We start from the raw sequence: 144,179 nt of genomic DNA on the forward strand, positions 1-144,179 counted from the left end.
AGAATACTATTGTGCTATAAGAAATGATGAAAGGGATGGTTTCAGAGAAACCTGTGAAGTTGTGTGTGAACTGGTGAAGAATGAGGTGAGCAGAACTAGGAGAACAATTTATACAGTAACAACAATATTGTAAAAATAAACAAATTCATTTGAAAGACTTGATGAAAAACTTAAGACCTCTGATCAATGTAATAACCAACCATAGTTCCAGAAGACTCATGATGAAACATATTGCTTAGCTTCTGACAGAGAAGTGATGGATTCAGAGTGGAAATTGAGACATTTTTTTTGACATGGCCATTGCAGTAATATGTTTTGTTTGACTTTGTGCCTTTATTATGAGGAATTTCCTTTTTTTTTGGAGGTTATGGGAAAGGGGGATGTAGGGGGAGAAAGAAGGTAGATTTTGATTAATTGAAAAAATAAAATTTAATTAAAACTCAAAAAGTGGAACGGCTATATATTAATTTTCACTAGAAAGTTTATTTGACCTAAGAAATGTAACCCATTTGCCCATGGAAAGATCCACTCAGGAGAATCTTTGGGTCAGAACCTTGCTTGATTCACTTAAACTTAATTCCATAAATATTTTTTCAAGGGTTTCCTAATTGTAAGGCAATGCGCTAAGGTCTGAGAATCTAGAGACAATAATAAAATTGTCCCCAGTCTCAAGGAGATTACATTTTTGTGGGGAGGAAACAAAGTATGCACAGATAAAGAATTCAAATTGAGTTGGGTGTTTTTAAAGAAAATTTCTATCCAGCTGTGGTACCTTGATAATTTATTCTCCTTTACCCTAGGGCAGCTAGGTGACACAGTGGATAGAGTGCTGGGCCTGAAGTCAGGAAGACTCATCAAGAACTTGTCTCCCCAATAAAATGTAAGCTTCTTGTGAATCCAGATTGTTAGTACTGTATATCATCACCAAGCATAGTGCCTGGCATACAGTAAGCACTTAATAAATATTTGTTGAATGGTTGATTGTGTATCTTTTTTCTGGTTCTGCTCACTTCACATAAATATTCTTATGGGTTTCAGACTTCTTTCTATACATCATTTCATATAGTACAGTATTTATGTTCATGTAACAGTCTATTTTAGACATTTCCTAATCAGCAGGCCTCTACTTGGTTACTGATTCTCTTCTATTACAAAAAATGCTGCTATGAATATTTTGGAGTATATGAAACTTTTCAGTCTTTTATAGGCTTGACTATTTTGGTCATGTACTTAGCATAATACCAAATTATCTGCAACATATTGACAAATCATCTTTTAAGTTGGCTAATTCTGGATGATTTCTACATATAGTGAATTGCTTCCATTTATTCTTGTTATCTTCAGTTTCACAGAGTGTTTCCTAACTCTGCCTGTACATTTATAGTATGTCCTGTCTGAGGAATTGGATCCCCTCTGGGTTAATCTCAAAGAATAAAAGTCATAGGGAAAAAATTTCAAGGTTTTGGCTAAATGTAAAATGCTTTGGTTCTCGTAAATTGTTATCCATTAGACCTTTGAAGTAACTTTCACAGACACATGACAACCTTGACAATGCTTGACAATGCTGCTATTTTGAGACACAGCTGGCATGGCCAAGATGAAGAGCAGACTGCATTTCCTGTGTTTCCTGAGCCACTCTAGTAGAGGTTTCCCAGAGTTTAAGTTCCCTTGGGAGTGTGCCTACAGTGCAGGATGATTGTATTAGGAAGCATGGATTCTGATTGGCTTAAGATGATGTCTGGGTTTGAGAAGGAGATTTAAGCAGAGAAAGATGGAGTTGAAAGCAAGGGAACCTGAGGCATGGAGCCAGCTTGAAATAGATTGACAGGTAAATCACTGCTGGTTAAGCTAAGAGAAGGTGATCCAGCAGAACAGCAGAACCTTTGGTCTCTAGAAAGTTGTAAAGTAAGAGCTGTGGATGATAGTTGTTCAAGATAGCTAAGATGTTTTCCTCAACTTGCTGGAGGGGTGGGAAGAGGAGAGAGAGAGAGAAACTATGTGGGAAAGAGAGGAATTGAAATATGTCATTTGGGAGAATGAATACTGAGAATTAATAGAAAATGAAATAAAACAGAAAGAAATTAAATGTTACTAAAAAGTTTCTTTTAGAACAGCAGTAGATGAATATCTAGTTTTTAATTTACTGTAGAGGATCTGTATTCACATGGAGATGAGCATTTAAACCACAGAAACAGGAGCCAAAGCCTATGAGGAAATGTACCAGGTGGCATATAGATAACATTTTGGAGGCTGACTCAGGATGGATTGTGGATCTCAAGTATAATTTGCTTATATTATAGTAGTCTTGAGTTACTATCATTGACAGCTTAGTGTAGGCTACATTATAGTTTGAGGTTATAATACAGCAATTTTTTAAAATGGGTCTAGTTTGCTTGTTTAATAAGTTATATCTTTAGTTACCCTGCTATAATGATACAAGCAAATTTGATTTCATATAATTATATGTGTTGAAATGAAGCTATATGCTTGCCAGCTAGTACAATTGTTATCATAGCTACTCAGCTATAGGACAACAGGTGCTTAGTAATGGAACTAGACCCTTGTTCTGCCTTCCATAAGTCTCTCCCAACTCTAGTCCGTTCTCCACTCAACTGTTTAAGTGATCTTCCTAAAGCACAGATCTGTCTATGTCACACACACCCTCTCTTCACTCCCTGCACCGCCCCTCTCCAGTGGGTCCCTATCATCTCCAAGATCAAATATAAAATCCTCTGCTTGCTGTTCAAAGCTCTTCAAAACCTGCCCTACTCTCTTTCTAGTCTTCTTATACCATATACACCCACTGACCCCCAAGTACTCTTTAGCCCAATGATGCTAGCCTCCTTGCTGTTCCTTGAACAAGACAGCTTTATCTCCCAACTTCAGTCATTTTTCGCTGGCTATACTTCATGCATGAAATGTACTTCCTTCTCATCTCTTACTTCCTAGTTTTCCTGACTTCCTTAAAGTCCTGTCAAAAATCCTACCTTTGGCAAAAAACCTTTCCTGATTCCTCTTAATTCTATTGCTTTCCCTCTGCTGATTTTTTTCTAGTTTATCCTGTGTCTAGATTGTCACCTTTTAGTTATTTGCAAGTTGTCTCTCCCATTAGATAAGCTCCTCAAGAGTAGGAACTACCTTTTACTTTTCTTTCTATCCCAGCACATAGCACATAGTAGGCACAGTAAGTTCCTCGCAAATAGTAGGCACTTAATAAATGTTTACTGATTGACTGTTCTGTGGACTTCTTAAGAGGTTGTATAATAATGAGCAAAACATATAGAAAGGAAGGTGATGTAATTACTATTTGAGTTGCCTGAAATTGTGGGGGCATTCCCAGAACCCCAGAGAGATAAATGACAAGGGGAATATTTGGAAATTAGTTATTAACTGCCCCTAAGTACTCATTTTTCTGCTGCCCACCCTATCTTCCCCTTTCCTGGACTAAGAGTTGATGGGTGAATTTAAAGCTCTTGTGATGAGAACTGAATGGCCTAAGGATTATGTAAAAGTCCTGCTAAAAGGAGAGAGAGCCACTCTAACAGATGGAGATCTAGTGCTAACACCCTCCTCTCTGGCACTGATCCATTAGAAATATAGGCATTGGCTTAGAATGTGGAACAAGCTGTCATTCAAACAATACAACTAGGAGGGGGAGGCACTATGAACAATTAGTCTCTTCTCAGGGAGACATGATTGAGAGATTAACTTGACTAGGACACTTATATGAAGTTCTTCTCTGCTTGCCAACATTGTCAACTGTGGGGAGAGAAAGCCTCCAATTTTGTTCTAATGTTGGGGAAACTGCTACAGAGCCTCATGATTCCTATTACACTAACTCAAGCCCTTGGGGTTGGGGGAAACTGTACAATATCACGTACACAGGACTATAGCAATAGCTTCCTTCTAGAAAACTAGCTAGTCAAAGTGATTCATTGGATCCTAGAGGTAAAGGGATGGTATAGAGAGAAAGTAGGCCGGGGCAATAACATATGGGCTCCATTTTGGGATTATGTCAGGGTGTGCTTGAAGTTCCCTAGGGAAAGTTGTGCATATCAGTGAGAAAATGAAAACTATAGGAAACATATCTGAAGTAGTAGCATTGATTGGGACCAACTCTAGCTTATTTAGATTATTAATAGTCTTGCAGACAGTAAGGTGGCTGTGGATACCTAAGTATTCTGGTAATTAATGCCTCCACTATGAAATCTGCAGGAAAATTGAGGACAGTGCTCAAAGGGATCACCAAGGAAGTACTGAAATCTCGATTTTAGGGATGGATCCAGAGAAGTTTGACTTTGGAGAATTTCCAGTGCCTGAGGAATCTCAGGAAGGATGTTGTGATTATATGAGGGGAATGTGGGTTGTGCCCAATCCACTTCACTCTTGACCTTTTCAAGGGCAGTCTTTGAAAATTACTTCCTCTGATAAAGAGGCTCTCAGGATGACCTTAAGGGGCTGTTAGTTACTGGTGTCATTCATTATGAAGATCCATAGTCCCTATGTCTCAGTCATAATACTGAATATTGGAAGTTTTGATGAGTGTGGCCCACTGAACTTTTAATATGAGAACTAAGGTGGGTCAGTACATCATACCATGAGTTCAGGATGACTTGGTGTGACTGCTAGGCAGCCAGTGATTTTCAGTGCTGGACTAGCATAGTGGGAGGATGGTAGAATCCTCATAGCTGAAGAAGATAAGGAAAAACATCATGTACCTTTTCAATATTGTTGTTGTTTTTAACTAATTTGAGTTGCTGAACCCAAGGGATTTCTGTATTTCCCCAGCCCATAGAAAAAGTGGTAAGTGGAACGAACACCTGGAGGTGTTGGGCTCATTTGTATGATCTCATCCTATTTGGAAAGACATTGAAAGAGGAAAAGCAAAGGCTGATGGTGTTAGATTGGTTAGAAGATCTAAAGGTCTAAGACTCTGAACCAATAAGTATCAGGTCTACAGAATATGTTTGTGTCTCAGTAGAGACTGAATATTGACTCTTCACTTCTGTCTTTGTATCCTCGATGTCTAGTTGTGCTTGTGCACATCATAGATGATCAGCACATGTTTGTCAGAGTGAATTCAGTGGCACTGAATTGGTAAACACTTAAACTGAGTACTGAAAACCAGAGATGCAGTCAATTGGTTGTCCATTACCGAGCATGGACACCCAACAGAGGTGCAGGTGCTCTGTCCTGTAGTATTAAAGATACATGGTTTTGAAGGCACTTCATGACAATTTTGTACACTTGGGTGAAGAGGAAGTTCTGGAACTGATATAGAACATGTTTGTTGACCCCAAGATAGCAGCAGGTGTATGGTTAAAGGCAAGTCCCATTGACTTGAGCGGCTTCTCTGGAGAGTCTAGGCAGCAGAAAGCCTTTGGAACCTCTTGTGACCTCTTGTGATTGGAAGTAAATAAGAGTAACATAAGCATTATCTTTATGGCGGCTTGAAGCTGGAGTCAGGAAGATCTGAGTTCTAATTTGACTTTCTATATTTTTGATAGCTGTGTGATTTTTGGACAAGTATTGTAACCTCTCAGAGTGTGTTTCCTCATCTGTAAAATGGTGATAATAATATCCATAGTGCTAATTTCACAGGGTTGTTGTAAGGCTTAACTGTAACAATATATGCAAAGGGATTTTTAGAAGATAAAATACTATGTAAATGGCATTGTTATTATCACACATGTATACACAGCTAATTCAAATAAATCACACTTTGGGTAATACTTATTAAATACTTCTATGTAAGGCTCTGACAGAAAGTATGTTTGAGGGGCAATGAAGAGATTAGTTTGAGTACAGTACAAGTTTGTGTTGGCGACTAGTGCTAGATAAGGGTAGGAAGATAAACTGAGACAAGACTATGGGAGAGCCTTGAATACTGGCCAAGGAATTTGGACTTATCCTGTAAACAGTGGGAGTCTGGTGAAAGTTCTCTGACTATTAAGAGAAATGTAAAAAACATAGTTTTTAGATCAGTTTTTTCCAGGAAATATCTAATAATTTTTTGTCAGAGGCTAGGGATGATATGAATGAGTTATATGGTTTTCTCATAAAATTTAAGAGCAATTTACTTCTGTGTTTTCATTCTCAAGTAAGTATTTGCTATCATCCCAGACTGCTTTTATGTTTCCATTTTTGTTGGGTGAGGAAATAGACAGTTTGAAAGCACCTGGCTGTTTTGCTTCAACTCTTGGTTGAGACCTGTTTGTCACTTTGTCACCTAATTAATCCTCAGGATAGCAGCTCATTTAACAGTAAGGCTTTTGGAAAAGGACACAATGTTCTGTACTGTAGAAGGTCAAGATACAGCACCACATAGTGGAAAGAGCATTATCTGGAAGACTAAGCCTTAGGTTTTGGTCCAGCACTGACAGCTTACTGGCTCTGTAACCACGGACAAGTCATACAACCTCACTGAGCATCATCTTTTAAAAAAAAACCTTGGATATGAATCCTTTCTCTGCTTATCTCAAAGAGTTATTGTGTGGATCAAATAAGATAGTGCTTGTGAACTTTGCAATCTGCACAATGTGATCCATTTGTTAAATAAATGATCTTATGTTCATTAATTCAAAATTGTAGTGTGACTACAAAGGAAATCTCCCTCAAATCACAATTCCTTTCCTTCTTTTTCTGTTGTCTGGAGGGTAATTATCTAATTTGACTCTGGCATTATCTTCCCTTCACTTAGCTAAAAAGCTAAGAAGTTTCATGAAATAACAACTCAAAAGTTAAGAAGAATCAGGAGTGTTCAGGTATTTTCAATCCAGCAAACATTTGTTGAGCTCACACTGTGTGCACAGCACTGTCCTGGGAACTGGAGGATATGTGAAGTTTAGATATGACATCATCCATAACTTCTTGGAACTACAGTCTGCTCTAGGGGTTGTTAACCATTTTTGTGTACTGGACCGCTTTAGTAGTCTGGTGAAGGCTAGCCATAAAATAAAATCCATAGGATTACAAAGGAAGCCAATTATATTGAAACCCAATTATCAAAATATTTTTTTAAAAAAAGTTCCCTATCTCCAGGTTAAGAACTCCTGATCTAGTAAGTGGCTAAGACATTAGCACAGATGATTATAATGCACAACATTGTTTGTTAAGTACATTGAAGAGTTGTAAAACCAAGTGATCTGTAAAATCTTAGGTGAAAGATCCTTACCAATAAGGAAGTGTTGAGTAGGCAAGAGATGAGGGAAGGTTTCATGGAGGAATTGGCATTTAAATTGGATTTTAAGGAATATTTTAGGTAATAATAGTTTAAGACATCTGGGGCTGTCATAACATTAAAAACAAATCAAACTTTCCCCCCACCAAAGGATCAGTAACTATTCAAAAATGGGCTGCCAAAAGCTTGACCTCTGCTCTCCCATCACATAGGCCATTTACTATGACAACTCATTGAGGAGGAAGGGAAAGGAAAGAAGATGTGGCCTCTCTTAGGAGATTGTTACATTGACTAGAACTAGCTAGGAAGGGAGTCTGGTGATGATGGTGCTTGAAACAATTGCTGCTTTAGGTCTCCAAAAGAAATCCCTCTTATTAAAAGTCCATCCTGGTATAATCAATAGAATGTTGGACTTGGAATTAGAAAGACATGAGTTTGAATCCCATCTCAGACAGTAGGTGTGTGACATTAGGCAAGGCATTTAACCTCTCTTCATCTGTAAAAATAAAGATATTAACAGCACCTACTTCACTAGAACATTGTGACAGAGCCATAGATTTAGAAAGAGAAGGGACCTTTGAGGCCAGTAAGTTCCCCCCACCTCAATTTCCCTTCACCCATCACATGAGATAATATGTGTAAAGTGCTTTGCAAACATTAAAGCTATCTATAAAATTTAGCTGTTATTTAAATGTATAACAGTTTACAGATTGTTTTCTTTTTGGAAGCAATTGGTATTAAATGACTTGTCCAGAGTCACACTGTTATTTAAATGTATAACAGTTTACAGATTGTTTTCTTTTTGGAAGCAATTGGTATTAAATGACTTGTCCAGAGTCACACAGCTAGTAAGTATCTGAGGCCAGATTTGAACTTTGGTCCTCGTGACTGCTCTATTTGTGGTGCTACCTAACTGCTCCTTACAAATTTTTTTCTGTAAACTGGGACTAGAACCAGGAAGACTTGAATTCAAATATGCCTCAGATGCTTACTCTGAAACCCTGAACAAGTCACTTAACTTCTGTTTGCTTCAGTTTCCTTAACTGTAAAATGAGGACAGTAATAGCACGCACCTTGCAGGTTGTTGTGAGGATCAAATGAGATAAATTTGTAAATTACTTAGCACAGTGCTGGGCATATAGTAGGCAGTCTATAGATGCCTGTTCCCCATCACATATATTATCTCATTTGATTATCCAAGCTTTTTGAAACTCTAAACATTTATTGAGTTCCTATGAGTTCAGCACCACATTTGGTGTTTGAGGGGAGAGTTATTTGTTTGTTTTTAAAGTAGAAAACCCATAAAAGCTGCAAAATTCAAGGGAGTACCACAATAATCTTAGGCTCATCCTTTTCTTTAGGTATGTAGATAGAATTGTGTCTATAGATAGAGTTAACAGAGTTCCCTTGTACTATTTTGATTTTCCCAAAGGTTTTTTTTCTTACAAATCATGAAGTTGGATGGCTGTCTTATATGACAGGTATAAAATGGCTAGCTTACTTCGGAAACCTCTGTATTGTTCTTTTGTATACAACAGAGCCCCACGGGCCCTTTGGAAAAGGACACAATACAAAACTACCAAGTGGAACCAGCCTAAAACGGAATTGGGAAACATTTAACAAAATAAATAAAAATACAATAAAACATAGATAATGTAAATTTGTGATTCTCTAAATCAATATGTGGGCCTAAAGTGATTGATTTCCATTTGAGTTTAATATTAGTGGTGTAGAGTTATCACCTTAACCTTTTCTCTCCTTAGTTGCCCATCACGAAGTCCTTGGTTTGCTTTTGTTTCCTCTTGCCTACTTTCTTTCCCCTCACTACTCACATTCCACCCAAACGTGGTGTGTGTGTGTGTGTGTGTGTGTGTGTGTGTGTGTGTGTGTGTGTGTGTGTGTATCACTTTACTATTTATTACCATTTCTCCATTAACCTCCTCGAACCTTTTTTCCCCTCACTGCTTCTATCCCCTGCCCTTTTGGATTAAGTTCCCCCCATCTTTCTCACTGCTGGAAGAACTGGGCCTTTATAAGCCTTCTGCTGATTCATAGACCCTTTGGACTTAGGGTCTCCTGAATCAGCAAAGTAATATTTTCTTGGACTTTGTTTGAACTTTAGATCATCTCTATGACTGCTCTTTGAAGATTCTGGTTAGCCATTATAGAATGTTATATACAAGCTAGAAAAATACGAGAGCTAAAGGGAAATTCTTTCAGCACTGACATAGAATGTAGTGGTGATAAAAAAATGCAAGATGGTGCTCTGTTATCCACAGAGAAGGCAGATCAAGCATATATTCTTAAATTTATCTAACCCTTCAATGTATGGCTTGATTCTGCTAATAAAAATGCTACAAAACGCACTGCAATTTTTATGAAAACCCTTTGGATATGATTTATGGCTTAGATAGACCATGAAAAGTGATTGAAACCAAGACCTATCATAAGTTGAAAGTTTTTCTTTTGATGTTAGGACAGGTGTGGAATTTTTTTTTTCTTTTTCCTACAGCTAGCCAGGTCTTCAAAACCTTAAGTATAAAATGGTCAAGAGAAAAATGAAAAAAAAATCATGCAAATTCTTCGCAGAAATATTAACTAGTCCTACAAATTAATGAACACAGTCTTATCTTTCTTGGATAATGATGATGATTAACTTGCACTGAGCTCTCACATCATGTAAAAATGTAGGGTTTGGCAGGACAAGCATTAGATCCATGTTGTTCAAAGCTGAAAACCTGGCTCTTTGCCCAGTAGGGCGATCTCTATCAAGATTAGTTTGGTGGCTAATTTAAAAAGTAAGTTACATCAGTTCACTGGATATTAAAATCATCTACAATTTAATGTCGTTTTAAGAGTAACAGCTATATTTAGTTCTTTTCTTAGCAATGAAATCTTGTTCCATGCAGTTTTCATTTCTTAGCCACAACTTCTTTAAACAACAGATCATACTAATTTCAGCATTAATTTCCATGTGGTACTTTTAGGGGAGGTGTATTGCCTAGAGATTTTAAGATAATGCTCACATCAACATAAATGTCATTCAGTAGGGCCTACTGACCTAAGTCGTTACAGGATGTTTGTTCTAATTTATAGTATTTCTTCATCTGTAGTAGAATTGACTCCCATAGCATCATGGCTATTGTTGTTAAGCCTTTACTAAATACTGCAGTGTATTAAGTTCTATATTATGTAGAATTATTTTCTGCCAAATACAATTTTGGTACAAGCATGGGTATAAGATAGTACTAGGTACTAGGTACTAGGATGGATATATTCTCTAGATGGGTGAAGGAAAAATAGGAAGGAGAACATCACCATCTTTGGGCTAATTATGGTGATCTAGAAGAAGGCTTTCCTAAGAAAAGGAATATGAATGGAGATGTAATGTAATTAAAGAGAAATTACATCATTATCATCATTTTTCCTGAAACCCTATACTTTTTTTTTTTGCTTATAAAATAGTACCTTTTGTAGGAAATGGAAATTTAAAGTATTACACTTCCATTTCAAACATTATACTCTGAACCTAAGTAGTTAACTGATCTTAGAGTAAAATTTCTCCTTTTAAAGGTTGTTGTATTCTTCTGGGGGGGAGGGCGGTAAGCTCAAATTTTAAATAAAAGCACTTTGATCTTCTTTGTATACCTAATGTTGCTATATGCATTCCCCAATCTAGTGGGTGTGGGCTTACAGTGATGCCAGGTGATCTGGTGGAAATCGTTAAAGTCACTATGAGTTGTTATAAAATTCCCTGTTCCTCTATTTGAAGTTAGCATAGATCAAAGGGACTAGGATTTAAGTTTTTTAAAAAGGAACTTTTTTATTAAAACTTCTTTTAGTGTAAGGAGTAGAGAACACAATTGAGCTTTTAAACACAGTGGAATACAGCAGTATGGGTATATTACTATATACAAATTAAGTTGCTATCCAAAATTCATTAAACCAAAAGTGTATTACCTTTGTGCTTTGAAGTCAGGATCAGAAGAGCATTTTTTTCTTGAGATGTTGTATGCATGTTAATTATAAGTCTGAGTTGCGTTTTTTCTTTGGACCAACTAAAGCATGTTTCCCTCAAGAGGGAAAGCATCTTGAACACTAGGGCATTGAACAGTATATTTTATCAGTCTTCCCACATAACCTTCTTATTGTATTTGCCTTCTCACAAAGTATGCAGCTTAGGGACTTGTATGTAGGAGTTGTCTAAATACAGTTTGCTAAAATTTATTATGATAAGCCTAACCATATCTTCCCAAAAAGGGGTCTTAAATATCTTTGCCCTTAAAGTTTTATAGTGCAAGGAAGGGTTGTGGTCATAATGACCACTATTGAGGGGCATTCAATTTAGTCCTTTTACTTCTCCAAGATGGAAAGTAGGATGTAGTTATGATGGGTGCAGTGGCTCTTGTTAGCATAGGTTTTTTGGCGTGGTGATGGGGGTGGTGAATATCTTTTGCTATCCTAGGCACTGATTCCAAGATTTGCAGTTATTAATATCTTATTTTTTCAAATTACATGTAAAAATAATTTTTCACATTTGTTTTTTAAAATTTAGAGTTCCAAACTATCTCCCTTCCCCCTTCTCCCTTCCCTAAAACAGCAAGCAGTTTGATATAGGTTATACATATGCAGCAGGATTACCAGTTATTATTAACACACCAATATACCCATTTACCTTCATTGCTACTACTGTCCAGTTGAACAACAAGAAAGATGATGGTGGTGATGTTGAAAGAAAATATAGCCATCTTTACTATCCAAGTAAAAGACATATTTAGGCTCAGATTCAATCTGGCCTGCTTGTTAATACAAATGTCACAAATGCTCAGAAGATCTGGCCAATAGCACGGATTCTTAAAATCTCACCCACCCCAACCGATATTTTAATAAACTTTGTCATTCACTGAAAGAAGGCTTGGGTTGAATTTACTCGAGGCAGGACCCATGTTATTGGCCTTTGAATTTTAGGGTTCCCAGCACTCCTAGACTTCAATACCTCCAGAAGGATTGTGGGAAATCACTGTGGCATAGTTTCTAGACCCACGGGCAAGCTTACCCCAGTCCCCAGACTTTCTTCAAGACAGCACACTGGTCCCTTCAGGCATAGTGCCAACTGGAAAGACATTGCCAATGTTCAGCTGAGCTTTCTTACCACAATACACACACTGGCTGGTATGGATGCCTTCAGTAGCAATGAACAACTCTGTCCTCTTTTTAAATTGGCAAGGATTCCAGAAAGCTACTTTTGCAAGAGGAGCCCCTCAGCCTGGATCTTAGATTATGTCCTTTACGATACCCTTAATGTAGCCATGCCTTTCAGCGAAGTCGATCGCCTGGTGGCCCCTTTCCTGTGCTTCACAAACGTGGAAGATGGAGCCCGCACCCATCCTTTGGCCATGGGACTTGCTAGAAAGAGCCACCTCACCCCATTCTTTTAATCTTTTCTACTCCTTTTGAATAAGGCAGACCCTTCTAGAACCATATTCTAGTCAAAAATCCCAACCTATAAACTCTCAATGTTAAATTTTAAATCAACTTTTCCTGTTTGGTAGGGTCTCTGTTCCACCCATACTTTATGCATTTGCATAAAGACATCTGAGGCCATGTGGTTTACTCTGACCATTCTCAGATTTATTTCTCATGAATGACTGTTTTTTTCTTTTGCCTTTCTTTTTCCTATATTATAGCTTCTCTTCTCTACATTGTCAGGTTTATCAGATCTATGAGGACAGTATCTTTCCTTTCCTTCTATTTTCAGCTTCAGTCTTTCTTGATTAGATTTGTTAGATTCCTGGCAATTAAAAAGAAAAAAGAAAAAAAGACACCTTCCCAACCAATTCAAGATTGGAGATCATTTTAAAATCTTAGTGACAGTTATGTTTACTTTCATCTAGGGACTCTGAGTTTAATCCCTGGATAATGGATACGGCGTTTTACTTTTTCCAAAGCAAGCAGGGTGTGGATATGTATTACTAAGATAGCAATTTGGCATTGGGAAAAATGAATACTGTGTTGCCTAATATCCCATAGGGATAGGAAAGGAGAGTGCGTAATGTCTTAAAGACATGGTTAAGGGCTAGTGTCAGAAATGTAATGTGTAAGTAGATGTGACTTGAAGATGTTAAGTGGAGTACATGGATAGGAATTTTTGGTAATCAACCCAGGGCATCTGAAACCAATAAAGGAAGAGGAGGGAGGAAAAAACTTGTTGAATGACTGAATAAAGCAGATGGTTTAACTTTGAATGAAACAACGAATTTGCGTATTTCTCTTTCTCCTCCTGCACTCAAATGTACTTTTCCTCATGTGTATACTCACTTATAATTTAAAAAATAAAACCAAAATTGAGAATCAGAAGTCCAGTATTATTTTTCTGTGCTTCTCGTGGATTTGATGGTAGTTAACTTTTTTTTTACTCTTCCATGAAATAATTATAACACTGCTTCTTTGTTTCAGATCTTGCAGACGACTTAGTCATTACTCTCTAAAGTAGGAATTTCTTTGAGATCTTTTGCTGAAAGAGTATTGTCTAAATGCTGGATGTTGTAAGCAACTCAATGATAGATGTGATTATTTTTTCCTCTCTTTTTAAAAGCAAAGGTCATTTTCATGGTAATCTTTCAGCACATTTTTGGCCTCTTTTGATAAAGCTATTCATAATAGCAAATAACAAAACCCTTTTTCTTTATATAGTATTTTCTATTCACTAAAATTATGGAATATTTGATTTTGTTGCTCTGAGAGTCTTTTGGGAATACTCAACATTTGTCTCCTTCCTTCTTTCCCTTCCTCTGTCCTTCTCCCTCTCCCTCTCTCTTTTTTCTCCTTTCCTTCCTTCCTTCCTTCCCTCCTTCCTTCTTTCCTTCTTTCCTTCCTTCCTTCCTTCCTTCCTTCCTTCCTTCCTTCCTTCCTTCCTTCCTTCCTTCTTTCCGTCCTTCCTCTATCCTTCCTTTTCTCCCTCTCTTTCTCTGTCTCTCTTTCTCATCTCTCTCTCCTTTCCTTCCTTCCTTCCTTCTTTTTATCCTTCCTACCTTCCTTCCTTCCTATGTGGAATCCAAACCTTCAGGATGGGCAATGCTCATCAGAATTGCCCTGGCCTCTATATTGCATGGGCTGAATATACTTCAGTCTTTATTCACCAGATGTGGAACACATTTTTTCATCTGACTATTTTTACTCTCCTGATTCCCAGGTGGAATTTACTGAGTCCTTTAAATATGTCATGAGTCCTTTAAATATGGTAAAATATCAGTTTACCTTCTAAATGCAACATATAAAGTAGCATTTTACCTAGGCACATATCAAATGTATATGCTTGAGAAAGATACTTTGTAATGGAATAAAAATAATATTGCAATTGTAGGATGTTTTAAAGGTTTTTAGAGGCCTGAATGAATCTAGCATAATTATTTCTTGAATCCCTATGGTCTCTTATAAATACCTCACTACTTTCTTCCATCATTATTATTGCTTTATTCCTTGCTTTCTTTGAGCCACCTCAGAGAGAATTTTACTTCGTCTAAACAAATTTCCGAAACCAGACATAACATGAGTTCCATAATTTTTGAACTGTTTGAACTTTAAGCAGAGCAGGCTAATGAATGTGTTTTCAGCATATCATAAGACCACTCCTGACATATATGTATGTGTGTACACACACACATGCACATGTGCACACGCACACACACACACATGAAGTATTTAACTTTAATGTCTTTTATCTCAAACTTTTAAAGTTTGGCTAGTGTAAATCTCTCATCTTGCCAAAGATAATATTACCATATGTTATGAAATGGATAAAACAAATAAAACTGGATTAGTACTTTTTTTTGACCCTGCTTCTTAGACATATATGTATAGGAAAAATGATATTATGTAGTTTGGCTCAATCTAAGGATTTTGTAAAGATGACAGGAGGGTGTTTCTGTGTGAGTGTCTGAAATTTCACTTTGGGGTAAAGTCATCATTATGTAATAGCTTGAGAAAAGCCAGTGAATATAATGTGTCCTGAGGTAAGCACAAGGGTAGTTGGTCTATCAAGCATCTTGATTAATTAGCTGTAATCTCTGAATATTCATGTAAATTATTATGATTTCAAATAAAATTTGCTGGAAAGTTAAAAAGAGGGTTCTAGTTGACATTAGAGTCAAAGCAGAGAGGGTTTCAGCTAAGGGATTTACCCGGTGCCAGGAAATTTTACAGTGAAGGTACAATATCTTATTTTGAAATCTTGTACTGCAAACTGAAAGGAGTCTTTGGAAGGGCTCCAGAGCCTATGGGTGTATTAAGCTTTACTTCTAAATTATGGCACATCACAAAAAAATGTTTGATAGCCTTTCCTAGGCTCTAATATTTTGAGTTATTTCAAATATGACAATTTGTTTTGATACTAGACTATAAAATGTAAGGTGTTCTGCCTCTCCCTTCTCTCCTACTCCCAGAAAATACAATGAATCCCCTATACTTTGAGGAAGGGGAGATGGGAGAATTGCTCTGTCTTTGCTACTTTGGGAAAAGTTAAATGTTAGAAGATTTTAAACCAGTATTTTAATTTTCCCATTTTTAGATTACTTTTTGTAGTTGTTTTTCAATTAGGATGCGCATCTCCCTATTTTCTTTGCTTCTGTCGTCTGCTTATATCTGTGGGTTTTTGTCAGCATTGAGTAATCTCTATCTTTTTTCCTTCTTTCACCCTCAAAACTGGAGGGCTTTTTTTCATTTCAAATACCCACTCTGGTTTATATTTCTTCCTGGAATTATCTTTAGTGGAGATTTTGGTTTCTAGTAACCCCAGTGCCTTATCAAAATATTTCCTCCTTAGCATAAGACTCTGGGCACAGTAGGTACTTAATAATTATTAGGAGTTTTGGTTAAACAAATTTTATTTTTGAATAGTAAAGTCTTTCTTGATTGGCAATAAAATCCTCAGGACTTCTAGTTCTTACCCAAATCAAGAAAAAAGGTTTGTTGTTGTTTAGTCATTTTTAGTAGAATCTGACTCTTTGTGACCCTTTTTGAGTTTTCATGGCAAAGATACTGGAATGGTTTGCCATTTCCTTCTCCATCTCATTTTATACATGAGAAAACTGAGGTAAATAGGGTTAAGTGGCTTGCCCAGGGTCACAGAGCTACTAAGTGTCTGAGGCTGGATTTGAACTCAGGTCTTCCTGACTCCAGATCTAGCACCTTGTGCCCCACCTAGCAGCCAAAGCTTAAATTTAATTAACTATATTGATGAAGGTTTCTATCTTATTTCATAAGACAGTGCCTCATCACAGAAAATGTTTTTACTATTGAAAAAAAAGCTTTATTGCTAATTAAGCAGAAAGACCAAGGATTATATCAGCCTGCAAACTGTTACTCCAGTAATTTTCAAGGTTTTGCCACACAGATGTCCCTATTATATTAATTTCCAGTTTTAGATTATTTCTATTAATGCCAAGAAAAATGCTGGATAGATTTTTGTTTGCTTTGTTTATTTGTTTAGCCCCAGAAGAGGCCTGTATATTGGCTGCTTGAGTGACCTCTACTGGTGTAGGGAAGGGCAAGAGCCTACTGCAGATATCCTTTGATACATATGAATTCAGTATAGGGAGAGTCAGGGAGCAAATTTCACGCAATAAAATTTAGCTTGTGGAATTTTGAACCTTTTCCCTTTCTCCCTTAATCATGCCGCTGTTACCACTATTATAGATAGTAACAGTGATATTTGGTTGGCTCTAGAGGCAAGGCATCTTCAATTTTTAAATTTAAATTAGTGGAAAATTGGGTTCTATGTATAGCACTTTAAATATAACTTTTCAGGAATACTCTTCCTTATAATAATAATAACTGACATCATACAGTCTTTTAAGGCTTTCAAAGTGTTTTACTTGAGTTATGTTATTTGGTCTCACCTAATGAAGTGTACTTGTAGTAAAGATTTGTAAGAGTTGAAGGAACCAAGTACTATGATTTTCATAGAATTAAAGAATTTCAGAATTTGAAAGAACTTCAGAAGTCACACTGTCCTACCCAGTGTCTGAACAAATCCTGCCTCTGTCACTTACTACATGTTGGCCCTGGGCATATGTTTCACCTTTCTGTGCCTCCATTTCTTCATATATAAATTGGTAGTAATAGTACTTGCGTTATCTTCTCCCTGCCCATGTTTACTGTGAGGAAATTATTTCTAACTTTAAAGTGCTATATAAATGTAAGGGTTTTTTTGGTGGTGGTGGTAGTGATGATTTAAAAGCATTACTATTAAAGTAACTTTGAAAATTCTGGGAAAGTATTTTTTAAGGTAGGATATTCTGTGCAATCCTGCTTGTATTCTTAGTTTGTTTAGCAAATTCTTTCCTTTCTTACATGATACAAAAGTTTCAATCAGTCTTTCATTTCTCACAAATTCCTAATTATTTGCGTCTTAGTTAATGATATTTTTCTATACTCATCTATTTCCCTCACTTTAAAACCTGTCCTTCCAAAATAATATTTTCAGAGAGGTGTTCATTATGGTATTACCCAGTAAAAATAGGATACAAGTTATCTATTTAGATAGGATACAGTTAGTAAAAATAGGATACAAATTATCTATTTAGAAATGTATAAAAAGTTACTTTAGGGAAAGTTGCAAAAAAAACATTAGATTACATAGGATTACAAAAGGATTAGATTACATAAATGTCAATTATGTAGTTTTTTTTTTAATAACAAACATCTATTGATTTGTGATTTCACAAGGTCAGGGTCAGAGCTGTAACTAGGCATGGAGACTAAAGCTTTTTCTCAGGGTGCCAACATCCAGAAGAGTTTCTTCTCCACCCAGGTTCCTCCCAACCATCCTTGTACCTCACAGCTCTCCATTGGCCATGCCATACAGCAGAGCGGTTCCTACCTTCCCCCAGCCCTATGGTGATGTCTCCAGGGCCCCAGCACTTTTGCTTCCTATCTCCCATCGTAGGCTCACCTTTCCACATTGCCATGTAACATATACCTAGTGCTTCCCTGTCATTTTAGGCGCTCAAGGGACTCAGGTTGCACTTTTTTGGGGGATGGGTCTGTCCTCTAGTGAAATGACACCAAATTAGGCAAGCAGCTGCCTTAACTTCATTTAACTAAGCTTGTCTTTTGTGTAAGAATTCTTATTACAGCTCCTATCAAAGGTGTCACTGAAGCCTTAATGTGCTATAGGTGAAGAGTTCATCATGAATCTGACTCCATTTTAGGCATTAGGAGAAAACAGAGGAGGCTTAATTCAACAAAAATTTTATTAAGTGCTTACTGTGTATGAGAGGTAGAGATATACAAAGTTTAGGTAAAACTTGGTACTTGACCTCATGAAACATATAGATTAAAAGAAAATATGTACAGAAATAACTAATACAGATCACAGAAACTTGGAGGTAGAAGGAATCTCAGGAATTATGTAGTTCAACTCATGCTTAAGAAGGAATCTATTATGCAGAATCCCTGATAAATGGTCATTAGCCTCCAGTGAATTCTGAATTCTGAATTGAAAAAGCTCTTTCTATTTTTATACAGCACTAATCATTAGGAAATTTGTCCTTAAATTGACCTGAAGTTAGCATCTGTGCAACCTGACCCATAGCTCTGAGTTTTGCTCTCTAGGACTGAGAAAAAAATGATCTTCCACCTGACAGTCCTTTAAATATTTTAGGATGATTGTCTTGTCCACTAAGACTTCTGTTTGATGGCCTAAACATCCCCAGTTCCTTCAACTAACCCTTGTTTCACATCGCTTTTGGGTGCCATTGTAATTCTGGTTGGCCTTCTTTGGATGTGAACTCACTTGTCTGTGTCCTCCCTAAACTGTATTTTTCAGAACAGAACACAGTATTGGAAGTGGAAGTACAATGGGATGAGCCCTTTCCTCCTTTAGGGCATTAATGCTTCGATTAAAGCAGCCTAGGGGTGTGTTAATTTTTTATCTGCCATGCCATGCTGTAGACTCAATTTGAGCTTGTAGTATATTAATAGAGACCACATATGGATACTGACTGCTTTAAGATGTGCAAAATGTTTTACTTCACTTTGAACTATGTATCATAACTATTATTATCCCCATTTTCATTGGAGGAAAGTAAGGCTCAGAAATTAAGTGACTTGGCCAAAGTTATACTGTAATTCATGGTACAAAGTCATATTGAGTTAGAGGTGTCGCTTAATCCGTAATCTCCACTGATTTTAAGGTGGGTGCTCTTTGAATTGGGTGCTTTTGTGCAGTATGGCTACTACTATCCTCATAGTCAGCCATCCTATATAGGTATATTTGTGATAAGGGTCAGCATCTTTCCTGCCTGGAGGGACAATCTGAATAGTAAGTTCCATGAAGACACCCTAGGCTACATATTTGAGGCAGTAACTGTGACACATGGCCCATCAGTCTTGGGGAATGTTTCACAGCTGTAGTTATGATGTCTTTTCAGCCCTCACTGACTTGAGATAGGTCACCCTAGGCACATTGGCCTGAGCTTCCTTTCAGCCAATTTGGAAGGCCCTTGTTTGAATTGTTGGTTTTTAGGTGTTCTAGCTTCTATTTCACTAACCTGATAACTTTGCCTTCCTCCAGGCAAGGAAATATAGACAGATCAAGATAATGTTCCCATTATCTCAAAAAATCTGGCTATAGCACCACTCCAACATGAAACAAAGATACAAGGGGTATGCTAGAGCCAGTTCATATTGGATCAAGAGAGCTGATTGTTAAAATTTCAGTGAGTTACACATCAGGGCTTGATTTATTATTTTGTTAGCTGTCTAGACTTAATCAAGCAATGGAGAAAATATTTAAAATGCTGATTAAACATTAAAGTGTGTTATAAGTAGTCCTCTCCCCCCCAAAAGCCAGTTGTTAAACAATTACCAGTATCCCCCCTCCCCCTGGATAAATCCACTAATCATACAGCTATTTGGGAGGAATTAGATTGGGAGTTAAGAAGAGATGAGTGAAATGATCATTGAGCAATCAAGTTACACTTGAGATTAGATAGCATTGTAGTGGACCCAGTCAGTAAAATATTTTAACTTTCTCCAGTTTAGGGTTTTAAGCAGGGCAAAGGTCAGAGGACAGAGGACTAGCAAAGGCATCATTGAAATTTTTGATCTCGGGGTCCACAATAGGTAGGCAGGTAGGCAAATGAAGGCAAAATGTGAGAATACGGTGAGAAAGCAGCACTGGATATCACCATGAATGCAGTATAAAGGCCAGGTTCAGTAGGCTTGTAGGAGGGGCAGCAAAAAGAAAGGAAGTTATGGTCAGAAAAGGGAAGGTCAGAGGCAAAAATATTCTGAGTAAGAAAGACTTCTTAGGAAACAGAGGAAACCTGAATATGCTGGTAGGTTGTTAGGAAAATCCTAAAGAGGAGTAGATATCAAGGTCCCTGGAGTTGAGGAAGCTGTGAAAATGTGAGGTCATTATATTTAAATGAATAATCATAAGCAAGAGCAATCTGAGGAACCGGGGGTTCAAATTCTGGCTCTGCCAATCACTGCTCTTTTAACTGTGGGTGAATCATCTCACCTACCTGAACCCTAATTTCTGAAATTATAAAATGGGTGGACCAGGTGATCTCTAATCATCAAGTTTAAAACAAATAAACTTTAGGGTCTTTAAATTGCTAACATTCCATAAGTCTAAAGAGGGCACTAAACCCCAAATCATGCTGTACAGGAAATGCTTTATGAAGAATTCACAGAATTCTAAGTTATCCTCCCTATTTTAATTTTTCTCTTTTTCCACATACCCTCAACTTCTCTCCCTACTTATTTCTTCCTTCTCCTCTCCTCCCTTCTCCTTCCTCCCAATAAGCAAACTGGATTGGCTATCATGATTTAGAGTAATTATGCACACATTTTTCTTGGCTTCTAGATCAAAATGAAAATTGGCAATATATGTAGTATATACAGGTGATAGGAGCAGATACAGGGCTTACTGATAGAATCTAGATGTTTCAAGTTAAAGCTGGAATGACAGAGAACAGAAATTTCCTTTAACTTATAGCTTTTCATGAAATAATATGTATTTAGCCTAGTCTTGTAGTAAGATGATGTCAACATTATGGATTCTCATGACTTTTATCTGTGTTCAGTATTTCTAGTGATATTTCCAAGCACCAGAGCTTTTGTTCTGTTTTGCATTTTACTGGCTGACCTCCCACTTGCATAGTTTAAACCCTCCTCTCCCCCGCCTTCCCCCTCCCCCCCCCAATGACATCTATTCCTTCCACTTAAAAATGAACTTGGAACACAATTACATTTGGCCAGATTCTGGAGATTTTCTGACTCCCTTTTGAATTGCCTTCCCAAACTTAGTGTCCCAGCTTGTATGGCCTGTTTAGTTCTTAGGTTTCACAATGTGCTAATGTGCATAATGACTTTGAATGGCTAGAAAGAAGTGTTGTAACCAGAGTTCTACTCAAATGTACAGCAGTTGGCTCTTAAATTGTCAGGCGAAAGAAATATATATGATTTTTACAGGAATAGTGTTTTCTGAAAAGGTTTTCATTTTTTCCCCATTCTTTAGCTTGGTATCTATGTTTTTCTTTAGGATCTTCATCTGAATTTTATAATGTGCTTTTCTGAAATAATCCAGATGTTGACAGTGAAATCTGAATTTATTTTCAACTATTAATGTTGACATTTCATTCGTGAAAATTAAATTCAGAATTATTGTTTGAAAAAAGCTGTACATACCAGGTCATTTATTTTGAGCCTGATTGGAGGCCTATCTAATGATAAGCTTTTTAATCACTTTGAAATATGTCAAACTCAAAACTTGTTATTATTAAATTATAAGTTTAAAATACAGTTGAAGGTTATGAAAATGTATGCTTCAGAATTTCAGGTATTTTGATATACAACTATTGACTTTAAACTCCCAATGCATATTTTTTTAAAAAGTACTCTGGAAAAACTTTCTTCAGAAACATTAATGCAGAAATCTTTTTTGACTGAAATTTGTGGTCCTAATTTGTAAATAAATAAAACTTCATTTAATGTAGGAGATGTTAATAATGTAGGAGAAGTAGCACAGTCATTAATAAATAGGTTTTGACAATCCAATTAGCACTTGAGTATAACAAGAATAAAGATAACTAGATATTTTCTTAAAAGTTAATGACATTTTTGTTATGTTAATAACAATGTAGAAAGTAATTTTGAATCAAACCCATCAACTATAAAAGGACTGGTTGTACAGCCCTTCTTTCACTTTTGTTTATTCCGTATGATACTTTGTAAGTTAGCAACAAGCGTTTATTAAGCACCTACTACATGTCAGGAACTGTGCTAAGTGCTGGAGATATAAAGAAAGGAAAAAAATAGTTTTTGCTCTTGAGGAACTTGTAGCCAGAGGGAGAGACAACATGCAAACAAGATATATACAGTATATTAAAATTAACCAATAGAGTAGGCTCTAGCATCACCCTCTCTCCAACCTCTTTAATGGTCATATAATCATAGAGTGTTGTTCTTGGAAGGGATCTTAGGAGTTCTGTAGTCCAGCCCCTACATTTTTCAGATGAGGAAACAACCCCAGAAAAATGAAGTGATTGGTTCAAAGTCACAAGGCAAGTTAATGGTAAAAATCAAGATTCAAACCCAGGCCTTTCTTCTCCAGTGATAGCACCTCTTGTTCTACTACCACGGTACAAGAGAAAAAGGTAGGTAGATAACACCTGAAAAAAAACCAACAGTATTTTTTTATGTAAGTCTGGAAAGTTAGAGAGTAGGTATGACATAGCATTCTACGAAGAATAAGTAAGATATTTAGTCTGTACATTTTAAAAGACAAGAAATGCAAGAAATTAATAGGATGATTGGAAGTAGACTGGTTTGTTATTTATAGATAGCAGTGTATAATATAACAGAAAACCAAAAGCATAGTTTAAACGCTATAATTTTTATATATACTCAAAAGTCTATCATAATTTTTTTTCATCATCTGAAGCAGTGTTTAAGTTACTTGTGTAAATGATATGAGGTACAGATATTAGATTTTCATTTCTGGAATTCATTTTAAGTGATATAATTTTTTTCCAATGATTTGAGATTTACAACTTCAGAAAAATTCACATTACATATCTTTGTATGTAGTGTTAACATGTGCACAAGGATGGAAGTAATAACCTACAAACCAGAGTGCTGCAGAAGTAGCCAAAGATGAATGAGTAGCTTCATTTTAATTTAAAGATCCTGGTGCTTCAGTGTTAGAAGGGACCTGAGATGTTATCTAATAATTGATAAGTTTTAGAACTCAAAGGCAACTTGAAGATCATCAAATGCAACCCTTTTATTTTTCAGAGGGGAGAAAGGGTGTGTGTGTGGGGCGGGGTGGGGGTGGGGGGGAGGTTACTTGCCCAAGATGACATAGCGTATTGCAGGCAGACTTTGGACTAAAACCTTTTATTTTAGGAATTTTGTGTGCTTGCAGTAACATTTTAAAGACTCTGAAGCCTGAAATTAGAGTGTTTTTTCTCCCCACCATGGTAGTTTGTTTTCTGCAGATGGTTTAAAAAAAGTCTACCAAAATTATTTTCATAATTTTACAATAATAACTAGCATTTATATAATTTTTTTTTAGGTTTGCAGAGCACTTTACATATATTATCTTGGTCAGTAGCAGCTGTGAGTTAAATTTTCTAATTTAACTGAATTAGGACATTTAATTTTTATTATAAACTTAAATGTCAACAAAAACCTCAAACAAGCACATTAAACAAAGTGTAAAATCTTACCCAAGTCCCCTATCTTTTAACAAGTCGAAACCAAAAAAATTAACAAAAGCAAGAAGCAACCAAACAAAATGCTTATGGTCAATGTTACCTTCCAGGTCTCGCCTAAATTCTTCAAACTTTGTCCCTGTCCTATAATTTTTTTCTTTTCTTCATTTAAAAAAAATGGGTTGTAGTCAAAGTGTATGCAGTTCTGTTAATTGCTTTCAACTCTGTTTCAGCTTGTATAGTTTTTTTAAAAAAGCATTTTCTTGTATGTTTCATATTTTTCTCTTTTTTGGCACTGTAATATTCATTATATTAATGTACTTATTCAGTCATCTTCCAATTGTTGAACAGATCTAACTTTTTGGAAAGCTATAGAGTAGCTATGGATATTTTTGTATAGATAAGTCTTTTCTTCCTTTTATGAGATTTTTGTGGATTTGAATCATGTAGTCAAAAGGTCTGATACATTTTATAATCTTATTTACATATTATTCCTTAAATGTTTGCCTCAGTCCACATTCCCAATAACAATATATTAAAGTAGCTATTTCACAAAAATCTTGCCAACATTGGAATTTATCTCTTTTTATTTGCATTTTTGCAATTCTAATAGATTTAAAGCAGTATATTAAAATTTTTTTGATTTATATTTCTCTGGTTTTTAGCATCATTTTATCAGGTTGTTAGCGGTTGGAATTTCTTCCTTAAATTGCCTACATTCATTTGATCACTACTTTATTGAGGAGTGTGTATTATTGTACATTTTATACATATGCATCTGTCTCTTCCTGTTAGCAGGCCAATGTCTAGAATACTTACTTCAAATATTGTTCCTAATCTTTCTTTTTATTTTCATTTTAAAGACAGTGTTTTCTGTTGTGAAAAAATTCTTTAATAAAATCAAAATCATTGATTTAGTATCCAGTGATTTCATCTACTGGTAAAAATGCTCCTCCTCCAGAGTTGAGATAAATAAATATATTATTCTTTTTTCTTCCAGTTTTCCAAAATAACTTTAAAAATCCTTAAATGCTGATTCAGCTAGAGTTTATATGGTGTGTGATGTGGAGCCAATCTGTTTGTTTTTTGCACAGAGCTATCTGATTTTCCCAGTAATTTTTGTTAAGCTGATTACATTTCTTAGTGTTTTTTGAGCATCTGAATTATTACCCATTTGTTATTGATGTCACTTCTAAGCCCAGAGCAGTAGATTTTGGGTTATTAAAGGATTTTTTAAAAAAAATGCTGCAGTTATAGGATTTTTAGTAATTCTGGAATTAACAGGACCCTAAATTTACAGATCACTCAATGGAAGATTAATTTAACATTATTTTCTAGAAAGAAAGCAATTATAACTTGTTTGCCAATACCTTCCTTCTTACAGAGTTAACCTACCCCTGTGAAAACAGCGTATTTTGCTTTGTAAATGCTCCACCCTGAAATTATGAATATGAGTTATTTTGTAACACAAGTATCCCTAAAGTATGGAAATAAGCAACTGATTTATATGATGTAAATGTGGTGCCTTAAGTGCCCAGAAAAGCCAGTCTGTAACACTTAAAGTCAGTCTAAGCAAGCAAGGAATAAGATCATTTAACATGGCTTTACTCAGTTAAGCAACTTTAAATCAAAAAGATCAAAGAAGGTTATAACTAAAAACAGCACTTTGTGCAGCTTCCCTGTAGAAGCAGGAAGAGGCTAGAAATTACATGTCACCTTCATATCCTGACTTGCTGACCTTGTGCTAGGATCAAGCCCCTCTGTATGCCAGCTGTTACCATTATTAAGATCTTGCCCCTAGGGGTTAAGTAGGAGAAAAACTCTCCTGTCCTATAGGAGAGCAAATACTGGAAGTTCCAGCCCCCTAACATGCCTAATTCAAGGCAATCTGCATGTGCTTGTCATTCAGCCTAGTCTCCAGGCATTGTAAGGGCAGCTCTGGCCAACTTTTCCTTTCTGTTGTGTGGCTGCTGCTCTTGCCGCTACTGGGGTTGCTCCTGCAGTCATTTGCAAATCAGACAGCCCAGGGAAGGGAGCCTGTAGAGATCCTCGAGTGAAGTTTCTTCATTAGGCTGAAAGGTAGTAAGTACATTTGTTCTTGTTTTTAAACATGTGTGTTTTTTATTTTGGTAAGAATAGTTTAACATCCAGCTTTGTTCTTTGTGCTTGCAATGGTAATTCTGCATTTCAAACTACTGGAGCCCACACATTTACCAATGTAAACTTTGAATGAATGCATTTAAATCATGTTGAGTTTATTTGAATTACAGTCTTAGGCTGGAAGGTAATGTAAGCAGATTTTTTGGCTGGTAAGAAAGTTCTGTATTCATGGACTTGAAGATAGTATAAGAGTACCTTACCGATTCTCATACTAATATATAAAGTAGCCTAAAAATATTTTATACTTTGTTTGCCTTGTTAGTGTTCTCTTTACCACTCAGTAAAAAAAATAAAACTGGAAAATTAGAGAAGGAACAGTTAATTTGTATGTCTATATTTGTTACATATGTAGCGAATTATCTATCTATCTATAGGTAGATAGATAGATATCTTTCAATGTGTAAAGATGATATCTTGATTCAGATTCCTTCCTGGGAGCTGCTCAGACAGCAAGCTAAATTCTATTAAGTACATTCCAATAGGCCATATACACTGATTGGTATGTGAGTTCTTTTCAAATGATTTAAGTGTTACCTATGTTGTAATTTTGGCAACATTTTATCTAGAGCCCAACTAGATTATTCTTTGAATTAGAAGAAAAATAATTTGCATAATTTTTTGTATTTTTTAAAAATGAAGACAAGTAATCATATATAAACTTTAAAAATCTATAGTTAATTCAAGTGTCAGAATAATTTTCAGACTTGGTTAATATATGAGATTTTTTCCCCTTGGGCTAGTAGTAGGAAGTATGTAAGGGTTTGGGGGGAAAAGAGATGCTACTGATAAAGGTTGATGAAAAAAAACTGAAGCTTTGTTTTAATTAACCTATTACATACCAGTCTGACAACCCCTTCAGCAAGACCCAATGATACTGATCAACTCATAGACCCGCTTTTACAGTTTTTAAAAAATCCTTCTAAGTACAATATGTGGAATATTGTTGTTGAAAGAAATAGCATAAAATGCATCCCCCTTCCCCTTTTTTCACAAAGTAGTATTATTTTAGATCATGGAACTTGTAATTATGAAAACTTCAATTCCTTTTGATGAATGGTAATGGAAAGTCACTAAGCTATGTAAATAAGCTTTAAAGTTATGACAGTGCTTTGCTTGTAGGCAGTGGATTTTACCACTTTCCATGCTCTTAAGTCTACCAAGTTATTTCTACTTTAAAAGTTTATGTAATGACTTTCTTTTCCCCCTGTTTATTTTTTAGTTCAAGCTTAAGTATTAGACTGCTTGAATCGCCTCAAATTCTGCTTGCTCAGTTATACCCTTTCATTTTAACTGTTTGTTAAACCATATGAAAACAAGGCAGGATTTTTTTTTGTGTCTTACATATCTGATTCTTGGTCTAAAAGGTGAACCAGATCACTCACTACAGAGGTGTAACAGCAAGATACTGACATTTGTTATAAATAGCATATAAAATATGTTATGATAAATTATATTATAAAAATATAAAATATAATAAATTATAAGCACACCTTAAAAACTGAATTTAGAAGCACTCAGAAAAATGTCTCTGTAACAAACTCAGCTGATTTGCTACAAGACACCATGTTTATTATTCTTTTTAACAAATGAATTTATTCCATAATGTAATCTAATGCCAAGTCAAGAAGTTTTTTCAAAATATTACACCTTCAAAAGCCCTACACGAAATTTGTATGAAACAGATAAATCTTGTTTATGCAAAAGTGATATCATATTTTCTTTTGGTTATATTTACTATTTTTTTTTTTTGGTTCTCTCAACTGCTTATTAGCTGTGGAAACTGAAGGTAGTAACAATTTCACTGAAGTCATTTTAGGGGAGATCCAACTCAGAGAGGGAGCTATAGGTTTGACATGTAACCCCTGTACCAGAGCCCAGTGCAGGAAATAATAAGTCATAGGTTCTAAGGCAAAAGCAGATTCTTAACATGTCACACTTTTGGAAGAGGAAAATAAACAACTCATATTTGCTCTGGAGGTTAAGGAAAGGCAAGAGGAAGAAACAAGAGCTCTTTTGTTTACTAAATCTTAATCTCTGTTTTTTAAAATTATCATTTTAACCAAACTATTGTTCTAGCTTGCATATTTAGATTCCAGAAACCTCCTCTCTAGCTGGGTACACAGTAGGTACTTACTTAAGAATACTTGTTGAATGAAAAAACATTCATCTAGTTAATTGGGAAAAATACAATTTGTTCAGCTTTGCGAGCCGACAAGAATCACATACAAACAACAAATATAAAGTTCATCTAATGAATGAGCATTAGAATGGGATGTATGTAATTTGAGCAGGAGATAAAATAAAGTTTATTAAATTTGTTCCTGATTTTGTAGAAAGAGTTAAACTTAACAATTTAAAGTTTTTTTTTTTAAGTCCTCTTAAACTTGATACCTTCTTAAGGAGATGTCTGTCAAATTAATAAGGATGGCCTTACTTAGGTTACCTACAAACACCTACATTTTCCCCAAGCTATGCCGTAGGCTTTTAAAAAAGTGATACACTTGAAGATTTATTTGCTGGTCTTTGGGCAGCAGGGCATAGCACATCAGGGGAGTTGCTCTAGTGAAATTTCATTTGTTATTTCTAAAACTTCACAAAACAGCAGGGAGTAAGTGCCTGGTATTTGATGCTTGGCGTTTGTGGGAAAAGCCTAGATAATTCTTAATGTAGTATTTAAAAACAACACACCACCACCAAAGTCAAACAGCTTTTAAGTGCTTTATGGTGATTGATCTCAGTTTTTGGCTTCACAGAAGACATTTAGAAAATTCCTTCACATCCCATTGATTGTCTGCCAATATGTGGGAATAGAATTTTCTTAGTTTGATTTGCACTCTTCCTCTCCCACAGGACTCTCTCCTTTAAATCGCTAATTATTGGGTCTTCGTGATGTTTGAGGTATTACAAATCTGTAAAAATGGTGGGCATGCTTGTGATCTGTTCAATAACATTAGTGAAGCCCAGTAATGTGATACTGCTTCTTCTCCTGGAGAAGAGAGACGTGACAGACGTTACTTAATTGTAAAATTTACCCATTTAAAATTCTAGTTAAGGCAAAATAGCTTCAAATGAAAACTTATGGCCTGGAGAGAGAACTGTCACTTTTTGAGGGTCTTGTTTATTACTACAGCATCAAGTGGCCTTTATTTGGCAGAGATCTGAGGGAAGATAATGGGCTGGGTGTCTGGAAGCCGGTTGTGACCTTAGGATTAAAAGGTTTAAGATGAATTAAAATACAGTTAGAAGTTTTGACTTTTTTTTTAATGGTACTAAACTTGGGAGAACATGTTTTTATGGAAGTGCTTTTAGACATCCCATTTGGGGGCTTGAATAGAAGCTGGGGATATAATTTCTCATAAGTCATCAAATAAACTAATTAGTCAAATTAGCTGTTTCCTAAATTCTCTTCAAAACTTTGATAAATATTGAAGCTATGTGACAGCTTCTTCCAAATTTTCAGTATATCATTGCAAACGAAGTCTGCACTGTTGTCACTCTAACTGCAAGCATTTGACCACATGGCCTTTCTTGAGCTGATGTTGTGTTAAAGCTTTTCTTCTCTCTCTCTCTCTCTCCCCCAGTCCCTCCAACTTTAAAGTGAAGGAAACTTCTTTCACTTACAGCCAAAGAAACAGGTGAAGTTAATCCAAATGCTAAGACACATCCAACTTGATGAATCAAATCCAAGTTCTTCATAACATGCTGCAACCTTCCTGTTTCAGGCATCATTTCCGGAGTGCTTAACATTTGAGGTGGCAGCTGCTACCTTAGTGTAAACTATTCAGCATTAATTGTACAAATTATAGGTCGCTCCCCTTACTCCTTGCCTTTTTAGTGGCATGAACTTTTTTTTTTTTACAATAGTCTTTTCAGGAGCCAATACAAGGCTTTAAATAAGTGTCTTCAAAAGAGTTAGATACCTACTTAAATTATACTGTTATTCTTGTTCAGTTGTGTCTGACACTTTGTGACCCCATTTGGGGTTTTCTTGGTGGAGATACTGGAGTGCCTTGCCATTTCCTTCTCCAGCTCATTTTATAGATGAGGAAACTAAGGTACACAGGGTTAAGTGACTTGCCCAGGGTCACACAGCTAGTAACTGTCTGAGGACAGATTTAAACTCAGGAAGAGGAGTCTTCCTGACTCCAGGTCTGGCATTTTATCAACTGTGCCACCTAGCTGCCAAATTGTACTAGTACTTTCTAATTTCATTAAGTCATACTTGAAACACTCAACGGAAGAAAGCATTTCTACCTTTCATTTGGAATTGTAGCTATATTGAATATTTTTAAGGTATGCATTACATCAGTTGTACAAATTACCATTAATCCTCAGAGACTTAGGTCTTAAAAAAAATTAGCTGACTTGACAGAAGTCAGACTTGGAAAGTATAGGAATACTAATAAAAGCAGATGACCCACTTGCAGTAATATGCTTTTCCCCCAGGATATTAATGTTTACTTTAGTTAGGTGCATTGCTTGGTATAAGTGGTAGAATTATATGGCTTGGTAATTTTAAATGAGATACTTTTAAAAAAGCATATTAGCAAGACTACATTGATTTTCACAGCACGCAATGTTAATAATGCCCTTAGAAAATCCCTTTAGGGGATGTTTCTGCTGATTTTGAGAAAGATGCAATTGCCTAGCCAGGTGTGGATTTCCAGAAAAAAAAATATACTGAGGACATACTCTAAAGTTCAATCTGCATTAGTAACATTTTCTTCATCCCTTTGTTGTTGTTGGTCCTTTGTTTTCAAAGAGGACCAATGACATCATCACAGGGTGATGTCTTGACTTGCATGTGAAGTGGATTTAAGTTAGGTAGAGTTGTGCAAAGTTGGCAGCCTCACTGTCTTCCATGGTCATCTTCCAAAGTTGAATAGCAAGACAAAAATCAAGATGACTGTTGGCAGTGGATGATCTTGGTGTCTTGGATGGATCTTGACCATTCACAATACCTGCTTCAGCCACCTTCATGACCACTGGAATAAATTGTTCTCATCCACCCATTCCACTGGGGGAAGTTTTCCTATGCTTGGGGTAGATACTACCCCCCCCAACTCACTAACAGATTTGAGACCAGTCAGTTACCCTCAACCTGGTTTAGCTCATTGGTTTTATTGTGGTGTGGTTGCTGCGCATGCTGCAGCTTCTTGGAACCAACACCAACAAAAAAATAAATCAAGCCTTGATTTGTAGTATTTGCCAATTTCTGAGTTGTAAATGCTCACACTGAAAAATTAACAGTCAGCTCCTTAACTGACTCCAACATGCCACTCTGCTTGTCAGTTCTTCTAGATTTGAAATCACCCCCTTAATTTTGAACTAAAATTTCTCCTCCCTTACACGCATTAGCTCATTCTTGTTGGAGATGGTAAAACAGAAGGAAAACAAAATGAGGAAATTTAGATTTTGGTACATAGACTAACAGTATTACCTTGAAACTTTTCCTTTTGAGAGTTTATGTTCTATTTTCTAGCATTTCTACACACCTAATCATGTGAGTGTGTGTATATATATATATAAAATATGTATGTGTATATATATATATATATAATATATATATGTATATATACATATATATGTGACTATTGGTTGCTAATATGAGATAAATACATGTATTATGTATTCACGGCAGCTTACCTAATTTCTAATTTCCATATGGTCTACATACTTTCACTTTACTATTGTAGTCAGATTTGCAATGGCTAAGTATGTTGACTGCAGAAAATATCTTTCTGAGATTAGTTTACTTTTGAACTGTTCATCTGAATAAAATAAAATTCATTTACCTTCTTGGGTTTTTTTTTTTTCCTTTCTGTTCTGTCGATATTAGGCAGCAGTAGGATAGCTGTACTGAGTGAATGACCACAGACAAGTGCCTTAGGCTACTCTGTAAGACTGACGTTTATAGAGAAGATGCTGACCTGTACTGATTGATACAAGTTACTCAACAGGAACTCCCTATGTCAATGGAATTACAGGTCTAGGCCAAAGAAAAAACATTGTTACATGTAGAGATATATGTAAAAATATGAGGGCCGTGTTAAAGAAAAAACTGAAGAAATTTGGAATATAAAATCTCTCTGTGGATATTTGTTTATAATTGATATTTTTAAAGGCTTTGTAGAAAATCCAAAAAAAGTGATATTGGTTATTTGCTATATCAGCGTTAGAGCCGTTCTTATCTATCTATTCCTACTTATATGCATTTGTGCTGTGAGAACTTTGGCAAAGAGGGGACTAATGAGCTCTTGGGACATAATAATGATAATACTTCCTTTAATGATTCCCTAGAAATTTTGTTGCATTATCAGCATCAATGTAAATAAAGTTTATCCCATAACTCATTATTTCCACATTCTTAACAGACCCTTATAAAAATGTAATGATTGTAAAACAGAAAGCTTGGTTTCATTCTGTCCTTGGTTTGGATTCACACAAAATTGTTTCAGGTTGCTTTTTTGTTTTCATTTGAGCAAAGCTAGTGAAAGGAACAGAACTGAATTTGATACTAGGTAATCCTTTGTAGTCTAGGAGGCTTTGAAAAATGTATGAATCCCTGGATACTTTAGGGGACATATTTAACATAACTGAAAGCAGAATTCCAGAACTTCAAAGTAAAAAAAAAAATCACTACATAATACTTCAGCAATCTTTAAGATCAAATTAAAGTTTTTCATGAGAATTGTACGGAAAATAGTAAATAGTGCCACAAGTTCTAATGGAAATAATATAATTCATGGTGTATGTAGCCTTTCTCTCAGCATTTATTCCTTTCCTATTAGGGAAAGAGAATGTCTCCAATGTGCAAATGGGTTATGCTGCAATAGCTGGTCAATAAATAAGTTATTTTTCTCATAGAACAATGGGTGCATAGCCCCTAAATCCTATTGAATTTGTAGCCTACTTTCTTTAACTTTTTTTTTGAAATTTGTGTCATTTAAAAAAAATATTTTATATTTTCTTAAAATGACACATCTTAAATTTAGTAATTTATTACAAATTTGTGGGGTTTTTCCTGGATTGAAATTTTGATAACACAACATTGTGTCATGTAACTGTATACTATTGTATTGTGAACAAATCATTACATGCACTTATTCCTGCCGATGCATGCTGGACTTCCCAACAAAGCTCAATATGCTCCTGCCAACACTTGCTTGTTAAGACCTGTTGGTGGACTTGGCCACTGATAGGTTATAACTTGCGTTTTGTGTGTTTATTTGGAAAATGATGTAATCACTATGACTTTAACTGTTATGCAACAGAAGAAACAGCTACAGATGGTTTTTCAAAATTTTCTTATCTTTTCTTTCCTTATGCTTCCACTGCCCCTTTATTTTTATTCAAAGCTCCCCAATTGCACCTGGGGCTACTAATGCCCCCCTATCATTCTGGCACCCCAGGGGGCAGTATCATGCACTTTGGGAACATATAGGGGAGAGTGCTGGATTTGAAGTCAGATGACCTGTGATCTTGGACTAGTCATGGAGTCTTTCTAGGTCTCAGTTCCTTCTCTGTGAAGTGAATAGTTTGAACAGAAAGATCTCTTTCCGGTCTAAATTTGTGATTGCATGATGCCTGGGAAAGAAATTAAGACTATGGATTTCTTCTTAAATCTATTTTTATAGAAAATGTTTTTGAGATAGCATGGTGGGAGGAGGTAGTAGGCTTTAAGGTTTTGATAGAAACCTGTTAATTGCTCATTCAACCTCCCAAGCAGGTAGTTTCTGGTGGAAAGAAAAGGCAAGGAAGGTTTCAACCAAAATAACAACAAACAACAATAATGATAGGAGGGCAAGTTCACTAAAGATAAATTCTCACTGAGGAGCCCCTACCACCAGAGGCTGCCCCTGCACAGCTATCAGGTTGTTAGCTTACTTTTTATTCACAGGAGCCACAGAGCTTAGTCTTCTGCAAATAGGGAGGGCAAACGTGGTATGTTTCTGTTTCTGCCCATACCCATAGAACCACACAAAACGGTGAGTCTCTCTACTAGCAGAGACTGTGAAAGGACTAAAACAGGGGCTCCAGACCACATGTGACCCTCTAGGTCTTCAAGTGCAGCCCTTTGACTGAATCCAGGCTTCACAGAAAACATCTTTTTATTACAGGGATTTGTTCTGTGAAATTTGGATTCAGTCAAAGGGCCATGTTTGAGGACCTATTTGTTCTGTGAAGTTTCATTCCATTAAAGGGCCACACTTGAGAACCTGGAGGGCCCTGGACTAGAAAATGCCTCCTATTTCTCCAGATTATCAGAAAGAGTGAAGCGTCTATCCACATCCAGAGAAAGAAATTTGGATTCTGAATGCAGATGGAAGCACGCTATTTGCCCTCCTTTTCTTTTGTTGTTTTGTTTTGTTTCTTCTTTCTTGTGGTTCCTCCCATTAGTTCTATTTATTCTTTGCATCACAACTGATGTGAAAATATGTTTAATATGAATACATAAGTAGAGCCTATATCAGATTGTATGCCATCTCAGGGAGAGGGGAGGAGAACGAAGGGGAGAAAATTTAAAACTCAAAATCTTATGGAAGTGAATATTGAAAACTAAAAATAAATAAATTAATTATATAAAATTTTTTTTTTAAAAATAGTGAAGCATTCCTGAAATAATCGAAGTGATTCAAAGGGAAAACAAAGTGGAAAAGAAAGAATCTGAAGAAACAGAAGGAAATCCCAACCTATGGCAGGAGGTTGGAGGGTCAAAGAAAGGAACACAGAAACAAAGAACGGAAAAGGACCAATGAACCTGTGAAGCTGTACCAATGAAACTCTTTCACTGAGGTGGAAGCTGTATCCTGTGAGGAAGAAACAGCTTCTTGTGCCCCAGGAAATCTACAGGTACTGCCAGAAGAGAAAAGACCAAGTCGTGAGGTACTGAGATGGCCAAGTGTTACTGATCTGACCACCCATTTCAGCTTATGCCTCTTGCCCATTTTTAAAGGGAAAATAGATAGGCAAAGAGATCTACAACAGTAGATCCAATACAACATTGTGCTGGAAGAAGTATTGGAAGAAAGATTAATGTTATAAAATCAGGTGGCTCTTGAGAAGAGCAAGAAGAAAATGATTGTTCACATAAGGAACAATTATATTTCCTTATTTGCAACCATCTTTTTAATAGATTGTACCTCCTATTTCATTTACTATAACAACCTGGCATGGATTTGCTCATCTCTGCACTGTAGGATTTGCCTTACTATTTAATATTAAATTTGACTTGAAATAGGAGGTACAAGTAGAGTTGTGAATTTATCCAGCCATTTGTGAAAGCAGTTTAGAACTTTTCTTCCCAAATTAATAAACTGACCATCCCTTTTGACCCAGCAATACCATTATTAGGCCTGCACTCAAAACAGATTAAAGAAAAAGGAAAAGGCTTCATATGTACAAAAAGAAAAATTATAACATCTCATTTTGTGCTGGCAAAAACCCAAAACTAAGGTGGTTCCTTTCATTTGTAATGACTGAACAAATTATGGTATGTGAACGTGACAGAATATTAGTATTATAAGAAACAAGAGAGGGGACATTATCAGAGAAACCAGTTTTATGGGTGTGGAGGGAGAGGAAGAAGGGAAAGAAAATACGTGCTTGTTAATCAAGAAAAAAGAAGCAATTTAAAATATGGGGGGAGGGTGCAATGGACAAATCTAGGTTACTTCTTAATAACTATCCAATTATCTAATTCATTGAGTGACACCATCATTTTTTAATGGTGCTATGCTCATCTGGATACAGATACATACATATCTTTCACACTAGTCATTTAGATCAAAGAAATTGTCATTGATCTAAATCTTAGTTTTTGCATTTTACCACCTGGAATTTCAGGTCTCTTATTAACATGACAGAGATGACAACTCAGTCTTCTGTAGGTGTGCATCCCTTTGTTTCCTCTCCTGAGACTTAAGGTGTTGATGATGTCACAGAATAAGTAAAATCGCTTCTCTCTGTATTGTTCTTGTCAAACAAACCCTATTACTTTACTTACAATGTTGATATGTAGTATCTTAGCATCTTTTACATTGTTGTTTTTAGTTTAAACTTCTGACTCCAAAGATGCAGCTATGAAGCTGTATGAGGTTTCTTTCAGGATTCTGTTCCCCAGGAACTTTATAAGCTAAGTAGTTTGGTTGGCTATCATGTGAATTAAGATTATATCATTAGCAAGAATTTAGATGATATAGAATGATGGTTAGCCAAGCTCAGGTAATGCACTCAGGTGTATTGAGATAATCAGTGAGATGTCATTGAATGCCTCAATGGTGTAGTTTTTCCTTATTTGCCAAGTGGAAGATATTTATTGTAAGCATGATTGAGACTGTCACAGAGCAATTAGAGCCAATTGCCATTGAACCATCTAATCCTAGGAGGTCTGGCCTTTTTCTTCCACATTTCCATGCCAGTGATTTTTGATCTTCTCATCAGTTCCTTTCTTAATCGTTGTTATAGTGAAATGATGTCAAGTTACTTTTACTTTATGGAAAGGTTTGAGTCAGTAAATGATCACCCATGCCTCTGACATGTCTGGCACCTGTAAGATGAGAATTGACTGAATTCTGTATCTGGATATGCAGACAATATGAGAAGAGGGATATATTTATCTGGTGTACTAGCCTTTCTTGATGAGTATATTTTCATTATCTTGTACTTTCTAATTTTAAAACATTGTATTGCACAAATTGATAGAGAGTTATCTTGGGGTTAATGAGCTAGATACACCTTAAACCCAAATCACTCTGGCTCTCACTGATTGGCCAACAGTAGGTCCCAGCCCAGGCCTCACTTGGTCATTCTTTGGGTTTTGATGGCTCAGTGAGCAATTGTTTCTCTTTTAGCCAGACACCCTGAGGGTCTTCCCTCCCCAATTGGGCATATAGTACAGGCAAAATGTTAACTGTATTCAGTGAGCAGCTCATTTTTCTGACTAAAAAGATTTAGAATTAATCTGATTAATCCTTACTCAAAAAGCAGGTAAATCCTGTTCAAAATGGTTACATTATGATAGGCATCTGAGAGCTATTCAAAAAATCAACTTATTATATAAGTTCTTTGGTTATTATTAGGCAACATCTTCCTGTGTTATTATTATTTTCATTCTGATTACTTGGTAATCATACAAAACATGGATTACAAAATAATTATTGACCAGAAACCCTGCAATTCAAAACTGCCAAAGCACTTAGGACATAAAAATGCCAGCTGAAAAGGTGAAATTTGAGATTTGAGCTTGCTGACTTTTGATATATTGATATTGGCGTATTATGTTTATGAAAGGCAGGAAATTCACTCAAATAACTTGCTTTAGGGACTTATCACATTTCAAGCCAGAACTTAAAGAAGAGCTTTCTTTTGGCAAGTTATATACCTTATTACCCTGGGGAAAACAAGTTATTTAAACACAGATTTTTTTAAAAAAAACTATTCATTTTCTTTTCCAAATTCATTTTAAATTCTTTCCAACTATCTGCCCTTATACACATAACAAAGTGTTAGTATTTGCTGACTTCTATCAAGTCTGGCCTTGTATACTTACTAGTTGTATGACCCTGGGCAAGTCACTTGGCCACTGTCTGCCTCGGTTTCCTCATCTGTAAAGTGAGGATAAGAACAGCACATACCTTGAAAACAGCACATAATGTTTGTAAAACACTTTGCAGACCTTAAAGAATTGTATAAATGCTAGCTATTGCAGTTGTTATTATTATTTCATAGCCTTTCCCACCCTCTTTTTCCCTGGCATACTTCTTTCCTGCCCACTGTGTTACAGCATATGTGGTCAACTGTTTTAAAGAGCAAAACTTTTTTTTAAACTAACAAGCAAGTTGTGTACAGATTATGTAAATTTTATAGGCATGTTATGTTTTTGGCACAGGTTTGAATCATTAATTGGTTTAGTTTATGTGCTCCTTTTTTCCACCCATCCCTGCCTCCCCTGACTCTCCTCTCATAACCCTACCTCTGCTCTGGATCATCTGGCTGACCCATTAGCCCCTCTCCTTGGAATTTTAATGCAAATTCATTCTATACTCAAACTGATTCTAAATGTTCTTCTGGAAGATGAAAATTGCTGCATTTAAGCCACCAGAACCCCCAGCTCAGCTGGATATTCTAGACTTTATCCACAGAAATTCCCTGAGCCTACTTTTCCTCTCTTCTTGCTTTTAATGCTTTTTGATTGACTGACCTTCACAACTGCAGTCTTGATTAGTTCATCTTGGGTTCTCTGCAGCATTACATTATCTTACTCATAAGCCCCAAGCTTCTTTATAAGTCCCAATTTCTTTATGACCATTTTCTTAGCATCAACAGCCTATTTGGATGGCAGAGAGTTTACATCTACCTTGCATCTATTAGCATGTTAAAAATCCTCATTTATCCCACACATATTGCCTTATTGTCATTGTCTTGCTTTTGTTATTAACGTTCTCAAAATTCCATATTTATATTTAATCACATCATTTCAGCCTTTTTCCAGTAGGCAGTTGGTGAGGCAGGACTAGAACTCAGAGACTGGGGCTGGATATATGAATCTGGGAATCCTCTATAAAGTGATGGTAACTGTGGGACCTGGTAAGATCATTGTGAGAGGATATAGAGAGAAAAGTAAAGATATCTTAGGCAGACAGAACCTAAGATTAATCAATAGTTAAGGAACAGTCCATAGATGATTATCAGCAGAGGAAACTGACCAACGCTGCTAAGAGGAGAGGAAAGAGCAATGAAAACCTAGAGAGGAGAGATTATCCAAGAAGATGGCACAATCAACAGTGTGGGTCAAGAGGATAAGGGCTCAGAAAAGGCCTTTGGTCTTAGTGATTATAAGATATCGGTGATCATGTGGGAGATGAAGACTTTAGTTGAGTAACTATTTCAGAAGACAGATTGTATAGAGTTGAGGAATGAGAGAAGAGAAGTGGAGGTAATGAATGTAGACATGTGGGATGATTCCAAGGAATGGAACCAGAGGGGTTGGCTTTGGCAAGGGTCATATTTAGAGCTAAAAGAGACCTAACATCACACAGATGCTAAGTGGCGGAGCTTGGGAGAAACACACCATGGTGGGAACCCCACCTCTCTGACTCTAAATCCAGCACTCTTTCAACCGCACTTACCCAGCATCTGTTTGTAGAAGACAGGACTATAACCCAGGCTGTGATTAGTCCAGCACTTTCTATCATTAGGGTGGAGGTTCCTTGAATCAATTAAGTGCCTCACCTCATTTAAAGTACCTACCTTAATCAGGTGAGAGCAACCCTATTGCTCTAATCAATTGAAGGCATTAAAAGAGGTGGAGAAAAGCTTTTGATATGTTTAGAAGGAATGAAAGCCATTGGATGGAATGAAAAGATACTACACAGCAAGTGTATTGGCATGGGTTGAGGATAATTATTCATATCTTGTGGGGCATAGAAGAAAACAAGAACTAATTTGAACCTGACCATACCAATGGCAGGCCATAATCAGGTGGAAGCTGCTCCAGCCAAGCCTGTGAGAGAGAATTGCTCAAGAGGTAGGGGAAGAGAAAGCTTCTGTCTCCTCTTCTTCTCCCTCTCCCTTTTGACCAGAGGATTATTACCTTGTGAATTTCAAAAAAGTTGGAAGATTTTGGACTTCACATGTATGGCATAGCAGTTCCCTGGAATAGCAGTGGCTAATAGCATTGTCTGCATTCTAACTTGTGGACAAACTAGACCCACTGAAGAGAGGCAGCTTGAGAACTCTACAAGGAGTTCTAAGGGGAAATTGTGAGGATTCTACTAAAGGAAAAAAAGATTTCCGTCCAACTAAGATCTCTGAACTGCCCCTTGGCTATGTGTGATCTCTAAGCTTGAGCCTGCTTTCTCTTGAACTCTGCATGCATTTGTGGAAGCATGTCTTCCTGACTCTGGGGCAGATATTCTATTTCCGCTGTTCCCATTATACCCTTTGTAAATTTTTGTTTCTAAAATTGTTTGGCTGAATTGTTACCAACATTGAACAGAGCACTGGGCATGAAGTCAGGAAGAACTGAATTCAAACCCTCAGAGTCAAGAAAAGGATGAGAAAAGCAGTACTGGGGTATAATCTCAAAAATGATAAAATGATATCTATTTGAATCCAGAGCAAACTGACCAACACCATAGTAATGCAAGTCATTGTTCAATTTACCAAACAATTGTGCTCATTTCACACTCCAGCAGGGTTGTGCTTAAGATTCTGCAAAATAGACTGTGGAGAAAGCAAGGGAGTTAGAAAAAAAATCTACTTCTACTTCATTGACCGTACTAAAGCTTTTGGCTGTGTGGATCAACAAAACGTGGCAAATCCTCAGAGAGATGGGAATACCAGATTATCTTACTTGTTTCCTGAGGAAACCTGTATGTGGGTCAAGAAGCAACAGTTAGAACAGAACATGGAACAACTGATTATGAGAATCAATTGAGATCATATTTGTAAAGCAGTGGGCAAACTTTAAAGTACTCTATAAATGCTATCTAGGGATCCATCCTCAACTCTGCCTCTCAGAATCCCTGACTTCCTTCACAAGGCTTAATTAAGGAAGTTATCTTAAATGAAGACCTGACTGATTATCCTACCTACCCCCATATTCTTTGTACTTATTTGGTATGTAGTTTGCACTTACTTATCTGCAAATATGCATTCCATTTCCCCCAGTAGAATATAAGCTCCTTCAGAGCAGAGACTTTGTCTTAGGCCCCATGAGGGGGCCAAGCGTATGGGAGCCACTTAATTAGTATTAATGAATGAATCCTTCCCACCTGGGGTAATTAGAGGGATGCATTGTCAGACCTGTAGATAAACCAATGTAAATTATGTCCAATAGTTATTGCTATAGTTTACATATGATTCTTTTTCAGAAAAGCAAAACAGAATTGTATTAAATTCACATTTTAATACAGTGATGTTGTGAGTTCTGCAAAGTGTCCATATCTAGTATCAGAGTTCGATGCCCAATAACGATTCTCCAATAGAAACGACTTGGTGGCACAGTGGATAGAGCACTGGACCTGTAGTCAAGAAGACTTTTTCAAATCTTCCAGTGTCAGACACTTATGAGCTGTATGATCCTGGACAAATCACTTAACCTCTGTCTGCCTCAGTTTCTTCATCTTTAAAATAGGGATACTAATAGCAACTGTCTCTTAAGGTTATTGTGAAGATCGAAAGAAAAGATAAATTTAGGAAGCTCTTTTCAAACCTTAAGGTGCTATATAAATGTTGTTACTATTATTATTAATTACAATGAAATGGTTAAAGGACATAAACAGTTCTCAAAAGAATTGCAAGCTATTAACAACCACATGAAAGATACTCCAAATCACTAACGATAAGGGAAATGCAAATCACAACAACCCTAGTGTTTCGTCTCATACCATTTAAGTCGACAAAGATGGCAGAAGATGGGAATAGTCAGTTTTGGAAGAGTTATGGGAAGATAGCCCACTAAGCACACATTGCTGGAGGAACTGTCATCAGTACAACCATTTTGGAAAGCAGTCTGGAATGATGCAAATAAAGTGACTACAATGCCTATGTTTTTTGTCTCTTAGATTCCATTGCTAGGCTAACATCCTAAGGAAGCCAGGGATAAGAATAAAGCCTCCATATACACCAAAATATTTATGGCAGCACTTTTTTGTGATGGCAAAGAATTGGAAACAAAGTAGATACACATTGATTAGGGAATGGCTAAACAAATTTGGTACATGAATGTAATGGAGTATTATTGTGCTATAAAAAATAATGAATGTGATGGATACAGAGAAACATGGAAAGATCTACATGAACAGATGCAGAGCTGAAGGAAGCAGAACAAAGAAAACTATATACAATTACAACAATATAAATGGAAAGAACAGCCACACACATACAAAAATCAAAAGTGAATGTTGCAGAATTAAGAATTAAGTCATATATCAGCAAGGCAATAATCACAATATAGATTATAATTGTCAAAATGCCTATGTGGATTTGTATTGCAAAATTTGAGACTCTCCACATAGAAGGTAGAAGAAGTAAACCATTTATTCAGACACCAAAGAAAAAGATCCCATAATCAATAAGTCCACAACATCACAGCAGAGAACCACTCCATCCCACAATCTTCTGCCCCCTACTGGGGCCTTGCCACCAACAAGCAAACTTACAGCACGGCACTTCAAATCTAAATTAATATTACAAGTCATTATAAGAATGACTTGAAAAAAGAGATTTGAGAGGATGCTTCCAACCCACTACCTATGGACAACTGTAGGAGGTCTATGTGCAATGTTGCACATTGCCTATGTTTTTGGACTTTGTCAATGTATTAATTGTTTGTGTTAATTTTTTCCACTCTTTTTCTTTCCTTTTTTAAATTAAAAATATAGTTTGTGATGAGACAACTCTCTGGGAGGAATTGGGGGAAGGATACTGGGGAAAACCACGGTGATATAAAAAACAAAATACCTGAATAAAAACTTAAAAAAAAAAGCTATTGAAACAAAATTCACATTTTAATACAATGATCATATCTCTTCTGCTAAGTATTCACATTATGTATGAGAGTTTTAATGCCCTATTCCAGGAGCATATTTGCTAGCATGCTCGTTGGCATCCTGTGCTCAGAAGCTTTTGGCGTATATAGTCTACAGATGTGTAAAGTCTGAAATAAAATCTTCTCTATGGGAAATCCATATTTGTTCAAATTTTTGTGGATGCAAACTGAAAGGAAGGAATATCTTCCAGCATTTCCCATAGGTCTTCCCCCACAGATTAAAATGAAATTGAGAAAATCTCAATTCCATTTTCTAAGCCTGAGAGTTCAGAAAGTTTTATTCTGAAAGCTAAGTCTCTGTCAACCAGTAGAAATTCAGTGAAGCTGCTACTATATTTGGTTTAATTTCTTTCTTTAGCCTTCATATTTGGATTGGGAGATCAAGAACACCATTTTTCCTTTTTTTCCTCTAGTTTCTGCTGTAAATTACAGTGACTTGTAGGTTGAACTTGACCATACCACTAAGAATTTTGTCAACTATTTAGAGACTTCTGGTAACAGTTGAGTTGAAAAAATAATAAATTTGCTTAAAACTTTAAAAAATTCTGCATACTGATTATTTTTTCTCTCACATCCATACAACTTTGTGCATTTTATATCTCCTAGAAAATAAAATGATTTGTGGCTGACTAATGCTGGCATAGCATGCCTTCTCTTTGTTTTTCTCAGAGTAATAATCATCAGCTTTTTCCCAAAGATTTTTTTTTTTTTAGCTATCAAACATTTATTTTTAATCCATCCCACCTCCTCTCCCCTCTTCCCCACTGACTTTTACATCTGGTGGTTCATTTTCCATATTACTTGGCTTAATATCTTGATTATTTCTTTTCTTTACCCTATTTTTAGGGCTTCGTTGACCTAGAAGCAGACTTACACTTTAAGATGTTTCCTAAAATATCCAGCCTTCCAGGCCCACAAACACCCCACAGACTTTCAGCACCTAGCATAGTGCCTGGTCTATAGTGGGTGCTGAATAAATGCTTGATGATTGATTAATTCCAGGATGAGCACATGCAGCAAAATTACCCTTCAGCCACAAATCACTCATTTTTTTTGTGTTATTTCAGAAATGTTCGGGTGCTCATCTGAGATAGGTGTAATTAAGATCAGGGCTAAGGGGAAGGGAGGATGAGATGAGAGGAGTTGAGGAGGGAGAAGTATGACCATGGAGATGAGGTAGTTTTATATCAAGGAAGTGCTAATGGTATTGGTCAGACCAGAAGGGGAATTTGTTAACGAGTTATGCTTAACTTTACATCTGTTTTCTATTACTGATTTGGAGTATCTTTAATTTCTGCAGTACTGACTATTTTAAAATACAGAAGTCTTCCCAGGCAATTAATTTTGCTTATTTTAAACTAGATTGTAGGGTCCTTGAAGGTAAGGACTATATTCTATTTGTTTTTATAGCTTTCCAGAACCCAGCACAGTGCCTTGTGTAGAAAGCTCACCTAGCCAATGTCTGTTGAATGAATCAATGCTTCTATTACATTTGTTGTTTTATGTCCCTAAAGGAATTTAAATTTTTGCCTGTCCTTCCAGCATATGTATTTCTGAACAAGGACTCATTTTACTTTGTTTTCTTTTATAGCAAAGAAGTTGGAGCATGGCTATGAGCAGTGGAAACAATGATTTCATGGTTCTGAGCAATGGCGACATTATGTCCAACTCCAGTACCCTTACATCTTGTGATGGAGACATTGCAATCCAACAGCATCCATCCAAAGAAGCACCCCGAACAAAAGTGAGTCCAAATGGATGCCTCCAAGTTAATGGCACAATTAAACCTTCTTTTCTGCCTTTAGACAACCAAAGAACCCCCCAGATGTTATCACAATGCTGCCATCCTTGCCCATACCATCACTCTTTGAATAACCATACCAGTCACCAAGAGTGCCATTCCCAAGCTGGTCCCACAGCACCATCTCCTGTGGCCTCGTGTTGCATGCAGCCACCCTCAGAGTATTCTGCATCTCTGTGTCAAAACCATTCACCTGTATATCAGACTGCCTGCTGTCTTCAACCCTCTCCATCATTCTGCCTGCATCATCAGTGGCCTGACCATTTTCAACATCAGCCAGTGCGGCAGCATATAACCAACCTAAGGTGAGTGTTGTGAATGTTTTGATGGTTCTTTGGCATTCAGCTAATTCTGTGTGTGTGTGTGTGTGTGTGTGTGTGTCTGTGTGTCTGTGTCTGTGTGTATGTGTGTGTCTGTGTCTGTGTCTGTCATCCATCCGTCCTGCTTGTGCTCTGTGTGTGTATGTGTGTCCTGCTTGTGCTTACCTCCCAATAAGAATGAGGAAAAGGATTTGAAGAAAAGACTGCAAAGCAATTGTTTTTGCAGGTTTGGCATGGTAAATGTCAAATCTATATAGTGAATGCAAAGCGTGAAATTTTATTTTATTCTCCTGACTTTATCGTTTTTGTTTTTTGTTGACCATGAGAATTTCTATTTTGTTTAAAACTCATTGTAAGAAAGATTTATGTAGTACAGTTAGATTTAGATCATCTTTTTCTTCCAGATTACAGTACTTATTTTAGGCAACTGTATAGTGTAATTGGAAGAAATGCAATTCTTTCAGAAAAAAAATTGTTAAGCTGTCAAAATTATTTAGGGGGGAAGTACCTTTTAGTTTAAATAACTTGTAACTAGAGACTACCTACCATGTTGCCTGAATTATAATACTAGTCAGTATTCCCTCACTCTCACCCTCAGCTAGAGTTGAGAGATTGTAAGTGGTTCTGAGGGTTTCCACCATACATGCCATCTGAGGAGAGAGAGAGGTTGGGCATGTAGGTTGATATACTGTGGACACTAATCAGATCACATGGATATTAGGTTAAGAAAACTTGAACTCTAAAAATTATTTGGAAGAAAGATACTACCCACATGCAAGGTGCCTTACAAACTAGTACTAGTTTGTTAATGATGCTTATCTTTATGGGTGTCACACAATCTTATAACTTCCTGTTTAGAATCCATTCAAATTGTTGTTGTAAAGACTTCATTTCAAACTTGTATTGGACACTATGCTCCTTTTCTGTCTAGAATTGTTTATTTATGGAAAAATCATGTTTTTCCTCATATCTTGGTAGGAGAAATTTAATATTAAATGTGAATAGATTGATGTTGATATACTAAGTTCGTTTAGATAGCTTTTTGCCATCCATTTGCATGAAATATAGTTAATATTTATTATTCAGATTTTTTGTGACGAGAGATTCTTAACAAGTGATCCTTTAACTTAGATTAAAGCTCCTGCTTTTGTTAATAGTAGGCACTTTTAATGAAATGTAAGCATAAAATAGAACTCAGCATGTCATATTTATTTTTCCATTTCTCATCAAGGAATTTTAGCTTTGTGTAGTGTTGAATTGTTGCTTTCATAACTGATACATACATACAGCTGGGGGATGGTAGGGGCTGATTAGAAATAATGATACAGGGTAGACTACAGAGCATTTTCAGATCCATGAGATTTAAAGGTGCTAGGAAAATGTGAGTCAGTATGGGGAGCCCTTAATTTGTTTCTACTTTCTTTGTGTGTGAGATTGTTTGGAGTGATGTCTTCGTGTGTAGGTGATATGGGATACACCTGAGCTATGGTAACACATTTTGCAAATACCAGGTATTTTGTAAAGGCCAAATAATGATGTGTGTGTGTGCGGGCGTGCGTGTGCATGTGTATGCATGTGCGTGCGTGCGTGCGTGTGTGTGTGTGTGTGTGTGTGTGTAACAGGAGAAACTAATCTTTTAATTAGAGCCAGAACTAGAAAGTACATAACAAACTGCTTATCTTTTCATCAGGTTTCGAAAGTATTTGAGGGTATTTGTTTTTTAACTTAAAAAAAGTTGATCTGAAATTATTTACATATTTACTTCTCAGATCTCTTTGTCTTATATGATTTGGAAATATTGTAATTATGCAACTTATAAAACTATTGCAGTTTCTCTCTAGTTTTTTTTCTTACAGCTTCGATTTTAAGTTATGCTTTTTCAAAGTTTCATTTTAAAAGATGCCATTTTAAGAGTAAAACATCAACCAGCATTTGTTAAAAAGAGGTAGTATCATGTTTTGAAGCTAATGCCCTTTTAGAGAACTTTGTATAACATCTTAAATCTTTGGACAAGTCACCAATTCTTTCAATATAACAGACTGTGTCCAGTTTTTGCAGCCTTAGGCCTAGCATTTGTCAATGATCTAATTTTAAAGGAATGAGAACCTGACATATGCTTTTAAGTTTACTAGTGTTTTTAAAGAGAGATTGAAAAATGCCACATTTCTACAAGCAAAGTCTCAACAAACTGTGGAGAGCAAAATGTTGGGGCAATCTTTCCATGGCCTTAGAATTTGGACTTTTAGATAAAAAACATGCATCTGAAAAGAATTATATATCACCTCCATTTTAAAGATACTACCAGAGAACTTGTTACATGAACTCATTTGTGTATATGTAACAGTGTTAGGGGAAAACTATGATTTTTGAGATACACACACACACACACACACACACACACACACACACACGCACGTCCCAAAAGTCTTAGTGTAGTTTAAAATTACTAAAGCTCAACAGTTGCACTAAGACTTTTGGGACACCCTTTATACAAACATAAAAATTGCTAGTAGCTTTTGTATTTACTAATTCCATGAGAGGTAGCGTGCCAAGTAATTGGAAAACAGGACTCAGGGGGTACTCAGAAAACTTTTGAGTATTAGAACGGTGGGAGAGATGACAGCAACAGTGTAATAAATAATTGTAATGGTAATACTAATAACTGACATTTTATAGAACACCTTGAGACAAAATGCTTTACATACGTATCTCACTTGAGTCTCCCAACAACCTTGTGAGGTAGGTACTCCAGGTATCATTATCCCCATTCACCCCAGAAAGGTTAAATGACTTGCCCAGGGTCACTTGGACTTGAAACCAAGACACTCCTGACTCCCACTCCAGGACTCAGTTAACTGTGCCATTGCTATTGTTATTATTCAGTTGTGTCTGAATCTATGTGACCCCACAAAGAGGGGAGAGAGAGAGATAGGGAGAGAGAGAGAGAGAGAGAGAGAGAGAGAGAGAAAGAAAGGAAAAGGGAGAGAGAAAATACAATAAGAGTGGGCTGTGGTGGTTTGGGAAAAGAAAAGCAAATGAAACTTGAGTTGAACCTTGAAGGATGAAAAGGAATTAGGCAGAGAGAGATCAAGAGGAGAGAACTATATGAATTAAGGAAGATGAGAATAAGCATCTAGAACAGGGGTGGGGAACCTGCATCCTTGAGGCCGCATGTGGCCCTCTAGGTCCTCAAGTGCAGCCCTTTGACTGAATCCACACTTCACAGAACAAATCCCCTTAATAAAAGGATTTGTTCCATAAAACTTGGACTCAGTCAAAAGGCTGCACTGAGGATCTAGAAGGCCATATGCGGCCTCGAGGCTGCAGGTTCCCCATCCCTGATCTAGAGGACAAATATTAGAACAGTTTGACAGAGATTTAGAGTATGGTAGTAGTGGGAAATAATATTCTCCATCCTAATTCCACATCTAAAACTCTGTATTGTCTGGTTCTCTAAAAGACTACATGGCCATATTCTTTATTCTGTAATGAGCTAGAAAATATTTCTCTGGAACCAGTAATATTGCCTTTGGCTTTGCTGAAATAAGTTATAAATTATCCAATTGGGACTTTCTTATTGCTGTATTAAGGTGAGAGGGTAATAGTATTATTGTTCAAATTATTATGGAGTTTTCCATCCAAAAATAGCATTTAAGTTTTCTGACCTAAACTATACTTACCTTTTAATTTGGTGTTGCAAATATTCTTGATTGCAGCACCCTTACCTTTCCCATAAATGGTCCCATAACTAACTCATTATCATGCTAGGAAACCTGTGATATTTTTGGGTACTTGCCAAAGACACTTTTCTACAAATGTGATTTCATAGGCAGATGGTCACCTGGGATGCCTCCTGTGGCACACTAGTGGAATTGGAGCTATAAAGCTTTAGGAGTGCTTTGGTTAGAGACCCAAAGGAATCTAGACCTAGCTCAGCCAATACCTACTCCCCCTGCTGCCTCTTTGTACATATTGATCATAGTTATTGCTATGTTTCTTTTCAACCTGTTTTTGATCACTTTCACTTTTTATTGCTACTTTAATTTCAGAGTAGTATTCCCAAGCATTTCCTTTTTCATCACTTAATTGGTCTTTGTGGCTGGGCTTTTTTCTTTTAAAGGTCAGAAGTAAGAATTTTTTTGTTTATTTTTAAGGGGAAATTATTACTATTTAGGAGTCCTACCCTTTATTATATTATCCAGGCACGAAATGGTAGTAAAACTAAAGACTTCTTCTGGGAATGTACAGTTCAGGATCTCCAGAAGTCTCCTATAGCATTATCTCACTTTGCTTCATCCTTCTATCAGTCTATCACAATCTAACCTTTCCTGTTGCTCTAAAATCTTTATTATTCTATTTCACCATAGAATTTGATTAAACAAAAATCACGTAAGAGCTTTTATTATTTGTCTAAGCATGAACATCAGCATTTGCAGAAAGACTAAAAGATCTGTTCTTTTTCTAGCACATGAGGCACATTACAAACTCTTCTGATATTAAGGCTGTATACAAAGAACTGAAGTTCCTAATTCTAAGGCTGAGAATAATCACTTACAGTAAGCACTTTTCTCATCAACATCATCGCAACTACTATTTGAGTGTTCACAGTGTGCTAATATACCACTTCAACTTGTAGAAGAGACAAGAAGGAAAGAGGGAGTTTAGGGTGTAGATGACATGCTTGTCTAGGATGCAGATGACACAGAGATACCTAACCTGCTGGATGGCAGATTCAAGATCCCAAAAGATATTTATAGGCCAGAATGATGGACCATATTAAATAAAGTTGCAGTTTTATAGGGGTAAACATAAAATCCTATGCTTGGATCCAGAAAATTAGCTTCACACATATAGAAAAGACAACAACTTTGGTGTCAAAGATCTGGGGGTTTAGTGAAAGACTGGAAAATAAGGCCATAGTACAGCATAACTACCAGAAAAACTCATGCTTACCCTAGACTGCATAAGAGAGGCAAGGTGGCTTGAAATTATGGTTGTTCCACTTGCCCCAAGTGGGGAAGATTGAAGAAGCTGAGGTTGGAATTGCAAAGAGAAAGAATATGCTTTCTAAGAGCACCATCCAAAAGTCAAATGGGATGCCTTTGAAAACAGTGGGTTATATATAGGGTGTGTGTGTGTGTGTGTGTGTGTGTGTGTGTGTGTGTGTGTGTGTGTGTGTGTAAAGGTTTTGGGTTGGAGTAGTCCTATTTAAGCTGAAAAAGAACTCTGTTCTGGGCCATTTCCTTTAGCATTTTGATCACATAGAAGCCATTTTCACTGTCAGAGCCTTATTGGGATCAGCCCGAAATTCTCCCTCTCCCCTTTCCCACACCTTCTACTCCCCAGTAAACAAACTAGCAACTGCTTTGGGGTGAATCATAGCTAGAGGGGAAAAAATATTTCAGCCTAAACCAGGAAAAATTGACCTATAGCATTGGAGGGATATTTGGCCACACTCTACTCTTTCTCTTTGTTTTCTTTCTCTTTCTTCTTTCTCTCTTTGTTTGCTCATATTTTTATCCTTTACTTCTCTACTTCTTCAATTCTTTATTCTTTCCTGCTGAGACCCAGCAGTACCTTTGAGCAATGCTTAACCCTGGGTTAATAATTATGTGATTGTATTTCTTTATATCCTTATGCCAACTGCCATGCCTCATAGGGAAAAACAAGTGGAGAAGCCTAGAGGAGTTGTACCTCATTTTTTTTTCTTTTGCCTCTTTATCCCATGGGAAGAGGTTAGGGAGGGATTAGACCTGTGATTTCATTGGTATAGATTACTCTCAGGTGAGGAATGTTCTTCTACCAATGCAGGTCAGCACCTTCTCTATAATTTATACTTTTGTAGAGTTGTCTAGAGTACTTGAGGGGTTAAGTGATTTGTACGGGGTCACCCAGCCATTTTTGTCAGAGACAGGACTTGAACTCACATCTTCTGCCTTCTAGCATGGGTCTCTGCTACTGGTAGCTCTGTCTTTCACCTTATCCCTAAATCGTCAAAAATTAAAAAAAAAAATTAAGTGGCTATTCATTTTCCTTTGGGGAACAAAGGGATGTAGGATAATGTAGTTGAGTTTTTGTTATTGTTTAGTTGTTCAATTGTGTCCAACTCTTCCTGACTCCATGGACCATAGCATGGCAGGCCCTTCTGTCCTCCACTGTCTCTCCAAACTCATATTTGTTGTTTCCATGACAATATCTATCCATCTCATTCTCTGCCATTCCCTTTTGCCTTCAATTGTTCCCAAAATCATGGTCTTTTCCAGTGAGTCCCATCTTCTCCTTATGTGGCCAAAGTATTTAAGCTGTAGCTTCAGTATTTGACTTTCCAGTGAATAGCCTGAATGAATCTCTTTAAGTATTGACTGATTTGATCTCCTTGCTGTCTCAGGGACTCTTAAAAGTCTTCTCCTATGGATATTTCTCTATAGCACCATAGTCCATGAACCTTTTTTCTTGTGAATCCTCCAGGGAATTTTGGGCAAGTGTCCAGTGTGGTAATCTCCTTATGAAGGTTCATTTTAGGAGAATTTTTGTAAAGTATAGTCTTGATTTCATGAAAGTAGATTTATTTTTATAGATCTTAAAAACAGACAAAATTAATAAAAAGTGATAATGTTTGTAAACTTTTAAAAAATGTTCCAGGCTTTACTTGCCAAGGCAGTTGACAGTCAACTGGAATGAATACATTTTTATTATTAATATTCTCTTAGAGACTTTTCCCTTACAACCATAAATTAGTAGACTTAAGAGTCTGCTGAATCTCAGATTCTGTGTTGCACCGTATATAATACTTTTTCAGAATACCGAGCTTAATTGGCCTTGACCTTAATCACAAGTCTCGCTCTCAAAAAAAAACCCCAAACCCAAAACACTGCTTCATAAAATTGAGTGGTTGAATCATTGTGAATTGTAGACAGATGCATTCTATAGCTATCCTTCTTCCCTTTCCTTTTTACTGCAAGTTGCTTGGCAGATGTCTAAGAATGAGGGAGAAATTTTGAGTAGTTCAAGGGTTTTTTTTTAAAGCCCTTTTAAGGAGGGATGGGAGCATCTGCCAAAGAGTGAGGCATAAAGGCAAAACATTGTCATGGAACAGTTCCATCTCTGATTCCAGGAAGAGGGTAATTGTTATCAAGTGTACTCTCTTCTCTCTCTCCAGAGCTTAGCTCAATTGCTTCTCGGTGTAAATACAAAGAAGGAATAAATCCGAATCTTTGGAGGAGGACTTTTCTTGTTGCAGTATTTTAAATAATTTTGACTACAATGTGGCCATATAGAAGCAGTTTTCATTTTTTAGAAAAGCCACATATTTAAACGTGAGCAGGTAATGGAAAAAGAATTGGAGAATATAAGCTTCAGAAACTCTTTTGGTGTGGTCTTTGTTTTCCTGGTGCTTCACATAGTTCCCTGCACAGAAATGTTTGTTGAATTGAAGTGATTTGGAGTCAGAAGGCACGGTTTGAATTCTAACACCCAGCCGGCTCACCATGCTGGAGCCACATATCGGCATCAGAGAACCCGGGCTTGCAGCTCATCTTTGTCATTGTGTGATTTTGGAAAAAAAAAAAACCATTTCATTTCTCTAGCCCTTGGTTTCCCCTTTGGTGAAATGATGGAGCTTGAACTAGGTGATATCTAAGTCATTTCTCATCTCTGGGTTTATGATCCCACAACAGAATTTTAAGTACTGAACTTTCCTTTGTTCATAAGTCAGAAAACTGAGTCATGTAGAAATGTTTTCAGATGGTTTTTATTGAAAGATGCTCAATGTAGAAAGGATCATTGATCTTTTGCCAGTCTTTTCAGCAACGTGTCAAACATACAAGTAATGTTGATGTTTCGGTTTGTAATATTGTTGTTTTTGCATATAATGAATAACTTTATATATGTATATACATATTTCTAGAGCAAAACATTCTTTATGTTGGTGAGAGCTTTATCCAAAGTTTTAAAAATCCTTTGCTGCATTCTTTTCTCTGTATTCTCTCTTACAGTTAAATTACTCAGTATGATCACTGCTCTGCAGGGGTAACTGTATAGCATAACCCCTATTTGAGGCATGGAAAATTTGTTAGAAACTTGAATACAGCTTATAGATATCAGTAGTTTTGTTGTCTATTTGCTCACATCTGGTAGACTATGAGGACCATGAAGGCAGGGACTATGCTTTTTACATCTTTCTGTTTACCACCACAGTCATCAAAGCATCTACTGTACAGTAAATAATAGGTACTTACTAAATACTTGATAATGGTGGTTTTTCTATGCATGTTCCCCAACATGGCCAACTCATATTCAGTGCCTGCTAGTTTCGCTTTGCATGTTGCTAGGCCTTTGGAGGAAGATATACAAAATTTAGTAGTAATGAAAAATTATGTCCTTCCAAAACTGCTCTTCATTTACGGGGCAGATGAACTGTTTTGAACAGATTAAGTGTTTGCATGAATATCACCAAAAAATTTTGTCAAATACTTAACTACTTTGGGCAAAATAGTTTTGTGTCCCTATTCTTTATAAGGTTATAAGCCACTAAAACATTTTTAGAAACAGCAATAGTGAAGGCCTTACAAATATATAAAGCACCATACTTAGCGTATGAAAATTTAAAAGTAAAAACCTACTAACACATTGGTATGATCCATCGGTCAAGTGTTTTCCAAATGTGAGGATACTATTTAAAAGGATTTGGTTTTTTGTTTGTTTGCTTATTTCTTTAATGTCTATTGTTTGGTCTCCCCTTATGGAACCCTGTCTCTACCAATCCTAACCCATAGCCCTGCAACCTTTTATTCCATTGTCCCCATAACATTTCTTTCTTAACTTTTAAAATTGTAATCCCAAGAGAAGAGGAGACGGGAGGGTGGTGTTGGTCCTGGGCCACTGCTTCCAGCACAGAATGTTGACCTACATTATAGATTTGGCAGTGCTATAAGCAGCTGCCTTTGAGAGCCAGCAACAGATTCAGAGAAGCTGGTTTTGGGAATAGAGAACCTAGGATGGCACACCTTAGGTAGGCAAGAAGGAGTTGAAGACTGTTTCTGGTTCCTGGAGGTTGAAGGACAGTAATCATTTGTGTCCATGTGAATTACCAGAAGTGGGTAATAACATTCATCGGATTTAACAAGTCTTGAGAGGTTCTCAGTTAAGTCTTAGTTGCCTACCCTGGAAAGTCAACAGATTCCCTATTTTATAGATTATAGGATTTAAATTTGGAAAGAACCTTGGAGGTCAACAGATTCAGCCTCCCATCATTCATTTGTTGCATTTAAGTGAAATATTTTGCCTTCAGCAAATTATAATGTTTATGAATATCATTTGAATTTCACATGTCTTTCACTTCCTGGCAGGGACCTACACAGTAGTTACTAATAATGATAATTAAAGGATCTTACTTAAGCTTGTTACTTATAGTTGATGCTTACTGTAGGTCACATGGAACTATCAGCTCCAACTGAGCCAGGGAGAAGTAGTATTCAGAGTATGTAGATAGAGGGTTACAATGGGGCCTTTCTCACAGAGGTGTTGTAAAGCTCAAATGAAACACTGTGTCATTTTGCAAACTTAAAAGAGTCTATGAAATTACTGTCATTGTTGTTGTTCTAATCAACATTAGAGGGGATAGATCACCTCACTTGGAGTCAGAAGACCTAGATTGGAGACCCAGCTCTGGCACTAACCAGTTTTGAGACCTTAGGAAAAATCAACATTTGTAAAAGAAGGGGATTGAGTGAAACAATACCTCAGGTTCCTTCTAGATCTAATATTCTGGTATAAATCATCCCAAGAAGGTGTTTTATCTGCTTTCAGACTCCAAGTGACTCTCCCTTTTACTAATACCTAGGAAAATAAAATAAAAGGAGAAGCAGGGCCTCAGCTGTTCTCACTTGTAATGGGGGCAGGCTTTACATTAAAGGAGACCTCTGGGCCTCAGTTTTTCAGCCTTCCTCAGCAAGGAAAATGAACTAAAATATCTATAAAGTTTTTCCCAATTAAATTTTTTTATGAGTCTTAGATTTTTGTTAATTGTTCTGGTTTTGAGGTTGCTGGGTTTAAGGTACTTGACAGTTCATTTTAAAACAAAGCCCAACACAGACTGCTTAAAATAATTGTACTATCTGATTCAAACAAATATAACATTGTTAAGCTTAAAACTACTTAAATATAACACAGATCCCTAAGAAAACATCATCAGATGCAGTACTTGCTTTTTAAATTATTAGTGTTCTCAATTTTTTAACTGTAAAGACCATAAAATCAAGTGTTCAACACCAGATTGGCTTTAATGTTCTTTTCTTCACCTCCTTGTTCCCTTCTACCCCACCCCCAAAGCTGACAATTAAGTGACTAGTATTCAAGTACTATGAGTGTTTTGATGGGGAGTTTTATACTTCAATCCAGCAGTCCATGCTCTTCGTTTAGTTTAATTTAATGAGGTTTTTCTGACTTTCTTATTAGATTTTCTTGGAAGTCTTATTAATGATCATTTTTCACCTCTTATTAAGAAAACAATATACAATGTTCTCATTAAGCATGTTTTCTACAAGGCTTAAGGCAATAGACTGGTATGAAAAGACATCAGTGGAAACGCAAGTCTTAATTCAGTGTTCGGCTAACTTTGAAATATAATCTTTGCTTATGATGTCTAACCAAACACAGTAGCTGCATGAACTGAAGAACATTATTTTCTTTAAGCAAAGAGTACTTTTCAGCCCTTTAAAGGTATTTTAATTATAATATACATATGTGCACATACATATAGACCTGTGTACATCTGTGCGTGTGTGTGTGTGTGTGTGTGTGTGTGTGTGTGTGTATTACTTGGTAAGAGGTATTCTGGGATTCATGTTTTAGTGTGTGTACTGCATGGGACTTGGAGCCCTGTGGCACTTTGACCTCTAGAATCATTTCTTCCCATCCCTATAAGTGGAAGAATCAAAATGTGTTTGAAAATGAATTTCCCATGCCCTACTTCCCTCACCTTTGAGAGGGCAGCAGCAAAGCTGCCCTTTAGTGATCTGCCAGGGCCTTTAAACTCTATAGTCTTTAGAAAAATAATTAACTGATAATATAAGGGGAAATGCCATCCCAAACCCTTCACCAAAACCTAATTCTACATCACAGAATCCCTTTCTCGTTTCCTGAAATGACTGGGAAAATGACATTAAGGCTATTTTTTGAGACTGCTTGATTAACAAAGAACTGTTTTTTATAAGTTTCACATAAACTATTTAAGTATATAACATTGGGAGGCATATTTATTTTGTTTGGGGTTTTCAAAAAATTTTGGAGGGGTTTAGACTGTGTACAAAGCATAGTTTTTTTTAATTTTGAAAAAAAAATTCAATTCATTAAACTTGTTAAGCCCCTCTTAGGTGCAAAGCGCTATGATAGGTGCTAAGACTACAAAAAAAATTAAATAGTTCTTACCCTCAAAGAGCTTGAGGAAGTGGGGCAAGGAACAACAGGTACACATATTAAGTATGTGATCAAAGGTAATTTGATGAATGACAGTGATAACAATTTCAGAGCTCAGAAAAGGCTCCCTGGAAAAGGTGCCAGCCTTGAAGGAAGAAAAAGATGGAAATGAGGTCAGGAAGTGCATTCCATGCAAGGGGGTACAGTTTGTGTGACAGCTGAAAAATGAAGTGTCCAATTTAGGTAACAGTTGGTGGTCCATTTGGATTGGTAGATAGTGTGTTTAAAGGGGATTAATATGAAATTAGGTGGGAAAGGTAAATTAGAGCCAGACTTGGGAGGACTGCCTTTTAGCAGCTTGACAAGTTTTGTATTTTATCCTAGGGGTAAATAGGGAGCTTGGGAAGGGAGTTTTTGAACATTGTCAATCCTTTCCCTTAGGAAGATAACTTTGACAGCTTTGTGCAAGACAGATTGGAAGGTGGAGAGATTAGAGACAGGGACACCAATTAGGAGGTAACAATGGCTGATTAGTTACAAGTATGAATTGCTAATTGATACAGCTTTTAAATAATCATATTCAGTTAAGTAGATCATTTTGGTCTCCAGCATTCCCATGGACTGACATCGATAACTATTTATCTTTCACTGGTGATTTTTGTTTGGGTTGGCCTGGGGATTTGGAAATATGTGTGAACTGTGCTATAAGGGATGTTTCTCTCACCCTCCCACAGTCTTTTATCATCTCTCCTCTGTAACCTTCTTTGTTAATGTCTGGGGTGCAGTGATAGCAAGTTGTTAGCAGCTGAAGGACAAAGGTGTTTTTTCCCTCCAGCTAATCAGTAGCAAGTGAATAGTGAAGTGGTTTTGAAAGTAGATGGCAAGTGAGGGAGAAAAAAAAACAATAAAACTGTCCAAAGCTACAAACACTTTAGAAGTTTCCTTAGTAACTTTAATTTGAAGGCATCTTTGTTGTTTTTGAAGTGTTGGGTTTCATTGTTTGGGGTCAAAAAGACTTCAGTTATTTTCAGTTTGAGGAAAGAAATGTCAAATTCATCATAGGTCTAGATATATAGGAAGACAAATTCGTAGTGGTTTTAAAATAATCATTTTTAATATCAAGCAAATTCTCAAGAAAAATAATCAACAAAACGTGTGATTTAAAAGAAGAATCTCATTATCTTGAAGCAAGAGGTTCAGATCCAAATTACATGTAATGTACATTAGCATAGTTTGATCATGTAAAGAGTAAAGTATTTGGTCACTCAGGTAAAGAAAATATTCACTGTTTAACCTCTGTATTTCAGTAGAGTACATTTCGTTATTTTTGCTGAAAGCAGTTTTCAGATTACCTTCCATGTGAGTGGCTAATTGATTTTGAAAATTTCTAGGGTAGAAATATGTGCAACCTTGGTGTGGGGGTGGGATCCCCTTCCTGCTTCAACATTATCCTTTTTCTTCCCTGCATAGTTTTACTATCCAGCTTTTTACTACATAAGGGTCTCTCCGTGGAACTTTGTCTTCTAGCACTTTTTTTGTTTCTTGAGAGTTATAATGGCAGATATGATCAGCACCACAGATGTTCACAGATTGTAATTTTGAATCAAAAGATATTGCTAAATTAACAACTATCTTCAAGCATAATAAAATCTCAACCATTGTTTAATAGCAATAATTTTTTATATTTTTTTTTCTTTTTTTTTTTCCTTTATTTATTTTTAGTTTACCAATTTTTTATATTTTTGATGAAAGGAATTCAATCAACAAATACTGAAGATATTTTCTATTCAAGACATTGAACAAGGATATTTGGGATTTAAACCAGATTTAGGAAAACTTCCTAAGGCGTGTTGAATGTTAGACTGGATAACCAAGGAAATATTTTGAGAAAGGTGGACATCAGTTCCATTCAGAATGAATGAATAAAAGAAGAGCATTTTCAAGCATGTTCCTATGTGTCACACACTTGGATTTCAGCTAAATTTTTAAGACTCTCATCCGACTTCATAGCACCTTATACTTCTCTTATGCATTTACATTCCAATTTATATTATAATTACTAGTCTAATCTCCCTATTTGGCTGGAAAGCTATTTGATGGCAGGTACCACATCCTATTTATCTTTATTTCTCCCTTTGCACCTAGTACAGTGCATCGTACATAGTAGACACCTTGTAAATGTTTGTTAAATAATGTCAAATTAGTCAGGAACTGTAGTTTCAGCTTAGCTCAATTCTTTATATATATATATATATAATTTGTAGTAGTATTCCAATATGGAATATTCCTACTAAATAGGATCAGCTTAGTCCCACCCTTCAGAGAATCTTGTTCTGGGCCTGTCTTCTCTTTTTTTGACTGAACCTTCCCCGTTCCTTTAGATTCTAATTTGTTAGTAGGAGTAACACTTGATGCCATTATCCAATAATCATTAGAAATTCCACTGCTTAAAAACTGCTTCCACTACTACAGTTTCAGATACTTATTTTCTAGATTTGGTTGATAATAATAGTGATGATGATGATGATGATGATGATGATGATGATGATGATGATGATACTTCCCTAGATTCATACTCTTATCAATGTGAGTACTTCTTCCAGTGGTGTAGATCATTACCCATCTACACCTTCTTCTCTTCTATATGTACTCTCCTCTCCTGAACCCTTTATAGGCCACCTACACAATTTGTGTGGGACACCTTCCTCCCAATGCATGGGTAACAGTGCCATTATTTCTTACCTTCTCTACATAATCCACCCATATCTTTTCCTAGTCATAGACCCTTTCATACCACTTCATGCAAGCATTTCATCATTGATAATATATCATGGTATATTACCTGCTGGTAAACCCATCACCAGTCTTCTCCTTGTTCTCTGAGTGAAATATAATTTTAATTCTTTATATGTTATTGCATGATTTGTGGTCTTATGGTATCATTGAAAAAATATTGGTATTAAAAAGATGAAATTTTGTTTCAGCTAGAAGCTTGGGGTCATTGAAAGCCTTGCTCAGTTTCCCTGTTGCACTGTGGTCTGTCCTTCATCATTCTGTTCAATACTGTATCCAGTTCATTGTCTAACTTCAGGGTCTGTACAAGACAAGTGAGCTAGCTCATTGGGCTGTCCATCCAATTGCATAAGATAATCTAGAGGCATTCTGCATTCTCTTTTCCCTTCAGTATAGATAGGTTGACCAAACTTTTGAGTGATTTTGAATCCCATTTAGAAGGTCAGGATATCCTAGTATTCTAGAAGGCATGGTAATTAGCATAGTGTTGTCTACAAACAGAAAATACTACAGATTATACCCATTTTACAGATCAGGGAAGGCACAGGGAAGTTAAGTGACTTACCAATGGTCATAAAATAGGAACTGTCAGAGGTAGCCTTTGAACCTGGATCTAGCCCTACCCCCTCTAGCCTAAACTGCTTCTTTCAGAAAAGCATTGCTGCTGCAGCAAAACACATTCCCTAAGAGAGATAATGACATATTTTCTGGCAAGGCAACAAGGTTAGCCATGGAAGGTACAGTTGGCACAGCTGTGCATGGAGCTTCCATGGTGCAAGTTTCCTGGGATCTGAGGTTTGCCTGTTTATCATTCTGATGGGTCTATATGACAAAGAATCCTGTGTTGCATATTGAAATCTGTGTCATTGTTTTAAATGAGAGCCATTGGGGAAAAGATCCTGAATTATCCAGTTTATGGAAATGTAAGGGATGCTATTAACAACTTCTCCCTAAAACTGTGTAATAACCTAGAAGAAAAAAAACCCAATTCCTAGTCACCTTGAAAAATTCTAAAAAGAAAATTATTCATCTACCTAACAATTTCCATTGCTAATGTTAATAAAGGGTATGAACTGAAAAGGAGAAAGAAGCACTTGTAAACTTTTAAAATGCTATCTAGATAAATAAATGGCAACTAGTATTATCATTATGGTAAGTGTACTATGCAGCATCCTGGGATTTCAAAGCATATTTCTCAAGTCCCATTATATGCACTAATTCTCAAGTCCAATTATATGCACTTTTCTTTCATACTCACCTTGTCTTTTTTTGTTTGCTTGTTTATGCTACCAGTAGCTACATACATGCAGCACAAGTGCTAATTCTTTGGCTAACTAGAAAGCATAAATTTGGCCCTATAAACTACAGACTTTTTGGGGAATGCTGCCCTCTCATCTGATAGTACTTAGTACTTCTCTCATGTACTTCTCATATGCTTTGATCGTTATTAAAAATGTGGGAACAAAGCAACCAGAGCTTTATTTAATCCCCAAAGGATTCCCAACCTCTTCCTAAAGAAGACCTACTTGTGATTTCCTTAAAGTCCCATAACTGATAAGGATGGAAGGTGATGTGTTGCTTTAACAGTACAAATTGCTGAGAATGGGAGAAAGAGGGGAAGAGAAGTTATTTGATGTGCTTGCATTATGAACTTACTTAACATTTCATGATATATTGGTAAATTTCAGTGATCCATCTTTATATCTCCTAAAGTGCTTTCCATAAAAGGGGTGCTCAACAAATACTTGTTAAAGGAATGAGTGAACTAAACTGTTGGGAATGCAGGATTGGATTTTGGGGTCCATTGTACTACAGAGGCTCAGCAGAAGGGAGCTTCTTCTTTTCTACACTTTTTTCTTTCTCTTTGTTCCAGTAGATTTTCTAATCAGCTGTCAAATTTTCTCTAAAGCACAGATCTGATCATGCAACCTTCCTATTCAGTAAATTCCAGTGACTTCCTATTATCTCCAGGATCAAATCTAAAATCAAATCTAAAATCGTCTTTTAAATCTCTTCATAACCTGTCCCCTTCCTACCTTTCCAGGCCTACAGCAGCAACTCCCTATCAGGTATTTCCAACTGGATGTTACACAGTATAACAACAATGCTGCTTTCAGGTACTGTGGAGATGTAAAGCCAATAACACCAGCACACGGAAGGCTGCTAGCACAGATTCTTTGATCTGTTTTTCTAAGGGATGAAACTTTAAGGGGTTTACAATCTCACTTTAAGTAAACATACATGTATCATTCATTTAGTTCAGGGGAAAAAGTCAGCACCCTGAACTTCAGAGAAAACACAAACAGAAATTACAAGCAGAAATTATATAAACAGAGCAAAGAACACAAATCAGCAGACAGGGCTTCTGTCCATCCACAGCAATACATACATAGTTACGAGAGAGAGAGAGAGAGAGAGAGAGAGAGAGAGAGAGAGAGAGAGAGAGAGAGAAGCACCAACATCTGGGTTTTCAAAGCTGGGGGGCTCCTTAACGGCTACCCAGAGTTTCATCTGGCCAAATCGCATGAACACTCTTCCAATGAGTGAACACTCAAGCAAAATGCTAACCTCAGAGTATATATACACTTCTTCAGGATCAGAGGGCACCACAACAATGTAGCTCAAACTCATGTGACTTAGACTTTCTTGTGACTTAAGTAGGTCATCAAAGACTCTTGATTCAAACAAAGGCAAGACTCAATCAAAGACACTTGATTGCCTTAGTGCTGAGAAACACTCCAAAAGAAAAAACAGCAAAAATTCCCACTTTGCTTGCCATTACACGCAGACATCTCAAACCATATTCATCTAAACAGATCTCTTTTCTTTTACTAATAATGCCATACTTCTGAAGTCTTCACCACCCAAATACATTCAGTTGTCAATCATCACTCAATTCTGCCCTCATATTACCTTTTGCTTTCATCCTTTTCTCTCCACTCACACAGCTACAAGCCTAGTTTTCAGACTTTTGACATTTCTTTCCTTAACTATTCCAATAGCCTCCTGACTGTTCTCCTAGCCTCACTTCTTTCCTTCTCTCTAATCCATTGTCCACTCAACTACCAAAGTGATATTCCTAAAGCACAGGTCTAACCATGGCTATTTCTCTGCTCTGAAAGCTCCAGTGGCTTCATATTGCCTCTAGAAAAAGTTATAAACTCCCATTTTTGTCTTTTTAAAGCCCTTCACAAATTGGCTGCCTTTCCAGACTTTTTATACATCACTACCATAAACTTAGTAGTCTAGCCAAGTTGGCCTACCAGTCTCTTGTCTCTTTACCTTTCCACAGGCTGTTTCCTACACCTTGGAATCCCTAGCTTCTTTCAGGACTCAGTTTCAAGTGCCATCTCATTCCTCTGGCCCATCCTGATCTACTTGCTAGTCCCCTCACCCTACCCCCACCCAAATTACTTTGCATTTATTTTGCGTATATTTTGTTCTTATGAGAGGCAGCCTTACCAATGGATAGATAACTGACCTCTCAGCCAGGAAGACCTAAGTTTAAGTCCCACATCTGATATATATTAGCTGAGATCTCTCAGTTCCCCAGACAACTGTCTTAAGACTGTATTGGAGGAAGAAATTTGAGTTTCCTCACCAGGAGTTCCCTACTTAAATGAAATTGCAGACCTAGACCGCCCTGAAAAAAGGTGCGCTTATTCATTTGTGCACATAATCTTTAGATGCATATTTTCAATTTTTATTGCTTTGTTTTCATCTTTCAGTGTCCAAATGAGTGATAACTAACTTCATGGATTACTCATTTCCTTTCTAATTAAGAAGCTGTTGTAAATTATTGAGAGTTGTGAGTATGCAACTCACTTTATCAAGTAGTTAGCATATCACTTTCTGAGGATCAGGAGAAAGGGCAGAGAACCATAGCCAATTGGGCAAGTATGTCAATTTTGCTGTTTTAGATATAGCTTGGCTTAGTCATGTTTTTATTTGTAAGCCAAAATTTGAGCTCAAAGCCAAGGATGCACTCTGATCCTGATGCAAAACAAGAGCTACTCCATCCATTCCTTTTGGTAACACTGACCTCCTACATCACCCTAAACTCCGTGTTCTACTGTCCCATTGCCATCTTCTCCAGCATCTTTGATCCAACTTGGATTTGCCCCTACCATGTGCTTGTTCTGTTCTGGAGACAGATGGGAAACCAGCCGGCCCTGCCCTGTGATAGATTTATGCTGTTCAACTTCAGCAGGGTAGTCCACAATTGTTGCTTGTCAGCCCTTCAAAAAATTTCTTATTGATTCCCTAATGTATTCCTTACAATAATCATTCTACAGCATCCTAAGCTTTCTTTTATAAGCTCATGGGACTTTCAGCTAGGAATGATTTTAAAGATTATCTACTCAAATGCCCTCACTTATAAATAACAGCCAGAATTCAAGTCTAGTTGCATTGACTTCAAATCCAGGCTCCTTATGTATACCTCCCTGCTAATATACAAACAATACTGGGCTTGCCTTCTGTGTTCTCTCCTTTCCTCCAATTCCCCCAACATATTTTTTTCCTCCCCCTGTGCTTTGGATTACTCATGTTGTTACCTGTACCTGAAAAGCCCTTCCTCCTCAATCCTCTACCTATCCTCCTCAATCCTTTACCTATCCAAATCCTCAGCCTTCAAAACCCAGTTCAAGTTTTATCTCATTAATAGATTTTAGTACTAGAAGGACAAGGCAGGTCATTGGAAGCAAAAAATATATATATAATTTTACTTTGAAATAAAAATTTTTCCTACTATTTCTATTTTCTTGGCTTTATGGATTAAAAAAAAATGCTCTGTCAAGTAACACAGCTTGGTGTGGTCCCTTCAAGGTATTCTTAAATTCTGATCCTTCTAGTGTTAAAAACTATATTCACAAGTGGAAGAGGCAGGAAAACACCAGACCACTGTTGCTGGTGATTCCTTCATTTTTGTCTTGAAGGTGCTTTTCAGATGTTTCGTATGGTATTTTATAGAATCTTAGCATTAGAAAAGTTTTTAGAGGTCATCTAATCCAGCTTTTCTCAAAGTGTGAAATCTTTTCTAGACTGCAAAAGATCCAGTTTCTGCCTTTTGTGAGATGGGGAAAGTGGCATGTTAAGTTGGGGGACTAGCTCTAGTTATGAAGATGTTTTTTATATTGACTTGGAGTTTACCTTTTCATCACTTCTACCCATTACTCCTATTCTTTCCCTTGGGGTTCAAGTAGACAATTCTTAACTCTTCTGTTTCTCAGTCTTATCCTGAGCTTAAATCTCTTTTTGTCTTGACTTAACTTCTCCAGTTCTTTTAAAGATGGTGTAACTTAGTAAGACTAATAACTCCTTAGCAATTATCTGATATAACATTTAGGAGGACTTGTTGGTAGCTGAGAACAAGATATCGTAGATGGGACTCCAGTACTAAAACAAGTACTCAACATGCTTTGCTGGTCATCAGAATTTTGGCAAGACTAGACCTAGGTATGATATGGATCCAGTTCCATCCTGAAGAAATTTCATCTATTGCTGAATGCAAAGGATGGCCAAAAATTGTTTTTATTGTTATTTTACAAGAAGATCTTCAAGTAAAGTAAGATCCCCCTGGGCACAATGTAGTGTCAGAGTTCACAATCCCTAAGCTGAAGACATTTTTACATTTAACTTTAGTTAAGCAGAACTACTCATTGTAACTGAACACAGAGAGATTCTGAACTTTAGACCAAAGAAAAGATGAGGAAGTAAGTAAGGCCATGTGGATTTTTTAAAAAAAATCTGGCTGATTGAAACTCAATTTTAAGGACCATTAAGTAGTCCTTAAGTTTTGTAGAATGTCTATCAAATCCTAATATTTATTTTTGACAGTTTTGTAAATACTTCGTTGTATAGAAGTTTAAAATTTTAAGAGGAGGAAGACCAATTATATTTATTATACAGACAGCCTGTATTGATTTCCAGTTTTCAGCGTATAAGTGGCCCATTTAACAGTTGACTAGCATTTGTTTACAATAAGCCAATTTTTATGAGTTACTTTGAACTTGGAAACGCCTGGTTTGCACATGCTCTATACAGTTTTTCTTCGGCTTTCTTAGAAGATTAAATTATCCTAACAGAATTATTGAGTATTTATCACATTCCTAGTGCCAAGATGATATGTCCATTTATAAGCTCCACATTTCAAAATAGGTTGAGAAAAGTGGAAAGAAGGACACCGTTTAGATACTTAAAGTGCTATGGGAAAAATCTGACATACCAAACAAACTGGTCCTTAGACTTTTAATTCCCCTGTCAGTGCTCCTGGCCTAGCCCTCATCCTCTCCTCTGCTAAACATATCCCAGTGGTTACTGTGTTGCTGTGTTCCATGTTCAAAGTAGAATATAATTTATAACAAACTGCTTGCATTGTTGCCTTGTATTTTTTTTCCTTTTGTATTCTCTGTATGTTGAGTTTTTTTGTTTAGTTTTGTTTTTACCACAAGTCCTCCAGGGCAAAGACTGTTGTCTTTTGCTACTTTTGTATCCCCCATAGTGCCTAATCACAAAACTTTAAAGCCTCATTTTCATTTTCCCCATCTATAAAATGGGGATAATAATAGACTGGCTTCACGAGGCTATTGTGAGGATCAAATGAAATAATATATGTAAAACACTTAACAAATCTTAAAGTGATAAATGAATGTTAGATATCATCATCAGTGTTATTATTACAATGTTGAGTATATAGTCAGTCAATAAATGCAGGAGCCTGGAAAAGAGGTAAAAGAAAGGGTGGCTTGTTACAAGTATATAAATGGTTGTCTGAAAGGGAAGAGTCACTCATTGTTTTCCATCAATGCCATAGTTAGAATAAATAGAAAAGAGCCAAGATGTGTGTGTGTGTGTGTGTGTGTGTGTGTGTGTGTTAGAGAGAGAGAGAGAGAGAGAGAGAGAGAGAGAGAGATGGATTGTCTTTATGAAAGAACAGCTCAGAAGACTCCAAAGGTGTAACTCCCTTCTTTATAGGAGGTAAGGACTGTCAGTATGGGGCATTGCACATACTGTCAGGCTCAGTTGGTTACTGGTTAATTCTGATGAACTGCCTTTTTTCCTTGTCTTTGTTACAAAAGATGGCTTCCTATGTAGGAGGCTGAGGAGGGACATATTGCAAATGAAGGAGATGTGAAAACAAAATATGTGGTTTTTTTTTTTTAAGAAAGAAACAACACAGGACGGAGAAGAAGGTGGAGTAGGAGTCTAGGGAGAGCCTTTATATTCTGAGAATTACTGCCCCAAAACATGACTTTCCATTCTGGCTGATACCCTTTGACACTGTTAGGCTCTGGGAAAAATCAGCTATCCTGAATCAAGTTTCTTGGGAGTGGAAGTGAGAGCTTTGCTGACACTGCATGTATATAAAATACTTTGGAGTCTGTCTTGGATTTAGGTGTACCCCATGACTTTGGAACAAATAACTTTTTTGCATGAGTTAGATAATTTCTGAGGGTTCCTTCCAGCTTTCTAATTCTTTGTCTTCATTCACTAGCAGCCAATCAATCAATAAACATATATTAAGCGCCTACTATGAGCCAGGCTCTGTTCTAAGCACTGGTAATATAGCGTGTGAATATTATAATTAGTAATATCTAATTAGTTACTATCTAAGATTTTGATATATAATTAAGGCTTGCCTTAAAAGTTAAATTTAGATAATGTATGTAAAGTGCTAGATAATATCAGCTATTATTTTCCTGCTTTTCCTCTAGTTACCTTTGCTAAACAAATTCTTCAAACTTTAGGGGAGTTACCATTTTCTAAACTCCTCTTTTCAAATTTCGGCAAATATTTGAAGGTGGAAGGGGACATTTTGAAAAGGCTGCCCCAAATTACATGGGCATGTCTGATCCACAGACACGTGGACCTGACAGGTCAAAAAGCTTTTCTGCTGACTTTTTCCTATGACTAGACAGGTGGTTTGAGGACCAAGAAAAAAGGATTTTGGAATTAAAAAAAAAAACGCTTTTAACTTGAGAAGCCTTGCATGTTTGCTTTCCTGTTTAAAAAAAAAAAGCCCATTAAGTCAATGAACCAAAATGATTTCTGAAGGCTCCTTTCTAATCATGCATGACTTTGATTACTAGGCATTGTATTCTGGCAGCACTAATTCACCTTTGCACAGGCATGTTCCTGGACCCACCTCCCCCCCCCCATCATGAAACTTAGTCTCCAAGTACATGCTAGAAGATCATGGGGCAGAGGGTAGCTGTATCTGCTAACCCTCCCCCATGAGAAGGCCTTCTTTGAAAACTTACTCCAAGATACTACTAATACCACCAAACCAGCTAGGTAGTAAGCCATTAAAAAAAACAAACCTTAATGTAGATATTCAGATAAAGAACCAATATGATCCTTCAAAATACCTTACAAGGACTTTTTCTTACAAACTCTTATGACATAGAGAGTTCATCGTTTTTTACTTGGTATTGATAGAAAAGTAAGAAAGGCTGTTTCATGACACGATTTGGCTCTTTTTTTTTATTGACAAATTCTGTTTTGTCATAGTAGACAGATAAAAAACAAACCCACAGACAAATTATCTACTAAATCCAAAGCCCTAAAAACTATTACACAAAGCAACACTGGAAAGTGATTGCAACTGATAATGCGTGTAATCTTACACTTTTGTAGTATATCATTTGTTACAAAAAAGTAAAGTTTGTTCTTTAACAAGTGAGTTAGCCCCCTTGTCAATTGTATTTGAGCTGAGAGTTTTTGTTTTGTTTTTTCTTTGTTGTTTCATGCCTTCAGTTGCATAGTGATAGTCATCCTATATGTTCTGGGTCCCTGGTTCTTGTCTAGGGGCACATGGTTTGAACACTGACCCTTGCTTTCTAAAATGTGGGAAACAAATTTCCCCATAGGTGTAGCCACTGGTGCCTTGGTCACAGGCCTGGTCCTTACTCATACATTAATGTTAAGAGGAAGTTTCCTAGAGGGGCGTAGGGTTCTCTGGCCAGTCCTTGCTTTCTAGTACCAGCTCACCAGATACTTGGTGCATCTGCCAGTTAGCTAAATCCTAAGGACTTGAGTGGCAGTAAGTGATGATGTCTATAACCCTTACTCATATCTTCTGGTGCCACTTGAGCTTCTGATGTAGCGTGTGGTGTTGTCACAGGGCAGGTCAGTATATAGGGGATCCTCTGTGAACCATTTCTTGAAAAAAGTGTCCTGCCAGCCTCTGTATGCATCCAATTTATAGCTGGGGATGAAGGTGACCTATGGGTCAATGATATGAGTAAGAAGCGTATCAGGAAGAGAGATGATCTTTAAGCATGTTTTATTTAGTGCCATGTTGACCAGGAGCCTTGAGGGCAGTCCATAGTCCAGGGAGTGAGGGGAGGACTGGGCAATAGGAGCAGGGAGAAGAGGAGTAGGAAAAACAGGAAAAGGGGTGGGGGGGGGAGAAGTATAATGTTCTGGAGGAGTATAATACTCACAGGTTGTTGGAGAGGTCTCCATATGAAAGCTTTGACTCCCTTAGGACCATCTCTTTTTTTATACCTAAGTGGTCATGAGTCTCAGAGTGTCATATACAAAAGCAGTCTGGCACACACATTCTCTATGTCATATTTGAACCATAGCACAAGGGAAAAACTGTGGTTGGTCAATTCAGTATGTGGTTTTGGTTTCAGTCTTAGAAGAAGGATTAATGGCAGCAAGTAATGGTGTCTATAGCCCTTACTCATATCTTCTGGTGCCACTTGAGCTTCCGATGGAGAGTGTGGTGTTGTCACAGGGCAGGTCAGTATGCAAGTCAGTATACAGTCCTCTGTGAACTATTTCTTGTCAGCCTCTGGATGCATTCCTGGAACCCACCACAGTGTATATCATTCTTTAACCTCCTGCTTCCTTTTCTCTGCAATACTTCATATACATCTTCCCATATTTCTTTGTGTTTTTCATATTTGTATTTCCTTCCAACATAGTATTTAGTTATATGAATATACAAAAATTTGTTCAGTCATTCTCCAGTTATAGCTAATACTGTTTTCAACTATTTGGCATAACAAGTAATACTGCTATGAAATGGACCTCTTCTTGCTTCACTTAGCCAGTGGTAGGATCATTGGGCAATAGGATATGAATGATTTTGTAGCTTTCTTGTGTAATATTTTCTAAAACATTGAGACTAATTCACAGCTGCCTGTACTGAGGTGCTGAAGTAGACCTGCTCTAACACTTACTTTTTTTCACCTTTTACCATATTTGCCATTCTGTGGGGATTAAAATACCTGAGTTGTTTTTGTTTTCATTTCTTTTGTTATTAATGACTTTGAACACTTTTTCATTGTTTAGAATTTGATTTTTCCCATGATGCTAGACTTACAAAGGAGCTATCCTGTGGAATAGGGATACCTTCTGGAAAGGTGGTGGATTCCTCCTCTTTAGAGATCTCCAGACAGAGGCAGGGTGAATATATTTGTTGGGGACTTTGTAATGGGAACTCCTTTTATGAATGGATTAGACTAGGTAGCACTGAGATACTTTCAAACCCTCAAATTCTGTGATTCTCTCATTTTCTGTATAGAGATTTGATGATCTCAATTTCCACAAAAGGGAATAGACTGCAATAGAATTTTAAAAACTGAAATGTAAACTAGATCATCTACTTCAGCCTTCTCATTGTATAGGTTTTCTGGGTGTTCAGATGAGTTACCTAAGGTCACAAAGTTAGTGGCAAAGCCTAGAGTAGAACCTCAGGTCAATTCCTGGCTCAGTTCTCCGTTTTGAGGATGAAACTTTAAAAAAAAATTTTCATGTGGTAATTAGGCATCAGTGTATTTAACTGATTTCTTAGAGATATTTAGACTTATGAATTAAGAGCATGAAGAAGATTAAGGATTTACCTGGCATATAGTGTGTATATATATATATATATATATATATATCTGGTATACATACCTTATCCTGTTATATGTTGAGGACTAGTAGTCCAAAGACGTATAATCTACAAGCATGGGCTGTTCGTTTTGATCATTTTCTGTTAACTTGCTTTATTTTAAGCTTGCTGTAATTTTCTTTGGCTTCAATTCTATGCCAATATTTTAATATTACCTTTTTTACCCTCAAGTTTCATGGGCACTATTAAAAAAACCCCCCACTATTGTTTCTGAAGAACCTGACTGGGCTAAGATTTTCCTTCACTTTTCATTACAACTTTCAAAAGTCAGTTTGTATTCACTTGTTATTTTAGATTATGAGAAGGCCGAACTTGGAAATGGAAATCAAGTCAATTCCATTATGCATTTCTGTTCTTAAGAGCATAACTAAAGAATTTTTCATAGGCATAGTTTTTCCTACTGACCAGTATAATAAAGACATCAGAACAGCTGCAAGGTATTGGTTACACTGCTGGAATTCATTTTGATACACATGGATTTTTTTTTAATGCATTTTTCCCAGCCCTTCAAAATGTGATAGCAGGTGTGACTTTTAACCTTCCGAAGCAGAAAACTTAATCATCAGCATCTCTAATATAACACTAAATATATTTTGCAGGGAGAAGGGGACCAAAATGTGTGAAAGACTTGTTTGTTTTAAAAAGATTTGGAAACTATTTTTATAAGACAGGGTTTTAATAAAAATGAACTTTTATGGCAAAAAAAAAGCAGAATGTGGTTATATATACATGTATGTTACAACTAATAAGTCAATACCAGCAAATATAGAGAGGAAGGGAAAAAGCCCCACATTAATGAATTTTGGTTTCATATATACATATATTCTTAAAACTAATCATTTCTAAGTCCTTACCTTAATTATAGTTGTTAAAAGGTAAAATTTATGATAATCCCATATCCCTGGTATGATATGTAAAATTTTTGAATTAAAGTATACTTGCACATACTTTAACTTACTAATGGCTAGAATCAAAGCATAGCCTCTTATTTAAATAGCGTTATGACTTATAAACAAGCACAGTTCATGGGTTTGCAATATTTTCTGATATATTTTAGATATGCTAATATATATAACCAGATATACACACATTTCTAAATATCTCTTCATAATGGAAATGCAAAATAATCCTCAATTATGGCCATTTGGCATTTTTTGTGTAATTTTGAAGGTGAGAATTGATAACTCCTGCATACCTAATTTTTTTTTTTTTTTTTTGCTGAGGAAAAAACCCTGTGAAGTGGATAATGCAAGATATATAATCCCCATTTTATAGATAAGGAAACTAAGGCCAAGGGAGTTAAACGACTTACCCAGCAACAGCAAGCCAGAGAGCAGGGATTTGAACCTGGGCCCTCTGAGTTCAAATTTAGTATTCTCCCCACTCTGCCCTCTGTTTCATTCTACTTTGGGTACCTTTCAGAAAGTAACCAGATATGCCTACAACAATGTGGAAGAATTGCAAGATGTTATCATGCAGGTCTGTGCTAATGCCTTGTGCAATTTTGAGTCACTGAATCACTGCCATCACTTAGGCCCCTCAGCAGTTTCTTAAAACAGAGATGAGTGATTGTAGGAACTGTATTAAAAAGATTCCCCAAAACACTTCCTTACACGAGTGTTACTATTACCCATAATACTCAGCTTACACTTCATTCAGATAGGTTTCATCATTTACCATGGAAGCAAAGAGTCAAGTGAAGCATTTAGGGAAGCACTGTGGCCATCTTGGGATCAGAAGGCCCAGAGCTCCAATACCTATGATTTCTGAGGCCAGTAGCTAAGTCATTTAACTTCTCAAAACCTAGATTCCCTTATCTGTAAAACGTCGAGGTTGGACTAGTTGACCCCTGAGGTCCCTCCTAGTTCTAACTCTAATTCTCTAACATTTGGAATTATGCTATAAAGAAATTTCAGGTTTAAGAATTCATGGGATCATAGATTTTGAGCTGGAAGAAACTTGAGAGGGCCTTTTTAGTTCAATTTCCTCATTTTACAGATGAGGAAACCAACCAACGGAGGTTTAAGTGATTTGCTAGGGAGGTCACCTATCCAGTGTCTGAGGAGGGATTTAAGATTCAGCTGCTTACTAGCTATATGATTCTGGGCAAGTCACTCAACTACCATCTGCCTCAGTTTCCTCAGCTGTAAAAGGGGGATAGTGATAAGCAACCTACCTCCCAGGGTTGTTATGAAGACCAAATCAAATAATAGTTGTAAAGAACCTTACACTCCCTAACACAATATATAAATATTAACTATTATTATTAACTTTCTTTCCCACTCCCCATTTAACCTGGTCTCTCCACTGCCTCCAAATATACCAAGTTCATTTCTGCCTCTGTGACTTCCCTTTTCTTTGATTCCTTCTGTCCACTCCAGCCTTAAAACCATTGCCCAAGTTTTACCTAATATAAGAAGCCCTCCAAGGCTATCTTTTCTACAGGAGTCTTTCCATTCTCCCAGATTCCTGTTGTGTACATTTAGACACTAATTATTTCATTTCTTTTATTGGGCTCTTATTGTTTCGTGTGCAGAGGTCTTGTTTACCTAGCTAAATTTCAGAGTGCCTATCACAGTCTTAGGCATGCAGTAGATAGTCAGTATTTGAGTTGAATTGATATAAAATGGGTTAAATTATATATAGTTTTAGTAATATATGTGTGTGTATGTGGATATATACATCTACCTATGTATATAAAAATAAAATCTTTATTCTTTAAAACTGGTGATCCATTTGTGGTAGTTACAGTAATTCTTACTTGATCCAAATATTTGATTACCCTCTTCTCCAACTATTCTGTATAAATGGAAATTTACTCACAAAATATCTCTATGTAGACACAATTGCTCTTTTTTGTAGATGATGTTGCTGATAGTGTTTCAATAAATCAACATTTATTGAGCATTGGCTATGTGCAAGACACTGCTCTAGGCATGTGTGGGAGCTGGAGGCAGGTGATTATAAAGATGGAGGACATACCATCAAAGAACTTCTAATCTAGCGAGGGAAAATAACTGACACAATACAGAATATACTTTATAGGTTCAAAAAAAAACATGTTTGTAGTTTCTCATTCACACCTAACAGTGTGACTGCTTTATTTTTCCTTTGGAGTTCTAGGGTTAAAGCATCTACTCCTCCATGCAGAATGGTTTCACCAAAGCAAAAAGTATTTTGGGAAAGCTCATTTCGGTTAATGCTGACACACTGGGTGCTTAGCATTAGCTTTCTCTCTTACTAACTATAGCAAATGCATAAATGCCGTTTTCTGGATTTTGGAGCCCAGATCTTTTGGCTTTTAGAATTAATTAATTTTTCAAACATACTTCACACTCCCCCCTTTTAAGAGGTGACTGTGACTCTTTTCCATTTTTACAGTTAGTGCCAGATCATCAAAATGACCAGTACTCCCAAGTGCTTATGCTTTACCCATACAGGAAATGCCCTGCACAAGTGGTTGTATTTATTATTATCCTTCGAGTCACTTGACACAAACCGTAAATATTTAGCCGTGATGCATGAAAGATGGATTAGAAGCTCGGCTTAGCTTGTCTGCAGTTTATCTGTTTCATCTTCCCAGCTGAATCCAAGTGTGCCAGTGATGATTCATGGTGATAGTTAATGATGAAGAATGACTTTGTTTTTGTTGAAAGTCATTAAAAGAATTCACAGCAAATGTGTGGATCTCTTGCTCTGAGTTCAGCCTTTTCTAAAGCAGTATACCAACCTGGGCTGAATACATGTAAATTAACTTTAAAGCTTTTTGTTTTTAAGTAGTGCTGAACTATTTGATTTCATCATATGGCACCTAATTAGATTTCTAATGAGTCTAAAACTGGCCTCCTGAACATTTTCTGCAGATATTTTGGTTGCTTCTTTTTGTTACTTCACAGAAAAGTTGGAAGTCCTAATTCCCTTACAAGCATTTCAGATATTCAGGCATATTACTAGCCAGTCATTTGTGGGATCTTAAAAACCTTTAAATTGTGGTTTTTAATTAGTTTCCTCATTACTTATTGCTTATTATCTTATTACAAGAAAGAACTTTGTGTAGACTATTTGAACACAATCAGCTCTCTGTAACTCATCATAGTTATCATTGAATTTTGAACTTGGAGTAGAGGTACAGCACAGTGCCTGGCACATAGTAGACATTTAATAAATGTTTATTGATTGACTTAGGTAATATTGATACTTCAGGTACTTCAAAAAGTGGTATTTTCTAAGCAGAATTAGTACAAACATGATAAAGAAGTTTTGTGGCCATTATAGCAACTTTAACTCCTACCTTCACAATGACCTTGAACCCTCTTCCTACTCCTTCATAAAAAGCATCATCATTTTGATGGCATTTGTTCATGTCAGTTTTTCCTGACATTGACAAGCTGGATAAAGTATCAATAGGAGAAGGAAGACAGGATGGTGAATAGGCCTAGAGACAATGCCTTAGGATGATCCTATGAAGAAACTGGGGTGCTTAGACTAGAGAAGATATGGCTTAAGCAAGAAGGACATGGCAGATGCCTTCAAATATCTGAAGAATTGTTTTGGATTAGACTTGTTTGGATTGGCCCCAGAGGACAAAGCTAGGAACAGAATATAGAAATTACAGAGAGGCAGAATTAGGATCAATATGAAGAAAAACTTCCCACCAATTAGATTTGTCCAGAAATGGAAGGGGCTACCTCTGAATTCCCTTTAGTGGAAGTCTTCAAGCAGATACTGGTGATCACTTTGGCTGTCAAGGGAATTTTTGGTCAGGTAGCTGTGATACCAGATGACCTCTGTGGTCTCTTTAACCTGTTACATTCTGTGATTCAGCATTTCTTCTTCTTGCTTCCCCATTTTGATATATCTTCTCTGTAGTTCTAATTTTCTTGATATGAATTTCTCTCATCCTTTTTCTTTTCTCTGCAATCTCTGTTACTTTCCTCTGGTTTTCCAATCATGCATCTCTATGTCCATTTTACTATGCCTTTAGCTTCTCCTTTTCTCATCCTCTTTATAGCCTCATTTATATGTTCCACTGGAGGATAATGACTAAGTAGTTAGAGTAGTTGGCAGAATATCATAGGGACCTGCAAATACTGACAGATTTTTCTTCCATGTTTAGCCACGTGATTTTTCTTCTGTTTAGTGTAGTCTAGCCTTTTATACCCAATCTCTTCATCAGCCTACAAAATCTGATATTATCTTGAAAGTCATGCTGAAGATTTTATCATTATGTTTTTTAAAAAAAGGAAACCTAGGGGCAGCTAGATGGCGCAGTGAGTAGAGCACCGGCCCTGGAGTCAGGAGGACCTGAGTTCAAATCCGGCCTCAGACACTTGACACATGTACTAGCTGTGTGACCTTGGGCAAGTCACTTAACCCCGATTGCCCTGCTAAAAAGAAAAAAAAAAAACCTAGGAGATGTGAAGGGAAAAAAAGAACTAGATAGAATTCTATACAAAGGACCTTCTGTATGTGTCTCCTTAGCAGGCTTGCTGTTCACCTCCTCTGGTATTTTCTGGCTGCAAAAACTGCAGTGGTAGGATTAAAGACAGAAATCCTTATATACCTTAGTGATCATGTTTTACCTCTAGTTATGCTGTAGGTTTTTCAGAACATCTGTTTGGATAGCAACTTCAGAGGGTTATTATGTTTTCCCAGGAGGCATCTCTGTGGTTACCCCAATTATCTGTTTTTCAGAATAGACTTCTGCTCATTGCTTTGATTAACATAAAATGAACTTGTTACTAAAGGCAGAAAGAATGCAATGACTTTTATTGCATTTATGGTTGTAACATTCTCTAAGGGGTAGACTTGGGGGAAAGTAGGGGAGGGGGAGGAAAGAACATTTATATCTTGTGCTAACCCAAATTATACATGGTAGAATTTTATTTCTTTGGAATTACTTCTTTTGCCAGAAACTTGGCACCATGAAAAGGCCTGTATCGAGCCTTTATGGTTTTTCTTTTTTTCTTAATTAAATTTTATTTTTTTAATCAACAAAAGTTTGCCTTTTCTCCCTTCTGCCTTTTCCTTCTCTTCACTGAGAATGAAAAACAAGACCCCTATTATAAACATGTGTAGTCAAACAAAACAAATTCCTCCATATATCATGTCCAAAAAAAATATTTTTCAGTCTGCATTCTGAGTCTATCAACTCTCTATCAGGAGGTGAGTGGTGTATTTTATTATGAGCCCTCTGAAATTATAGTTGCTCATTGCATTGACCAGAGTTCTAAAGTCTTTCAGAGTCGTTTATCTTTACAATGATGTTGATATTGTATAAATTATTTTTCTGGTTCTGTTCACTTCACTCTACATCTATTCATAGAAGTCTTCTCATGTTTCTCTGAAACTGTCCCCTTTATTCTTCCTTATAGCACAATAATATTTCATCACATTTATATACTATAAGTTATTCAATCACTCCTAAATTGATGGACACTCAGTTTCCATTTCTTTGCCATAACAAAAAATTTCCCATAAATAGTATTGTACTTATGGATCTTTTTACTCTTTCTTCGATCTCTTTGCAGCATATACTTGATGTTGGTGTTGCTGGGTTGAAGTTCGATACATTTTTCTAGGTTAATAAATTTTTGGGCATAGTTCCAATTGCTTTCCAAAATGACTGGATGAATCCATAGCTCCACCAATGGTACAATAATGTGGCTGTTTTCCCACAGCCTTTCCAGCATTTGCCTTTTCCTTTTTGATCAGTTTTGGTAATTTGATGAATATGAGGCAGAACATTAGAGTTTTAAAAATGTGTATTTCTCTGTTGTTAGTGATTTAGAGCATTCATGTATCTGTTGAATATGTCTATTCATGTTTTCCTCTGAAGAGTGCCTGTTCATAGCCTTCAGCCATTTAGCAATTGGGGAATGGCTCTTATTCTTATAAATTTGAATCAGTTTTGTAAACATATTTGAAGTGAGATATTTATCAGAGAAATTTGCTGCAATTCCTTATTCATCTGCTTCTAGTTTTAGCTGCATTGCTTTTATTTATGCAAAAACTTCATAATTTTATGTAATCAAAATTTTACCTCCCATGATCCTCTCTATCTTTTGTTCATGAACTCTTCCTCTATCCATAGATTTGGCAGGTAATTTCTTCCTTGCTCCTCTAATTTATTTATGATGTCATCCTTTATTACTGACTCATGTACCCATTGGGGACATATTGGTATACAGTCCAAGATCTTGGTATTTACCTAGTTTTTGTCAGACTTCTTTCTAATTTTCCTGTCAGTTTTTATCATATATTGAGTTCTTACTCCAATAACTGGAGCCTTTGGATATATCAAACACTAGGTTAAGTAGTTTTCCACTTTTTGAGGAAAAATAGGAAATGCTTTCCAGGACATGAACTTTTTGGTAGAGGATATTGATTTAAGATTCTTTGTAGATCCTTTCTATAGTTTATACATAAATGTACCCTGGCTAATGTACATCAACAATTACTAAATTAGTGTACTCTGTTGTACCTGTGTTGATACTTCTATGCTCAATTGGTTTATTTGGCTGATGACTTTTCTCTTCTAGGCTCTTAGTAAAATCAAAAGGGCTTTTGTTGAGCTTGGCAACTTGCCAAAATACAAATGGTCTTCATAGCATCAAAGTCTGTTAGAGCTAAAAGAGTGAGTAGAAATGATCTAGCCCAGTTTCCTCATTTTCACACCATATTCATCTCCAAATATTCATATCCTCTCCACTATCTAGCTTAGTCTTCTCTTTTAACAAAGATTTTTTAGTAATACAAAATCAAAGTACACATTGACCATGCCTAACAAACATATGTAGCATCCTGTATCCACCATCTCCTACCTTTTTAAGGAAAAGAAGGAAGTCCATTTCCACATCTATTCTCATGACTTAGCTTGGTCATTATAATTATAGAATGTTCAGTTGCATTTTATTATTCTCTCCACTTATATTATTGTGAATATTGTGTATGTGTGTATATATATATATATATATATATATATTTCCTGGTTCTGCTTGTTTTACTATGCCTCATTTCATAGAAATCTTTCTCATACTTCTCTGAATGCCTCATATTTGTCATTTTGTATGGTATAATACTTCATTACAGTCATCACAATTTGTCTAGCTATTTCCAAATCAGTGAGCACCCACTTTGCTAATATTAATGTATTTTATATTTTGCTGTGTGAATATTTTGATATATATGGGACTTTTCTTCCCCCTTATTTTATAGAGGAGGAAGCTAAGACTCAAAGAAATCAGTAACTTATCCAGTTACACTGATACTTAGCAACAGAACCCTCAACCTGCAGGTCCATTTGACTTCCTTGTATTAGAAGATAATTGTTATGGGTCTTTGAATCATCTTTTGCTATCATAACAGTCTCTTACTGGATAGAGTTAAAACACAAGACTTAAAACATACCTATAAGTATTACCTCACAATAAATGTTAGAAAAATGCATACCCACCAACATTCACTTTGCTCATGCAGGATAGGGAAGAATGATTAAAGAGGAAGGTTTAAAACTCTCTGACAGAATGTAGATAGGAATCTGAATGTTAGAAGGAAATTATAATACTTTGAAATAGAGGTGGTGGGGGATGCTAATTTTTTAATTTTTTTTTAAGAGTAGAATAACCTCCAAGGTCAGGAAACAAAAGAATAGAAATGTGAAATGGTGGCAGTCCTAAAATGTTAGATAGAATTTGGAAGAACTATAGAGATTATCTTGTCCAATCCCCTCATTTTATAGATGATGACAATAACAACGTGTATTTACATAGCATTAAATATATATATATATATATATATATATTACTGTCCTCCTTTTATAGTAACAAAAATGAACTGCATTTATCTTTAAGGTTAATAACACATTTTCCCCATGACAACCTTATAAAATTGGTAGTGCTAGAATAGTATTATTTTGTAGAAAAGAAAATGAGGCTTAGAGAGGTAAAGTGTTGCCCATGGTCAGAGTGGACCAACTCTGTGTAGAACTGGTTTGTTCAATACTTTCACCTCTATTTTCCTTAGTGCAATTTCTTCTTCATTAAGTACTTTGGGTGGTAGGATAATTGTAAGATGGCTTCACTGTCCTTAGTGGTGAAAATCATTTATTAAAAAATCATTTAGAACTCTTTTCCCTTTTCTTGCCTATTTGTTGTCCTTACATTTCCACCATTAAATGTCTTTAGGATAACTTGACTTAGCTGGGTCTGTTGCCAAGTTTTCCATGAATGCCTTTCCCTCTTTACTATGCCCTGCTATTTATGAATCACTACTACATAATCTTCCACCTTACTTCTCCATAAGACAATTTTATATTCAAAGCTGATGTTGCTGTTGGTCTTCTCTCTTTTTGGCAAGTAGGTGAGTGTTCTCTTAGGATGACAGTTCTTAGACTTTTTTGTTCTCCTCATTATGGCAAGTGATTTATGTTAGTTAAATAAGCTATGAAATTCATTGTCCTTCCCTCTATCTATTTCCCATTTTTTGTGCTTCAGTAACTTGTTTAAATAAATCAGATGAGAGAAAACCAATATACACAAATGACTACAATGGTTAAAATGAAAACACTAAAAAGATGCTGATTGCTGAGTAATTGTAATGCCTAGTCTTGGCCTCAGAGAAAAGATTAGGAAAAACACCTTTCTCTTTTTTGTAGTGAGGTAAGGGGGCTGCAGGTCAGAGTGTTGTGTATACTATCAGATGCAATTTCCTCTCAAATCTATGAGACTCTTCCCTGAGATCTAGAGAATCCTTTTTGAATCTGAAGTTTCCTTTCAGTGGAATAAAGGCCGTTGTTTTGTTTGGTTTGTTTAGTGATTTCTCTTTTGAGAAATGACTATGATATGGAAACAAAAGACATCAATCAAATTTATTATTAAAAAACTGTGAGGGTATTTTTAATGGTATACAATCTTTTCATCATTTTTATTTTCTTCTGGCTTTGCTTTAATTTTATTCTTTGCTCTAAGAAGTCAGCACACTGACTGTACACAGACAGCTGATTCAGGAGCGACTCCCACATCAGTAATGTTGTTGTGAAGGTCAAATGAGATAATAATGGAAAAGCACTCAGCACAGTATCTGGCACATAGTAAGTGCTACATAAAGGTTAGCAATTATCTTCATCGTCATCATCATCATCATCATCATCATCATCATCATCATCATCATCATCATTAATGTCCTAACATGTTTCCTGTCTGTTAGAATGTAACCAGGTTCATTGTTTGTGACAGTATTTGTTACTCATCATTGTGAAAACACACACACACACACACACACACACACACACTCACACACACACATATATATTAATACTGTATGCTGCATTTAGAATCAAGTCTGTGGGACACAATTTTGGTTAATTTAACATCATTCTATATCCAAGCTTCCAGTGTCCTCCAGATAACTCTGTGCTGCAAGACAATTTTAAGTGACATTTATAGGAATCTTGAACAAGAAAAAGATCACAATCTGTAAAAATGCAGTTTGGGTTCACATTCCTAATTTATTGAGTAACCAAGTCACCCTCTCATTCCTTCCTAGTCCACTCCCTTTGGGGACCTGTAAAGCTCTTCCCTGAGATCTAGATTGAGAATCTATCAGAATGATAAGTGTCATTTCTGTATCAGAAGTTTCCTTTCATCGGTAAAGAGGCCACTTCTGTTGGGTGGGTCCTAGTGCCAGTCACTTCACCATCTAGACATTTAGTTAAATTTCATTATCACTCTTAATTCATTTCCCTAAGGAAGGCCTTAGCTTTTGTTCTACCCATTTTCCTAAAGGAAAAAGTCTGGAAAAGAATGTTATTTCCTAATATTTCCAGTTTTATTTAAAAAAAGTTTTTAATATGCTTCCACATCAGGTTTGGTGCCTTCTGATTCTTTTGCTTTTAAAGAAAGAATTTGTATTTGGGTATGAGGCTTCTGTGTAGTTCATAAGTCATTGGCCTTTCTCATTTCTCACATATTTTCCAACATGTTTTTTCACCTTTCTTACATATAAACTACCTTTCAATCAATCAACAAGAATTCGTTTTTTTTAACACCTGTATTGTACCAGGCACTGTGCTAGACCCTGGGAATACAAGGACAGAAAAAAAAGAAACTAGCCCTTCGCTCAAGGAACTTTATATTCTATATTTGCATTGAAATCACCAAATTTCAAAGTATACACTAATTTAATATAGAGGAAGAAGAGATATGAAAAAGCATCTCCCTTGAATTTTTGTAGAGGAGGGGGACTAATGAATATAAAACACCACATAGAATATTAGATTTTTAATATGTTGATTAGTTTTGCCAAACTCCCACCCCCCCCTTCTTTTAAAATTCTTTATTAGAAGGGATGGTTTTCTGTGAGGAGAATGAGATAGGGATTCCCTGGTAAATGAAAATAATGTAAAAACAAAAGATATCAATTAAATTTATTGGTTATAGAGAATTTTATTGAGTTCCTTTTTTTTTGCCTCTTAATCCTCTGCAACACAATGAAACTAAAATTATTTTCATGGTGGTCTTCTTTTGTCTGATTACTGCCATATGAGATAACTAGTTTTTCTATGAAATGGTCTTTGGACTCATGATAAAAAACAATTCTGCCCACTCCTTTATTTGTCTCTCCAAGGAGAACTGGTGAGCCATATTGCCATTTAGCAGCAACTTCCTTTTGTCTTTTGCTTCCATTTATAGTAAGAATGTTATGTTATATGATAAAATTAATTTCTTCCAGTAACATTTCTGCTTGTTGGTTCTTGGACAAGAATGTCACATTTAGATGTCTAGCAGCTAATTTAAGGTTTATCTGGTCCCAAATTGTGTGTCTTAACATCCTTGGCCCCATTTTCTACCATTCTGCAGATTGTTTATTCAACAAACATTTTTAAGTGTCTGCTGCATACAAGCAAAGTGCTGGGAATAGAAAGAAACAGTTCCTTCTTTTGACAAACTAACATTCTAGTAAGAATGAGCTCACATTCATTCACCTGAGTGCCATTGTCACTGAGAAAGTGGAAGGGAGCTGCAAATGAGTGAGGGCCATTTGGTATTTCTCCTTGTTTTATGGATTGCTCAAGTTACCAAAAAGGTAAAAAAAAAAAAAAAGTACTTTTTTACCCCCAAAGAAAATAAAAGATAATTTTTTTTGCATAATTTGTCACCAAGTGGTCAGCCTAATGATGATGATGGTCTCCATACTTAATTAAGGTGGTCCTTGGAAAGAAGACCCAGTCTGTTGTTGGGACCACAACTGAAATCTTTCCAGTTTTGCAAAACCTGTCAGAGCCTGTAGTCTGCTTGCATAACCTCTAAGAACAGAGGTTCACTTCCATGTTATAATAAGGGATTTATATACTTGGTGGGGCAGGGGGAGGTGTGAAAAGGGGGAGAGAGAGAGAGAGAGAGAGGGAGGGAGGGAGGGAGGGAAGGAGGGAGGGAGGGAGGGAGAGGGAGAGAAATTGAGATTGTCCAGACCTGTGATTTCATCAATGTTAGAACTCTAGGGGATAGATACTCCTTTCACTGGTACAGTTCTTCTGTAACTAAGAGTTTTGAGGAGTTATTTGAAAACACTGAGAAATTATGTAAGTTGCCCATGCCCAAGTAATATGTGTTAGAGACAAAACTTAAATCTAGGTCTTTCTAGGGCAAGCCTGGCCCTCTCCCCATTGTCCCATGGCATTGTCTTTCTATATACATATGTAATAACTTTGTTTATAATCAATAATTAATGTGGCTTTTTTTCCTTTCCTTTCTTTTCCAGACCATCCAGACCTCTCAAGGTACCAAAAAGGTAAAAACAAATATATTTTTACACCCAAAGAAAAGGAAATATGATTTTTTGCATAATTTTGTTCCTAAGGCTACAGCAATAGTCCTGAATATCTGAAGGAATGGCCCTTTATATTCTGGCAAAATTAGCCATTTGCATTAGCTATAATCATCTTAATACTGCTAGAATACTATAGTAGTCTTAATAACCAGCACTTACATAGCATTCAAACATTTCCAAAGGTTTAACACACTGTACCTCATTTCATCTCCCAACCCTGGGAGGTAATTGCTATTATTATCTCCATTTTACAGAGGAGGAAATTGAGGCAAACAGAGGTTAAGTGACTTGCCCAGGGTCACACAGCTAGTAAGCGCTTGAGGCTAGAACGCCAATCTTCCTGATTCCAAATCCAACACTATCCATTGCACCACCTAGTTGCCTTAGTTTCTGTTCTTATTTGTAATAAATAAGGTTTCTGCTTCTAATTGGACCTAGAGGAATATTATTCTGCCAGTTTTTCTGACCTTGGATCAAATTTGTAGCAGCGGTACATTCAAATGATGGTCATTCTGTACTTGTCGTTAATATTTTGAGACAACCTGAGAGCCTCTCAGTTCAATTCAGTAAACATTCCTTTGTATGCTTGGTGTTCCCTAAAAAAAATCTTAAAATAGACATTTTCGCCAGTAGATATAGGGATCTGGAAAGAAGCTGAAAGTTCATCTATTTCAACCTTTGCCTTTGCCACATGAGAAAACTGACCCTTAGAGAGGTGAAGGCACAGGCCACATTGGTAACAAGTGGCCAAGTCATGATTCAGACCCATGCCCTCTTGATTTCAAATTCAGTGCCTTTTCCATTGCCCCAAATTGGATTTTTTCTTTTCTTCAGCATGAAAACAAAAGAAAATAAAAGCTTGGAGTTTCTGACCCAAGTCTAAACCAACCAGAACCACCCCTACCCTGAGCAGGTTTTGTTATAAAACCATTATATTTACCCAGCTATAAGTGGCTTTTGAAATTCTTATTAGCTAATCGACTCCAAATGCTGATAGCAATGAAGCCTGCTGAGTGAAATTATCGTCCCTGAAGCAGTATAACTGGATAAGTCACCATTTTCAACTTCTTACCTTCTTTTGTGGTAAAAATAAGAAAAAAGAAAAGAGTAGGAGATTATACAAGTAAATATGTTACATTATTGAGGAGAATGAATTTGTTTTTCTAGAAACAATACCAATCTCTTAAATAAATAAGAGTTTTACCTTTGGAAAAGATTTATAGGGTTTTTATTTTTGGTTTTCCCAAATGGAGTATTATGTTCAGAGTATTTTGAGAAAAAAGTCCCAATCTGGTCTTCTCACCTCTGGCATACAAACATTTTCCTAGTTTATTGCAGTAGTAACACAAGGAAGAATCTATAGCCCTTTTATCTCCTGAGACATTTCTTAAGATGTGGACAGGACCTTCTTTATTTTGGGTCCAGGAACAGATGATAAAGCACTTTCTGGATGCCTCTTTAGGTTATAACAGCACTCCTTGTTTCGTGCATAGCATTATAGCAAGCATAGATTATTAAACACAGGTGTCTAGGACAGAGAGATCAGAGTATTCTATTGGATGTATGCCGAACCCTAAGGCTTTGCAGATACCCTTTATTTGGAGGCAGTTTCAGTAGGGGCAGCAACTGTGCTTATCATTTCACATAGATTACCAAATGCCCCTCACTTTCTTTTTAAGATTTGAATAACTTGAGCATGAAACATATAGCTGAGCTTGGAGAAGAAGTGGAGAGAGATGAAAGAAAGAAAGAAGAAATAATAGAGAGGAAATGGATAATGCTACTAAAAATTCCAGCCTATTATGTGCCTGTAGGCTGCTAATGATCACTCTGAAAGTAATGGCTCATGATGCATGTTTTACCTTTACAGCTTATTCATTCCTAAAGCATTGTCACATCTGTTTATGTTCTCTTTTCTTTTGTTCCCATTAAGGCACAGAAGGTATTATTTCACCTATATGACACATGGTATAATGGTGATGCATGTATAGGAGATACTTTGTTTGGGATTAGGTTATCAGGCAATATTATGCTCTAACAAATTAAAGTCCTTTATTGTCAATAAACTAAAAAATTTGGTAGGATCTTGTGTTTTCTACATCTTTCAATTAGTCATATGATATTTAAAAAATGGTCTCTTGTTGAAAATCTCTTGAGAAAAGCAGCCTATCCCCTTCTTTCACCCCTATCAATGGTGTCTTTCTTGTGTGTAGATTATTCTCTTTAGAGTTTCCTATAGATAGGAAAGTAAGCATATGGGTTGGTTGTTATTAACGTTCTGCCAGTTACCATTTTTTAGATAATGGTAGAATCCAAGATTTTGCCTATCCCTTTGTTTAAGGATCCCCCAAAGGACAATGAAGAAGAGCATAGTGGACATGAGCAGTCTGCATACTAATTACAAATCAGGGATTACTTCTGAAAAACAGTGTAAATTTTGTCATCAAAGAAATATATAATTGAAAAAGAACTTAAACTTGTGTCATATGAGCAAGGGATGTGCAATGCATAGATTGTGTGCACTATCAATATCCTTGTGATGTCAGAAGAATGCAAGAAGGCTTCTAGCATGTTGAGTGTACCCTCCCCTTCTCCTGTGGCAAACAAAGAGGAAGACATGGAAGAGAGTCACACAGGATAAGATACTATCTGCATCACTGGAGAAAATACCCACATTGAGTAGATCCTAAATCCATTGGAGTTTTAGAGTATTAACAGATGGTTGACATGAGACCCAGAGAGGTTAAATTGTTTGCCCAAGGTCACACAGTTAGTTGTGGCTTTAGGTGGCACAGTGGTTAGAGTGTTAGACTTGGAGGTGGAAGTCTTTACTGACAATGACCTGAAACAATTAATTAATCCAGGGTTGTTCTGAGAATCAAATGAAATAATATATATAAAGTGCTTTGCAAAACTTATACTCCTATATAAAAGCTATCTTTTAAAATTATCAATATTGTTATTATCATTAAGCCTAGACCTAGGTCCATCAATTTTTATCCTAGAGCTCTTAATGATAAACCTTAAAAGGGATTCTGTAGATAGTCAGTGAGAAACACTGAGGCATAAGGAGATGTTATGGCATGTCTATGGGTATTGAATTAGTCTGAAGAAGTGCTAGAAAAATAACTCAGATCCTGATTTCTTGTTTTACGTTTTAACCACTGATGAACACCTCTCCCTTGTCAAAGAAGCCACTTACTAAGTAATAGAATTGAGTCACTTTAAATGGATTTAGATGAAAGCAGTAGTTACTTGACAACGTACCCCAAAAGTCTGTTATGAGTCCAAAGGAAAAGGAAGTTTTTTTTTAATGTTCAGCTATTTCCAACCAACAGTATATATCTTAGACATATGAACATTAGTCAGTCAGTGAGCATTTACTAAGTTCTATGTGCCAGAGCAGTGTGCCAGGCTCTGGTCACTGTTGAGCTTACATTCAAATATATGTAGCAGGAGAAAGTTCTCAACTTCGGAAGAGTGGCCACTTTAGAATTTCAGAAACATGGAGGCAGCTAAAGAATGATGACATATCCCAATTGAAAATTCAGTAGGAACTAGAAATAGTACCTTTCAAGAAAGTACATGATGCTGTTATTATGATATAGGTAGTCTGTTTTAAATAGGCCCCCAAAAGATTCAGCATGGCATTAAATTATTAATTTAATTATTAACTTATTAATTGAGCCAATTGTCTATCTTTAACTGTTCTCATTGATCCATTTCCAGAACAAACAGGGGTAAACATAGGTTAATTTGAGTATACTAACAATAAGATTTTGCATTATATTAATAAGATTTACCTTAGTTGTAAAAACTATCAAAAATGGAATAGAATCATATAGTTTTGTAACCTGAGAGATTATCTAGTCCGAGCTCCATATTTTTCCAAGTGGAGACACTAAAAAACCTCAGAAGGGCAGAATGACTTGTCCAACATCACATAGTGAGTTAATGGCAGTCCTAAGACTGACACCTAGATCTTGTGCCTCATAAGCTAGTCTTCTTTCTACTACACCATACTAACTAGGAAATCAGATAAAGAGGTATTTTATTTTAGCTCGCCAGTTCACTTGCTATGATGATACCATGCTGGATTTATTTCTTAATTTCAGTATTATCTGACTCCTTAAAGAAGTGTCTGAGAAGAATAAATTCATTTTTGGAGCTTTGAGGTGTAGAGTGATTAAATTTGCATATAGTAGGAGCTCTATGAAGATTTGTTCAGTGAACAAACAGTCTATTATATTATTAGTTGCTAGTGCCCTGATGCTTAAATTTGCTCATAGTAGGAACTGTACAAAAGTTTGTTCAGTGAGTGAACAAGCTATCATATAATTAGCTGGTAGTGGCCTGAGGCTTACAGCATAGGTGAATAGTATACGTAGTAGCCAGGCACCAAGGAAATCTGTCATCAGGACATTAGTTTGATTGGAGAGATGGACAGACATAGTCCTTAAATTCAGAATGGGGGGTGGGGGGAGAGGGAGAGGGAGAGGGAGTGGAAGAGGGACAGGGAGAGAGAGAGGGAGGGAGGGAGGGAGGGAGAGAGAGAGAGAGAGAGAGAGAGAGAGAGAGAGAGAGAGAGAGAGAAGGAGGAGGGAGGAGAGGAGGAGGGGAGAGAGGAAGGAATGAAAGAAAGAAGGAAAAGGGGAAGAAGAAAAAAGGAAGGAAATTAGAAAAAGAGAAGGGAGGTATAAAATGATAATGTGGCCAAGGGACTAGTCCTCTTGAGAATTCCATTGATCCTCCTATGGTTTACTTTTCAAAGAACAAAAGTATATTGTTCAGGTTCCTCATTATAACCCTGAAAACCTGGGGAAAGGAACAGTGTTCCCAAGATAGAGCCTAACAGAGGATTTATAGGTTATTTTAATTTCCTTAACTTTTCCAGTTTTCCTACTTTATTAGATTCTTGCCTTGATATTATACTCTTATCCAGACTTCATAAAGTACACAAAATACTTGTAGAGTTACTTTATCTTCAGGATATTGTGTAGACAGTAGTAGGAATAGAAATATATACAGGAATTTTCCAATGTTTAGAGGAAGCAGCAAATTCCCTGCGTATGGCGTAAGAAATGAATGAAGTTGGCTATTAGGGTTGGTGTTCACCATGATAACGTATCTGCTGAGGTTACTGATCCCATTCCTGAATTGTAACAATTTCTTTAAGAAAGGTTAACCTTTGAAACAGCTGCTGGATAAGGAAGTTAGATTATCATTTAACAAGGTTAAAAGAGTTCAGGAGAAGTGTGCTGAAATCAGTAATAGTACAAAGTTTCCATCTGTACTCCGCACACATCTATGGCATAGACCTAGGCTGTCAAATCGAAACCAAATGTTTTCAAAGGGAAGAAAGGCAATTATTCAATGAGGTTCTCTTAAATTGCTATTCTGAGGTGTGTGTGCCTTGCAGAAAACAAAACAAAACAAAACAAAATGATTATTTGGGCTAATTGAGCTATCATAGAACAACTGAGTAGTTTGTAACCCTCAACTAAAAATAAATAGGTGGCTCCTACTTTGGTAAAAATGGTAAAAAATTTATCCGGTCTAAAGAAAACTGATCCGTTGATAAAGTACAATCTATAATTGTGTAAATCTAAGGCAGTTTTCAGTTCATGGGCAAGATTTTCAACATGTCAGATGAGTGCATCTCTTTGTGATGAATGTGTGTGTGTGTGTGTGTGTGTGTGTGTGTGTGTGTGTGTATTCCAGTGAATTATATTGAAAGTAGTTAACCACAAGCTTTATTTATTTCATTTTCTGTTTAAAACAAACAAAAAAATCCTTGGCATCAGTGAAGAGTGAGTCTCAGAATGGGAAAGCCAACTGCAGCTATTTAGACCAATAACCCTTTTGCTTCAAAATAAGTAACTTTGATCTTCGTTTGCATTTGGTGGAGGAGGAAGTCAAATATGGAGAATTTCTCTGTGTGTTGGGTGTGTTGTAGAAATTTGAAAGCTGCTGACCATTTGGTGTTTACATTTGAACAACCACAATCAGCAAATTTTGATTTACGTGCTTTCTTAAAAGCATTTGAGGAATTGTTTTCTGTATTTCATTTACCAGATTAGACAGGGCAGCTTTGAGAGAGAGAGAGAGAGAGAGAGAGAGAGAGAGAGAGAGAGAGAGAGAGAGAGAGAGAGAGAGGGAGAGAGAGAGAGAGAGAGAGAGAGAGAGAGAGAGAGAGAGAGAGAGAGAGAGAGAGAGAGAGAGATCCAGAACTTGCTTTTCTAATGAATTATATTGGAGACAGTAAATTGCAAACTTTATTTCTTTCATTTTCTGTTTAAAATAAAAACAAAAAAAAATCCTTGACATCAGAGAATTAAGGGAAAAGATTTTATGTGAATGAAGAACTGTCAGTGAGTTCAAAAGAATATTTTTCCAATGTTTTTATTTTCAGCATTATAGCATTTAATATGTGCAAGAGGCAGCAGTATAGTTAATGGGAAAGAGGCCTGCTGGACTCAAAGAGCCAAAAGTTTTCAGTTCTAATCCTGGCTCTGCTATTGACTTAAGCTCTGGGTCTGGCAAATCATTTAACTTCTCAGTAGCTTCCTCTTTAAAATTAGGAAAGGGCAATGATCAATAAAATGTTCCTAACCCTATCAATCTAGAGCCCATGGATAGATTTAGCTTTGTTATGCAAAGTCAGATCATGGTTTTACTACTGGAAGGGGCTTCAGAAACCATCTGGTCTACCTCCCTCCTTTTACAGAAGAGGAAACACAAGCCTTGGAAAGTTAAGGGACTTACCCAGGGTCACACAGGTCACAAGTAACACAACTAACATTCTAGCCGACATTCCCATGCTCTAGCCTTGCTTTGCTACCCTAATGCTTATATTTCATTTTATGAGAGAAAAAAGTTACATCTCCTAACCTATGTCTAGGATAATTGCCATAAAACAATAGCTTTGAAAAATGCCTTTCATATAAGTTTTGATTTATACTTTAAAATAGAAATACATTATATTTTAATTTCTTCATCTGAAAATGAAGCTTTGAGTATCCTTATAAATTTAAAAGATATAAATATGTAAAAAAGTTATCTCTTCTTAGGCACATAGAATTGCTTTTTCAGAACTGTATTCATAGCTGCCAGCATAGTTTTGAAGAAGTAACTCATAATTATAATCACTAAATTTGTGAGCCAGCAGCCTATTTTCAAATGAGCCAGAAGTAGTCTTAAATTATAAAGTCACTAAATAGTGTTAAATTATGAATTACATTTTATGAGCATTGAAGAGTAATGTTATAAGACCAAAGTTTTCCTAATCAAGATTCAAGGAAGCTTCATCTGGCAGAAATGGGAGGGGTTCTTAAAATCCCCTCTGTTAATTTAATTTTCTTTTTTTCCCCTTTATTGAGTTAGATCTTCTCAGAGTTTCTCAGTCCTGGTGATAGTGGGGAAAAGTCATGGGATCAATGGTTTATAGTTGGAAGGGACTTTAGAGGCTTTTTAGTCCAGCACTCTCATTTGCAAAGGAAGAAACTGGGAGATTTGCCCAAGATTGCACAGATAAGTAATAAGCAGCAGGGTCAGAATTCAAACCCAAATCCAGTGCTTTTTCCACCAAGCCATGCCACCCGCTATGTTAATTTCTGACCATTAATATTGTTCCCTCTTGAGGCAGACAGGTGGCATAGTAGATAGAGTGCTGGGCTTAGAATCAAGAAGACCAGAGTTCAGATCGTATTTTTATTAGCTTTGTGGTCCTGGAGTGTCATTTTTAACCTCCTCTAAAATGGGGATAACGATGACACCTGTATTACAGCATTATCATGAGAGAATTAAATGAGTCAACATCTGTAAAGGCCCTTTGTACACTTGAAAGTACTGTATAAATGCTATCCACTATCATCTTATATTAAAGATTTACAACCTATATGTCATTACAAACAATTATTTTAAGGATGTCTTTAGGCAGATGACCTTCAAGAAGGCTGTATCATGGGGCATCTAGGTGGTGCAGCAGATAATGCGCTGGCCCTGGAGTCAAGAGGACCTGAGTTTAAATATGGCCTCAGACACTTGACTCTTACTAGCTCTGTAACCCTGGGCAAGTCATAACCCCAGTTGCCTTACCGCCCCCCCCCTCCCAAAAAGGCTGTATTCACAGTGTAGCCCACCATCTTTACAAGTAATAAAAATAAGATAGGCATTCTCCAGGTTTTGAAAGATGCTCTTTCTTGCAATTCAATAGAATACCAAGCACTTTGAGGACAGGCATTGGTCATTTTTATCTTTATATCCTGAGGGTTAACATAGTGCTTTGTACATAGTAGGCACTTTATTAAGATGTGTGGAATGAATGCATCTCTACCACAAGAGGAAAACAGTTTTCTATGCAGATCTAAGAACAGGGAAAGATTCTAGTTATGGACAAGCCCAGCAAAAAGCACAGACAGACAAAAGAATTGAGTGGGAGTGGGTCTACCTTTGTTGTCACCATGACTATATCTTATCTCTCCAATAAGATTGGAAGCTCCTTGAGAACAATACCTGCCTTATATATCCTTTGTATGTTAGCTGCTTAATAAATAAATACATAAATAAAACAGTTTGATTTTACTTGAAAAAATTCAGTCCTAAAGTATGACAGGGTAGCTATGAGCTATTGGTTGTCATCAGACAAGATTTGCTTGAAATGGAAAAGGGGAAAAAAAGGAAATAGGAAAGACAAATAAACGCATATGAAAAAGCAACAAAAAGGTAAATGATTTTGACAATTGATTAATAAAATACTATATATGGATAGAAATTTAAATTCAATAAATGTTAAAGGCCTCATTATTCATAAAATACTATAGAAGTTTAAAATCTACATAAGCAATCTGCCCTCAAGAACTTTACAATCTAATATTTAGGTGGTATAGTGGATAGAGCACTGGGCTTGGAATCAGGAAGACTCATCTTCCTCAGTTCAGATCCAGCCTCAGACACTAGCTGTGTGATCCTGGGCAAGTCACTTGACTCTATTTGCCTCAGTTCCTCATCTCTAAGGATGAGGAGGAAATAGCAAACTACTCTGGTATCCTTGCCAAGGAAACCCAAAAATGGCTTGACAGAGAGTTGGACATGACTGAAAAATGAAACAACAATTGATTTGCAAAAGCACATTTACTGCCATTTAACTAATTGTTAATATTATCAGACTACCAGTATTTCTAGGTCTCAAATGTATACGTAAAAGCGCATTACTTTCTTATGAAGTGAAACCTTTTGACCTCTGGCTTCTAAAATCCCCTTTCTTCTATTTTCTTGTAGTTATGCAGCCTTGATAGCTGACTGGCCTGTGGTGGTCCTGGGCCTGTGCACTGTGCTCATTGTGGTCTGTGCCCTGGTCGGAATATTGGTGCCCGATCTTCCTGACTTCTCTGACCCCTTGCTGGTAAGGAAAAAAATGCCAGTGCAGAATGATTGTGTGTAGTTCCCTTTCTTTGTCTATCATCATGTTGAACGATGGGGACTTGACACATATTTAATATGCTTTCATCTAATCTCATCTCTAAAAAAACGCTGGGAAATGTGTTTCTTTTATTTATGAGTCTTAAGAGTCCAAGGAACTTTCATCACCATCAGAATTCAAGAGTTCCTGCTTCTTGGTGTCATGTTCCAGCAAAAAGGCCACATTTATGTCATGTGTGCAATAAATAGAGGTTTTTAGTGTTTTTTTCCCCTGCATTATATAAGAAGTCTCATAGAGAATCAGAATGCTATCATAAAGTTTTTATAAACCCATTAAGGCATGGTGATTTTCTTTTCTTCTGAGAAAGCTATATCAATTTTAGTATATATAGCAGATGACAATCAGTTTTTAAGTTAAAAGTTTCCTTATTTAGAAGAAGGAGAGGAATGTATACTTTTAAACCAATAGGGAGTGATATGGAATACTATAATATTTAATGACAAAAATTAATTATATTTCATTGTTATTCAGTTTATGCCAGGAATTAATTTACTAAAGGATTTGTGAAGATTTAGAAAAATAAGCTCCTAATGAGTGAGTATGTTTCTCTTGAGGCATGCAGAAGACTCCCAGCAATCCTCAGATACCTGTCACAAAAATGTAGTTGATCATTTTTCCATCAGGTCATTTTATCCTGTAAGGCATTTCACCTTCCCCGGTCAGTGTGAAGAACAACTATTCCTTCTAATGAAAACTCTGTATCACTCTGACGTGAAATTTCCCAAGATGTTATTAAAGCTATACTTAACCTGAAATGAAACACACTAATGAAGATTTATAATGTTTTGCCTTAAGGGTTTTGAGCCAAGAGGGACTGCCATAGGCCAGAGGCTGGTCACATGGAATAACATGGTGAAAAATACAGGATACAAAGCAACACTAGCAAATTATCCTTTTAAATATGCAGAGGAGCAAGTCAAAAGGTAATAGTTTCATGTTTCCGGTGACTTTCAGGCTACTAAAGGTAGCATTCCTTAAGGCCTTACCCGTGGTGTGGTTTAATAAAAAGATGTCAGTAAGATTGGTTCTCTGGCTTTCTAGCCCTATGACCTTGGGCAAGTCACTTAGCCTTTGGAGCCTCAGTTATCCGATATGAAGAATGAGAACCATAATACTTATACTGCCTACTTCACAAGATTATTATGAGCAAAGCCTCTGAAAATGGTGAATTTTAGTTGTTATTTAAAATGCATTGTGAAGGTAAATTGCCATATAAATATAACTAATAGTGATCATAAAACAAGGTTACTTTTGAAGTGTAGAGGCATATTACTATGTTTTGCTACAGAGTTTTATAAGCCTGGTATAATTTAATATTTTCTCTTAGGATTTACTTTTTTTTTTTAAAGAAATGAGGCATTAAGATACAGGTTGCTTTTTTAAGTAGCCCTTCTGATGTTTAGTTTCATGAGCCAGAAGAGGCCTTGACTTTTGAAGACCAATAATACTCTTCTTGTTCCTCTCTGTAGATTTATCAAAGCAAATTTTAAATAGATGTGGTTTATTTAAAGATAAAAGTTTTTGCTTCTATTTCAGCCATCGTGATGACAGATGGTCAGACAATCATTACGAAAGAGAAAAGAGACAAGCTGAATGGAATTTCCACAAAGACAGCTTTTTCTGTGATATTCCAAGTGAGTCTCATAGTGCATGAACAGCAAGCCCCTTGGCAGGTTCCTAGTTTTTAATTATGCCTGTGCTCGTCAATCTTAGACTGATGTGAGTGAGGGGTGAAACTGTCAAGGACTGCCTCCCCATTCCTGTCATGCTCGGGGTGACTTTTAACTTAATTAACACTTCATATTTCAGTATTTGAATAAGTCAGACTCTAGTTGATTAAAAATCTCCCCAGTCATAGTACCTGGAACATGGTAAGCCTTTAATAAGTGCTCGTTAATTGATTAATTGATCTCTCTAGGTAGACATGCATCTAATACAATTCTCTACCTTGGTGCCAGATATTTTTCAGTATTAAAAAAAAGAAACTGTTAATGTCTACTTAAAAGACTTTTCTCACAGATTTGGTAACTTAATATATTGTTTTGAATTCCAAAATAATCCACTAAATTTCCAGGAATACAGATTTTTTTCAAATTTTGTAATTATCTGTAAGAATATATTAAAGATATATTGAATATATTTTATATAGTGAACATATTATACATAATTAAATAATCCAATATAAGTTTTTACTTCCATTGTACCTTCTCCAGTAGGTGTGAAGAGCAACTACTGTACTCTCCCTTCTGATCACTCTGACATTAGGTTTCGCAAGTATCCATTGAGTGGAAAAAGAGAAAAGGAAGAAGGAAAGAGGAAGAGGAGGAGGAGGAGGAGGATGGGGGGGTGGGGAGAGACAGAGATAGATATGTGTGTTTATATTCTTTAAGTATACATGATTTCATCCCCATGAGTACTGCCCTAATCTATATCACAACCCATCAGATATCTTAGGAGATAGTCTTTATAAGTTGTTATCACTGAAAAAGTTCATTACCTGAGAGTCAGCCCTCTGCTAATGAGTCTCTCTGAACTTAACCATGGTGCTCTTTAAAGAATTGGACTCTGAATCAGCCTTTGTATATTGATAGATCCTCCCAGAGTTTGTAGTCTTTGATAATCCTCAGAGTAGGACCCTTTAATATAGCACTACAACAAATATGCACATATTTAATTGCTTAACTGGGATGATTGCAAATGGAATGTTTTGTTTCATTGAATTTTTTATAAATTGATATTTGACAATAAAACTTTTTATTCCTATATTTCTTTGAAATATCTCTAAAATATACTTTTTTCTCCTTTAGTAACATTAATATACAAAATCTCATTGCATCTTATATGTCTTTCTCATAGTTATCATTCTAAACTTTAGTCTTCATTGTATGGTTAAATATGTGTGTGTTTGAAGAGGTTAAAAAATTGCTTTGCATATAAAAGTATAAAGAAGACAACTAATAAACTTATCTCTTCCTTATGAGGATATTATTTGGTCATATACCCCATTTATATCTATATATAAATTATACATATATATGTATGTATAATATTTTAGACATATGAAACAATTTGAACTGGAAAACTAGAGGGTAGTTATGTATAATGATTACACATTTATTATATTCCAATAAAGACATTTAAGGGAAGCGAAATATAAATATAGTATGTGTAACTGAGCAATATCCTTATAATAGAGAATTTTGTATACATATGTACATATATTTCTATATAGATATAAATATAGCATATAGCGAAATATCTACAATCCTATGTATACCTATATCTCTATGTGTACTCATAGACACATATGTATATATCTATATATATATGTGTGTGTGTGTGTGAATATGGATATGTATATGTATGTATATATGCACGTATATAATGATTAGTACTCTCTCCAAGATGTACCTTGGAAGTTTATGTTCCTGATATTATATTGAGTTGGGGGGGGGCTTTTTTTTTCATTTCTTTCTCACAAAAGCTGAGTATCGAAAAAATTCACATTAATTAAAGGTCCCAGTTAGTTGTGTTTGTGCTAAAGGACAAATAATATCCTCATAGGGATGAGACAAGTTCATTAGTTGTTGTCTTCTTTATACTTCTTTTGCTTTAGTCAAAGCAAATTTTTTAAACTTCTTAATTAACAAATTCTACTTGGATTATGGTTATTACTGGTCATAAATAAATTAAAATATGTCTGAATTTGAATAGGTTTTATTCTCCTACCCTAAAGCTAAACTCAATATTTTATATGTTAATAATACTTCTGATTCAGATATGATTGCTAGCTTTTAGGTCCCTACTCTGACCCGTTTTTCGTTGTTGTTAACAAACATGCTATACAACAGTCCCTGTTGTAGGGTCTAGAGATACAAAGATCATGGCGCTACAGTTATAAAAATGAGTAGTTTGTGAGTTTGCTAATTGTTTTTTGTTTTCCAGCATATGTGGGTTGTCTTTATTTGATATAAAGTTAATGCTAATTATTTTATTTGGCTCTCATAAAAACCAATGCTATATAAATGAATGATAAGTCAATAAGATTTTGCATTTCATTTTCTCAAAAATAAACTTTTCTATGTACTTAAACTGGCCATTTCTCAATTGATTTTCAATCAGTTACCATCTTCCATTTAGAATCTTGGGTGGGAATGTCCTTGTAATTTTTTCTTGATGTTCCCAAGTGTAACATCCTTTGATTTAATGCTCCATTACCATGTGATGCCATGAAATTAGAAAGAGAGCTTTCAGTTAATTTCCATCTAAAAGTTCTTACAGTTTTGCTACCTAATTGCAAAGAGATTAGAAATAGACTCTTTTTTTCCCCCAAATTAATTGGAGAGTTCTTTGAACAACCTACACATGCATTGAAAAAGTGATTGGAATGAAATTGGATTTTTTTTTTCAATCTACAATTTTTGATGCAGTTGAAATTCTCTTACAGCTTTAAAATCTTCCTTTCCTTAAATATCTTTGCTGGGATAGATGGAAAGAAAACTGCAGTCATTGTAAATAACTGATCTCTAGTTTTCCAGTTTAAATTGTTTCCCATATGTACACTTTACCAAAAAAAGATGAGTAATTCATAAACTTTTTTCTTTTCCTATCACCAGGTGACCGATATTCCAGAGTAGTATTTACCTCCACTGGAGGAGAGACTTTGTGGAACTTACATGCAATTAAATCAATGTGCAGTGTGGATAATTTGAGGGTAGGTAAAATAAAATCTCTTTAACACAGATTAGGTTATATTTTTGAAACTCTTTATACCCTGACCCTGATGTCTAATAAGAAGATGAAAGTACTTAAAGGGATTACCTACTGTGGTGTAAACACTAGCAGGCCAGCACTGGCTCACTAACAGCTTTGCATTCTTTCAGATCCAGGATCAAAGTGTCTCTGTATTCATCCACCTTCAAAAACATATCATCTCTTCTTTTAAGCAACAACAACAGAAATAACAAAAAAAAAACCCTCTCTTTTTTTCCAACTTATATTCTTTTGATGGATCAATTTTATTATTTCACAGCATACTTCCTTCCAGGATAATAGTCTATGGTTAAGATTTTTTTTTCCTTTTGTTGCTTTTTCTTTCATTTTTCTCTGGAGAAAGGAATTGGCTTTCTTCATTGTTCTCAGTATTTTTCCCCAGGGCAGTTTGTCAGCATCTTAATTATGCTGTTAAGTGCCTGACTCTCTTGTAATCAATAGGTCTTTTAGGCCTGTGACCTCAAAGGGAAATTTCGGGAGTAGGTTGGGAAAAGGGGGACATCAAAGGACATAAATACTGTATCGATGTAAATGGCCAAAGTCATCCAATCCAGTTTGCATTGAACTCAGTTTGTTGTTCCTTTAGAAAACGGAACAGTGCAAGAATACAGACACTTCCTTCCTGACTTGATCCTCCATAGAGCCAAAATGACAGCTACAACTGAAAACAGAAAGCCAGCCTCAGGACTGGAATAGCTGCCAGTCTCATGTATTCAAAAGTAATTTTTCCTAGTGAAAACTGCTGTCCTGTCATATGTCATTTAAGGACAACACATACAATATCCATATTTAAAATGAACTCATTATATTCTTATCATAACTCCTAGATAAGACATCAAGGAAATTGGTGCCCTATAATAGGACTTATTTGGTAGAATTTAAATTCTGGAAGGGACCTAATCAATCTATTAATTTACAGAAAAGATTGAGGTGTAGTTAAATGATCTGCCTAAAGTCATGCAACCATTTAGTAATAGGACTTTTGACTCCTTAGTCCAGAGCCATTGGAGGCAGCTAAGTGGCTTAGTGAATAGAGTGCTGGGCCTGGATTTGGCCTCAGATACTTACTAGCAGAGTGACCCTGGACAAATCACTTACCCCATTTGCCTCCATTTCCTCATCTGTAAAATGAGCTGGAGAAGGAAATGGCAAACCACCCCAGTATCTTTGCCAAGAAAACCCCAAATGGGGTCACGAAGAGTTGGACTGAACAACAATCAGAACTATTTCTGATCCACTGTGCTTTCTATTGAGAGTATTCATGATTTCCTGTGAAGAGCATCTGTTATCTACTCAGCTCTGAGCAGAATAATACCACAGACCATCTTAATAACCGTAGGCAATGATGAGTATTTGGACACTCTCTTTGTTCCTTTTCTATAGCCATTCACTCATTCTTACTGAGAATGTTAGAACATGTTACATTCAGTATCATATGCACATGAGCTGTGTGATGAATTGCTGGAAAGGTTCCCACAAACTCATTGTAAAACCCAGCTTCATTCTTTTACTGTCCTACCTCATATGAACCTGGTTCATTTGGACACTGGATTCTTCTCTAGTCTCATTGTCATCTGTCAAATATAGACCATCATTGTGATAGCCTATCTGTCTGGACTAGTGAAATCACTTTCTTCCTACCTTCATTTCCTTCTTCCAATATATCCTGTATGTTACTTCTAGAATAAGTTTATAATTGCAATATTCTGCATTACTCTTCTGCTCAAAATTCCTCAGTGGATCTCTGTTACCTACTGACTAAAGTTTAGATTCTCTATTTGGTATTCAATGTGTTCCCCATTCTACTACCACCTTGCTTTTACAGCTTCATTTTGAATTACCCTCTTCTACTCACTAAAAATTTAGCTGAACTGGATCATTCTCTAACCTCTAAACAAACACTACCTTCTTCTGCCTTCATGCCTTTCAATTCTCTATGCCTGAAATGCCCTCCTTTTCCCTCCCAACCTATTGAAGTCCTACCCATCCTTTAAAGTTCAACTCATGTAGTATCTTCTCCACAAAGCTTTTCCCGACCCTGGAGCTAGTAAGGACCTCACCTCAGACTTCAGATAGAACTTTGTTAAGTAACTTATCAAGTAATGTTGTGTGTAAGTTTTCTGTGTTGGTGTTTTAGGCTTCTACTAGACAGTAAGGTCTCTGAGGACAAGGACTGTGTATGGCTTATGGGCACTGAGCATGATATAACACAGTGAATAAATGTTTGTTGTTGTGTTTGTATTAAAAAATGATATATCATTTTGTCAGCTAAACAAGTTTAAATACTAACTTTGCCAATTTCCAAATGTCTCTCTTTTCTAATGTCCTGTTGTACTGTTGTTTACATTCTGATCTCAGATTCTCTGTTCAATGCCAGAATAGTAGGCCCTTTTCATAAAGGACACGCACGACAAAAAAGCTGTCTAAAGAACACAGTATGGTTAGTACACTCAGATTTCAGATGATGATGGTAATGATAATACCTTATAGTCCCCTAGTGCCAGGCCCCAAGGAGTTCAGCTCTTTATAGGATTTTTGCTTGTTTATCTAAGTGTGGTATGAGAAGACATTTGAATCCCCGTGAGTATTTGGCAGGACTTTTTCTTTCTCCCTCTTCGAATCCTAGTTATTGTACTTATGCACTTGATTATTATCGAGTATCAAGTTGGATGTGATGCGTGTAAAATTATAGAGAGTGGAATAGTTTAATTGCTAGTTGTTTGACTCTGGGGAATGTCTGGTAATCAATGTAATGTCTTGATGGGAACAGATGTTTTATTTGTTGCCTGTCTGCATTTGTGGCACATTTAGTCCAGCTCTAGCAGATTCCATTTAAATTACATGCTAGTTGTATTTGTAATATAGACAGACATTGATTTCTACAATGAATAGCTTCTCTGTTCCACATTCCGTCTTAATGAGAATGCCCATTTTCTTAGACACTTTGAAAATGAGTTTCATCTGATGGCTTCCACCGCTTCTTTGACGCCCCAAAGAGGACATTGGTTGGGTGCATTTTAGTTACCGTGGTTTTTTGCCTGACCTTTGTTTTATAGGAGGGCATCAGCCCACCCTACTTATTTTGTGGGCATTTTAGAGACGGCAGTTCTAGGCAGTGACGTGATTGGGAGAATTGAGACCTTCTGTTCCAGACCCAGCTATTAGCTTGTTTACGAATCAAGGATGAGGGAGAGGTGTCTGGCTTGAAGAACCACAAACACATGATTTCCTAACCATGACTAGGGGAAGATTGGAGGTGGGTAAAGAAAAGTAGTCCTGATTTTGTCTTCTCTCCCTAGATTTCTCTTTAATTGTTCAGGGAAATACAGGACCAGAACAATTTATATGGTCCCAGTCCCTTCCTAGGGTTCCAGTCAGAGCACCATGTTGAACATGGATGACCTTCTGTCAGAGATGCTGTAGAAAAAATTCTTGAAAGAATGGGAATTAGGCCCAGAAATCACTTATAGCCCTAAAGCCTTTGTGACTTTAGTATGCATGTGTTGAGGGGAAAATTATCAGGTTCTAGCCCAAGTATCAAACTTGTATGTATTTTCTTTTATGGACAGGTTTTAGAAGTGTCATTCTTGTTAACCTTAGCAAAAACTGCCTAGAGAAGAAGTTGTACCTTTGGTTAGTATTTTGTTCTGAAGCAAAACCTATGATCAGTAGTTTATCTTTCTTCCCTTTCTTCTTTTATTTTATCATTAATTAATTAATTAATTTTTATTTTTCAACGTTCATTGCCATAAGATTTTGAGTTCTAAATTTTCTCCCCCTCCACAAGATGGCATGTAATGTGATATAGGGTCTACATATACATTCATATTAAACATGTTTTCCCATTAGTCATGTTGGAGAGAAGAATTAGAACCAATGTGAAGAACCTTGAGAAAGAAGAAACAAACAAAAAAGAGAGAGCAAATAGTGTGCTTCGATCTGCATTCAGACTCTATAGTCCTTTTTTCTGGATATGGATCTCTTCCCTTTATTCTCAATCACTCTTTTTAAATGTTTCCTAACTCTCTCCTGGCATATACCAGAAGGCTGCCACATCTAAAAGTCAAGATAACCATATGAAGTTCTGTTTCATTCTTTTCATATCCGCTTTTCCTCACCCCCCAATTTGAAGTCAGCTCCACCCCTGGTACTATCTAACTAGGGAAGCTCTCTTGAGCATGTTATAACCACATAAACCGAATGGCTTCCTTAAAATACTCTATTTTTGAATGACTAGAATTAAAGAAGCTTTGGTATTCTTGACATGAATTACAAGAAGCCATTCTTACTAACCACATTTTTATTTTTATAAGCTTCAAAGATTTTAAAATTATTCCTATGAATGTCTTCCCAAATATATAGCCCTGCCCTATGAAGATGGATCTGTTTGCCAAGCACATTGTATGTCTCCCCGAGCCCAAGTAGATGTGCAGTTTTCTTTCACTTGTCTCCTGTAACAAAGAGTCAACAGAGATGGCTTTGCCAATGAATAGGCCAGATGACTATTTTTTTTTTTTTGCAGGCGGGAAGGCAGGGAAATCAGGATTAAGTGACTTGCCCAAGGTCACACAGCTAGTAAGTGTGTCAAGTGTCTGAGGCTGGATTTGAACTCAGGTCCTCCTGACTCCAGGGCTGGTGCTCTACTCACTGCACCACCTAGTTGCCCCCAGATGACTATTTTTTAATTCCCTATGTGAAGAGCTGTGACATCTAGTTTAGGTTGTCCAGAAATCCTTGTATTTTCTATACTCATGGAAACCCTATCCTTCAGGCATTTCCAAAGGATATTTTACCAAAGAACACACACCAGCCACGCCTACCTCTAAATTTGAGGACTGGAGCCAGGGTGGATTACTAGCATTCACTTGAGATAGCCACAATCAGATTAGTATTTGGTCTATGTTTATTACATCGGGTTTTTCCAATCTTTTGTCAGATGCACAAAGAAAACACTCTTCTTTGGAAAGGTTATTCAAGGTTGGAATCCTGTTCTTATTATCCAAGATTTTGCTGGCAACCTTACTACTTTTATCTCTAGTAGTGGTTATTCTTAGCAACTAATTGTACATTCCTTGTAACTCATAGTAGGTTGCAAAAATGGGATAAAACTTGATCTTTTCTCAACTTAAAACTGATTATGAGGCACTGATCCCCCTATACCTTCCCAGTTCTCTGGAATGACCCTAGGGGACTTGCATATCATTTCCTTGTAGGCTGAATTTGGATGTTTGCCATGAAAAATAGGCATGTCCTTTTTCAAGGCTTCCTTTTCTTTATGGAGTAGCTCAGTTTTTCCTGAGTTGGCATGTATGGATGTTTTTATCTGGAAACAATCAAACATGAATTATCCTGTTTTTGAGGAATTCCAGACCATTATACTTCAGAATTTCTAAGGATCCATGATCTCATCTATGTGGGTACCCCTTCCAATGGTGCAGATTACCACTCATCTATATTTTCTCATCTTGTAACATGGACTTTTAGCCACATCTTCCTATAAATGCTCAATAAAGGAGACACAGTAGAGACTTTTCTCTAGCCCACTTCCATTGTCTATTGTACATTTCTTGGATTGTATCTTTGGTGCTACTTCTTACACACAAGTCATGTTTGGTAATATTCTTCAGCCTGTTTATGCCCTTAATATATGTCTTTCCATTGCCCTTTGGGTCATCTACAATTTTCATCCTTTGGAGATTGCAATGTTCTATGATTGACAGCTGTATGACAACACTGGGATAAATATTCATGTTTAAAGGACTACGTTTTTGTTTCAGCAAGCAGCCTAGAGTCATTGAAAACCCTGTACGATTTTCCAGATACATAGGCTTTTAAAATTGTTTCTTTTTAAAAGTTTTTATTGACATTTCCTTTTTTATTTATCCCAGGTATTTCCTCCCTGCCCTTTCCAGAAAGCTGTCCCATATGACAAATAACATTTTTTAGAGAGGAAAAAAGAATCAGCATGAGTCATACATATATTGAAAAAGTCTGAAAACATATGCAGTGTCTAACACCTGTGGACCTCCCACCTCCATGAAGGAGTCAGTTGAGGGCATCTTCTCATATCTCTTGAGTCCTGCTTAACCTTTCTAATTTTATTACATTTGCTTTTGATTTTTTGGCGTGTAGTTCTTTCCATTTTACTTATTGTTGTAGTTGTGTATATTGTTTTCTTGGCTCTGCTTACTTCATTCTGCATTGGTCATGCTTCTCTGTATTCATCACACACTTAATTTCTTACAGCATAGCAATATCCCATTACCTTAATGTACCACAATTTATTCAGCCATTCCCCAATTAATGGGCATCTATTTTATTTCCAGTTCTTAGCTGTCACAAAAAGTGCTGCTATAAATGCCATTTCACAACTCCACAATATATTAGTATGCCTAGACTTCCACAACCCCTCCAACATTGACCATTGCCATTTTTTGCTATTTTTGTCAATTGTCAAGACGTGAGGCAAAACCTCAAAGTTGTTTTGATTTCCATTTCTCTTATTATTTGTGATTTGGAGCATTCTTTCATGTGATTGTAAATACTTTGCAGTTTTTTAAAGGACTGTTTGTTCATATCCTTTGACCATTTATCTATTGGGGAATGGTTATTAGTCTTACATATATTTATTAATTGTTTCTGTGTCTTGGATACCAAATCTTTATCAGAGAAATTTGTTACAATGATTTTCCCCCCATTCAACTACTTCCTTTCTTTATCCTAAATGCATTAATGTTGTCTGTACAGAAACTTTTCACTTTCAAGTAATCAAAGTTATGTTTTATCTTTGTAATTGTCTTTATCTCTTGTCTAGTTAAGAATGTGTCTCTTAGCCATAGTTTTGAGAGGTATATGATCTACTTCTCTTCTGATTTTTTCATACTATGATCTTTAATATTGAGGTCATATAACCATTTAGAATGTATCATGGAGTATGGTATAAAATGTTGGTCTAAGGAAGCCTAATTTCTGCCAGTTCTCCCAACAGCTTCTCTCAGTTAAGGAGGTTTTTCCTAGGTAATTTTTGTCTTCCACTTTATTAGGTTCTATTATTTCTAAATCTCCCTTGTCTACCTTTTCCATTAATCTGTCTTTTTATTTTTTAACCAGAGCCAGAAGGTTTTAAGGACTGCTGCTTTATAATATAATTTGAGGTGTGGAAATGCTATTCTCACCTTCATCACTATGTGTTTTTCATCATTTCCTTTGATATTCTAGATCTTTTGTTTTTCCAAATGACTTTTGTTATTATTCTATCAAGTTCTGTAAAGCAAAATTAACTTTTTGTTAAATTTTACTACATTTGAATCTTGACATGCTAGGGGTCACTTTTCATTACCTGCAGTAGATCGTGCAGAAAGCCAAATATTATGCAGTTATAGCTGTCATGGTTTCTTGGATCCAAGTTCTCTGACTCCCAAGTCAGTACTGTTCCCACTATACCACAATGTTCCCTTGCATTTAAAAAAAATTCTGTTTTTATTCAGTCTAAATTATCATATGATATAAAGCCAGATTATTGAAGATGATATACTCTCATTCAAATCTCAATTCATATTTTTTGGAAGATGTAATTTGAGGTACTTACTGCTGTTCTAAAATGTTGTGTGTGTGTGTGTGTGTTTTTTTTATTTCTCTCTGTGCAGATCAGATCTCATTCCCAGTTTGGTGATCTCTGCCAGAGGGCCACAGCTGCTTCCTGTTGCCCCAGCTGGACCCTGGGAAACTACATCGCTATACTTAACAATAGATCGTCCTGTCAAAAAATTGTCGAGAGAGACGTTTCACATACCTTGAAGCTGCTTCGAACGTGTGCCAAACACTACTACAATGGCACCTTGAGGCCAGACTGCTGGGACATAGTGTCCCGGAGGAAGGACCAACTCAAGTGTACCAGCGTGCCTCGTAAATGCACCAAGTACAATGCCGTTTACCAGATCCTCCACTACCTGGTAGACAAAGACTTTCTGAGCCCAAAGACAATTGACTATGTGGTGCCAGCCTTAAAGTACAGTATGCTCTTCTCGCCTACTGAGAAAGGGGAAAGCATGATGAACATTTACCTGGACAACTTTGAGAACTGGAACTCTTCGGATGGTGTGACCACTATCACAGGAATAGAGTTTGGTATCAAACACAGTTTGTTTCAGGATTATCTCTTAATGGATACTGTGTATCCCGCCATTGCCATTGTGATTGTACTCTTAGTCATGTGCATTTACACCAAGTCCATATTTATCACTCTAATGACTATGTTTGCCATAATCAGTTCTTTGATTGTATCCTATTTTCTCTATAGAGTAGTATTTAACTTTGAGTTTTTCCCCTTCATGAATCTCACTGCACTCATCATCTTGGTTGGTATTGGAGCAGATGATGCTTTTGTACTGTGTGACGTTTGGAATTACACCAAATTTGACAAACCCCATGCTGAAACCTCTGAGACGGTGAGCATCACGCTGCAACATGCCGCACTCTCCATGTTTGTCACCAGCTTCACCACTGCCGCTGCTTTTTATGCTAATTACGTCAGCAACATCACCGCTATCCGGTGCTTTGGAGTTTATGCCGGGACTGCCATTCTGGTGAATTATGTCCTCATGGTCACTTGGTTGCCTGCCGTAGTTGTGCTTCACGAGCGGTACCTCCTCAATATATTCACTTGCTTCAAGAAACCTCAGCAGCAGATGTACAGCGACAAAAAATGCTGGACAGCAGCCATTTGCCAAAAGTGCCATAAAGTGATTTTTGCCATTTCCGAAGCATCTCGGATTTTCTTTGAAAAAGTGTTACCATGCATCGTCATCAAGTTCCGGTATGTTTGGCTCTTCTGGTTCCTTGCCTTAACTGTAGGCGGGGCGTATATCGTGTGCATTAATCCAAAGATGAAACTACCTTCTCTTGAGCTGTCTGAATTCCAGGTGTTCAGGTCTTCTCACCCTTTCGAACGCTATGATGCAGAGTACAAAAAGCTCTTCATGTTTGAACGTGTTCATCATGGGGAAGAGCTGCACATGCCCATCACAGTCATCTGGGGTGTGTCCCCTGAAGACAATGGAAATCCGCTCAACCCCAAAAGTAAAGGGAAGTTGAAGCTGGATACCACTTTCAACATAACTAGCCCGGCTTCCCAGGTCTGGATTTTGCACTTTTGCCAGAAGCTGAGGAATCAGACTTTCTTTTACCAGACTGATGAGCAAGACTTCACCAGCTGCTTCATTGAGACATTCAAACAATGGATGGAGAACCAGGATTGTGACGAGCCTGCCCTTTACCCGTGCTGCAGCCACTGGAGCTTTCCTTACAAGCAGGACATTTTTGAATTGTGTATCAAGAGAGCCATCATGGAGCTAGAAAGAAGCACCGGGTACCATCTGGACAGCAAGACGCCAGGGCCAAGGTTTGACATCAACGACACCATCAGGGCCGTAGTGCTGGAGTTCCAGAGTACCTACCTCTTCACGCTGGCCTATGAAAAGATGCATCAGTTCTATAAAGAGGTGGACTCGTGGATTTCCAATGAACTTAGTTCTGCTCCTGAAGGCCTTAGTAATGGTTGGTTCGTCAGCAACTTGGAATTCTATGATCTTCAAGATAGTCTCTCGGATGGCACACTCATTGCCATGGGTCTTTCGGTGGCCGTTGCATTTAGCGTAATGCTCCTTACAACTTGGAATATAATCATAAGCCTTTATGCAATTGTTTCAATAGCCGGAACTATATTTGTCACCGTTGGCTCCCTAGTTCTCCTGGGTTGGGAGCTGAATGTCCTAGAATCTGTCACAATTTCCGTAGCTGTTGGTCTGTCTGTAGACTTTGCCGTCCATTATGGAGTTGCTTACCGCTTGGCACCAGACCCAGATCGAGAGGGAAAGGTGATCTTCTCATTGAGTCGCATGGGCTCTGCGATAGCAATGGCTGCCCTGACCACCTTTGTAGCTGGTGCCATGATGATGCCCTCCACAGTTTTAGCTTATACTCAGCTTGGCACTTTTATGATGCTTATCATGTGCATCAGTTGGGCTTTCGCAACCTTCTTTTTCCAATGCATGTGCCGATGCCTTGGGCCCCAAGGTACCTTTGGCCAAATTCCTTTACCGAAAAAGTTTCAATGTAGTGCCTTCTCTCATGCTTTGTCTCCAAGCCCAAGCAACAAGGGACAGAATAAAGCACATGCCATGAATACATATCATTTGGATCCCAGAGGTCAAAAGTCTGAACTAGAACATGAATTTTATGAGTTAGAACCTCTGGCATCCCATAACTGTAACACCTCAGAGAAGACAACTTATGAAGAAACCCACATTTGCTCTGAATTTTTCAATGGCCAAGCAAAGAATCTGAGTGTGCCTGTACATGCAGCCTACAACAGTGAACTCAACAAAAACAGTAAAAATAGTACCAGCTCTGCTTTGTTGCAGTCATCTGTGGAACATCATACCATGTGCCAGCTCTTCTCTCTGAATAGGAGGTGTAGCTGCCCACATGCCTATAAGCATTTGAGATACAGTCCTCATTCATGCCAGCAGCTGGGGGATTGTTTGTGCTTCCAGTGTGCTCCTGCAGCAGGAAACTTTGTACAGGTCCAGAATAGCATGGCACCCCTAAATGCTGTGCAACAAGTCCCTGAAGGTTTTGTGCATCCCATCCAGCATATCCACCACTGTCCTTGCTTACAAGGAAGAGTGAAACAACCTGTAATGCAGAATTCTCTACCGAGAAATTTTTTTCTCCATTCAGTGCAACACATTCAGTCCCAAGAAAAAATCAGCAATGCCCATGCACATAGTCTTCAGAGCATCGAAGAGAACATGAAGACTCTTCCAAAGACGATGGACTCCTCACCATTTATCTGCAGAAGCACAGGCTCTGTAATAAAGTCATGTTGTGATCCCGAAAATACTGTGTTACCAAACCAAAGGGAACTCTGTGACCTAGTAGGGAATTCTGAGGTCAGTGGAAATGAAACCAAGGGCATCTGCTCAGTGAATCAGACCGACAAACCAGAGAGTAAGGGGGACCTGAGTTCACCACAGCCTGGTCTAATTGTAAGCTCGGAACATTTAAACCAAAATGAACCAAAACTTATATTTAACAGTTTAAGGAGTGAGGGTGGTTATGTATCTCACCCTAGCAATTCCCAGTGTTGTGGTAGAGTTGTCAAGGTGAAGTGCCATTCTGTGGACTATCAGATGCCAAACATTGAAGCCAATGTGCCTGCTGTATTAACACACTCGGAACTTTCCAGTGAAAGTTTAATAAAAACACTATAATAAATATTAAGTTTAGAAAGTGTCTCAATCTTTCTTTTCAAGTGGAAATTCGGAATGGCTCCTGAAAACACAGAAATGAACATTTTAGCGTTGATTAACACTGAGTCATGGAACCAAATGGAAACCTCAGTGAACCAAAAAACAAAATTTCATAGGTATTGGGTGGAGTTTTGTTTTATTCTTTTGTTGAGAGTAGATGAGCTTCACTGAAAATTGTATTCATTTTTTCTCATAAGATATTATGACCGTTATAAAATTATTTCTAATACAGTAGTTTTTGCAACTTGAAACCAGGGATAAAAGAGAAATGTCCTATCCAACATCTTCACCCAGAACTCAAGGGCTTCTCTTTCCTCAGGGATCCTAGGTCCCGTAGTTTTTATTCTTAGCAGTCATATTTCCATCCCAATTCAGATCCTAGACTTTTGCTTAAAATCAACATGGATTGAGCATATAGACAGTTTTCTCCTATCTGTGCACAAAGGCATAAGAATGACTTTGGTTTTAATAGTTTTTAATATTAGGTTTTAATAGAGATGGCCCCAGCAATAATTCCATAATGTCTTTTAGGGCTGAGCAGTGGGAAAACACTGTATTTTTGGTGAAGCCACATTCAAAGATGAATCGATAATCTCAGCCGTTCAAGGGCGGCAGGTAAAGGAAGATCCTTTTGTAAATGTCCCAGAGATTATTACCATGTTCAGTACGAGTTCATGCTCAAATTGATGTCTTCTCGGTATTAGCTGTCATCCATATTTGTCTTTCTCGTTCAGTTATTAAATTGGTTGGCAAAGCAGCCACAAGTAATATTCAGTTGAACCATCATTTTAACACCCAGAAAGATAGCATGTCTAACCAGTCAGAGACTATTAGTGAAAATCTGGTGTTGGAAGGTTTACCCATCCAAACCAGTACTAAACTACCCAAGATGAGAAAGGGCTTGATGCAAGTCCACTAGCATTTATTTTCCACATGGTAGAATGGATATTGGATCTCTCAAGTATCCCCATGTGGGGTGTTTTATTTTCTGGAAAGGTGCGCTTTTATCTTCTGTGCCTGAGAAGATTTTCCAGTGACTCATTTCTTTTGTCATTTGGTAGATTAAATTGTCAGTGTTTGATGACATTGTGAACATTGTTCTACTATGCTGTAAGGACCTAGAATTGTTCTCCTTCTTGCCAAGAGAGATTTGAAGCTGAGGTTTCAGGCAGCATTTTAATTGACACTAGCATATCTAATGTTGGATCAGTGTCTAGGAGTTGCGTTGTTGGAGCCTGCCTCTGGGTAATAGTTCAAACAACACATCGTATAGAACAGGATGTCATCTGATACTTAGTGCATTATAACCTCATACAGGGAGACAGATCTCAGCCGCCTTCTATTTTCTTGCATGTGTTTTGGGTTTTTGTTTTTTAAATGAAAGACTTGGGTATCAGATTGAGTCCTCTGATCTGTGGAATACTCCCTACAAAAGAGTTTATTTTCTAAAAAGCATAATATCAATTATTCCAGTAGAATGCATACAAATTATTCCTGCCTATCATCCCATGCCCTGAAACCAGCCTATGGTGAGTAAACACTAATAAGAACAGAGAGCAGGCGCCACAGTCTTAATGGTAGATTTTCACTCTGACACATCTTACTCTAATGAGGACTGGTAAAAATCCAAGGGCTCACAGCACTTCTATTGCTCTTTTGTTTCTATTGGCCTGGATTTTTTTTAAACAAAGAAAATCTTGATGGTTCTTCCATTATATAGATAGTCAGTATATTAATCATCATTTGATTTCCCAAGTTGAAAAGAATATGAGGGGCATCCGTATGTGGATGCTGAGGTAGGCATCTTTGGACCCTAAATACAACTTAAATAATTTGGTTTTCATGTTCTACTTACCATGCCTCTCTTCAGTCATTCAGAGAGACTGTGAGAGACCATGTGGACCAGTGGAAGAAAAAAATATTTAAAAAGCCAAGTATAATTATCATCTCACCACTTACCTATGGTGTGACCTTGAATATGTCACTAGATCTCTTGCTCCTTTTTCCCCCATACAATGACCAGTCATATTAACTATTTCCTTTCTCCCTCCAGGGCCCTTTTGTAAGCCTGTGTTGGTTGATGTTTAGAAAGCTTTTTGAACTCAGTTTGTGTCTGTGGCCATACAGAGATAAGGCATCATTATTTCCAGTTCAGTGCCACTAAGGAATTTAGACTTGTCTTCTAGGAGTGACTTGGCCAGCAAATGAGTGGGTTAGTTGCATTTTGGAAGGAGTGCCCTTTTTCTTTCTGATAAACTATGCTTGTAACTTGGGACATATCTGATTTGGGGGAAGAGTTAAATACTGTTTGTTTTCCTAAAAGCAGAGACCTAGAAAGTCTCTCTATAGCAGACAGGCTAAAAGTTGTGTATGCATAGCTTATTTAAGCTCTTTCGGATGTGCTCTGCTAAACAGCGCAACATCATATTTACCTAACCTGGCTTTTCCTTTGGTGATTGTGGCCATGTTAGCAAGCTAGTTCTTGATTTTTCCTGCCAAGCCACTTAATTTCTACCTGGTTGAACAAGTGGATTATTCTGAAAGCAGTGAGCTGCTTTTTCCCCTCAGGGAAAGATAGCTGTATTGTTTAAAGGGTAAACTACACATCTTCACATGTGTATGTTCATTTCCTGTATGTAATTACTGTAAAAAATACACGTACTTAAAAGACAATAGAGCCTTTAAGACTATGCTAAGCTGCTTTTAAATATTCTTTCCAATAATCTGCCATGCCTAGGCCTCAGTCATTACAACTTTTTTTTTTAAAAAAGAATAATTTAAATAGCAGTTCTATAAATGTAAGTGGTATGGGAAGATTAGGAAACATCCCTAGTGGGTATTGTCCCAAATGTCGACTAGCTCTTATGTTTTGTTTACATTAAGAACCTATGGTTTCTGGTTTTTTCAAGAGAGATGGGAAAATTCAAACTGTTGGACTTAGCTAAATTAGTTGAATTTAACAAAGGCAATCAGCCTAGAATGGGACCATGAACTTGAGTTTATGTCCAGAATTGAATCTAAAGGCTCAATTTTAAATGCTTTCACAAATAATCAGAAATGGAAATCTGATCAGTCCATAAGGACTTATTTCAATTACATTCAAAATATACAACAGTACCATTACTGGCATTCAGATTCCCTGCTTAAAACTTCTTCACCTTATTGTAAAATGTATTTAGCTGACATTCAAATTTCAATGCTTTATTGCCAGTGATTTTTGTATCAAGCCAGAGTATTGCTATACAGTGGCCGTCCTGTGGAGCATGAGTGGGGATACCCAGGCCCTGGCCACTTCTTGGGACACATACTCAGTGCTAAAGAACTTGGTATTTAGAGTAACACAGCTTTGGAATCATTGCTGTGGGGAAGAGGTGCAGAGGGGTTTCCCAGGGTCCCACTCAGTACTGGTGTTAGCCCAAAATACCAAATTCTTTCAATGCTAAGCACTTGTACCCAGAAATAGCTCGGACCCAGGTCTGTCTATGTATGCTCCATAGGTTAGCCACTGTTAACATTTTTAAAATATTTATTGTCATTCAACAAAGACATTGCTAGGCACTAAGAATTCAAAGACTAAAAATGATGTAATCCCTGACAGAAAAGTGCTTAGAATCATTCTAATGGAGAAATGAAACTTGTGTTCGGTCAACTATAATATTATTTAAACTATGATAAATGCATAGGGGAGGAGTCAAATATGGCAAGAAGGTATGTGCTAGAGGTGGGGGCAGGGGTGGGGGGAGAGAAAGGAAAGTTTTGTGAGGCTGGGGCTCTTGAGCTAGGGCTTAAGGGAATAGAGGAATTTTAGTATAAGGAGTTAAGTTGGAACTTAACTCAGAGAGTATATAAATCTTTGGGAATTGCATATACATGCTCAATATATACATTTTGTTACACATATTTAATTCAGCAATGATTAAGTATATGCATAATACTATGTGCTGGATACTGGGAAATATACAAAGCATAGAGTCCCTCTACTAGAGCTTAAATTTGTAAGGGCATAAGCCATACACAGTAGCATCAACTCATAAAACATCAGTAGCAGAGAACTTGTAGGATCCATTAATACTTCTGTTATTTGTCTAATATTTATGCTTATTATGGCCTTGGCCCCCCAGAAGCTGATTTTTTAAAACCACTCCAAATTATCCTGGGTAATGAAACTAAAAACAAAGCATTAACTAGTCAGTTTTACAAGTTCAAACCATGCCATTACATGTGGATAGTCACTAAAAATAAAGATGCTATTCTACTAGTCTGCTGATTATGGATAAATATTAATTAGATGTATCTGCCTCCTTTTTGAGGTTTGCCAGAGTTAGGACCATCTTTAAGTAAGTCTGGTCAGAAAGAATAAAATCTTTCACAAAAAGGCAATGCCCAAGGGTGTGCCCTGGCTGGTCTTGGTGGTGCTGTGAGATGCTACTATTAGGTAAAACTCTGACCATATGTTTTTCCTTCTGAATCAGGAGTATGGGGGTGGGGGTGGGGGTGGGAGAGACGGTCAGCAAAGTGGCCCTATGTTAACCTGCCAGATAGCCTGTAAGGAATCTTCCCTTAGAAAAAAATGAACTCTAGGACCTCTGACTACAGTTTATGTCATCATACTTAAATAAAAAGTACAAAGGGTAGAGATGAGAATTCAATTCAACCGACATTTATAGAAGTCTTCTATTGGTAAGGCACCAACACTTCCCTTGAGGGAAGGTTGACTTTGGGCAGGTCTCTGCTCTCAAATTAGACCTTGCGGTCTAACACAGGTAAAAATAAGAAATAGCTAGAGTATGAAATACAGCGTATAAATGCATGAGGGACACAAAGTACTATGGAGAGCCCCCAGGAGGGGAGATGATGGGCCATGCTTTCTACTCACACATTCATCAGGCCCTGATCACCTCTCACTTAGGTTACAGTAATAGCTTTCTAATTGATCTCCCCACCTCGAGTCTCTTCCTTCTCCAATTCATCCCCCACTCAGCTACTGACATAGTTTTCCTAAAGTAAATCTGACCATGTCATTCTTCCCCCCTCCCCAATAAACTCCAGTGGTTCCCTATTACTTCTAGGATCAAATATGAAATTCTTTGGTTGACATTTAAAGCGCTTTCCAACCCAGCCTCTTCCTAACCTTCCCAGTCTTTTTGTAATTTACTTCCTTCTATGCACTCTGTAATCCATCTACTCACACCCTACGTCTCCTTACTCCATGTATTTGTATGGGCTGTCTCCCATGCCTGGAATGCTCTTCCTCCTCATCTCTGACTCCTAGCTTCCCTGGCTTCCTTTAGGATTCAGCTCAAATATTATCTTCTGCAAGAAAACATTCCCAATCACTCCCATTACTAGTCCCTTCCCTCTGAGATTGCCTTCCTTTTATACTTTATCTATCTTGTACATTTCTAATTACTTCTGTGCTGTTTCTTCCATGGGAATGTGAAGTCCTTGAGAATAGGGACCATGCTTTTGAGCACAATGCTTGTCGTATAGTAAGTTTATTATAAATAATTGTTAACTGACAAAAGGAAACCCCATGTTACTTCCATGTTCAGTTTTGTGAAGTCAAGAACCTGCCACTCAGAACCAAGAACAACATTGCAAAGACAAACAATTTTGAAAGATGTAAGACCTCTGATCAACCCATTGGGCAACCACCATTCCAAAGGACTGAAGCACCTACCTACCTCCCTGACAGAGAAGTGATAGACTCAGCTTTCAGAACAAGACTCTTTTTTTGTTTGTTTTGCATGACTATGCATATGTTTTTCTTTTTCCAGTGGCAGGAGAAAAAAAAATAGATTTTTTTGTTAATTAAAAAAATAAATATTAAAAAAGAAACTATAATTAACTGGCATTCTCAGCAGCATGGTAGACATTGGTTTTATCAATTGTTAGTAACCTAACTTTGTCAAAAGTGACTCTATAAAGCAGATCAGAGGTTTAAGGAATCCTAGATCTAAAGCTGGAAGAAACTTAGAGGTCATCTAGCCCAATCCTCTCATTTTATAGATGAGGAAATGGAGGTCCAGAGAAGTTACGTAATGTGCCCAAGTCATGCAGCCAATGGCAGACCTAGGATTTGAACCCAGAGCCTCTGACTCCAAATCTAACATTCTACTACCTCCTTCCTATGAGATGTAAACTAGTCTTTGAAACATCATAGAGGAGCAAGCATCTCCAGATGCCTGTAGGTCATTTCTACCTCACTCTCAACTTGCGCAAAACATCATCTTTCTCCCCAAAATAGCCCTTCTGCCTAATGTCACTGTTTTTTGTTAGAAACACCACCATCCACTCTCTTTCTTGTGTGTGAAATCCTGCCTGATGTTATCTTTGACACTTCCCTCTCATGCCCAATCAAAATCAATCAGTAAACATTTACTGGTGCCTTCTATGTGCCAGGCACCATGCTAAGCACTGGGTTTGTCACTAAGGTCTGTCAATTTTACCCATGCAGCCCCTATGACATCTATCCCTTCCTCTTTAATCTCTCAACAAGCCCTCATTAATGACTACCTGAACTATAGCAATAGCCTCCTAACAGGTGGTCCCATGTAAATTCTCAGCCCACCTCCCATCCATCCTTACTAGTGCCAGATTAATCTTGTGTATAGATTCAGCTTTGTCATGACTTTTTAGACCCCCGTAGTAGTTCCCTATTTTCTACTGAATCAAGTTCAAACTCCTCAATCTGGCATTCAAGGCCCTCCACAATTTGGACCCATTTGGTATTATGTCCCATTACTCACTTCTGCTTACTCTATTGTCCTGGCAAGCTGGGCTATTCCCCATCTACCACACACACTCTAGTTTTCCTACTATTACCCCAGGTAGAAATAGCTGTGAGGAGAGGGGAGGAGAAGCAGTCCAAAGGGTATATACTACAAGTACTTTAAAAGTAAAAACTACTTTCTCCATGAAACCTTCTCTAGTTTTTTTTCCCTTTGAAGTGTACAATGACTTTCTTCCCTCTTCCCACACCTCCCCATCTCACATAACCCTCTGCTTTACCTCTCATCATTTATTCTATATTATTACTGTCCTAGAGAGATCATGATTGGAGTGTTGCTATTAGTTTGGAATGCCACATTTTAGGAAGCATGTTGATAGACCAAGGGCATCCAGAGGAGTGCAGCCAGCATGGTGAAAAGACTGGAGGTTGTGCCATACAACAACTAGCTGAAAAAAAAGACAGGTTTAGCTTTAACAAGATGAGTCTTAGGGGGAATAAAACCATTTTTGAAGGGCTGTCCTCTCAGAAGAAGGTTTAAACTGTTCAACTTGACCCCAGAGGGCAGAACATGGAATCTGCAGAGAGGCAGATTTCTATTTCAGATAAGAAAAGCTTCCTGGCACTCAGAGCGGCTATAGAAACAATAGAATGGGCCACCCCAGGAGGATTTGGGTCCCCCATAATTAAAGATCCTCAAGTGGAGACTCGACAATTTCTTGTTAAGATATGGGTTGATCTCAATGATTTCTGGGATCCAATCTTATTTAGAAATTATGTAATTTTGTCTGATTGTTCCCTGATTCTAGCTTCATCCCCAGCTGTTCATATTCTCTCCCTCCTTAAGTATTTCCTTACTCCCTACCTTGTATTATGGTCATAAGGAATCCATGTCTAGTCTCTGCAACCTCCTCCCTTACTCCACCCCTGGAAGAATGTAAGCTCCTCCAGGGCAAGGATTGATTTCCATTTTTTTTTTTTGCCTATGTGTCCTTCCAGCTTAAGCACAGCATCTCACAAATAAGTACTTAATAAAAGTTTATTGAGCTGAATAGTCATTTATGTACGTGTCCTATACACTTTTTATGTGTTCTCTCTTCTAACTGCTGTCAACAATTCAGCCTAGACAGCTATTTCCAGTAAATATTTCATATGCGCTATACTCACAAGGGCAGGGGTTATCAATTACTTGTTAACATGTTTAAGGTAAAGAGTCAGTCAAGAACAGTGACCCATTTTAGGCACAAGGAAAAAATAGAAGCGGCTCAATTTAACAAATACTTATGAGGGTAGAAGAAGTGACATAGATACAAATAACTAATATGTGGCATCATACAGTACAGTGGTATCAAACTCAAATAGAAATAGGGATCACTAAACCATACATAAGGACCCTGAAGGCCACATATTAACTTAGAAAGCCACTTGTGTTTATGTGTTCCTTTTTAAATTAATACATCAACATATTAGAATCAGATAGGAAATTTATCTGGTTCAAGCCATACTCAGCGGTATCATGGGACAAAATGCAGCCTGCTGTGAGTTTGACACCTTTGAAATCACAGATAGAGGACTGGCCTCAGAGCCAGAAAGATCTAGATGTTAGACGTGCCTCTTACACATACATATTGTGTGAGTATCAGTAAGTCATTTAATTTCTCAGTGCCCCAGGCAACTAAAATTTCCTTACCTGTGAGTTCCCTATACCAGCAAAATTTCAGATCCAGTCCCTATCCCTGATCTCTACCAGGCAGACTGTGGAAAGTTCCATAAAAGAAGTATGAACAGTGCTAAAGGTGTTCAGAGTAGAGAAAGAAGCCGTCTGGCTGGTGAGAAGCAGAAGAGGCTTCTAGAGAAGATATTATTTGAGCAGGGTCATGGAGGATAGGTAGCATTTAATATGGTGGAGAATGGATGGTGCCATGGCATACGCCAAAATTTAAAAAGAAACTAGGGATTTGGCAGGGGGAGGCAGGAAGGAAGAAAGCGTATAGTAGGATTACTGAATGCTTACAGAATTGATCAAGTTATGTTGAATGGATGGTGATTTGAAATGGTGTCCCTCAGATGGTGCCCAGTATAACAGTTTGAACCCTCGAGCATTAGACGTAGAACAGTGGCGGGTGGGCTCCTGAGAGCAATAAGTGGACATGCTTATACACCCACATTCATGTGTCCTCTGTTCTGGAAGGGTCCCATAAGTAAGGACAATTTCTTGTGAGCACAGGTTAGTCAAAAAAGTTGGGGGTAAAGTACAATCATTAATAATAGTAATAATTCATAATTACGTAACATTTTAAAGTTTGCAAAGCACTTTATATATGTTATCTCCATTGAGCTTCACAATAACTCAGTGGAGTAGATGCTATTGTTTATTCCCATTTTATAGATGAGGAGACAAGGGTTCAAAAGTTTAAGTGACATGCCCAGGGTCACAAAGCTAATAAGTACTTGAGGCAGGTTTCGAAGTAAGACCTTTTGGATTCCCAGTCCAGTCCTCCATCCACTATGCCACCTTGCTGTCTTAGCTGCTGCTAATGTGGAATATGGGAGAAAATAGAGGTAGAATTTTATCTTTACATCAGAGGAGACAGGGGACAGCAAGCCAAGACTGTTCACAAATTTTCAAAAAGAATAACCAGCCTTTCCTAAGAAAACAAACTTTAATACTTTAAAAATAACATTAGCAGTGCTGTTTCTCAATATAATTGTGATAAGAAATAGCTCATTTGTCAAAACTCTTTTTAGGCTTGGAAAGCACTGTCCTCATAACAACGTTGGAATATTATCTCAGTTTTATAGATCTGAACCACAGAATCTCAGAGTTGACAGATACCTCAGAGATCATCTAAAGTCAACCTGAACTGGACCAAGAAATCTTAGATGAGGAAGCTGAAGTCAAGAGAAGTTCACAGGGGCTTGCCAATGGGTCATAATGCTAGTAAGTGTCAGAGCTGGGATTCATATTCAGGTCTCCTGAGTTCAAGGCCAGTATTCTTTCAATACACTGTGTAAATTACAAATGATTATTTATGCATTGAAACAAGGCCAATAGGACTTCAAGTTGGCAAAAAGTTTTGCCTAATGTTTGTTTCACATTACATGTGTTCTTGAATCTCCATTGATGGTATTTATTTTTTAAAACATTCTTTAATTCAGACTTTGCACTAATTCAGACTTCTCAGTCATGGCTTACCTCTCCCCTCCCCCCTCCCCTACCAATTATTTCAAATAAATGAGGTTTTATGGTACATAGATAACCCTCTGCTATTCTTGGCAGGGTCTCTGGCCGCAATAAAACTTTCAGATTCAATTAGTAGCTGGCATTAATCCCTTTGCCACAGCAGAGATGGTGCATAAAACCACAACCCACCCAACTCCTTTGGGCCAAATGTCTGTGTATGCAGACTTTTGGGGAAACGTTTCCAAAGCAGAGGAGTCCTTTGACAGAGCTCACTTCCTCTCCCTCCCCCAACCCCACCCCAAATAAAGTGAAGTTTTAACAAGTTTCTCTGTACTGTAGGGCCTACAACTTAGTGCCTATTTGTTCTCTATGGTATGTTCTTCCTTAAAAAAAAATATTAAGCTTTAGTTCCTTTGCATGGTATAATCATCTTCATTCACCAATGTCCTACAAACATAGAGCTACATGACCATACCACAGATGTCCCCTCCTTGGGTCTCTTTGTCTTGCTCTGAAACCATTCCCTCCCCTCCTATTGGGCAGATACATAGTTGATTAGAATTCCCTGCAGGGTAGGACCTGCCAAATGTGGGAAATTACACAGTGGTTTTGCACAATATATACAAGGAATGGTTAGATTATGAAATTCTATTCAGTATCAATTCTTCTTTAAATAAAACCACTTAGTCCTGGTGTTTCAGAAAACCAATTTGGGTACAAAGGCTGAGGCTGGCTCCGATCTGTGGGTTACTTGTTCCAAACCACATGAGGGTAGTAGAATTCATTTCTACACACTTCAGGAGTGGAGAGATGATCCTTCCCTCTTCCTTCCAGTTTGGTTCCAGATCCTGGGTGGGTTTGATCCTTTAGAGCTACAGGAAGAATGAGACTCATCTCATTTTCCTTTCAGCATTTTATCAAGTATCTGATGATATGGTAGGTCCTATGTGAGGCAATGGAGATTGCAATACCAATGTGTTTTATATTCCTAGAACCTTGCATGTAGTAGGATCAACACATATTAGTACAGATGTGTCTTTGTACATAGTTACCTGACAAATGTTTGTGGATTGATTTAATTCAAGAAATTATGAAAACAGGATATTAGTAATGTAGTCAGTCTAAATTGTAAAGTCTTCCAAGGATGAAGGCATGGCTAAGGGCAGAGGCAAAGGTGGCGAACACCCTATAAAATTCATGATAAAGGTGGGGTCAAATCAGCAAAGATCAGCAGAGGATGGGGCAATTGGAACTCGTCCAAATCTTGCCAGAGGGAAAAGATTACGGACCAATTAGGAGGCTGTAGCAGTAGTCTAAGCAAGAAGTAATGAACACTGGAATTTGGGTGGTGACAATGTGAGTGGAGAGAAAGTGGACAGATGTGAGATAGAAAACTATGGCAGGAGAAAGGTTGTTGAGGGATTGTGGCAGTAGGGAGCAAGAAAGATGCTGATTCAGGGGGTGGTTGGGATGGGGGAAGGATCCAGGGAAGAAAAGCCAGCATTGGAAGGAGCTGCTGAGTCCTGACAGAGATAGAGACAGAAAGACAGGAAGGGGGTGGGGTGGGGAGCTTCAGTGAATGGATGAGAAAACATTTATTAAGTAAAGGCAGACAACAAATATAGAATGATTTAGCTATGGGGCAGAAGAAAGACCCAGGAGTTCTTAAGGGGAAGTATCAAGACAGTACTATTTTCTCGAGTATCATTTCCATTAATAAAACCATATGTGTTTCTGAAGTTGAACCATTTGAAAGTGCCAAGGGATTTGTTGACAAGAACTTTCTTTTCTTAAGGAAGTGGGACAGGTGTGAGAGAAAGATTCAGAATAAATTCAGAACTTGCTAATCATAGAATAAAGTTTCCAAAGGGGCACAATGGTAGAGGAGTAGGTAGAAGAAGATAATGGGGTGGGGGGGGGAGTTGAAAGGAAGTGAATAGACATGAGATTCAGGATGGGCACGGCAGCATGACTGGACAGGGATTGTACCTAGGGTGCTGTTTCAGATGGTAGACATTAGGTGAAAAGGAAGATGAGAAGTGAGCTGGAGGGGTTATTTTATTCATATGAGTAGGGGAATACCAAACAAAGACTGGTTAGTGGAGAGTTCTGTAGTTCTGTTTAGAATGTACTTCCAGCCTGGACCCCTCTAGATGCTATGATCCCTTTGATTTCCTGGGTGGTCTCACTATAGTAGCACTGGGTGTTGGGGAAGAGATGATCCTGGATCCAAATGGGAGTTTCTAGGCTGTCCTGAAAAGAAACCACAAGAAAATCTCATTAATTCAGAATGAAATGATAATTATGGTGAGAGGGAGGAGGTATATATATTTACACTCACCCTAAGGTTACACATTTAGTAGAGCTTTGGCAGCTGCGTGGAAGATGGATGGGAAAGGGTAGAGATAAAGACAAGGAGACCAATTAGGAGGCTATTGCAGTAGCCCAGGCAAGAGGTGATAAGTGCCTGAAGTAGGGTGGTGGCTCTGTGAGTGGAGAGAAAGGGACACATTCTGATAGATAACTATAGCATATATGAGAATGTTAGGGAGATATAAGATAAAACGCTATGTGAAAGTCCAAGGTCCAACAGTAGCAATCAGGGAAGGCTTCCTGGCAAGTCTGGAATTTGAGTTGAACTTTAAAGGATGGGTAGGAATTCAACAGACAAAGAAGGGAAGATGTTGGAAACATAAGGCATAGTATAAGGAAAGGCCTGGAGAAGGGAAAATATCATGAAAGGTCAAAATAAAACCCAGTAAAAACAAGGTAATATTGCTATTACCATAAGGAGTTAAATTGGAGATGAATGATGTAAAGACAAAAGATACTGTTTTCCAATAATATTCATAAAATAAATCCATTCCTACCCAGAAAATTCTATAATTCACTGAAGTGAACTGTTCTTCCCTTAATTAATCTCAATTGGTAGGATTTTATTATTTTTATAGGACATTTATATTTGATTTTCAGATTTAAAAACTGGCTTTGTATGATAAGTTGACTTCAAGTTAGTTAGGATGAATTTTTTTTTTAAAAAAATCATTATTATGACTCCTGGAAACAGAAATGTTGAAATAAAAAGTTTCATTTCCTGTTGGTGTACATTTCACTGCAGTAAGATTTTAAGACACGGACACATGTTTGAACCAAATCATAAATTCAAAGTCTTCGACCTTGAAGGGATTCCCTAGAAGTCATCCAATCCATCTCACTGCCTCTCAGCAGAGGTGTATTTAAACCATTCCAGAAAGAGAGGTCCTTTAACTTTTCCTTGCAATCTGTAGAAAATAAAATTTTACAGCCTCCCTTGCTAATATAATCCAACTCCTAAGATAAGAAAATGCATTCTAGTAAACGTAGTGTGATTTTTAAAAAGAGTACTGTTTTATCATGATGGGATTGGTGGGGGAGGAAAAAGATTGGCAAAAAATTCTCAAAAGGGTCTCTGAGCTGACTGATTGAATGTGCATACCCCTTGAAAACTGCGGTCATTTCATTCTTTGTATGTTTCCTTGGTGCTTAGCACAGTGCCTGACACATAAAATGCATTTTATTTTATTTTTTTTAATTTAAATTTATTTATTTGACATATTTAGTTTTCAGCATTGATTTTCACAATAGTTTGAATTACAAATTTTCTCCCCATTTCTACCCTCCCCCCCCACTCCAAGATGGCATATATTCTGGTTGCCCTGTTCCCCAGTCAGCCCTCCCTTCTGTCACCCCACTCCCCTCCCATCCCCTTTTCCCTTCCTTTCTTGTAGGGCAAGATAAATTTCTACGCCCCATTGCCTGTGTATCTTATTTTTTAATTGCATGCAAAAACTTTTTTTTGTTTGTTTTTGAACATCTGATTTTAAAACTTTGAGTTCCAAATTCTCTCCCCTCTTCCCTTCCCACCCACCCTCCCTAAGAAGTCGAGCAATTCAACATAGGCCACATGTGTATCATTATGTATAACCCTTCCATAATACTCATGTTGTGAAAGACTAACTACATTTTGCTCCTTCCCAACCCATCCCGCTTTATTGAATTTTCTCCCTTGACCCTGTCCCCTTTCCAAAGTGTTTGTTTTTGATTACCTTCACCCCCATCTGCCCTCCCCTCCATCATCTCCCCCCTTTTATTTTTTTTTCTTCCTCCCTCTTCTTTCCTGTGGGGTAAGATACACAACTGAGTATGTATGGTATTCCCTCCTCAGGCCAAATCTGATGAGAGCAAGGTTCACTCATTCCCCCCTCACCTGCCCTCTCCCCTCCTCCCACAGAACTGCTTCCTCTTGCCACCTTTATGTGAGATAATCCACCCCATTCTATCTCTCCCTATCTCCCTCTCTCAGTATGATGCTCTCTCATCCCTTAATTTCATTTTATTTCTTTTAGATATCTTCCCTTCATCTTCAACTCACCCTGTGTCACACATATATATACACATAGATATATACATACATACACATTCACTTATATATATATATATATATATATATATATATATACGTAAACATATATATACATATATATGCATATTCCCTTCAGCTCCCCTAATACTGAGGTCTCATGAATCATCCATGTCCTCTTTCCATGTAGGAATGTAAACAAAACAGTTCAACTTTAGTAAGTCCCTTGCAATTTCTGTTTCTTGATTACCTTTTCATGCTTCTCTTGATTCTTATGTTTGAAAGTCAAATTTTCTATTCAGTTCTGGTCTTTTCACTGAGAAAGCTTGAAAGTCCTCTATTTTATTGAAAATCCATATTTTGCCTTGGAGCATGATACTCAGTTTTGCTGGGTAGGTGATTCGAGGTTTTAATCCTAGCTCCATTGACCTCCGGAATATCGCATTCCAAGCCCTTCGATCTCTTAATGTAGAAGCTGCCAGATCCTGGGTTATTCTGATTGGGTTTCCACAATACTCAAATTGTTTCTTTCTGGCTGCTTGCAGTATTTCCTCCTTGATCTGGGAGCTCTGGAATTTGGCGACAATATTCCTAGGAGATTTCTCTTTTGGATCTATTTGAGGAGGCGATCGATGGATTCTTTCAATTTCTATTTTGCCCCGTGGCTCTAGAATATCAGGGCAGTTCTCCTTCATAATTTCTTGAAAGATGATATCTAGGCTCTTTTTTTGATCATGGCTTTCAGGTAGTCCAATTATTTTTAAATTATCTCTCCTGGATCTATTTTCCAGGTCAGTGGTTTTTCCAAGGAGATATTTCACATTGTCTTCCATTTTTTCATTCCTTTGGTTCTGTTTTATAATATCCTGGTTTCTCATAAAGTCACTAGCTTCCACTTGCTCCAATCTAATTTTTAAAGTAGTATTTTCTTCAGTGGTCTTTTGGACCTCCTTTTCCATTTGGCTAATTCTGCTTTTCAAGGCATTCTTCTCCTCATTGGCTTTTTGGAGCTCTTTTGCCATTTGAGTTAATCTGTTTTTTAAGGTGTTGTTTTCTTCAGTGTATTTTTCAGTATTTTTTTGGGTCTCCTTTAGCAAGTCATTGACTTGTTTTTCATGGTTTTCTCGCATCCTTCTCATTTCTCTTCCCAATTTTTCCTCTACTTCTCTAACTTGCTTTTCCAAATCCTTTTTGAGCTCTTCCATGGCCTGGGACCAGTTCATGTTTTTCTTGGAGGTTTCTGTTGTAGGCTCTTTGACTTTATTAATTTCTTCTGTCTGTATGTTTTGGTCTTCTCAGCAGTCTTTGGTGTTTGTGGGTTGAGAAGTCTCGTAACTGCCGCAGCTCACTGAATCAGGGCGCTAGGGCCCCCTCTGCCCGGCTTCTGGTCTGGATGGTCCAAGTCGCTCAGGCTGGGCTCTGCTCCACTCCGTTCCCAGCTCCCAGCTCCGTGCGGGATAGACCTCACCCAGAGACCATCCAGGCTGTCCTGGGCTGGAGCCCTGCTTCCCTCTGCTGTTCTGTGGGTTCTGCCGTTCTAGAATTGGTTCAGAGCCATTTTTTATAGGTTTTTGGAGGGGCTCGGCAGGGAGCTCAGGCTGGTCCCTGCTTTCCAGCCGCCATCTTGGCTCCGCCCCTAAAATGCATTTTATAAATACTTGTTAACTACTTGGTTGATTTATCAACATGGCTACTCCTTCCAATGACGAAGACAGCAACCCATCTGTGCCTGCCCATCCTGTCTGATGGGTCATATATACCTTAAGTTCAGCCCAGAGGGTGCACCCAACAAGTGGGGAGTCTTTCTTGATTCTCTTGACACTGTCAGGATACCAGGGGAGCACAGAGACCTTCCAATAGCTTCCCTCTTGGCATTTGTGACCAGACTACTTGCTTTTTTGCTCATACATTTCTTTGACGATATTCTTTACTTTGCTTCTCTTTTGAAATTCTCTCTTGTAAAGTATTGTAGCCTGTCTGTGCCCATGATATACTTTTTTCCATTGTCCTTTGGGTGATCCTCAACTTCAGAGACTACAGTGCTCCATGACACACAGCTGTGCAATACAGGGGTGCTGAAGCCAGCTCAAATTGGCTCTCAAGAGCCAATGGTTAAACTTTCAATGTGAGGGGCAGCTAGGTGGCACAGTAGATAGAGCACCAGCCCTGAAGTCAGGAGGACCGGGGTTCAAATCTAGCCCGAGACACTTACTAACTGTGTGACCCTGGACAAGTCACTTAACCCAGATTACCTCAAAAAAATTTCAGTATGAACACTTGCACCTCAGAAATTAGCAAATGATACAAACAGGGGCTTCATTTATTGTTTTTCTGGTTGTCTGGACTTAATAAAATGATGGAGAACATGTTAGCAATGTAGATTAAACTTAAAAGTGTGTCTTGAGTACATCTCCCCGTCCCCCACCTCCTAGAGCTGTTTGTTTAACATTTACTAGTGTACCCTTACATGAAACAATGCTACAAGAACAGTGGTATTAAAAAAGATTAGCATTTATTCCAGGGAGAAGCTAAGGATCATTCAAAGAACTTTGCAGTTTCTCAAAGGCAATAGTAATAAAGTAGTAATATTAAGGGGCATTTATATAGTAGTTTAAGGTTTACAAAGCACTTTATGTGTCATCTCATCGGATCCTCACAATAACCCTGCCAGGTAGGCACTGGTATTATCCCTATATTACATATGAGGAAATCAAGGCTGAGAGAAGTTAAGAGACTTGTCCAGGGTCACATAGTTTATAAGTATCAGAGGCAGGATTTGAACTCAAGTTTTCCTGACTCCAAGTCTCTATTCACCATACCTTCTAGATGCAACCAACATACTTGCTGCCTCCTGTTCAATTCTGGGCCCAACTCATTGTCCATTTGCAGTTTTATCCAAGTTATACATTTTTTGGAGGCAATTAGAGTTAAGTGACTTGCCCAGGGTCACACAACTAATAAGTATCTGAGGCCAGATTTGAACTCAAGTCCTCCTGACTTCAGGGTTAGTGCTCTATCCACTGCACCACCTAGCTGCCCCCAAGATAGACATATCGATGGATGCTCAACTCTATAAGTTGTCTGGAAAATAGGAATTCTTCACCCACATAGTTTTGCCTGGGTGATTAGTTAGGCCAAACTATTTTGATGATTGGTGAATTTCATCCAGAAGATTCCACCATGTTCTTGGGTTTGATATAATCAGTACAGTGGCATCCATGATCAAAAGCATATGGTGAGAAGGAAGTCACTATCTACAGGAAATGTGGTAGAGGAAAAGTTAGGAGAAGAAATAAGAGCTATGCAAGAAAATTATGAAGAGAGAATTAACATCCTGGTAAAAGAGGCACAAAAATACCGAATAAAATACCTCCTTGAAAATCAGAATTGGACAAATGATAAAAGAGGTACAGACTGTCAATGAGGAAAGCAATTTGAAAAGTGACTAAGACGTGCACACTCAGAGACCTCTCTACTATGAAAATATGTCAAGGAGGTCAAAGACAGAAAGAAGGATCCCATATATACCAAAATATACATTGGTGACCAAGAAGTGGAAATAAGGCAGGTATATCATGGATTGGTGAATATCTCAACAAATCATGGAATTTCATCATTCTGTGCTGTAAGAAATGATAAATGTGATGAATCCAGAGAAGCATCAGAAAAATAATATGATCTGATCCAGAGTTAAATGAGCAAAACCAAGAAAAATGACATACACAATGACTGTAACAATATAAACAAAAAAACCAATAAAACAACACTGAATAAAGTGCAATTGTAATAACTGGGAGAAGAGACAAGAAAATGCAATTCCTTTATTTTATTGTAGAGGTGGGGGACTGTGGGTATAGAATATCGCATATACTTGTCAAACACGGTGGGTGCGTTGGTTGGTTTTGCTGAACTTTTTTTCTCTTTCCCTTTACTCTTGGCTACAGGGACAGCTTGCTGAGCAGAAAAAAAGAAAGTGGTATATTTGGGAATAAATGTGATTTAACAACAAAAGGCAATAATAAAAAATTTAAAAACAATTTTTAGAAAAGAAAGATCATGGAGGAGAGAAGTGCCATGAATTGAAAAAAGGCAAATGTTGACCCAATCTACTAAAACAAAAGTAGAGAAAGAAGCCTGCAAACTATTGACCGACAAACTTATCTTCAATTTCTGGAAATATTCTAGAAAAATGATTATTAAAAGTACACTTAAGGGGCAGCTACGTGGCGCAGTGAGTAGAGCACCAGCCCTGGAGTCAGGAGGACCTGAGTTCAAATCTGGCCTCAGACACCTGACACACTTACTAGCTGTGTGACCTTGGGCAAATCATTTAACCCCAATTGCCTTGCCTTCCCCCCTCCAAAAAAAGAGACAAAAGTACAGTTAATGAACATCTAGAAAAGAAAGTAGTAATCACAGAAAGCCAAACTGGCTTCATTAGGAACACAACTTCATTTTCTTTTCTGACAGGATGATTGGATCAGTTTAGTACTAACTTGATATAAATATTTTTCCCCTAATTTTCTACTTTTCTTCTAATCTTGGTTGGATTGATTTTGTTTGTGCAAAATCTTTTTAATTTAATGTAATAAAAATTACCCATTTTACATCCTGTAATGCTCTTTATCTCTTGTTTGGTCATAAATTCTTCCCTTATCCATAAATCTGACAGGTAAACTATTCCATGCTCCCCCAATTTGCTCATAGCATCACTATGTCTAAATCACATACCGATTTTGAACTTATCTTTGTATATAGTGTAAGATGTTGTTCTATATCCAGTTTCTGTCAAACTACTTTCCAGTTTCCCAGCAGTTTATTGTCAAATAGTGAGTTCTTGTCCCAAAAGCCTGGATCTTTGGATTTAACAAATACTGTATTACAATGGTCATTACTGTGTCTTGTGTACCTCATCTATTCCACTGATCCACCATTCTATTTCTTAGCAAGTACTGGATTGCTTTGATGATCACTGCTTTGTGATATAGTTTGAGATCTGGTACTGCTAAGTTACCTTCTTTCACATTTTTCCCCATTGGTTCCCCTGATAGTCTTGAACTTTTGTTGTTCTAGATAAATGTTATTATTTTTTTCTACCTTTATTTCCCAGGTTTTTCAGAAACCACCCCCTTCATCATTTCTTATAGTATAGTAGTATTCCATTACAATCATACCACCATTTGTTCAGCCATTCCCCAATTGATGGGCAACCATCACCTCAATTTCTAATTCTTTGCCACCACAAAAAGAGCTGCTATAAATATTTTTGTACCTATAGATCCAAAATAATATTTTCTTTGGCCTTGAATCCTTTCCAGAATTTCCCATTGGGAAAGTAGGCAAAACAAAAGCTAAGGCCTTTCTCTTAAGTTGTTCACCAAACTTAATCTTCCATCTGGTTTAGATCCTTTGCCTTCCCTATCTCCTGAAGCATTGGTGGTATGGGAAGTACCCTGTTCGGTAATTCAGAATAAAATTTCAAATATTGTTGAGAGGGAGCCCTTGTCTTCTATTGAGTCTTTCTGGGTTCTGCTGGCTCATAGAAGACATCCTGGCTCCTCTGATGTGCTAATGATCTCCCTCTCTCTCTCTCTCTCTCTCTCTCTCTCTCTCTTTCTCTCTCTCTCTCTCCCCCCTCTTCTCTTCTCTTCTCTTCTCTTCTCTTCTCTTCTCTTCTCTTCTCTTCTCTTCTCTTCTCTTCTCTTCTCTTCTCTTCTCTTCTCTTCTCTTCTCTTCTCTCTCCCTTGTCCTCTCCTCTTTCTCTTTCTTCATTCCTTTCTCCTCCTCTCTCTCCATTCCCCCAATTTTCCCTTTCTTCCCCCCCTCCAAATTACATTTCATTTAAATATTTGTGCTCAAGTTGTACACTTTGAGGTCTTTGGGACTTTGAGCACTTTGGAGTCAGGGACTTTTTAATTTCTGCCTTTGTACCAACAGTGCCTTGCACATAAAATGCATCTAATAAATGGTTTTTAAACTGAATTGAGAGGGAGAGAGAGCCCAATTATGTATTTCAGTGCAAAGAATCAGCCTCAAATTTGTGGGGAAAAGAAGGAATTCTGTGAACTTCAAAAGGAAAGAGGTAAGCTTTTCCTTTAACTAATTATCAACGATTAACACTAACTTCTAGGAAGGGCCAGAGAAAATATTTTCTTAATAGCTTATTAGAATGAGTCAGTCCTAATGGTACTTGGGGTTTTCCAAAGAAAATGGCCTTTCTTTCACTTTGGCTTCATCTACTACCCAGATATGATGGGACTTTCTGGAATTATGACAGTAGTTTCTAGATACCACAGGCTTTCAAACCCAACACCACAACTAATTTTTCCAATGACTAGGTACATGAAAAATTGGTTTTATATGCTTTACCTGTTGAGACAACACCCTCATCCTCCAACAATCCCATCCCAACTTCTGCCTGTCCAAATCCCACCATAATCTCCCCTTTCCAACAGTGCAACCTAAGGACTCCTGGACATTGCCATGGACCCTGCTGATGTACACTAAGATACATGAGGCCTTTTCATCTGTTCTGTATTTCAACTCTCCTGTATATTTCATCTCCCCAATTATGGTGGGAGTTCTTTGAGGGAAGGGATTGTCTAGCTTTCTGTTTGTATTCTCAAGTTTAGATCAGTGTTAGACTCACAGAAAGCACTTGATAAATGTTTTTGCTGTTCTATCACTGACTCCCTGTATGACCTGGAGCAGGTTAAATTTACTGAGCCTTATTTTCTCCATCTCAAATAGAATTCTAAATCATTTATGCCTTGCTAGGAAATGGGGGGAAAGGGTAAGTGACAACACGTAAAGCCAGAAATATATTCCAATGAAATACCTCATCGGTAAATCAGAAATTTAGTCAGATTTTACATGATCTACTCTGTTAATCAACCAATAAGCATTTATTAAGTGCCTACTGTATGGTAGGCGCTGTGCTAGGTGCTGAGAGTGCCTACCCTTGAGCTTATACTCTATCAGGGGAAATAACATGTAGTTATGCAGGTATATGCAAAACAGATAAAAAGAAAGTTGGAGGGGGCAGGGAAAGAGGTACTTGTAGCTGGGGGAAACAAAGTAACATTTTATTCAGAAGCTGGCACTTGAGCTTTTCTGAAGGAGATCAAGATTCCAAGAGGCAGATGTGAAGAGGGAGTGAGTTTAATTCAATTCCATTCTACAAATGAGAAACATTTTTTTTATTTTGAACTCTGTCTTCAGCATCATCACAATAATACTAACAACAACAGCAGCCATAATAGTAACAGCTAGCGTTTATGTAGCACTTCAAGGTTTGCAAAATGCTTTTCAAATGTTACCTCTTTGATCCTCACAAGAACCCTGTGAGAGAGGTATCATTATGTACCCCATTTTGTAGAAATATAAGGCAGAAAATTGTTCACAGCAGAAGATGCCCCGCTTTGGACATGTTCTTTGAATTTTCCATTTAAATAGGAAGAATAGAGGGCAGGTACCTATGGCATTAAGTTTGATGCTGTAAAAAAAAAAAAAAAATTGGCTTAAGAAGGCCAATTCCCCCGGAGGCACGGGGAATATTTACTATGGAAACTACTAGTCTGGAAGACCCTCAGAGGTATACATTAATTCTGCCAGTGCTTAGATGGTTTAATTAACACCTAATGTCCTACCCTAGGGCTGGGGTTGATGCCAACTGAGACTGAAGGATGATGGGGGGAGAACAAGGAGGGGAATTCCAGGAAGCATTGAGTTGGAGAGGTAGAAGATGGCTACCAGCTTTTGGAGAAGGTTGGGAGGATGGACTGGGAGAAAGGTCAAAAAGAAGAGTTGTAAAGAGAAGACAAAGAAAATAATAAGAGTAATTATGGTGATTGTTATTTTACTAAGAAAGAAAAAAATTGGTTCCCAATATCTCTGCACGCTGAACCGCGGTAACAGTTCTTCTATTATTTGTAAGTGCCTATTTTTATTGAGTTTTGAAGTTTTAGCTGACAAAATTAAAAATCATACAATGATTGGGGACTAAGGCAAGATTATCTAAGGATCGTTGGGTTCGTATCTGACAGAAAGATGGATTTCTTGAATTTTACCAAGTAAAGATGAGTCCCTGACTATCAGGAGCCTCCCATCTGAGGCATGAGAGTGGTGAAGGCGCCAGAGAAGCTTTGAAATCTTCTCAAAGGAGAAGCAGGAGAGTAAATTAGAGACAGGAACTCACTTCCTGGTTGGCTGGTTGGCTGGCTGCCTCAATTTCTCCCTGTTCTGATCTATATACCATTCAACTGCCAGGGATTTTCCTGAAGTGATTTTCTTAAGGATCATGTACTCCATAATCTCCAGTGGCTCCCAGGCATTTAAAACTCTTCACTACCTGGCCTCTTTAAACCTTCCCAGCTTCTTCTACGAAATTCTTCTCCATGGATTCCACAATCCAGAGACACTGGTCTTCTTGCTGTTCCTTGCACAGGAGAACTTCATCTCTTTTTTCACTGGCTGTTCCCCATTTCTGGAATGTTCTCCCTCCTTACCTCCATCTTCTGGCTTTTCTGGCCTCCTTCAGGTTGTTGTTGTTCAGTCCTGTCTGACTCTTTGTGACTCCAGTTGGTGTTTTCTTGGTAAAGATACTGAAGGGGTTTGCTATTTCCTTCTCCAGTTCATTTTACAGATGAGGAAACTGAGACAAATAGGGTAAAGTGACTTGCCCAAGTTCACACAGCTAGTAAGTTTCTGAGGCTAGATTTGAACTCATGTCTTCCTGACTCCAGGCCCAGCACTCTATCTACTGCACCCACCACCTTGATGCTCAAGCCTCCTTCAAGACTCAGCTCAATCCTGCCTTCTGCAAGAAGGCCTTTCCTGGTCTTTCCCACTGCTAATGCCTTCCCTCCAAGATCACCTTCCCTCTAATCTGTATGTGTCTTACTTGTACAAAGCAGTTGTTTCCCCCATTAGTATGTGAGTTCCTCAGGGGCAGGGACCACGCTTTTGCCTTTCTTTGTGTCTTCAGAACTTAGCACAGTGCCTGGTGCACAGTCAGCACTTGACAAATGCCAAGGGTCTCTTGACTGACAGGCTTGGTTTCCCTCACTCAGAATTTTCCTGTTAACATTAGCATTTGCCTGAGGTCTGCTCTTCCCTAAAGTGTCCTTCACTCACCTATAAGCACTCAGACTAACAGGTAATTGAGAATGAGGAAGATTTCATTTCATTGGGTAGAAAACACAGACTGTTCTGCCAACGTGGAGGATCTTGACAGTCAGAAAAACTATCCTCTCCTTCCTCAATAGTGTCAAGAAAACCACTTTTTCCAGGGATCCCTTAACACCTATTCAGTGTACATGACTCTCCTTACCCAGTGAAGGCATAAGGCCAGTAATGAATAGTGTACGCTATTTCTTCCATGATTCTAGACATCTCCAACTCCTTTCCTAGCTTCTCTCATTGATGCTCTTTCTCTCTTGCCAAGTCACCACCTGGTACCATATGATGGGACCACTATCCACCAGGGCTGGTCCCTACTCTTCAATATGGGTTAAGTGTGTGTGTGTGTGTGTGTGTGTGTGTGTGTGTGTGTGTGTGTGTGAAAGAGAGAGAGAGAGACAGACAGAGAGACAGAGAGGGAGGGAGGGAGAGAGAGAGAGAAAGAGAGAGAGGAGAGAGAAGAGAGAAAGGGGAAAGAGAGAGAGGAAGAAAGAAAAGAGAGAGAGGAGAGAGAGGAGAAAGAGAGAGGAAAGGAGAGGAAGAAAGAAAGAGAGGAGAGAGAGAAGAGAAAAGGGAAAAGAGAGAAAAGAAAGAAGAGAGAACAGAAGAGAGACAGAGAGAGATTGAAGAGGAGAGGGGAGAGAGAGGTCACACAACTCCTTTTAGAGTAGGAAGTCTTCCAGTGGAAAGAGCACTAGCTCTAGAATTAGAGAACCTTGGCTCAAATCCCACCTTTGATGCTTATTGTCTGTGTGACCTTGGGAAAATCATTTAAGCCCCTGAACTTCAGTTTCCTCATCTGTAAATTGAAGCAGTTGGATTCGATGCTCTCTGAGGTCCCTCCTAGCTGAGATCAATGATCCTACGATCTGTAAATCTGGGATAACAGTAATGTTGTGAGGATCAAATGTTGTAACTCCTAAAGCACTAAATGTTTGTTGTTATTATTATTGCATAAAGTTTAATCAGTTAACTGAGGCTTTTCTTTTAAATTCCTGAGCCTTCCACTTCCAAAGCAAAGCATTAGGGCCCGTTGTGGGCCTGTGCAGCTGTATAACCTTGTTATTTGTTGTTTGTCCTTTGTTTTCAAAGAAGACCAGCAATTTCATGGGGTGATGTCTTGACTTTAGAGTAAACTGGATTTAAGCGAGGCAGAGCTGCACAAAGTTGTCAGCCTCAAACTATCTTCCAGCGTTATTGAAGTACAGTGGCAGGACAAAAGTCAGTCTAACTGGTGATGGCCCAGGATGCAGTGAGGACTTTGGCCTCTTTGACGTCTGACCAAGCTCTAAGCGCTCCACAGTGCCTGCTTCAGCTGCCTTCGTGGCTGTTGAAACAGATTGTTCTCATCTGCCCATTTGGCCAGGAAGTCTTCACAGGCTTGGGGTAGATGTCGCCCTAACTCACACAAGAATTTAAGGCCGGTCAGTTATCCTCAGCCTGGTTTAATCACTCTTTGGGTTTTACCAGGGTGTGGCCACTGTGCTTTTGGTAATTAGTGTGGGGGAGAGAAAGGGGAGTCCCTTTCCAAATACGTTTATATTTGGGTCCTCTCTATTGGCAGATGGTGCTCCTGACAGAAATGGATCTCTGTATTGATTTCTGAGTAAGATTTCTGAAAGTTGGAATCAGAAGCCTGAGGGTCAGAGAGGCTTCTTTGTTTTTTTTGCTTTGTCTCCAGCATCACATAGGTTCAGAGGCAGACCTCTCTCCATCAAGGCTGCACAGCATTTTGTAGCAGGGAAAAGGCAGTTACTTCCCATGGGGGAGGGAAAGCCCCTGGCTATGTAAATAGTTACTTCCTGCTTTGGGACTTGGGTCATCTTAGAAAACCTGAAACCCAGCCAGGAATTGTTCTCCTCCACCCCTCTCCTCCTCCCACCCCTTCTCCTGACTACAAGTCAGCATTCTCTAAAGTGGAATGTGGCAACTGTGCCTGGCAGAGCAAGCCCAGGACGCCCATGTAAAGCTCTGGGAAGGGCAGGAATTCCAAACAAGCTGCCACTGGCAAGGAAAAGGAGGGTAGCCTGAACTCTCCGAAAAGTGTTTTAAGGGAGATCTAGACTATGTGACCATTTGTGGCCCCTCCTATTTGGGCGCAGAGGGCTCAGCTCTGCCTGCCCGTTAGACGGCAAATACTTCATCGGTCCCAAGAAGGCATTTGAAACCAGAGCACGCTGTCAGCAGGCGATCTGTGATTATGAAGGGGAGCTAGGTACTTATGGGGCTGGGGGGACTTTTAGAAAGCGTTTAGCAAGACTAATACGTCCCGTTTGAAATATAGTCTGTCTTCCTATTACAGAAAGGGAATTCAATAAGTAGTCTTCTGGCATCCTTTGGAGGGTATCGATTTCGAGGGAAACAGTCTCTCAGAGCATGGCAGGAAAGATGAGATGGGACCAGAACTGTTCAGGCACCTTTAATCAAAGGAACATTCTAGGTGTTGGTTCCCTCAGGGAGTGTGAGGGAAGGGGTGCAAAGGATGACGACTGAACTGCCACATCTCGCCACAGGGCTTCCACGAGCCCTCAAGGGGCACTAAGTTCAGTATCTCATCTCCAGAGTGCTTTCTGGAAAAGCTAGATGACAGAGTGTTGACTCCCCAAGGACCAGAGTTCAAATCTTACCCCTGCTACTTACTCCCTGTGTGTCTTAGGAGGTAACCTTTTGATTTCCCTGGGCCTGTTTCCTCATCTGGAGTCGGATTAGGTGATGTCTAAAGTCCCTTCTAAATCTAAATCTATGATCCTTTGACTTGGGGGTAGGATGGAATTCTTGCCAGTTCTGGGGGTGGCAGGGGTATGTATAAGTACACATATGTCTTGTCTAATCTTCTAGGATATTGTATCAGGAGGGCCGAGTTTATAATCTCAAAGAGGATCATAAACATGTCTGAAAGGTTCGGAACCGCCGGATATAAGAAACTCTCAAAGTAGAAGGCAGAAGAATCAAAACATTTATTTAGGCTCCACAGTAACCAACCCATGAACCAGAAGCCCCATTTTGATATGTTGATCATAATCTTCCAGGCCCAATAAGTACGCCTTGAAAGAGTAACCAGGAGGCTACAGAGAAACATGATTGCGTAAAGCAAAATCATGTTTCCCCCTTTTATGGTAATAAGATTACCCACTGGACTGAAGTCTTTGTTCAGCTTCCTCCCGTAGATCAGCTCTGCTACTGGCAGCTCCTGCCTCAGCTGTGTCTGTGTCTGTAACTGACGTAACTGTCGTAACTGACGATGTAACGGTCGCTGTAACTGACGATGTAACTGTCGCTGGCTCCAACCGGAAAAGGAAAGAAGAACTTCAAGCTGTCCTCTCCCCTCTTATAGGGTTTTTGACATCATCAAGCTCCGCCCGAATGACCAGGGCCGATTGGTTCCTGAGTTGGCTCCTCCCCCTAGGGTAGACCAGGTTCTGGAGCTAACACCTCCCCTCAGCCAGCCCCATGACTCATCACACAGGAAGTTCTGGTCCTGCCCCGGAAGAGCAAGCCCCAGCGTCCAGGGAAGCTCAATGAGGTAAACTGAGTCATTCAAAGAAAACAAAGGCCATTCTGGCTACACTCCACCCCTTGTTATAGGATACATAATCTAATCAGCCATGTATCCTAGAACATACATTGTGATCCAATTACAAAGGAAACTAAAACATATCATTCATTATAAAGCAAAACATATCATTCAGTAACATTCCCAAACATTGGTTAACGATTCAAATGCGATCCACCCCTAGATCCCAGCAAAATAATCTTTTCAATCAATCATCCCCAAAATAATTATTAATAATTCAAATGTCCACCCCTAAATCCTTGTATCCATTACATAGGATCAATAATATCATAACAATAAAACAACACAGCAAGGATAACACAAAATAAGTAAACAGAACACTATCATCATTTCCACCCCCCTTGAACGATTGGGGCTCAAAATCTTGGGGTGAGGGGTGAAGGTCTCATTTTCCATAGCTTCTTCATGCTGAAATTGGATGTAGAGATGGCCCTGCCCCCAAAAAGTCCCATTCCAGAGGTCATTTCTTTAATGAGCTGGCAGGAATTCCAAGAATGCTACATGCTTAGGCAGTCACCGGAAAGTGCAGGGTGCTTAAGCCTGAAGGAAACAAAACTAGCAACAAGGTTAGCCAAAACAAAGGACAAAAAGAATAGTCTGTGAATCTATTATTATAACCTATTCACGGTAAAATATATGGTTCAGGGGTACGATTTGGTAATTATTTTCCCCTGAATAAACAACTGTTACAGTGTTGTCCTTCCCATGGGCTATAACTTCTGCAGCCTTTGGAATATCATCTGGCTTCCGTTTTACCCATACCTTAGCTCCTGACTTTATTCTATCAATGGAGCAAGACCCTTTTGCCCCTCTAGTAGTTATTTTGGGAGGAGGGTCAGTTTTCACAAAGGGTATTTTTTCACAGGGGATAATAATGACTTGAACCATCCTATCATTTCTACAAAATTGTACAGGTTTTTTACCCATATTCTGGAGTGTCACAACAATTTCTTTTTGATAATTAGAATCTATCACTCCAGCCAATACATGTATTCCTTGAGCCGCTAATCCTGGTTTAGGTAATATCCGTCCAAGATGATTCTTGGGGATTCTCATACATACTCCAGTAGGGGTTTTTCTTATCTCTTTCCTATTTAACCTAAAATTCTCTATACAATGTAAATCATATCCTGCTGAACCAGGTGTTCCTGGACTTGGTAGTGGGACATCTTCCCTCACAGTCCAAAATTCAATGTTTTGGATCTCACATGTTTGCTGTTCTCTGATCTGCAGATTTGGGGTCATCATTCTGGCTAGAGGTGTACTCCCCCCTAAGGGCCTATTATTCAAATTACGTAAGGCAATAGACAAATTATCCTTCCAATGTCGATATGAATTATTTGAGCTTAATTTTCTCAGCTGTTCTTTCAACAATCCATTCATTCTTTCAATTAGCCCAGATGCTTGTGGGTAATATGGAATATGATATATCCATTCTATATTATTCAACACACAATATCTTTTCACTTCTTTGCCCTTGAAATGTGACCCATTGTCACTTTGAATCTGCATTGGGGTTCCATAATATAAACTTACAATATCTAGAGTTTTACAGGTGTTTTTCTGAGTTGCGTCTTTATAAGGACAAGCCACTAGTACACCTGAATAGGTGTCAACACACGTACATACATATTTACATCCTTTATCCTGGGGTAGTGGGCCAATATAATCTATCTGCCAAATTTGGGCTGGAACTTTTCCCCTTGCTATTTCTCCAGTAACTATCCTAGGAAGAGTTCGTTCTTTTTCTAATTGGCATATACAACACTCCTCTGTTATTTGTTTTAACAACGCATGAGAAATACTGATACCTCGATCCTGTGCCCATCGATGGGTGGCCTGGACCCCTAAATGGCCGGCAGTCTGGTGGACCCATCTTGCTAAGGCTGGGTCATCAGTTGGAGTCGGAGTAGGGACAATACATTCAGTAGCAATCTTTGCTAGTCGATCCGCATGTGCATTGTACTCACGTTCTGGTGTGGTCAGGGTTGCATGAGCATCAACATGAAAAACTGACAGATCTGTAACCAAAGACATGTCCCATATATTTTCCCATAACTCTTTACCCCAAACTTGTTTGCCATGAATCTCCCAATTCTGATTCCTCCATATAGGCATCCATGTAGCTAATCCATTAGCTACCGCCCACGAGTCAGTAAATATATGACACTGTCCTCCTTTCTCTGCTCTGATGGCCTGATGCACTGCCATCAGTTCAGCATATTGGCTACTTCCACCTATCCCAGAACTTTCCAGAGTTCTCCTTGTACAGGGGTTATAGGCTACTGCTTTCCAATGTCTCTTCTGTCCTAAATATTTTGCTGTCCCATCAGTAAACCAAGCATGTTTCTTCTGTTCTTCATTTAGTCCGTCATATCCATTATTCCATTTCACTAAGGATGGTACCATCTGTTGCTTAGATTCAAGGGGCTTTTCATTGCTCTCAGTATCAATGTTCGCCACAGATTCATGTAGAGCAGAAACTCCATTTTTGCCTGCTCTGGACCTATTCTGAATATACCACTTCCATTTGATTATGCTTGCCTCTTGTGCATGTCCAATTCTGTGAGAAGCTGGGGTACTCATTACCCAAGTCATAATTGGAATTCCAGGCCTTAATACCACTTCATGACCCAGAGTTAGTTGCTCAGTTTCTACTAAAGCCCAATATGCAGCTAACAGCTGCTTCTCAAAAGGTGTATATTGCACTCCAGATGAGGGCAGTTTCCTTGACCAAAAGCCTAAAGGTACACTTCGGCTTTGTTGTTTTTGCCACAGACTCCAATTTGCATAGTCATCTTGTACAGTCACTTGTAACTCCACTGGCCCATTTTGCATAGGCCATAAGTCTAGAGCTAATTGAATAGCAGCCTTTGCTTCCTCAAAAGCTCTACTTTGTTCAAGTCCCCAGTCAAATTCATATTTCTTTCTGGTGACTTTATACAAGGGTTTTAAAATCTGTCCCAAATGTGGGATGTGGTGTCTCCAATAACCAAACAGCCCTATGAACTTTTGGGCCTCTTTCTTATTGGTAGGGGTGGGAAAATCCTGGATTTTTTGTCGAGCTTGTGGGAGAATTTCTCGCAGTCCTCTATTCCACTGTATCCCCAAGAATTTTACAGTTTGAGCTGGCCCTTGAACCTTTGCGGGGTTGATTTCCCATCCTTTGCTTTTCATATGGTCAATTAATAATGCTAAACTCTCCTCCACCTCCTTTATATTCTTTCCCTGTATCATGATGTCATCTATGTAATGTGTAAGCTGTACACCAGGTAACTTTAATTCATCCAAATGTTCAGCTACAATCCTGTGGCAAATAGTTGGGCTATGAATATATCCTTGCGGCAGGCGTGTAAATATATACTGTCGGCCTTGCCAAGTAAAAGCAAACTGATTCCATTGCTTGGGGTCTATTGGGATTGTAAAGAAGGCATTGGCCAAATCAATAACTGCATACCAAGTCCCTTCATGTTTTTGTATTCTCTCTATTAAAGTAACCGTGTCTGGGACAGCAGCATACAAGGGAGGAGTCACTTTGTTCAGCTGTCTATAATCTACTGTCATCCTCCATGTTCCATCTGACTTTCGGACTGGCCAGACAGGGTTGTTCCATTGAGTAGTTGTAGGGACTAACACTCCTGCCTCAACACATTCTCTTATAGTGTTGGCAATTTCATCTTGCCCACCTGGCACACGATATTGCCTCAAAGTAATTACTTCAGAAGGTTCGGGCAAAGTGATTGGATCCATCTTGATTTTCCCCACTAAGACTGCATTAATGCCTATTTTCCTCACAGCAAATTGGTATTTCCCTTCAGGTAAATTTAAGGTCATACCCTTCAAAATGTCTATTCCAATGATGTATTCAGGAATAGGCACAATAACCACACTATATTCTTTCTTGGGCAACTGTCCAATTTTCATCATCAATTTAACTTGTCTGGCTGATATTTCAGTCCCTCCTAGTCCTGTAATGGTAATAGGAGTTCCATGGCTGAACTTGTCTGGATTTCCATAAATAAGGGTGGCCTCGGCCCCAGTATCTATTAATGCCTCAGTTACCGTACTTGACCCATTTTTCCAATATATGGTCAAGTTAATGTGAGGTCTACAATCCAGCCTGTGTATTTCCTTAATTTGGACTGGGGCTCGGCCTGTTCCCTAGTATTCCCTTTCATGTGATTCACTTGGGTATGAAGGTTCAACATCTGTAGCATTTGCAGGAGCAGTTCTGATTTCCCTATCTCTCCTGTTATCAAGGCCTTTATCTCTGTACATTCTATATAATTCATTGGTTGGAATTCCATCTATCATTTCAAAACCTACCCCTGCTCTCAATAAAGCAGTAAACATTTCTTTCCTTGTTACTCTCCTTTGGCGCCAAGTTTGCTGGTTATTCACCCTTCTCTCTCGAGGAGATCTATCCCCTCCCCAGTCACCTAAGTCATGTAACTGTAAAATCTTATTTATCACTGTTGTAAGACGGCTCCCTACTTCTCCAAGTAATAAATTCAAAATTAGTTGTTTATAAGCAGGGGGAGCTGTCCTAATTATTAAATTCCTATGAGGCAGTTCCATTGAATCATTGTAATATTTGTCTGCAGTTCCTGTCATAATGGCAGTCTTCATTACCTCCTCCTTTAGTCTCATGATACAATCTCTAAGTGAATACCAGGGTCTGTGCTCAGTGGGCCACATAGAATCAGTAGCATATCTCTTATTGCATCCCACAGCGGCTAATGCCAACAGAGTAGTCCTGCTATCACCATCTCCTTGCTGATGATGTTCCCTAAAAGCTTGTTGAACTAGAGGATCATGGCTGATACCTATGAATCTCATGCAGTCTGTCCCATCTACTGATATTCCACCGGCCCCTTGATCACTGAGTCTTACCATCCAAGATATCAATGGTTCTCCTATTCTTTGGCTGAATCTACTCAAAATATCTGTGACCTCTTGCGGTGAGAAATCTTCCTGAATTTCCCTTGTAACTGAATCTTCACCTCGGGTTTCTGTCTTCCTCCTTTGTATGGGTCGAGCCCTTGTCTGATCATTTAACCATCTCCTATTCTCTGTGTGAGGAACATCCTGAACCCCAGTAGTGTTTTGTGCCTCAACCCCTAACATTGTCTCATTCTCTCCCCACTCACTTCCTCTGCCACCATGGCTAGGACGAAGCAGGCAGTCAGGCTCTTTCTGGGCTGGGTTGAAATGCACTCTGGGCTTTTTTGGTCTCCTGTTGCTCTTAGCCACATTAATAGAAAAGTTCTCATTTGAGTCAGTTTGGTCTCCTGCTATCTGAGATTCCTCTTCTTCCTGTGGGGTAGGAGTGCCCCCATGTCTTTCACTTAATCTCAATCTTTCGTATACTAGCCGGTAGGCTGATAACACTATCCAGCTTTGCCTAGATAGTGATGCCCCTGACTGAATCCCAACTTCTCGTAAACACTTTTCCAAATCCCTAGGATCTCCTCTCCGTAGCCTTGGTTCCCAGTTTTCACAGGGTCCAGCTTTTTTAGCCAATTCTTTTGCTATGGAGGAATAAAATGGATCCTCCCATCCTGGGATATTCATCTCTTCCTCTGAAATTGTTCTGCTTCTAAATAGAGATCTTATACCTAGCGATCCTGTTCGTGACGCCAAATGTATCAGGAGGGCCGAGTTTATAATCTCAAAGAGGATCATAAACATGTCTGAAAGGTTCGGAACCGCCGGATATAAGAAACTCTCAAAGTAGAAGGCAGAAGAATCAAAACATTTATTTAGGCTCCACAGTAACCAACCCATGAACCAGAAGCCCCATTTTGATATGTTGATCATAATCTTCCAGGCCCAATAAGTACGCCTTGAAAGAGTAACCAGGAGGCTACAGAGAAACATGATTGCGTAAAGCAAAATCATGTTTCCCCCTTTTATGGTAATAAGATTACCCACTGGACTGAAGTCTTTGTTCAGCTTCCTCCCGTAGATCAGCTCTGCTACTGGCAGCTCCTGCCTCAGCTGTGTCTGTGTCTGTAACTGACGTAACTGTCGTAACTGACGATGTAACGGTCGCTGTAACTGACGATGTAACTGTCGCTGGCTCCAACCGGAAAAGGAAAGAAGAACTTCAAGCTGTCCTCTCCCCTCTTATAGGGTTTTTGACATCATCAAGCTCCGCCCGAATGACCAGGGCCGATTGGTTCCTGAGTTGGCTCCTCCCCCTAGGGTAGACCAGGTTCTGGAGCTAACACCTCCCCTCAGCCAGCCCCATGACTCATCACACAGGAAGTTCTGGTCCTGCCCCGGAAGAGCAAGCCCCAGCGTCCAGGGAAGCTCAATGAGGTAAACTGAGTCATTCAAAGAAAACAAAGGCCATTCTGGCTACAGATATACATTCCCACCCCTCCTCAGACCAGAAGATTATATGACATGGTGAAAAGAGCACAGGATTGGCTGTTAGATGATCTGGGATCTTGTCCTGCTTTTTACCACTTCCTTTGTATATGATCCTCTTAGGATCTCTGTTTTCACACCCATAAAATGAAAGGGTTTAAGCTCCATCTAGAACAGGTAGGTGGCACAGTGGATAGAATGCCAGACCTGGAGTTAGGAGGACCTGAGTTCAAATCCAGCCTCAGATACTTACCAGCTGTGTGACCCTGGGCAAGTCACTTAACCCCTATTGCCTCCAAAAAAAAAAACCCCTACAATGTGCCATGCAGCATCCTAGGCACTGGGGGGGGGGGGGGGAGGGAATGACATAATTTCTACATTCTATTGGGGAAGACAGCATGTGCACATTTAATGTATCTATCTATATCTATATCTATCTATATTCGTATATGTGTGTATATATATGCATATATAGAAATATGAATAAGGCTAGAGATTAGATGTATGATTTCATCGGTTCCTGGATCTCCAGGACGAGGAAAACTCCTTTTGCCAATGCAGGTTGGCGCCTCTTCTGCAATTTACAAATTTAGAGGGTTACCTAGAGCATTGAGAGCTAAGTAATTAGCCCCGGGTTACACGAGCTAGTATATGTCCTAGATGGAACTTGAACTCAGATCTTCTTGCCTTCCTGGCGGTGTCTCTATCTACTATACTGCCTTTATATATGCAGAAAAAATACATGATAATTTTGGGGGGAGGTAGTGATAGATGAGAATTGAGGGGACTTATCTAGGGTCACACAGCTAAGGCAGGATTTTAAACCCAGGTCTCCCTGGTTCCACCTCCAGCACTCTATCCACTAAACCACACTGTATTCCAGATGTGAGGAACAGCCTGTCCAAAGATATGGAGATGGAACAGCAAGGAGGCCAATTTGGCTGAACCAAAAGGGCATGAAGGGAAGGAATGCATGGTAAGGGCAGAAAGGTTGTGAGGTTGTGAGACCCAAGTGAGCAAAGTCTTACTAGGCTCAGGCGTTACTATAGGACCTCTTGTATCAATGGTCTTCTAATAAATGACTCTGGAAAACAAGGTACTTGTGACATACTTTTAAGTTTAATCTGTATTATTAAAACTTTCTCCATCACTTTCTTATATTTAGACAATCAATAGAATAAACAAATATCGATATTGTTAATATTAACAATATTAACAATAATATGAATGAATGAATTAAATTATGTATTAAATAAATAACAAATCAAGCCCTAATATGCAGCATTTGCAGATTTCTGAGGTGTAAATGTTCACAATGAAAATTTCACAATTGGCTTGGGGTACAGGCTGGTTTCAGCACATCCGCTTCTGGTCCCCACCTCGCTACTCTCCCCGCCTTTCTCACTGGTGCTTTCCCGCAGACACCCAAGCTCAAGGATATCTCTAACAATAAATCACATCCTGGAAGAGCTTCATTTCCTCCTCTTTGGACCATTCAATGCCTCCTCAAGGCAAGTTGGAAATGGGTCACCTAGAACTCTGGCAGGAAATATGTGTCAGATTTAAAGGTAAAAAATTTACAATGTATATTTCCTTATCCATCGTCTTTGGGGTCAGCCGAGAGAAATAGTAGTCTGCTCTATGCAAGTGGAAATTCCCGAATGAGATTGTTTCTTTTTTAATTGGTCATGGCAGTGAAGGGATATCCTGGCATTAATCTGTGAGACCTTCACTGACTGCTCCAAGTCTATTCAGCATGTGGTGATAGGCTGGAATAGATGGGTACTGTGTAGTCATGATGCCTCTAGCCCAGGGATGAAATACCATAATATGATAATAACAGAACCAGCAGTGGTAGGAATGATATAACACATTTTCATTGCCTCCAAAGATGAATTATTTCATTGGTATTGGTGTTTTTCCAATTGCACAGATCACGATCCCTCCATTCAAGTCAACAAACATTTAAAGTATTATGTATAAAAATAATAATTATTATGTATTATAGTACTAGGTATGAAGCCAGATGCAGCCTGGTAGAGTGGCTGAGGACTAGCCTTGGAGTCAGAAATTCCTGGGTTCAAGCACTATTTCTGACACATACAGTTGTCCCTTCCACTTTACAACTTTCCCCATCATGGTTTCGAAATATCATGGGTCGGCATAAGAAATAAAATGGGAATTTTAGGGGAGTTTTGCAGAAGCCACAGATGACAAGTGAAGGCCAGTAGATGACAGAGAAAAAGTTTTAAAACTGAGAAATCCATAAAATATATGTATAGTGTTGTATAATACCAAGATATTTTATCTTTTATACTGTAATAATTCAGACTTCTCTGGTTTAAACGGAGGGCCAAAAATCTTATGTGGATTTTCCAGGTTGTGGGGTGGGGGTGGGGTGGGGTGCTCTGATCCTAACCCCTGAGATGTGGAAGGGATAATTGTATTGGTTGTATGACTGTTCGCTGTGGTCCCTTCCATATGTG

The 144,179-nt window shown here is 37.7% G+C and overlaps 1 protein-coding gene across 1 annotated transcript; it reads left to right on the forward strand.

Moving 5' to 3' along the window:
* The first annotated feature begins 34,847 nt into the window (after nt 1–34,847).
* Nucleotides 34,848–108,222, forward strand: DISP1 (dispatched RND transporter family member 1). The gene is made up of 8 exons (XM_036757515.1): nt 34,848–34,917; nt 44,211–44,725; nt 82,617–82,646; nt 91,965–92,088; nt 92,962–93,089; nt 93,703–93,800; nt 96,783–96,880; nt 104,586–108,222. The coding sequence occupies exons 2-8, from the start codon at nt 44,226–44,228 to the stop codon at nt 108,210–108,212; spliced, it is 4,605 nt and encodes a 1,534-aa protein (XP_036613410.1). The 5' UTR covers nt 34,848–34,917; nt 44,211–44,225; the 3' UTR covers nt 108,213–108,222.
* Nucleotides 108,223–144,179: the final 35,957 nt, after the last annotated feature.

This window comes from Trichosurus vulpecula, chromosome 4 (genome assembly GCF_011100635.1).
Source record: "Trichosurus vulpecula isolate mTriVul1 chromosome 4, mTriVul1.pri, whole genome shotgun sequence".
NCBI lineage: Eukaryota > Metazoa > Chordata > Mammalia > Diprotodontia > Phalangeridae > Trichosurus > Trichosurus vulpecula.

What these genes read in the sequence shown, in the direction of transcription:
- DISP1 (XM_036757515.1), top strand. Translation starts at nt 44,226, where the DNA reads ATGGCTATGAGCAGTGGAAACAATGATTTCATGGTTCTGAGCAATGGC. An exon ending in CCTCTCAAGGTACCAAAAAG is followed by an intron (nt 82,647 to 91,964) that starts GTAAAAACAAAT and finishes ATTTTCTTGTAG; the next exon opens with TTATGCAGCCTTGATAGCTG. An exon ending in ACTTCTCTGACCCCTTGCTG is followed by an intron (nt 92,089 to 92,961) that starts GTAAGGAAAAAA and finishes TTTTGCCTTAAG; the next exon opens with GGTTTTGAGCCAAGAGGGAC.